General features: G+C 39.6%; 1 protein-coding gene and 1 pseudogene across 1 annotated transcript; one reads left to right on the forward strand and one right to left on the reverse strand.

Annotated features, from left to right (window-relative positions):
- Positions 1-50122: 50122 nt before the first annotated feature.
- Positions 50123-51557, reverse strand: Rap2b (RAP2B, member of RAS oncogene family). Its single transcript, XM_032898314.1, has one exon. The coding sequence runs from the start codon at positions 51543-51545 to the stop codon at positions 50994-50996; it is 552 nt and encodes a 183-aa protein (XP_032754205.1). The 5' UTR covers positions 51546-51557; the 3' UTR covers positions 50123-50993.
- On the forward strand, positions 51544-103412 carry LOC116895860 (annotated as a pseudogene).
- The last annotated feature ends 40767 nt before the right edge of the window (positions 103413-144179 follow it).

Below are 144179 nucleotides of genomic sequence, written 5' to 3' on the forward strand. Positions count from 1 at the left end.
AAAATCTGTACAAAATAAGTTAGAAATTATGAGATGACCATACTGTATGAAGTAGTCCCAGTCTGTCTATGCCTGTGGTCAATATCCAGCTGAATTTGCTTAATTATTTTTGTAAAGTTTTTCCACAGAGCCCATGCAAAACTTTCATACTACAGAAAAACAATGAGAGTTTTCAATTCATTTGGGCTTTATTCAGAATAAATCAAGGACTTCTTTATAAAGTACCAAAAAGATTCTCTTTACTAGACTCTGAAAAAGAAGCAAGTGAGTGTAAAATATAGTTCAGTTCCCAACATCCATATGGTGGCTCCTAACCATCTGTAATTCCAGTTCCAGGGGGTCTTCTTCTGGACTCTGTGGGCACCAAGCATGCATGTATGCACATATAAACATGGAGGGAAATACACATACACATATTTTTCAAGAATGAACTGCAGACATTTTAATAGTAATACAAAACCAAGAGCATTAAAGATTGATTTAAAATTTGGAAGCGACACGTGTAAAACAGGAGCATGTGCACAGTAAGTTTCTGCCACCCTGAAGTGCCATCCTTAGGATCGCACTGGGGAACATTTAAAATGTGACACAAAATGTGCAGCAGAAAATAGAGTTGATTATACCAGGGTGTAGCTCACTTTAGAGTGTTTACCTAGTATGCACAAGGCTCAATGGTGTAAATTTAAAAAAAAATTGTAAAAGTTTATTGCTAGGAAAGAGGCAAGAGTGGACATAGGCCAGGAGGACTATGGTGCCATCTACACTCTTTACAGGGTTTTAATTCATTTCCTCAATCTCTGGAAAAAGCAGCCTTCTCTGGCCCTTAATCTTGTGCAGGTGATTGGGAGGCAAATTTGCAGTCTGTTTCTGGAGACCAGTGGTATGCCTTTGTGTCATCAGGAAACTTACTGGTAACCACTAATCTCATACGGTTTAGAGTTCCTAGAACCAGGTAGTTGTCTATTAATAACTTTCAGACAGTCTAAGATGTCATGTCTTGTCCCAGTGCTGCAGACAGGACTTGGATTCCCCTCTTTGGAGTGGTAATTAGGGTTTTACTAACCCTACTAATTATCTCTAACTAGATACCGGCCAATCCTATTAAAGCAAGCACAGAGTCTGTCCCTCTGCTTCCTTCATTCACATGACACTCTCAGGGTTCCCACAAGGAAGAGAACACACAGGAAAAACACTGACTAGCGTTGCTAAATTAGTCATGGACTTGAAGCTGTAACTTTCCTTATTCACACAAGAGTTCACGGGGTGGGAGGGGTTTAGAGAAATTGTATGAAATAGACAGAGGTCTGTTTATTAGGAATCTATCTCTTCAAAACTGCTTTGTTCTATGTTGCTGAAGCATGTGACAGTCACAAGAGACTTTATGTTGTAACATTTTTCAGACATCCCCTTTCTGAAACAGAAATAAGGTCTAGTTGAGAGAGAAATTTGCAGTCCTCACCTCCTTTGCATTGATTGGCCTTTTCTGGCCTGTGATCTTAGTTCTTCTCATAGCCCTTATGTTTAGTGATCTGTGCTAGCTAGGCAGTTTGTTGTTGTTGTTGATGATGGTGCTGATGGTGGTGGTGGTGGTGGTGGTGGTTTCCTTAATAAAGGAAACCTAATAAGCACCAAGGAAATAGAAAACCTTTATTCGAGTCAGTGGAGCTCAGCAATTAATTTGTTTTTGTGTTTTATTTTATCCTTCATTGTTGTTATTTATTCATTTATGTCAACTGACACAGAAATTTGAATATGCTAATTGTATCCAGAAACAGAACAAAAAAGCTGCCTTTACTGAAGTAAATGAATTCGCCACTTGCACCTCATCCTTCCAGCTATCACCCTGCCATCCTTTTTCACTTTCAAAATTAATGTATTTAACAGAAGTGGAGAAGTCTGCATCTTGCAGAGGACTTCTAAAGATAGGAAAAACTTGAACTCTCCTCCTATGAAACTGGTGGAGTTACTAACAAAATCTTAATTCTGCCAGTCCAGGAAGAGGGTGGGATTCTCCATCCCCTAAACCAATGAGGACCTTTCGGATTCTTAAATAAAACTCTCTGGAGATAATGCTGGTCTCAGTTTTGCTTCCCCCAAACAAAGAACTAATTACGCTGACAGTAAAATTAGCATATTTCTTGCCTTTGTTTCCTGGCTTTCTATAGGTTGTTATATGGCCACAGAGACAGCAAGGGAGAAATTAAAACTTTCCCTGAGAGTCAAACTGTACAGAAATCCATATCCTTTCTTTATTTTCTGTTTGATAATTGGATTAAATTTAGTTGAAACACAGGGGAACTATGCAGTGAATTCAATGAATCCAAGTTTCCAGTAACAAACAGTACTGTGAGATGTTTCAGTACATGAAATCTTAAAATTTGAGTAAACATGACTATTTCCCCAAACACTTACCATGTCTTTATGGTAAAAGAATTCAAATACCATTTCTTTTTGGAAATATACAGTGCATTGGACCAAGATTCCAAGATGCTGCTGAGGCCAGGCTACAAGGTAGGGCTGGTCTCCCTGCACACATGCATGACCATGGGTCATTCAGTACAGAAAGCTGTAAATGTATAACAGATCCCACTGAAGACAGAGCACTTCAGACAACAGAGCTGTGAGGTTCCTTGGAGCCCAGCTGATGCCCTGGTTCCAGCATGGAACTTCAGGGATTGGTGGATTCCATTTTGTTTTAACCTGATATTTTTTTTTTTTTTGCTATGCCCCTAGTTCTCTGTTTTGGATGAGAATGTATATTCCATGTCATTGCGTATTAGAAATGTGTATACTGCTTTTGGATTTCTATGGGGTCTAATAGTTAGAGTTTATCTTGACTCTCAGTAGAGACTTTGGAATTTTGAACAGCATTGTTTTTTTTCTGACACTGAGGTTGAACTAAATGCACTCTGCTTTATAACATTGCCATGAGTCCAAGGAAACCAAGGGTGGAATATTAGACTTGAACATGATTGTTTGTATGCCCAGTTGACAAGAGATGGATTCATGGTGATTATTCTCAGTGATCAACTTGATTAGAATAAGAAACATTGAGGATACTAGTGGACCATACTTGTGGGTGTGGCTGTGACCATGTTTCCAGTGAGGCTTGCCTGAGGACTGCAGACCTATGTGACCTGTAGAGAGCATCATCCTATAGGCTGAGTCACAGGACTACTGAGTAAAGAGGCAAGGGAGACTAGCTGAGCACTTGAATTCTTTTCTCTCCCCTCCCAGGTAGCACTGCAAACCATGTCTTCCCTGCAGTGATAGACTATATTCCTCGGGACTGTAAGACAACAAAATTCTTTTCCCTTAAGTTGCTCTCTATTGAGCATTTGGTCATATGACAGTATTGAGTGGCAGAGGATATTGAAAATACAATATCTTAACCTTCCTTACTCCTGTGCTGTTTATAACACACCGGTGGGTTTCTAAAGAGTTCTCAGATTGACAACATCAGTCATAAATAAGAGCGCATTAGAAATTCTGCTTTTCAGATTGCCTAGTCCTGTCTAAACCATTGACTGGGGTCTGCAAGGTAGAACCCAGAAACTGAGTTTAGACAAGACTTCAAGCATGTCTAATGTACAGTACAGCCTGAGGACCACTGAACCAAGGTGATGTACTGTCACAAGGTAAAAGAGGCCCATCTAGATCATGATCATATTTGGACAATGAGAAATTCAAGTTCTGGGTCATAACACATAAACACAGCCTTGAAGAATCACACTGCGTGGGAGAAGGAAACAGTGTTAAAGTAGTTAGAGGTACAAGTTCAGCAGCTAGATGGAAACAACCCTGAGTCATTGATTCTAAACCTGTGGGAGGGAAAATGATCCTTCCAAAGGGTCCCATATCAGCTATCCTGCATATCAGACATTTATATTATGATTCAAACAGTAGCAAGATTATAGTTATGAAGTAACAATGGAAGAATTTTATGGGTGGTGGTTACCACACTATGAGGAACTGTTTTAAAGTTTGCAGCATTAGAAAGGTTGAAAACCACTGCTCTAAACACTGCTGGATCAGCTGAGGGGTCTTGTAGTGCCTTCCTAGTTCAGAAAGCTTAACTCTCTCCAGTTACATTCTCAACTCCACACATGTGGGCACAAAAGGAAACAATGTTATGTAGTAAATGAGTAGAAAGAAAAAGTCTTACTTTTCTAAATGTCTTTTTTGCTTTTTAGCTCAAATATGATTATTATGAAAATGACAAGCATCTCTACATGTAGTTTATGTGGCGTGCATAAGATTAAAGGGAAGGAAGCAACAGATCCTTAGAATGAGGAAAGATGTGTCTGCCAGTATTACGTCACTGTACAGTTCCGTTGTTCTGAAAAACAAACATAATTTTCCATATGGCTCAGCAGCAAACATCTCTTCTTCAGATGTGGGTCCTGGGCTGCATAGCTTTAGATATCAAATAACCATGGCTTATACTTTAATCCGAGAATGTCTATCTCAAAGAGCAAAACAAGGAGAGCACTCTTTTTCATGATCAAAAGATTCCATTGAGTCTAGCAGCATTATTAAATTAAAATACTTTTGAGTAACATCCCCAGGACATCCATGGATCATACAAGCTACAACAAACACTGTTAGCATTAATTGAACGTGGTTCCTGAAAAAACTTATAAACTGTTCCTAAAATAAGCACTATTCTAAGTTTCATCCATTTCCTTTTATTCCTTTCTGTGATGTCTGGATAATACCTTTTAAGATCATTATTAAAGACTTATGCAATAAATACCAACTGCCACAGAGAAAGAACTATCTGGGCTCTCAAAACTGTACCATTCAGGTAATGATTGGAGTCAGTTTATTTTCTGTACATCCTCCTGTCCTCCAATAAGGAGGGACACTGTCACGGTGTTAGAAGGTCCAGTCACAATCAAGATTTTTGGGGTAGGGGGTTTATTAATCAAAGAAAATGAAAATGTTTACTCATTGTAAACATTTTGTTATTATTGAATGTTTATTCTAATCTTACAAAATAGATTTTACGTTTGTTCCTGAATGGAGAATAACTACTCCTGGTTCACTAAGTGTCTGGCATTACACAACGGTGGTGCTCAGATGCAAACAAAGATCAGCTGGCAGGAAACTGTAAAGCTTCAGACATGGACCAGAGTCAGGAGTGTGTGTCTGCTGAGACAGCTCTGCAGACGTGTGCTAATAATTTCACATCCCTAAATGGCCCACCATGTATTGAAGTGCCTATGCTGGGATGAGAAAGTGTTTTCTATTACTTTCTACCCTACAGTATAAACATAATAAACAAATGAGAAGAGGCACTGTTAGCTTAATAAAATAATTACCATTTGGACAAACTATACCAGCCTCAAGGATAAAAGGAGAGCTTAACTGTGTGAACAAAATTTAGCAATATTAAAATAATATATCTTTGTTTTCAATGTACTTCTAATGCACTTCCAAAGTCTCTCTCTCTCTCTCTCTCTCTCTCTCTCTCTCTCTCTCTCTCTCTCTCTTCTCTTCTCTCTCTCTAATAAACATAGATTCTGACAGGCCTAGCTTTGACAAACAGTCACTTAATAACAAGCAATTTAAATTCATATTACAATTGTGGCTCAATCCATTGTAACTTCCTTACAATGGCCATGCAATCTCTTTTATATCATTATAATCAATGTTGAAGAAAAGCAAGTACATTTTAATAACTTTTCTTCCATTGCAATTTTAAAATAAGATTTTCTTGTCCCTAATTAAAAAAAGAAGAAAAAAAAACCCCAATCACTTTCAAGTACATTCTGAAAGTCAGATATAATTGCAGGATATATGGCATACCCCCGAGTTCAGGAAGATGAAGCAGGAGAATCATAGGTTCAAGGACAGCCCGTGTGATATATAGCGAGAACTTATAAGAAATATTAAAGGCAAACAGACAGAAAAGGCAATCACTGTTAGGTAAAACAGCAGATTCTCTTAACCGACAGAAGTTTTGCTTCCTTGTAGAGCTATGCTATTTCTCATGATCTGCCTGCCTTGTCCATCCCTTGAAAAATTCCTGAAGACACTTTGAACAGCCCAGGGTTCCTTTCAACTATTTTTAGAAAAAGAAAAGAAAATAGAGAGAAAGAATATTCGTAACTAATTTTCTATGTTTCAAACACAGAGTTGGCAAGTTTTCATACATACCCTTCCCAATGCTAAGACTACAAGTACTTGGTTTTGTACCCATTTTACATGTGACTAAATCAAAAACCAGAGATACAATTTGGCCATAGACCTAATGGGAAAAGAAACCTATTTGAACATAGTTCTGTGTAAATCCAAAGTATATATTCTCCTTATATGCTTCATAAGACATTAACCCTGTCATATTTATTGATAAATTCACTATAATTCTTACCTTTGATAATTAAGGATTCAAAGCATCTTTTATGCATCACTCCATTTGAAGGCAGAGAACAGAGCAGTGGGCTTGTCTGTGAAAACTACCAATGCTGTATATAAAGTATACTATCTACTGTAAGGCATGGGCTCAATAACTATTGTTATTATTATTGATCCTCTGAACAGGTTTAGAAGTTACATAATACAGCTGCCATCATTCCCTTTTGACAGAATTTCTCTAAGATTAATCCCTTTCACACATTATACTCCAGAAGGGAAAATTGCTTTTCAATTTTATTTGCAAGACAATTACAGGCATTTCAAACATACCCACCTTCTATTCCACTCCAGCTTGCTTCATGCAGGGTAGACAGAGAGTATTACAAACATGGGAGTGGGGAAAGGATTAAGGTCTTTCCAGCTTAGTCAATGTGGACTTGGCCCTCTGTCTGCCACAGTGCCTTTCCACTACACTTCAGGAAAGCGACGTGGAGGGTTGTTCTTTCTCCTGTGTTCTGCTACCAGAACCTTAGACTAGGAAGGCAAAGCCAAGCTTTGGATCTGTCACTAGTAGGGACAGGGCCACATGTTAATGAGCTTGGATCCCCCTTGTTTGCAGCTGGGGGAGCAGTTATCGCCATGTACATGTTTAGCATTCACAGCTGCATTCCTGCTCTCCTGATAGCAGGCTACAGAAGAAAAGAAACCAGTTCTGTATCAGTGACTCACAGCAACAGGAAATCTCAAGCAGTCCCGCCCTTCCTTCCTCTCACAAAGAGCTGAGTTGTACAACCACAGGCCACAACCAGCCTTGAGTCTTGGTGAAAGGAGCTGGAACCAGAGACTTTTGCATGAGTCCTGAGATGTTCTCTTTACCGAGGGAATATAATCTCTGTTGAGATCTCTTTCACCACACAGTGGCATATTCTGGACTTGGTTCTAATTTTAAACATGAAAACAATGAATTGAGGCATGGGATTGAGTGCAGATGTAGATTAGATGTTAGGCAGTAGAACAAGACCAGGAAGGAAGGAAGGAAGGAAGGAAGGAAGGAAGGAAGGAAGGAAGGAAGGAAGGAAGGAAGGAAGGAAAGGGAAGGAAATTCCACATTAAGAAAAGGGAAAAGGCATTTGCCTTTATGAAGGATTTTTAATGTGCTATGAAACTCCCTCATTAACATCATATTATTTTTCTCTTTCCTTGAATGGTAGATGATGATGGCAGTGGACATGGTGGTGATATTAATGACAATGACATTGACATGAGGGTAAGACTAACAGCTGCTTGTTACTGCAGCAAGTGCTGTCTTCACTTGACACATTTCAGTCATTTGAGTCTTAGTAAAGCTCACTGACATGCCCATCACTGTTTCCATTTTAGAGTCAAGGAGCCTGTCAAAGTAAGCACCTCTTCAGTGTCCCTCCAAAGCTGTTTTGAAAATGTAGAAATATAAATAAAACCTAAATAATACATATGATATACCCAACCATGCACTGTAAGTGTGCCTACTGCTTGTAGTGATTGGTTGTGTCAAAGGACTAATGGCAGAACTGACTGTCTATGTGTTTTTAACATCCGTCCAGATCCTGTGAAATATCTTGAGTTCATTCACAAAATGTTCCAAGATTGCTAATATCAAAGTCGAAACTTCAGTTATGCCAGAACAAATTCATAAGTGTCTTCTGTCAAGTTTATTTCACCCTTTTCCTCAAGGCACCATTGTGTGTGTGTGCGTGTGTGTGTGTGTGTGTGTGTGTGTGTGTGTGTGTGTGTGCACGCACGCGTGTGCGCGCATGCACAGGTATGTATGCTATGATGAAAGAAATATCATTTCTTACCTTTTCTGTCTCGACTCTTCTTCAATCTTCATTTGTACTGTGAGTTTCAGCTACAACAATATCCTTTGAATATCCTTGTTTTCTTATGTCTTTGGCTACAAACTGTTTTCCATGTTTAAAATTCCTTTTTCTTCTCTAGTCTCCCCAATGTGTGCCTAGCGATCCTCCAGAATTTTTCTATTTGTCTTTTCATGTATAATATACTGATAGCATGTTTTAGGACAGCCCTAGGGGTGAGAAAAAAAATAAAATCAATATTTCAGTGGAGTTTGAAGGGAGGGAGAGATGAGGAGAGAAAGGAAGGAGAAAAAAGAAAGGAAGGAAGGAGTAATGGTAGCTAGAGGAAAGATACACACACACACCGCCATCATCATCATTACCACCACCGCATCATCATCACCACCACCGCCATCATCATCATCACCACCGCATCATCATCATCACCACCACCGCCATCATCATCATTACCACCACCGCATCATCATCATCACCACCACCGCCATCATCATCATCACCACCACCGCCATCATCATCATCACCACCACCATCATCACCACCACCGCCATCATCATCATTACCACCACCGCATCATCATCATCATCACCACCGCCATCATCACCACTGCCATCATCATCATCACCACCGCCATCATCATCATCACCACCGCCATCATCATCATTTGTATTATGCTTGCTTTCGTGATTTTCAGCGACTAGGTGGTTATTTCACCAAGTGTGAGGGATTCAGCCATCTAAGCTGAGCTCTGAATGACAGGAGTACCTAGTGACATAAAATGGGAGAATAACACTAGTAATTATTTGTACAAAGGGGCTAATAAACCAAGAGAGAAAGTCAGGTTACCCCCAAATAGAAGCTAGAATGACTGAGGTACAATCAAAATCCAAATGCCCTTGTGTGTAAAACCAGTAAAGCCAACGTTTGATATAGTGTAATATATTTTGGTTTGGGTTTTGTTTTAAAAGATAGGGTTTCTATGTGTAGCCCTGGCTGTACTGGAACTCTCTCTGTAAACCAGGCTGACCTTAAACTCAGAAATCTTCCTCTTTCTGCAAGTAATGGAATTAAAGGTATGACCCACGTGCCTGGTTTTGTCTAATGCATTTTAATAAATTCCTCTATCTGTGAAGTGAGTGTTGTATTTTTGGACATCAAGTAAAGAAGCTAGAAGAGACATTAGTATATAAGTGCAAAGTTAAGCCAAAGCTTTCTTCTCTTTGATCGCACGACCTTTAGTAAATACCCAATATTAATATTAACATAGTCTTTAAAAACAAGTTGGTTTTGTTCTATCTACATAATTAATAAGACCCTTGAGACTAGGAATGGTTCCCTAGTTCCCTCCCTTCCCTCTGACTCCCTTCTTCCCATGGTTCCCAGAGCTCTGAGGGGAAGGATCCAATGGAGACCTACTTTAGACTCTCTCTCTACATAATGTCTGCTTGTGGGTCTCTGCCCCTACTCCCATGTGCTGCTATCCAGGGGAACATGGTTCAGTGAATCAACTATGCAGGCCTCATGTGGGCTCACAAATACTGAAGTGGCAAGCATGGGGCCTACACCGGTCTGTGCTAGGGCCTCTGACTATGTGCTATGGCTATTAGCCCGGTGTTGCTGCGGGACTCCTACCGGTTGAAGTAGGTGTGTTTCTGACTCTTTTGTCTGCTCTTGGGACTCCTTTCCTCCTACTGGGTTGCCTTTTACAGTCTATATATGAGGGCCTTTGCATTGTCTTCTGTCTTCTAGAGACCTTCTCTCTTCTGAAAAGAAACAGAAGGGAGTAGATCTGGAGGAAAGGGGAGGTGAGGAGGTGGAGGAGGTGGAAGAAGTGGAGGAAGTGGAGGGAAAAGAAACTGTGGTTAGGATGTATTGATGAGAGGAGAATCACCCAGAGAGAGAGGAGAGAGAGAGAGAGAGAGAGAGAGAGAGAGAGAGAGAGAGAGAGAGAGAGAGAGAGAGGTGAATGACTCACCAACATACGGAACACTGCCTATGTAAATACACTTATGAGGCAATGAATGAATAGAGCAAAGATCCTACTCTCAGAAAGCTTAAAGAATCTAAAGCCAACAAGAGTCTAAAGAATCTAAAGTCTCCAACCAAATACAAACTGCAAAATGCACTATGGATCCATTACCTTAAGAGAACTAGAAACCATTGTACTGAAGGCAAGAGAGAAGCACATCGGCCTCTCCTTTTTTGTTTGATGCCAAATTGGAACCTTCAGTCTGATGTTCTCTAATGGTGTGAAAACACTGGGAGCTTGGCAAGACCAACACAGGATATACTCTACGGTTGATGTTTCAGGCCATGACTATGTGTAGAATCAGTTTTGGATCATGATGAAAGTCAAATGAATCTACTGAGAAAGTCCCTGTTTTTCTAAACCAGTTACTAAAAGCTTCAGAACTACTTTGGGTTGTTTAAATTACAGTTGAACTCTGCCACCAGATAAAGCCCTCACATCCTGTCTAGCTAGTATGTTGTCAACTTGACAGAAGCTAGTTATGTGGGCAAACTTGCACGGAGAAAGTGCAAATCTGTGGAGGCATTTTCTTATTAGTGATTGATGTGGAAAGACCCAGTAATTGTAGGAAATGCCATCCTAGCCAGGCAGTCCTGGGAGGTATAATTAAGGGAGCAGAAGGAGAGTTCAGAAAGCAAGCCAATAAGTAGTATTCCTCTGTAGACCCTGTCTTGGTTCCTGTCTTGAGTTTCTGTCTTCACTTCCTTTCATAACTGAAAGCTGAAAACTTCAAAGAGACATGGTTACAAGGATATAAGTAATTTGCAACCATATTTATAATGTTAACGAAACACGTGAGATCAGTTTGTATTTCAAGTAATCATGACTCCTAACATAATGATTTGCTTTTATGTGGCCAAAGAACACAACTTTTCCTTCTTCACAACGTATCTGGCCTTGGTGTCTTTTTCCCAGCAACCAGAAGCAAACTAAAGTGACTTTATTTAGTCATTTAGCCACATCTTCATTCCTTTTTAAAAAATGTTTTTTTCTTCAGCTGACATTAAGAGGGTTTATTGTGATGAGTTACACTTAGTCACAAGAGAGAACAAAACTAGTCCAGAATATACTCACGTGGGGCAGGTTCTGAAAGGTCGTTCCTTCAGTCTCTGCTCCAAACTTTGCCTCCATATCTCTTCCTATAAATATTTTTGTTCCCCATTTTAAGAAGGAGGAAAGCATCCACTCTTTGGTCACCCTTCTTCTTGAGCTTCATGTGGTCTATGGATTGTATCTTGGGTAATTCAAGCTTTGGGGCCAATATCCACTTATCAGTGAGTGCATACCATGTGTGTTTTTCTCTGATTGGGTTACCTCACTCAGGATATTTTCTAGTTCATTCCATTTGCCTATGAATTTCATGAAGTCATAGTTTTTGATAGCTGAATAGTACTCCATTGCAAAAATATACCACATTTCCTGTATGCATACCTCTGTTGAAGGGAATCTAGGTTCTGACCAGCTTCTGGCTATTATAAATAAGGCTGATATGAACATAGTGGATCAAATGTTGTATGTTGGAGAATTTTTTGGGTATATGTCCAGGAGAGGTATAGCTGGGTCCTCAGGTAGTTCAATGTCCAATTTTCTGGGAACTGCCAGACTGATTTCCAGACAGCTTGCAATCCTACCAACAATGGAGGAGTGCCCCTCTTTCTCCACATCCTTACCAACATCTGCTGTCAGATGAATTTTTGATCTTAGCCATTCTGACTGGTATAAGGTAGAATCTAAGGGTTCTTTTAATTTGCATTTCCCTGATGACTAAGGATATTGAACATTTCTTTAGGTGCTTCTCAGTCATTTGATATTCCTCAGCTGAGAATTCTTTGTTTAACTCTGTACCCTATTTTTAATAGGGTTATTTGGCTCTCTAGAGTCTAACTTCTTGAGTTCTTTGTATATTTTGGATATAAGCCCTCTATCTGTTGTAAGATTGGTAAAGATCTTTTCCCAATCTGTTGGTTGCCATTTTGTCCTAACCACAGTGTCCTTTGCCTTACAGAAGCTTTGCAGTTTTATGAGATCCCATTTGTCAATTCTTGATCTTAGAGTATAAGTCATTGGTGTTTTGTTCAGGAAATTTTCTCCAGTGCCCATGTGTTAGAGATGCTTCCCCACTTTTTCTTCTCTTAGTTTGAGTGTATCTGCTTTTATGTGGAGGTCCTTAATCCACTTGGACTTATGCTTTGTTCAGGGCAATAAGAATGGATCAATTTGCATTCTTCTGTATGCTGACCTCCGGTTGAACTAGCATCATTTGTTTAAAATACTATCTTTTTTACATTGAATGCTTTTAGCTCCTGTGTGGAAGATCAAGTGACCATAGGTGTCTGAGTTAATTTCTAGGTCTTCAATTCTATTCCACTGATCTACCTGCCTATCTCTGTACCAATACCGTACAGTTTTTATCACTATTGCTCTGTAATACTGCCTCTTTTAGTATTGAGGATAGTTTTTACTATTCTGGGTGTTTTGTTATTCCAAATAAATTTGTAAATAACTCTTTCTAACTCTATGAAGAATTGAGTTGGAATTTTTATGGGTATTTTCTCAATTAGTGACCAATGGGGTAACCCACTGTGGTAGCCCTGGCTTCTATAAGAAAGAAGACTGAGTGAGTCAGGAAGCAACCACCTTCTCAATGCTCTCTGCATTATCTCCTGCCTCGAGGTTCCTGTCCTGACTTCCACCAATGCTGGACTACAATCTGGAAGTCTAAGCCAAATAAACCCTTTCCTCCTCAACTTGCTATTTGGTCATAGTGTTTTGTAGTAGCAATTAAAATCCTAACTAAGACACATACTGTTAGCAATCAGGCACCTTCCTAGGCAGAGCCTGAGGGTCTCAACATGACAACAGAGAGCAGGACCTATTGCCAAGGACAAGCCTCAGCTAGGTCCGGGTTCCTGAGAGAACGGGCATCAGAGAGCAGTGAAACAAATGACTCGAAGTCAAGTTGTGGGTTCAAATTGACACCCTATGTTTTACTTGAGATGGCTCCCTAGAAAACTCTCTATAGATAGCTCTTGGCTCTGTGGTCTGCTCAGGACAGCTTTTCAGATTAGACTCTGTGTTCTGCTCTGCTGGAGACAGCTTCTTCTTGCTACTTTAAAAACTCTCTTGTTGAGATAGCAAGCTTTCTGCTAAAGATAATTCTCTCTGATTGAGACAGCTCTCTGCTAGTAAAAATTCTAAAAGCTCTATGTACAGTTCATAGGTTTTCTGACCAAAGTCAGAAATATTGTTATAAAAAAATTCTTGGATTTTCCAAACAAGTCAGAAATCCTTTTAGAAAAATTCTAAAAGGAATTTTTCAGCTTTCTGATCAAAATCAGAAAGCCAGAAAACATTGTAAAAGGCTCTGTTAGCTCTCTAAGTAATTCTTGGGATTGGTTAGAAAACCTGTTAGAAAAAAAATTTTTAAGAGCTGTGTTCACTCTCCAGAGATTGCCAGACAGCTATACTCTCACTAGGAAAAAAAAATCCAAAAAAGAACTGCTATGGTTCAATGCTAGCTCTTCTCAAGCCGATCAAAAGCTTAGTTTTTAATTCCTATATCAATTCAGTCATTTATTCCTGGTGCTCTTTTGACTATCCTATGAATGAGAATCCCATTACCCCAGCCCCTTGATTCTTAGAGACTGCAAGCACAAGCACAGACAATAATATAGCTGGGTGGGACCCTGCCTTGAAATTACCATTCTGATCATGCATGGACCTAAATTAGCTCTGTCCCAGGCTGACCTTGAACTCAGGAATTCACCTATCTTTGTAAGCATAAACAAACAAACAAAATAGCTGGGTGGGATCTTACCTTTAGATCACCACGCCCTAAATCTCTTTATCTCCTTCCTTACTACCTTTCGGACAAGCTGGCTCAGAGTGCAGCTGCCTTAGATCTGTGACACTCCTTATACTATTCATATTGCATCCTTATATTTTGCATAGTTGAGAAATTATATAGTTTCGAACTCATGATTTTAGAATTCCTCCCACAACCTTAAGGAGTACCCTGAAGATCAAAACATTCTACCATTTTGCTAAAACATAGACACACCTTTGCCTCCCAGATTTGTGCTGTCTTTGATTATCATGGAATCATTAACCTTGGCAGAGAGGATATTTCTCAAAGGAGGAGTATGAAAACCTGTGAGCTATTATACAAACAAGTCTTTTTCCCATAGCAACCATCAACATTCATGGAGGCCCAGATCCTGCTGGCTCTGTCCATGGCATACTGTCCTTTACAAGGCCAAGACAGACTAGGCAATATGTCATCCCTAGCTACCTAGAGGCGACACATTTCCATTGTCGCCCCTGTCTGTGTCCTCCTGTGCATGTGTCATGGACCCTCATGTCAGCATCCCTATTCTCTGAACTGTTAGCTCTCTAAACTTGTTAGACAGCTCTCACCCAATAACTATTTTTCACAGATTTCTAGGTCAAGTTCATTTTCTTTTGGCTGTCATGATCTTCTTTGTCTTGGATTACTGTTTCATTTTTACCTTCAGACAGCCCAAATAGTCTTTTTATTTATTTATTTTTCCTCAGAAAGTATGCAGAGAAAGTAAAAGGCTCTAACCACTGGCACGTCTGAAAATGCATTTGGAACTCGAAAAGTAATTTAGATTGGTGTGCAATTCCAGCTTTAAAAGGATTTGTCTCAGAACTTTAAAGCATTTCCCATTATCTTCAATCAATCAATTTTCCTGAGAGGAGAGCAGCACACTCCAGTTCTCATTTCGGTACAGATAATTTGTCTCTTCTTTTAAAAAGTTCTTAGGCTCTTACCTCTGATACAGTGAAGTTTCACAAAAGATGCTTAAGTATGGAATCCTTCTCGCTGTCATTTGATGATAGAGATGTCCCAGTTACCCACAGACTCCTTAACCCGTTATGGGAAAACATTTCAATTACAATAAAGAATACTTTTTCACTTTGATTGGAACAAAAGATACACATCCTTTTTGCATGAGGACATGTTTGCAGACAGTGAGGTAAATGTAGGTTTAGAGTGCTTCCTCTGCAGCCCGTCAGTCAGTATCTTGGGTGGCGCTTTATTTTGCCCTGGAATTTTTGCTAATTTTAAACTCTGAACTTATTTGGTTTATGTAATCTTTGGTCTGTGGATTAAAATACTTAGAAAAAAAGTTGATATCTCTATTGAAAATGTAGATGTTTTTGTTGACGTCATGCCACCAAGAGATGTGGTATGATAACCCTTTCTAAAGAGTCTACCTATGAATAATCTGGAATGGTTTAAAGCATGATAGGGATGTGCATTGGCTATGAGCAACCTGAATTCATGTTGAGCTTCTGCAGATTTTCATGTGTGAGGAATCTTGGATGTTAAGAGATGACTATCCTTTCTTGCTTGCAGATTTCCTTCTTTCTCTCTTTCTTTTTTTCCTTTTCTTTTCTACCTCATGGGGGTTTTGTTTTGTTTGTTGTTTTGTTTTATGATTTTTTTTTTTGCTTCCATTCACAAAAAAACAAAATCCAACTTTTATGGAGCAGTCTTCCTGTAGGGGTTCCAAGATCTTCCTGTGCTCTAACCTGGCTAATCTCCATAAAAATCATTTAAGAGAAATACTGTAATTGTCTGCATTGTATAATGAGACAGCAGAGATGCTCTCACAGCTCATGATTGGCTCTGCTGTCATGTGAATCCTGGAACTCCCCAGTTTCACCCTCCACTTATCTCCAAGAAGTATTTTAGAAAGCTTCAATTCTCTGATCCAGGGATTTATTAGGAGCTTGCTCTCCTTCATATTTTGAGAGACATTTATTTCTGTGGAATGTGAGGTGCAGAGGCCAAGAGGGTGAGGCTGTGTTCTTTCTGCAGTGTTTCAGTGAATCCAGGCGATGATTTCTGAATTTGAAAATCACAGTGTCAGCTGGCTGGGTCCAGACATAAGCAGTTGTTTACACTGGGGTTTATGTGGCTGCACCACTGACAGACAAGAAGTAGCCAGAGATTTACTTTTAAAAGCAGAAGAAGATAAGATGATGTATTAATTTTATCCACTATGAAAATTAAGTTAATTAGAATTTTCAAAGACACATGAAGGGATATTTAAACACACACACACACACACACACACACACACACACACACAGAGAGAGAGAGAGAGAGAGAGAGAGAGAGAGAGAGAGAGAGAGAGAGAGAGAGAGCTATTGATTGATATTGATAAGAGTGATATTTAATATATTTAATAAAAGGATTGATTTGACATCTTCTTTTGAAATATTCTTCTGCAAGTAGTCCAGGTCTATTAACACAGGATTGTTACTCTTTTTTATAGGTTAATCATGATGTATATTTCCTTAATAATGTTCACATATTGTAATAATATAACAGGATTATTTCTATTTAAAAATAATGTAATCAACCTGTTAGCAAAGTATTGGCTAATCAGTCATTGAGAATATCTCCCAAGTGGTTAAAAAATAAGTAAATGATGATAAAGTCACCATATGGAAAACCCAAATAGAGAAATGGAAGAAAGCCAAGGGGTAGAATGTTTCTCCTTTTAAGTAATTGTGGATCCATATTTCTGAAGTTGGTATAGGTCAAGACAGCAATATTATTAGTGAGATGCAAGGCTTGCATCTCAGTGCTTTGGTTTAATGTCTTGAGAAAACAGGTTTGAAAATACATGTCTGTGCACCTATGAAATATAAGAGGAGGCATAGGACAGAGTAGTCAGAATATATTATATACATATAATTGTCAAATTTTACAAATGTGAAATTGTCAAATCATAAAATTAATCAATAAAAACGCATATTATTCACTTTAATCAAATGTGCATGCCCTCTCTAACTTATTCATATACGGTAAATTTCCAACCTAAGTAACATTTATTTCAAAAGTGGACTCCTTTTTTGAAAAGCGGTCTGGGGAAGCAAGGAGTACAGATAAAAGAGTAGTTTATTGCAGAGGCAGGCTGGGGTTCAAGGCTTCTTTGTCCAAGAGCAGCAAGCCAGCCTAAACCATCAAAGCCTATGACAGCCTTTCATTGTAAAATCAGCTTGTAGCAATACCTCTTCTGCAGCCAGGAGCCGATTCAATATCCAAGGCTGGACAATCCTTCAATTAATTTACACGTGTTAAACCCTGCATCAGAGTTTGCTGTAACATTTGCAGTTGTAGATAATGTGAGATCCCATGATGAGATGGGAAAACAAGACTCACACTTTACTTTCCCGTTGTATGCCTTCATTTGACTCATTAGTTCATTTCCGATTTCCCAGGCTTCTTAGCTGCCACGTTTGTAATAGAAAGAAATGGAGATGAAAAGAGACGGCAAGGCAAGATGGGGGAATAGGCATGTGACTGGACTAGAGCATCTGAGTGCCACTGCTTTCTTTCAATGGAATGTGTGAACATAATAGAGGAGGCCAGGTTAAAAGACAGAAAGGAAGCTAAGCCAAAAGAGCTTGAAGAGACCAGCAAAGAAGGAACATAGGCAGCTGTGCCAGAACTACTTAGCCTTGTCTTTTAGAAAGAGGTGGCATGCTTGCTGAAATTATAGTACAGTAGGAGAAGACCCCTCTAATTCTAAAAAAGACTGTAGTCTATGATGGTGAAACCATTGTAAAGGATGGAAATATCATTCCAACAATGAATAGGTGAGAGGCAGATCTCCCCACCCAGGAGGCAGGGGTAGAATTACCTGATTTACCTACTTGGAAAAGCAGTGGCACTGGGCACAGAATGGGTGAATAGCTATCACAGGTAGAAGAAGATGGAAAAATTAGCCCAGAGAAGAGCAGAAACTGCACAGTTGCCTCCTCCCTCCATACTTGGCTGCTTGCAGGAAAATTGCAACTCTGGTGAAGTGGAAATGTCTGGTTTCTTTAGTGATTCAGTTGTGTCATGTGATATTTCTCTGGAAGCTCTTTTATGAGAGGATGCTTAAGCAGGCACGTGAGAGGATGTTTTGTTGAGGCAGACACTTGAGAGAAGGCATGATGTTTACAAAGAGTATAAGAAGTACCCAACAGACAATAAACAATACTCTTGCATTGGTTCACCTTGCAGCCCTTTACTGGTCTTTGCTGGTCTTTGTTTGTTGTGACTTCATAGAAATAGAAATGGGCTGGAGAACTTCTCATGGTATTCCAGCTGCTTCTTGCTGCTTCTGCAGACTTGTGCCTTGGAGTTTCTTATGGATCAAGCTGCTGCTACTGATTTGAGTTTTGCGTTTACCGATTGGACTGGACTGCCATTATTGACTTGTGTTTGATTTTTTGCCCTATATTGTTGATATCCTGACAACAAAGTTTGGAATTGTCCCAAAGAACTACTTCTAAACAAGTCTGTGACCTCCGTTTCCTATTAACTTTTTATTTCCCCTACCTGTGGTAGACTAGAAGGAAGATTGAAGAGTTTAAGAAGTTATTAAATTAGATTTTGAAAAAAATTAAGCCTCTATCCTGGCACATGGTCTGCTGTGTTTCTAGGAGGTGAGGCCTGGGGGGAAGCAAGGAGTGACTCAGGATAGCAAGGATTCCTGCAATGTGTTTATCATTCCATACTTGGGTAAGCACACAGCTCTGAGAAACACAGAGGATTCCTCACAGAATTGAATGAAGTAATAACTCTTGAGTCATGACACGAATGACAAAGTTTACACCTCTAATGTTCCTTGCCTTAAGTTCCTGGAGAAAGGGAGCAACAGGACAGTCCTCATCACCGAGGCTCAAGTCTTCCTCGTTGTCCTTGCATCTGACTCTATGTCAAGCTGGATAGCATAATATTATGAAATAAAGAACTACATCCTACTACCCACTTTGTCTCTCTTCATTATTTCCCAGTCCTTACTTTCTCACCTCCATTTCTCCTTTATGAAAGATGAAAACATTACACATTTTCATAAAGTCAAAAAGAAGATTCCTTCATCGAAAAGCTTCAGATGATGACAGGATGAAGGCTGTTATAGTCAATCCCCCACGTTTCTTATAGCTACTAATCATTATCATTGATGTTCAAAATGCATGTCTACTATGCTTCAAATATTATATCCTAAAGACTAAATTATGTTCATTATGGATGCATTGCTATTCATGCTATCATACTCAAATTTTGACAATCCATGTGTAACATATTCAAAAGAAGCAGGAATAAAGCAGAAACATTCATTCATCAAGAAAGATCCTTGAATTGATTATTGATAGAGACAACACAGAGTAAAACCCAACACAGGTTTCACTGGAAAGTCTGTTTTCACACAGAGGTGGACTCAACTCAATTCCCCACGTGAATAGGAGGAAAAGAAAGGCCAGAATCCTCATTCTGTATTTGAATTTGTGTATAAACAGAAACTAACTATAAATCATTGTTAAAGTAGGTTTTCAAAGATCAGTACCCTTTGTAGTGATCAACATTAACTTGTGGCATGCTTCATTTTCAGCATAGCTTCGTGTGCTAGGGGATGACAAGAGAATCTGGGCCTTTAAAGTGATCAATTAAACCTTGGGCTCAGGAAACACTATTTTTAAGGGCAGAGAAGGAAAGGGGGAAAGTAACTCATTCATTGCCTGCTTCATATGAGTGAAAAGTGCACTAAATTATGAAGATAATTGGTATCGACATCAAGAAAAAATGAAAATTTATGCTATGCCTTGTGCATAAAACTGCATGCCTGTTGTTTCCTTACATAGGCTAGGCTGTCAATCATTCTAAAATTCATATAGAATCCCCATGCCAATTTATACTCACAAATTTAGGGCAGTAATGACCAATTCAGCATCCTAGCATCTACCTTTTCTTTGGATACACACACACACACACACACACACACACACACACACACACACAAATTTAGCCAAAATATATTACCATGTGAAAAGCAAATTTAGAATTTTACAGGCAAATATTTCAACATTTTCTAAAAACAGCAAATCAAGTCATTTTTGTCTCATAACACTGTAATGTTGAAACAATATTCTATTTAAAAGAATGGCTACAAATGTGGATTTATGACTAGACTCAAGGCTCATGCTTTCTTTGCCTTGGGAAGTTTCACATAATATACTTTCAAAGTTTAACCTTTTAGTGGTCAGAGTTTAGCGAGCAGTTTTCACACATCACTGGGATAGTTGGCACAGTCTTAGTCACCTTTGAAGTGAGGTGTCTGAAGTCAGTAAGTTCAGACTAAATGATCATGGCCCCATCAATCTTCACATTTGCAAGCAAGTGCATGGAAAGTTGACACCATTGTGTAGAAAGTAATTGGTGTTGAAAGCTTGCAGCCAAGCAAGTGAAGGCTTGTCCTCCACTTCCTCTTCATGAAGAAGATCCAGACTACAGGACAAGTTTAGGAGAACTTGAAAATGAAAGCCAAAGTTCAAGACAAATTGGCTCAACTCAATGATTCATAAAAATAAAAATGTGCCAACTCCTGTTGGTATTTCTTGATTAAATTGTAAATAAGGTACTAATAAACACATAAATAAAACTCAAAAATTTTACAACTATTTAAAAAGGAACTCTTAGGAATTTTTTGTGCTTTAATACTACCCCAAATTTCTTTCTGAACTCTTTTATTAAACTTTGTTTTGGAATATGAATACTAAAACTTGATTTTGAATGAAGAAATTAATAAAGCTAGCTTTCAAATATTTGTCCTAAAGGTAGTCAGTTAGATTGATGCTAAATGTCACATCAGGGTCCACTTTTGTTTAAAAGGGTATACAGAGAATTTAAAGATTAGCTTCTAAAATTAAGACCTTAAATGAAACTGAACCGTGAATTAAATCTAGGGTAAAGCAGAGTAATATAACTCATACAGATCTGCTATTATTTGGACAATTATCCCCCTAGGAGGCCTAAGAGTCAAAGGTTTGGTCCCTAGGCCACCTGTTGGGTGGTGATGGAACTTTTAATAACTGGCACCTATTAAGAGGTCTGCAGTCAGGGGAGGTGTGCAGGCAGAAGGACCTAGTTCTTCTTTTTCTTGCTTCCTGCACACAAGAAGAGTAGAGTAGCTTCACTGTTGAGAGTCGTGGCTTCGCTCCATCAAGCACTCCCTTTGGGACCTGCTGCTTCCTGACAAGCTTGAAAAATAATAAGGTCATCAAGATATAACTTCCCAGAGGATAAACCCAAATATTTCTTTTCTTGTTGCCTTATCTCAAACATGTGTTATAGTAACACAAAGCCGATTAACACAATAACTATAATTATTAGATTCATCAAATCTGTGTAAAGGAAGAATTAATCTATAGTATAACTATTTCCTCCAGGTTTGACATGACCAGCAAAATTCCTTAATCTAAGCAGACCCTAACCCAACATCACCAAAAAGTAAGATCAGTCTATGGCAATGATAATGAGACCATTTGAATCCTTTCCTGGAAGTTGGGCTGAGGGCATCACAACCCAGCCCTTGAGATTCAAGTTAGCACACCACCCTGTTCCACCTACAGGTAGTCTGGAATGTGCTAGACTTTATAATAGCTGGAAGGTTAAGTTGCTGTGGGACTTTTGGGTCTGTGACTTCCCATAGTGTATTCAGAGGACTCTAGTGATGCAGGGTGTCCTGAGCTACTCATGTTCCTCTAGAAGTGGAGAGATAGCTGCCTGTGAGTCACCCATGCTCCCACCTATAACCAATAAATTCATTGGTCCACCAAGCTGAATTATGTTAGACCCTTCTTTATCTGCTGTGCCGTCTCTACCTGGGGTGAACAGAGGATTTCCTTCATCTCTCCAGGAAAGGTTACACAACATAAAGGGAGTCATTTAAATTTATGATCAAGTCTAATAGGCATTAAGCATTATAATTTACTAGCAGAATGTAAATTAATCTTCAAATAACTGCATTATGTAATTATGTATGCCTCTTTTATTTTCCAGTGCGGAGGGAGAATAGGAATATAAAGAAAAACATGAAAACTAACATTTGAAAAAAACTAATTAGAAAATGGGACAAAGCAAAAAGAAAGGAACAGGAAACCTTTCTCTGACTGGACTGTGTGCATCCCAACCAGGATGATGATGAGAAGCCCAGGATGCTTAAGTGTGGGGGAAGCAAGTCTTTCAAAATTACTTATAAGGGTAAGGGTCATGCGCCTCATGGCCAACTGCTTTTGAATTCATGCCTTTTTTCTGCTCACTGATCCAGTTCCTTCTCACCCTTAAGGAACTGTCTCTGCTTCTATTTATAACCATGTGTTCCTAGTACAATCCTTTGTCCTGATTCAGAAGAACCTGGGATGTTCTGGAATTCAGACTTATACTTTCAACACCAAAGAGCAATAGAAATTCACCCAAGTCACCCAGGTAATAGAGGCAGACTGGAGCTTTTAATACATTTGTTCTGATTTCCGAGATAAATCCATCTGTAGGTTTGCTGCAGCTGAGAAAGCAGATATGGAAGGGATGTGACAGGAGGTAGCATGTGAGTGGACTGTGACTTACCAGGTCAGAGTTTCTCTGAAACTCTTTCCTCCGATCTCCTATTTCACCAAAACAAAGATGAATCGATGAGCAGTTGTCTGTCCATTTGTAGATGATGCCTTGGGAGTCTGGAAGCCACTGAAACATTGTAAAAGAAAGGATGCAAGGACCAAAGCTTCCAAGTAGCTCACAAATGAAGAAGTAAACCATGAGAAATTGAATGCTCTGTAGAACAAAATGGCATCAAAACACCCTGAAGACTTCATGCTTTGATTATATTTACTATTGTAAGGTACTGAAATTCTATAAGCTGATTTTTTTGACAACTTAAAACAAAACACTGAGTTATACTGATAAAGGTTTGCCAAATCTAGGAAGTATTTTGTGATACAAATTTTAAAATGTAAATAAATTCCAGATCCTTAATCCAGCCATGGCCATCTAACTCCTTGTTTCCCTTCAATAGAATTGGTTTCATTTGACTGCTCTGTGATTTTGGCAAATAACTATTCCCTCTTTGGAATGTAAATTCCTATTGGAAAATAATGTGGACAGTTTCACTCAGCATTCTGAAAACAGTGGTTCTGCCTTTCCTCGCCTCCTCTGTAAGTTAAAATATGAATGTTATGTGTCTTCGAACTTTTCTTCATTCTGTATTCTTTCAAAGGAAATACAGGTGGGACGTCTCAAGATATATATACATATGCACATATATGTGATGTTATATGTGTACATTTGTATGCATATGCATAGTTCCATGATATAAATATAAAGTTTAAAACTAAAACTCTTCTATAAGCATCCTAACCAAAGTTGGGAAGTAAGAAAACTTTGAACCTTGGTCCTGTGACACATAATCTCAATCTTTCTTCCTTTCACACTTAGCAGTTAGCCTTATAAGGCCAGAGAGCTCAGTGCTCTTTACGGGTACCCACAGGGCGTTCAGCAGTGTTGTGTTTTATAAAAAGATAAAGAGGAAGGGATATGTTTGGTGGAGGCCTGGTATGGTGTGGGGGAAGGGGATGTTTCAAGCAGAATGTCCTCAGCAGTCCTTCACCTTGGAATCAATCAGCCTTTATATTCCTTTGATACATTGTGTTTCTAGAGGAACACATCAGTCACCTGACTTCAGAAAGACAGATTAAATAAGTGTTTCTCAAAGGAGTTATTATTTTTACTAAAATAAGAGTTACTGTCAGGAAAACATTGAATATCCATGATTCTGAGTGCCAGTGACTCCTATGCCACAACCACAGTTAAATAAACAAAATGTTTCCCTTTGTATTATCAAGAGTTTCCTCAATATCAATCACTAGTTTAACTGCCTTCTTTAGCATGGAGCCTTAGCAAGATCCTAGGTTTGATTCCCAGGAAAATGGAAGCAAACTAAAACAGGTTACTGGGAAACTGAGTCATGGAATGATGAAAAAGTAGTCCCACATCCTACGGTCATGCTATCCCCTCTTCATGTCACAGTGTCAAAGCACACTTGTTTACTTAAAGTAACTTTTCCACTTTTTTTTTTTTTTTGTCATCTGTGGAAGTTGAATCCAAGGCCTTCCTCATGCTAGAAAAATGCGAAAACTCTACAGCTCCATATGCTGTCTTTTTTCTCTTCCTGTTCCTATTCTTTCTCCTCCTCCTCTTCCTTCTTACTCTCCCTCCTCCTCCTCCTCCTCCTCCTCCTCCTCCTCCTCCCCCCCAATTCTTCTTGCTCTTACTAAGTTGTCCAAGCTTATCTTAAACGCAAAATTCATTTAATTCATTTGTGACCACTTACTGAGCAGCCGGGCTATCAGGCATGGCACCACCCAGCTCTAAGTAGAAATAATGATCTCCTGTGCAGAGAGTGAAAGACAGAGATGAGAGCAGTATTGTGATGTGTATTTAACCCAAATCCTGTTGAGTGTCCAACATGGGTATTTTATACGCAATAAACCTCCTGATCAGTGGTTCTTATGGTTTTTCAAAACAGTGGAAGCAAAGATGGGCAAAGTGTCACATCAGCGGAATAACTAGCTGTCTAAGCAACAGTGACAAGGCTCAGCTTTCAAGGCAAGCATTAGAATTTGGAAAACCTGTAACAACTTCTACCGTAAGCTTGTCAGATTCTTAAAGGCTTTTCTGAAGAAATTGGTATGCATAGTAACAAATTCAATATATATATATATATATATATATATATGCATGGCATGTTAATCATGCAAATTTTCCACTTGACCAATCTGAAATGTCAGAGGATCATGTAAGAGTAATGATTACTTTAAATTGCCAGACAATCAGTAAATTTAGTACAGCAGAAATGGACAGTCACTGATCTGACTTCAGACCCACATTTCAACCAACATAAGAAATGACCACTTTGTTAGCGCAGAATTAAAAGCATCCAAGGAAAGCTATGGTCAATGGAATGGAACCTGTATCAGTGAAAACACACCACTATCCTTTCCTTAGGATGAGTTAATCCAGTTGGGTCCACCAAACTTCTGGCCAAGGGACCATCCCACAGAAAGGCAGTTCTCCACTTTAGGCCATGATAAAGGAATGAAAGAAGTCATTATCTCTTTATTGAAATAATGTACTTTTCCTTCCCAGATTTCTCACCGCCTCGATCCTTCAGAACCAAGAGATTCTGCTAAGTCTGCCTGAGTCAGGCTGCAGAAAGAAAGATACAGTTCCCTTGCTTTTCTTTTTGGTCTCTTTCTTTTGAGTGGTGACCAGAGTCCATGTCTGCTTTTTCTGACTCAAGGTTTCCACCATTTCTCTGCGAGTCCACCTACTTGCAGATAACTTCCTGCTCCCCATGTGGCCGAACTTCAACTAGTTTATTTCAGACAGCATGGCTTTTTCCAAATTCTCCTTCATCTTCCTCCTTCAGGAACCATGCCCATTATGGACTGTTTCTTTTAAACTCAAATAACATTGTTTTAGGGCTTCCTTCTGAATCCATTCTTAAATTATTTCATTAATGGAACTAAGAACCCCAAGAGAGGTCCTCCATTTCCTCAGGACCTTGTGGTGACTATGGTGGAACTCGTCAAAACTTCCCATAATGACTTGACAAATTTAAGTGTAATATCAAACAAGAGGAGCCTTAATTATCTTTTAGAAAAGTTAATTCCATATCTGGTCAAGGCTAGACTTTCTCTTTATAATTTAATCAAGACATCACAACTGACTGAATACAAAAACAGGAAAATCTAAATATACTAATTTCTTAATATCATATATATTATCACACACACACACACACACACACACACACACACACACACACACACATATATATATATATATATATATATATATATATATATAATGAGAATAAACAACTATTCTGTATACATGGGTCAAACTGTCAAGGAGCAAATTTAATCAACCAAAGAAACTTCTCATTCTAACTGATCATATAATTGGTTTTATTTTATTTTATTTTTGTTTTGTTTCATTCTGTTCTGTTTTCACAGTTCCGTGTAGAGAAGTTTAATGAAAGAACAAGACAAGGGAGAGGAATGAGAGAGAGAGAAGAAAAAGAGTAGAAGAGGAAAGGAGTAGAGGCCAGCCATGAGCATGTGGAGAGAAAGGGAGAGGGGAACAGGAAGAGAAGGAACAAAGGGGAAGAGGGTAAGAGCAAGTGAGCGAGAGTAAGAGCGATCATACAGCTTTAAGAACTATATTAGTTCCTCATTTCTTACTGATTGAAGCCCAAGTCTGGAATATATTAGGCAAGTGTTCTACCATTTAAGCTGTGTTCCCACCCAATCCTACCTTTGATTTATTATATGGTTTTTACTTTGAGGCATGTTCCCACTAACTTGCTTAGGCTTGTCTTGCACTTACTGTGTGTCCTTGGTGGCTGTGAATTTGTGGTCCTCCTGCCTCAGCTTCTAAAACTGGGATTACAGTCCTATGATATCAAGCTAACAGATTTTTGTTGTGGATTGTTTTTTGTTCTTTTGTTTGTTTGCTTGCTTGCTTGCTTCTTTTTGGTTTTTATTTTGTTTTAGTGTTGAGACAGGCTCTCCCTAATAACCCTGGCTTACCTGGAATTCGCTATGTAGACCTGGCTGCCTCTGCCTCCTGAGTGCTAACATTGAAACATTTAAGGGCTATGATTCCATACTCTGCTAAATTTACTTGTTTGTTTGTTTTGTTGGTGTGTATTTTAAAACATTTATTAGGTTTACTTTTAAAAGAATTAAATATTCAAAAAAGTTTCCTGCTTTCTAGATTGGTAAATACTAATAGATTAAAAAATCCTTCAAGAGCTTGAAGGGGCTCGAGACCCCATATGTACAACAATGCCAAGCAACCAGAGCTTCCAGGACTAAGCCACTACCTAAAGACTATACATGGACTGACCCTGGACTCTGACCTCATAGGTAGCAATGAATATCCTAGTAAGAGCACCAGTGGAAGGGGAAGCCCTGGGTCCTGCTAAGACTGAACCCCCAGTGAACTAGACTGTTGGGGGAGGGCGGCAATGGGGGAGGGTGGGGAGGGGAACACCCATAAGGAAGGGAGGGGGAGGGGATGTTTGCCCAGAAACCGGAAAGGAATAACACTAAAATGTATATAAGAAATACTCAAGTTAATAAAAAAAAAAATCCCTTCAATTCCTAAACTTAAAAAATAAAGTATTCTGAGAATAAATTGTATGAGACTTGTCATTAGATGGACAGTTTCATGGTTTTTAGGCATTTCCATTCTTTCCTAATTGTGTGTTTCAGAACACTAGCATGCGGATTGCCTGAACCTTCTTCTCTTAATTCTTAGAAGTCAGCTCTCCTACAGTGACTGAAGTACAGGGGACCCTTGACCTCACAGCCTTCAGAACTCTGTCAAAGTGATGTAGAGTGCTTCAGCCTTCAATGCGTTAACACCGAGTGATTTCTCAGCACAGCTAAGATGGTGCCGGGGTCAGAGATTCAACAGAAACAGCATCCAGTTCAGTGTCTGCTTCATAAAAGGAATACCTGAGGAAATTTTGAACTTCCCGTCTTAGGGGAAATAAAGAGAACTTAAAATCGTGGTTTTGAGCACAGTAATTGATCTCTAGGAAGAAAACTCAAAAGTCTAAATTTAGCCTTCTATTTTCTGCAGCCTCTTTTTAGGCAAACAAGGAGGCATTTGGAGAAAGGCTTTATGCTCAGGTGAGAAGGGCTCCATAGTCCACTGTCAAAACACCAGCTGGGTGTTCACAGGCAAGACATTCAAGTCCACTTGACTCAGTTTCCTGATTTGTAAATCGGTACCACTTTTCAAATAAAGTCTTTAGAAGAACAACTGGTATACCAAATCATTCATAAATTTAGCGCTTACTTTAGGAATAGACTGGCTAGCTGGTTGTGTATAACTGTATTACCACTTCTTCACAAAGCTAAGGCAGGAGATTTATTTTGAGGCCTGAAGTTCAAGGCTGGGCAACAACATACTGAAAGACTATCTCAAAAATGAATTAATGATTTAATTAATCGAGGAAAATTCACTCTACAACACTGTGTCCAGAGGAGAACTATAAAGTTCTGGTGATCATCCATAAATATGATATCCAATATTGAAACATTGTCTATGTTAGTACTTAATGATTTGGGAGAAATGAAATCAGAAATGCAAATGTAGTAAGGCGTTTGTCTGTGTTCAAACTGTAGTTAAAAATATAATTTTAAAAAGTTTGGGTTTAAAGCTGGGGTGCAGCTGAACGAGAGAGAGTGTCCTCAGCACCCAGGAAGCTCCTCTCCCACAGTTCACCCCACACTGAACAATACAGAGCTACTAAGATTGCAGGAGACCATTGCTTTTCAGTGATGGCGAATTAAAACCAGAGCCCTGGGTGTGTTAGATGCTCTACCACTGAAACTTATCTCCAGCCCCGATGTGGCTTTGTGGAAGATTAGCACCAGCCTCATTTCTGTGTGGTTTCAGCTGTGGAGTACTATCACACCTAATGAATAATACGCAAACTCCAGGGGTTAAAGGATGAACTACTATGATTCTCATTTTTTAAAAGAATATAGGTACATACAAGTTTATTTTCTTATATATTTATTCATAGAAAACACAGTCCCAGTCATTTTCATGCTATATTAAAATTATACCAACTCATGATCTCAAAAGTATTGTACATTGTCCTAGGTATGAACCTTCTTCACCCACTGTGTTGTCATGTCTCTCTTGCCAAAGGACCTCAGTTTGTCAGCACACCCAAAACCAACCAACCAACCAAACAAACAAACAACCATGGAGTTTCTGGCCAGGGAAGGAGATTAGTGCCTTGGTCAGAGCAGCCAGCATCAGGGAAGCTTCTTCCTGCAGAAGATGGTAGCAGCTACAAATACTCAGCCAGACATTAGCAGAGAGTGAGAAACCTAAGGAAGCAAAGCCCCCTAAATCAACAGGATGGATGCAGTGTGAACTCATAGAAACAGGGCCCATAGGAATATGCACCTGATAGGGTCCTAGACCTGAAAGGAAAAGTAGATACATAGCCCTATCTCTAAACTAGAAGTCATATCGAATTGATAACCACTTGCAAATGGAAATCTTTTTTTTTTCTGCAGGGGACTCTCACTGCTAAAAAAAAAAAAAAAGAAAGAAAGAAAAGAAAAGAAAAGAAAAGAAAAGAAAAGAAAAGCTACGCACTCATCAGGGTGGGCAGAAAGCATGATCATCAGCCCATCAGTAGACAGCAAACTGAAAACAAACTGTGGTATCTTTGGAGTTTGCTTCTCAGGGATATTCCTTTCTTTGACTTTTCATTTTCATTTTATTCTGTTTTTATAGTCTCTCTCTTTTTACCCAAAGGCCCTTTGTATATGTATTATGGTTTATAGTTTAGTAGTTTCATGGGGTTTTTAAGTGTGGGAATGAGTGGGTCTCTGAGTCTATTAGTATTTCTCTTGGGCTCTTTCTCTTGTTTGTTTTGTCCTATTCCAAAGTGTTAGTTTTTGTTTTATCTTTTATATTATATTATATTATATTATATTATATTATATTACATTATATTCCCCTAGAAGCCTGTTTGCTTTCTAGTGAGAGACTTAGACAGGTGGATAGGAAGCAAGGTGGAGAGGAACTGGGAGTAGTAGCAGGAGGGAAAACCATAACTGCGATATATTATATGAGATAAAAATCTCTTCAATTAAAGGAATACTAAAGAGTAGCAAGTGCTTTTTAACTCCTGGACCAACTCTCCAACTCCATTTAAACACTCTATTGTATTGTTCACATGTATGTTCATCTTTGCATGATTTAATATATTTTTGTATTCAAAATATGTACCTGTTTGATGCATATGTTTAATGTGTTTGCTCATATACATATGACCCTGATATTACCACTACAATCAACTATTAAACATAACCATCACCTGCCTCCCCCCCACCCAAAAAAGAAAGAAAACATGAGGAAAAAACCCTCTTCCTAAGAGCTCTTCTTGCAAATGTCGTCTAAGAAAATTAACCTATGTCTCATAAGAATGCAACATGTTGTGATTAGACAGCACATTCATTTTAATAGATGAACTCAAAATGAAAGAGGGCAATACAAAACTTAGCACCAATATTTTCTCATGCAGTCCAAGGTTTTAGTGCTCATATAGAGAAGGTTGGAGGCAGCCTACTCTCCTACACCTTCAACAGCTCGTTACCTAACTCACAAACTGTGTCTCCAGCTCTACAGAGTAGGCTTGGATGTGTGCTTTTACGTCTGACTTCCTCTTTTAAGGCTCTCTTTGGCTTCTCTTGTCTCACTGATCAAATGGATAGTATATTCCTAGACCTCATAGAGCTATTGTGAGGATGAGGAATGTATGAAATGTAAATTATTGGGAACACATCTGCTCCTGGAACGTGATGGTGAGGGATCTTTTTAACATTCCATCTACCTCAGCTTCCAAGGTGCCCCTGTGCTTTGGTTGAGTTATGTAATGAATTTCCAGCAAGTTCATATTTCTGTTCTCGGCCTCTTACATAAATCTGACTCTGAAAACCTTTTCATTTTTTGAATTGTCAGTCACATAAAATCATTTTATAGTAAAAGCAACAAAGAAGGGATTTTTGGAATTTGCTTCCTAATTATGAATTACTTCCCCTTTGGTCCTAATCAGCCCTGTATCAGTCTATGTGGGCTACCATAACAACCATCAAGGCTGGGTTGTTAAAGACTAAAAATACATTTGTATGCTAGCTTTGCAACATAGATATCTAAACTCAAGGTAATAGTGAGGTTAGTCTCTCTGGGATCTCTCTCAACCTGCAGATTGTCAGGTCTTTGTAACTTTATGAGATTTTTGCTCTGAGTGTCTGTGTCCCAAGTTTGGCTTTGTAGAAGGATACCAAATTAGACTAGCGCCCATCTTAATAACTTCACTCTAATTTATTTTATAAAGATTCTACCTCTAAACAGAGCTGTGTGCTGAGTGTCAGAGTTCCAACATTAATACAGGAATTTGAAATTGAGTACACTGAGTGTTTAAAAGAAGCCACATTACCATTTATTTCTAAACAATTTTGTTTAAAGCTGTGGAAATTTTTGATAAATAAATGTTCTAGAACATACAATTTTTGATGTAGATATGAATACACATTAACAATCTCCCTTAAATTAAATATAACAAAACCAGAAAGTGGCTTAGCTTTAATGATAGAAAGTGGTGTCACGTGCTGATGTGTGGGTAGAGAACGCCAGTTCTCTGGGAGGAGAAAGAGACTTGGGTCAGCTTGGGCAGCTTAACAAGAGACCTGTTAAAACATCATAGATACATGGATTTTCTATAATTCTTTTTATAGAAGACAGTATTTTTCTTTCTCTTTAAAAATGGTGTTAGTTGGCATTCTGTTAGTGAAGAGCCGACTAACTAACAAAAACATCTTTGATAAATAACTGAAATAAGATTTAAAGCTAACTTTGGAATGGAATGATCTGAAGCTAATAAAACTTGAAAATTCGATGGATGACCATGGCAGTGGAAAGGGCAATAATTCACTTTTAAAACCTAGGCTTGTTTCAGACTTTTTTCAGTACGTTTCTAACATTAACATTATCGCTTTGCAAGGAATCATGCTTCTGTTGCTATAACCAGCTGCAAGCTTGCACACAATGAATCCTTGACTCTGTCTCTATTAGTCCAGACCTGAAGAGAACCATCACAAGCTGTCAATAGACACTAAGGGCTACAGAGCTGAGTCCTTGCTTCTGCCCAGACATATGCATTTAATAATAAAAATTAGAAGACAACAGGAACATGTATAGAGAAAATGGGTTTATTCAGGATTAAATAAATTTGTTTAGGAATGATGCTCAAGCAAGTGTCTGAATGTAAAATTGTTGAAGATGCACCACATCTCGCTCTTAGCTATTTTGTTTTCCCTTCAGCAAAGACTTGTACATAGTCTTGAGTTTGGAGATTTTTTTTATTAATATAAGATTCACATGATAAACTTTATTCACTGAAAATTTTAGAGCACAAGCAACTTTGTATAAAGCAAAGCTTCATGACTTCACACAAAAAATTAATACTATAGAAGTTAGGGATGTATTGTTTAATTGGTTGGCAGCAAAATCTAGAGACAAATCCCAAAGTGCCAGACCTGAGTTATTCACTATAAAATGTCTTGTTTAATGCGTCTTTAATGAAATCAAATCCCTAAGATAATGAAAATAAAGAGAAAGGTCAAATCATGGAGGATAAGCCATTTAACCTTATATCTTACTGCATAACACAAGCAAAGGGTAAAAAGCCAATCTTCATAAATTGAATTTATTTCATAGTCTTAATGCTTATGAATAAATCATCTTCGGTAATTAAATAATGTATGCTGCTTTTCTAAAAAGCTGCCTATCAATTGTTGGCGTTGGTATGTGCTTTCCAGATTTGATACCTCTCCACTGTCATTGTCCCTGTCCTCGATGCTTACTGAACCTATCTGAGCACTTAAGAAAGAGTAGGAAGAAGAGAAGCCAACACATAGTAAAACAGCTCAACTTAACCCTGTCAATTCTATATGTTAGTGAGGCATTTTGTTGTATTTCTTTTAAAAGGAGGGTAATGATAACACCATGCGACCACAAGCTCCTTCTGAATCTTCTAAAGTCTAAATGAGATACTGTACTTTGCAAGAGTACTTGTATGTGAACATATACTCTGATAATCACAATTAAGAGGCTCATGTCATTGTCATTTCACTGGATCATGTTTTCTTTTTTTTTTTCCCGGAGCTGGAGACCGAACCCAGGGCCTTGCGCTTGCTAGGCAAGCGCTCTACCACTGAGCTAAATCCCCAACCCCTGGATCATGTTTTCTATACCTGCAATTTAATTCTTTCCAGATTTTAAAATAAATATGCAGGGTGAGAATTCAAAATTAAGAATTAAGATTGCCTCTATTTTTTATCAATTGCTCACAGCACTTCTATAAAACATCATGAAGCCGGAACTGTAGTTTATACTTATCTTCCCTAGACTCAGGAGGCTGAGGCAGGAGGTCAGCAAGCTCAAGACCAGTCTGGATATATAGCAGCACTCTGCCTCAACTAAATAACGAAGTCTATTAATAGATAATAAAAAGTCACCTCTAACCTTCTAGAATTTTGCTGGCTTCTCCTTTCAGAAACATGTGTGCAAATTCTAGGATTGCTCAGTAGTAAAGCATGTGCTCCCAATGTGTAAATGTGCCTAAGTTTAAATCCATGGAACCCACATAAAACGGCATTGTAGTAGTACATATCTGTAATCACAGTAAACCTGTGACAAGATGGAAGGCAAGCGGCAGAATCATGGGGTGGTTGAAGGCTAGCTAGCTTCAAGTGCTCAGAGGTAAACAACAGAGAGATCCTACTGTAAACAAGATGGAAGTCAGGAAGTGACTTGTCTTTTACCCTCCACATGTACACTGTGGCAGGCACAAGCATGCACCAGCACTGGCACACATGAATTTATAAGCACACATCACATATAGGCATATGTATCATGCACACAAAGATTAGTATCTACACACATTGTAGCTTTTACCATTCTAATGTTAATTGATTTGGGGGGACTGGGTATCATGTATGCCTGGCCTCAAGCTTTCTACATTAGCAAGAGAGGCTGGCCTTGGGAATCTATTCTTCTGTTTCCAACTCCCAACTACTGGCATTAATCACATGGGCCACTGTACTCTGCTAGTTTTTATTTTCATTTAAGTTTCCTTCTTTATTCATCTAAAGCCAGTCAGGGATGATGGTTCAAGTCTGCTTTTGGTGTAAGTAATGAAAAGATCGAGACGTACTTATTTTCTCTTGTAACACATAGCCCATTTCCTGTTGGCATTCCAAGTTAATCAGCACTTCGCAGACTGGTGCTAAGTGCTGCAGGGGCAGCAGTGAGCTTTTCCCTGCAGACACTCAGGCCATAATGCTCGTGCTGAACACATGGTCCTATGCACGCATTACAGGCATGCATACAGTCCTGAAGACATTCAAGAAGTCTACCAGAATGTAAATTCATGGGAGTCAGAATAGCATAATTAAATGGCTAGCTTTGTGCATGCAGCTCTGTAAGGAATGAAGTAACCATCTCTCGTGCATTCATATTGTAAATACTATTGATAAATGGTGCTTGGGACATACTGATCCTGTGTGTTTGATTGCTTTCAGGGTAGAATCCCATGCCAGATGCTTTTAGGGAAAAAATTGCAATATATATTCAGCCTCAAGAATGGGATCATTGGGGTTTTTTTGTTTTTTTTTTTTTTAAACACGTGCACGCACGCACACACACACACACACACACACACACACACACAATCATAAGATATTTTAGAGTTACTGAAAACTCTTTTTCTGGAAAAGAGTCAAGAAAATTCATTAAGCAATTGTTATTGTCATTTCGGACAATATAATCGCACAACAGTCTTCCCGCAATCTCATTTCAGGCAATGCTTCCCATTTTCAAGGCACTCTTTAACAATGACATGACCCTGACACCAATTATTTAAAAAACTAAAATGCTTTGGCTGGATTGTGTTTTGAAAATTAATATTTGATAGGCTGCTCTGCTACTTTTGAGCCTCAACTATAACTGACTGATGTCATGCTCTAATTAGAAAGAATTACACTTTTGACTTAACAGACGAGCAGATGAAAATAAAATAAAATAAAATAAAATAATATAATATAAAAGACTCAGTCCTCTTCATAATCTTACTTAGAAATAAGACTTTGGTGTTTTGCATCTACTTACTAATGAATGCTCGGTGTCTAAAATGTTACTCTTAAAAAAGGTTTGCTTGCAACATTTATACATTGACAACGCCATTGTGCTCAAACAATAGCTAATAGCTAACAGTGGCTCCACTTCATTAATTGTAGAGGGGAAAGGTTGTGAAAAGAAAAATCCCTGCTAAAAAATCCATCCATCCGTGAAGCCACTTTGAGCCAGGAAGGTAAGAGCATATTGCACAGGTGAACGCGAGGCTGATATTATTTTCTTTCAGAGAGGATTGTGATGCTAGCCAAGGAAGTGGCAGAGTAATGAGTGAAGCCATACCAAACTAGAAGGTATGTGAGGAAAACAAACGCAATTTGATGTACAGCAGAAAATGAATAAATAAGTAAAAAGCTACAGTTCCACTTTGCTTCCTTTGCAGAACCAGGAAGAGAGGCAATTGTTTTGCAGCTACAAAAGCAGATATCATTTCTGATGCAATGCCATCTTTAACTGTGCCTCTATGAAGGAGGATCATGTAAGAATATGGGAAAACTTACCTGCAGAAATCCTGGAGAAATTACTGCCTGAGTGAGCAAGTTACCTGTTTTGAAAACCAAGGTAGGATTACAACAGAGTTTGTTTGTAATTTATGAGTAGGTCAATGAATCCATTATTTTTCTAGCTGTTGGGAAAAATAATGGCAGGGTTTTATATAGAAGTTTTATTTACTGACAGAGTTTGAGTCAAGATAGAAATGGCTTTTAATTGGAATGAAGGGAATGGTTATGCCAAGAGAAAAGGAATGCAGTATCTTTCCCAGTCATGGTCTGTATTACATTTTATCCCCTGTAACCCTCTCCTGTTTTGTATAGAAATAAACACACCAAAGTGTTGTCTGCCTAGGAAGAACTGAAGAGGAACTATTAGAATAAACAACCATGAAAAGGTTAATACAATTTTATTTGAGAAGTTATACCTCAAATATTAAATTAATGCTTGAATTATTAGTGCACTCAATGTTTATTCTCATAATAAAAAGTAGGTAATAAAGTCATGAAGAAATGCCAGTAGCCATATCCAGGGTAGAGACGCAGAGACAACTGTTTTGCATGCCTTTAATGGGCTACAAACTTGGATTAGCATCTTAAAACAATTATTCTGATGGTCATTTAACAGTTTTCAAAAGGGAGTTTAGTTGCCTTTAATTACCAGAATAAGCAACAGAATGAGCATAATAAAAACACAACAGTCATAACATTCCAAATGGCCAGCATTAGAATGGACCATAACTGATTCACTTTTGCAACTATAACAACATTAATCACTGTCATATCTGCTGCAGACAAATATTTAAATTAATTGGCTTTTTAGAAGCAGCAAGCAGCAATATGAGAGGTCTGTGAGAATGAAAAAACCACAATCAGTGAAGAAAGCAGACATTAAAAGCTAGCTCAGTGGTTATTCTCTTTTGGCTTCATAAATTACTTAGATTCTCTGGCTTAAAAAAGAATGACTATTAAGTCCATATAGTATTATGCTGGAGTGTGTGTGTGTGTGTGTGTGTGTGTGTGTGTGTGTGTGTGTGTGTGTGCATGTGTGTACATGGGTATGATAGCTAACACGTAGTAACTATTAAAATTGATCCTCATGGCTTACAGATAAAGGATCTGATAATCAATCAAAAAAAAAAAAAAAAACAAAAAACAAAACCTGACAAAGGGCTTCCCAGAATACTCAGAATTTCAATGACTTACAAAACAACTTTGCCACCATTGAAAACCATCTTGAGGGTTATAGGTGACAGAACACCAAATCAAAATTACATATTTAAAACATTTAGGTAAGAAATTTCATTCAATCATAAATGTTCAAGTAAAGGAACTATAAATAAAGAAACACTCAAAATCTACATTAACACCTTCATATTAACTCTAAAACTTGCACTACGTCAATTAAATTTAGTTTTGTAGCAGTAAATCAAAGCAAACATTTCTCAATGAAGGTAATAAGCATTGTATTGTTCAGCCCATGAAAGATTATAATGAGATTAGTTACTGTTAATAGAATCTCCTTGATTAGAATTCCAAACAGTTTTGATTATTGCCCATTGTAAGTAAATATCAAGAAATTGCATTGCAATCCCCAAACAGGTGTGATTATTATGTCAACTGAAATTATAAAATGAAATGTAAAACTGAAAAGTAAAGATAAATAATAATGTTCTTGATCTTTGTTATGAAATACTAAAAATTTATTCTTTAAACTTCAAGTTTTAGTTAATAGTGAAAACTACCTCAGCTCTGGCTTAAATTGTTCATTGACACTGTCATTATAATATAGGCATGGTAGAGGTTAATGCTATCAGTGAGGATTTTGTTACACAATTTAATTATAATGTACATATGGAATATGCCGTCTTTTCAGTGATTCTCCTAATTTTAAGGGCTCATTTAACCACACTCATTTTCATTAACAGAAAAATCATATTGAACAATTCAACTAGTGCTGAACCATGGTATATCTAGCTGTTATCTAGATTCTTGAAAAATAACATTCTAAAATTAAATTTGGCCTGAAAAGTCACTTATTGGTATTCATAAAATTGGTACTTGATTTTGAGTGACACCAAAATTTGAAGCCTGACATTCATTTTTAAATGAAAACTAAGCAATTCAGGGTAGTCAAAATGAAACATTAGGAATTAGACACATTTTCAAACTTTTGACTCTAAAGGTGATGCCAAGTGTGTAACTTTAGTACTTTCTGAAAAGAAAGAGGGGGGAGGAGGGGGGAGGGGGAGAGGAGATGGAGGAGGAGGGGAGAGGAGGGAGGAGGAGAGGAGAGGCAGGCAAGAATTGGAGAGGAGAGAGGAGAAGAACATTTCAGGTTATGGAAATTGTTCAGCAGGTAAAGGCATTTGTCACCAAGCCTTAGTTCAACCAAAATCTATAGCATGCACACACAGGTACAGGATAAATAGATTCATTTTTTTTAAAAAAAAATCAAAGCCCCATCCTCTACCATAAAAGCAATTTGAGTTTTACCCTATATTTAACTTTCCCTCAATAATCAGAGCCTTGAATTCTATAGCAACCATTTAATTTGAAAACGTTGTCTGAGTGTGAGTCAGAGCAAATAGCAGAGGAACAGGGTGTTTCCGTGTAAACTCACTCACAGGCTGTCCTACGTACAACTGCAGCATTTGCTGCAAGGCTCATCACCGGCAAGGTCCCTTAGTATCGCCATGGAGCTTTGTTAAGAGTCACAGATTCTAAATTCTGCTCAATTAGAATCTGTGACATGCATGCTTGATTTGCACACATACTCAATGGTAACTATAACTTGATAAGGCTAATATAAGATGTGCCAGATTCTTAATAAGTTTAATAATGAAATTAAGCCGATTGCAAGGCAAAGTTACTTTAATAGTCTCTGGCTAAGCAATCTGAGCCAAGAGCCCCTTTAAACCCCCCGCCCCCGTCTTCTCCTTAAGCCCACACGCACAAGTCAATAGGAGGTAAAAGTTCTATTAGAGATCCATTTTAATCCTTAAATGATCTTTTTCCTTTTGCCTCCACCATCACTTTTTTTCTTTGGAGCCAATCTCAGGAAACGGAGCTAAATGTGTTAGAAAGTAGCTTTCTACTAAAGTGGGATTATTGAAGACAGAAAAACTCTTTCAGAACAGACCTGCAGTCATCTGGCGTCTTTTCTCAGTAAGCAGAGTTTTCCCTACTTCTAGCAACACAATATAGGTACACAAAGTCACCTTTTTCATGCAATTCTAAATTGCCGTATTTGGCAACGAAATGAACCAGTTGTTCTCAGCCTGCAAGCAGTAAATGGTCATCCGAGTCACTCACAAAAGCCATTCTTAGGTTTTGTCTATTTTTTTTTTTTTAAAGAATGGATGATTGCTTGAAGATCTAGAGGATCAGAAATAGTTCAAACAGCTCCGCAGGAAGTGAGAAATGGGGCTCATAAATCCTACCCAAGGGAACTGAACAGCTGTTCTTTAATTTGGAAGACTAGATGTTGGTGTGACAAGTTAAAGTGCCCAAGATTTAATGCGTTGGAGTCTGGGTACCTCCTATACCCTAGCTGACAAAAAATAAGAGAATGGAGAAGTTACCTACAAGAGAGAAGAGACATTGCCCCGTGTTCTATTTGATAACAGTGGTTCTATGGTAATACGTGTATGGTACAGACATGTATAAAAAGATGCCGCCATCCCACGCTAGCCCCTTAGCCCGTAGGTACTCATTGAGGCTAAAAGCTGGCGACAGCCACTGCTCTTCCACATTCTGTTCCTTGCTCAGTGCTAACCTTCAGCAATTCAAAAGAATTTCCTGACAAGACGTAATTCACAATGAAAGCAATTAAAAATGCATTTTGAAATTACAAAGGGACTCATGATACACTTCAGAATATATTATTCTTACCCATGTCCAATTTTTCCACATTATCATTTAAAATGCAATTACATGATTTGTGCTGAAGGGTCTGAGTTTTCATGCACTCATTCAAGAATGCAAATGGATTAATTAAATTTGGCAGGAATCTATCTTTATCACCATTCAAAAAGGGATTAATATATTTTCTCTAATTTATAGAATTAGAGAAATTAATCACAGATTTAGGGATAAAGCACATATTTCTGAAACAGAAATGAAATTATCAGCAAATAGTTCATAGAGCATAATCTCTATTAATTGCCTTCATCCATATATTTTAATTCCTTGCTTAATAAATGATGATACATCATTTATTAGTGTTACAACCACCTAACACTACAAAGGGGAGCTATATAGTTGAGGATGTATAATTAAGATATATATATCCCTAAGATAACATTAGGAAGATTTAAAATTGCCCTTCAACAATAATGCTGTGTTGAATATGTTAGTTTTATATACAAATCAATCTTCATACACAACATAGGATGCTTGGAGAATCACAGTTGGATTGTAGATTGCAGACTCCAATAAAAGGGTTATTAATTTTAGAATAACAAATTAAAATCCAGCATCAGTGAGGTGGAGCAGTATGTGAAGGTGCCTACTGTGAATTTGGGGGACCTACTTGGTGGAAGGAAATAACTGGCTGCTAAACGTGTCTCTGAATTCTGCATGTGCAGGTCTCCCATACATGCAACATCAATAAATAGAAAAGAATAATTTTTAACAAACAAAAACACAATCTAAACAGCAGCCAAATGAAATGCCCTTAAGTTATCAGTTCCTTTCCTGTGTGGATATTAGAATCACTGTATCATCCAGCAGACATCCTCTTCTCCAGGAGTCACAAGGGCACCCTGTAGAGGTTCTGTCCACAGGTTCTGTCTGGGAATCTAGTTTTATTTCCAGCTCAGCATCACTTGACTTTATCAGGCATATCAAATTTTTGGCCTTAAGCCTTAGCATCTTTGACTTGAAGGTGTTGTACCTGAGGCTTTGGACAAGTGGCAGTATCACCTGAGAAATCTGTTGGGAACAAGGCTTCCCGGAGTCTGCAAACGAAGCTCCTTGGTAGGATATATGTGTGCACGTTATGTGTGTAGGAGCACGTGGGCCACAGCAGAAGAGAAGACTGCAACTCTGGAGTCACTTCTCTCCTTTCACCTCCAGGTAAGTTCTGAGGATTGCACGGACGTGACCGTGCTTGTACAGCAGGCATGCTGATTCATCCTGCTCGCCCAACAGTATGTATTTTAATAAGCTGGCAGAGCGGTTCAGATACCTCCCGAATATTGTAGACCAGTGAACTCTGCGATCTCCTACGAAAAGTAAGGAAACCTATGTGCTTGTGCGCTTCAGTTTGAAGCCTGTATCTTATGTGTTCAAGGCCCAGAATGTCTCACTGTACAGAAGGGAGATTGGAGACATCTTCACAGGGATCTCTTTGTGCCCGTTGCACTCTGTACATAACTATTTCGTGATGCACACCACTTTTTCATTACTTTAATCCTTTCACTTAATCCTTTTGCACTTGCCTTTGCTTTTCTTATAGAGACATCAGCATTGATAAATTTCCCCTCTTCCATCCCATCGAGCAATGGCTCTCAAGCTTGACCAGGACTGAGACCAGAGGACATAGATTACTGAGCACCAACTTCAATGTTCTTGACTAAGGATAACTGAGGCAGTGTGTGAGAGTCTACACAGTGTCCCTAGTTCAGGGACCTCACTTTGAAAACCGTTGTCACCATACATACTGCATTAGTTGCATAGAAAATTCCGATAGATCACATCACTGCTTTCAAGTGTTAGCTGGTAGATATTACAAAACAGTGTATTACAAAACTGTGTTCAAATGACTCAAAGGTGGGTCTATTAGATAGCACATTTTAAATATGACTTAATTTTACATACTTCTTTTTTGGAATGACACTATCTAGAGTAATACACACCTACATTGTAGATCAGGGAATGTGTCTATTAAACATTCTATTCACCCTTCCCAACATTCTTTAACTATTTTAATCATTTTTTTGACAGCTCTAAAGAAAATGTAAATTCTATTGACTCTATAGTGACACTGACATTCTAAGCCCCATGTTTTTACAACTCCAGATTAAGGAAAGCTGCTTATGGCTTTCATTTATAGCAATTTTTGAATGAAGTTGATCTAAGCATTGGAATGGTCTTATTTTTCTGGTAACACTGGCGTTTTCAATTAACATTGTAGTCATTCATTCCTTCAACTAATGTTGAGTATTAACTTGTATAAAGCATCATTGTATATACAAAGGTCCATAGAAGAGGGAGTTCTAATCCTTACTATGAGCAAGCCTTTTAGTGGAAATGAGGCTCAGTAAAAGCCACTGGGCATCTGTAGTGCTTTAGGTGTTAAGAAACATCTAAGCCTACTGGCAATAACCCAAGTGCTCACAGCGGACAAGGCAGGAGGAGTGTGTGTCCAAAGCCTGCCTGGGCAACTTAGTGAGATTCTGCCAAGAAAGATTTTAATAGGGAGGGGAGGGAAGGAGGAAAGGAGGAAGGAGAGAAGGAAAGAAGTATATGCTAAAGGATCAATTTAGATAAAGTTATGTATTTCCTCTTTGCTTTAAGATATACATAAAGAGAAACCAAGAAAATATGTTCCACAAATGTATGGAACTGAAATGTCAGTGATATTGATGTCAATAGTAAACATAAAGATCATTTTCACACACAAACACATACACATACATACACACACACTCACACACACATACACACACATATATACACACACATATATACACACACATACATACACCACACACACACAAACACACGCACATACACATACACACACACACACATACACAAACACACGCACATACACACAAATTGTGTTTCAAACAGCCAAAGTGGGCCAGTGTTGAGAAATAAAAAGGTAACTCAGAGACTCCACAATTGTTCCTAATATAGTTCTCATCATATACCACTCAGAACAAAAACGATCACTCTGCTCCCATAATTTTAAAAACATAATGGTAATGACTAAGCAGAAATACTTTCTAGGAGGGTCATTTATTTCTGTCACATAATCTGCTTTATTCATTATTCAAAACTGCTAACACCAAAATGTCACTTTAGTTCCACTCCGTGTGCGCTTTGCCTAGTAAACACCAATTGCATTGCCTGTAATTAAAAGAGTACGTACGCATCTTGGCAGTTCTCCACTGCTGTGATAGATCTGAATAACAGATCTGTTAACATACATGCTTTCTTTCTCATCCATAAAGTGCTCCTATTTAGTGAACTTAGTTTAAATAGTAGCATAGTAATCATTCTGCAATATGTACATAACAGAATTATGATTGTTCTTTAAAAGCAATAAAATTATTTCGGGGCACCTTTAAGCTAGCACTTGGGAGGAGACAGATGGATCTCTGTAAGTCTGAGGTTAGCCTAGTCAACACAGAGAATTCTAAGACAGCTGGAGGTACACAGGGAGATGCATCTCAAAGAACAACAGAAATAAATAAATAAGTATGATAATTTTTAAGATCAATAATCAAATGGTCACTTCTCAAAACCACTGAAAACTATTTTCATACTCCAAACCTTAAGTGTCAATGACATTGCAAAATCCTGTCTCATTAGCTTGTTTAAATTTATGAATATATATATTTTCTTGGCATCTATAGTATTTTCCCACATTTTGGATTTTTAAATTGCAGACAAAACCTAAAACCTAACCTTTTCAGAAGCCAATAAAGACTAGAGATTAGGGCCGAAAAACCTTTAAAACACCACACAAGACTAAACAGAACCAATGTAAAAAAAAAAAGAAAAAAAAAAAGAATAAATTTAGAGGTACACAAAATAAGCTTGCTTTCTTAATGTTGCAATCACTTTATCACTAAATCTGGTGTTTCTACACGCAACTTAACACAAAGAAAACACTAGAGAACAAAATATTTATCACCGCATTTGGGAGTCAGATTCAGCTACACAAATTACTCACTCTTCTCCACCAAATAGTGCTTTGTACTAATTGTAAAGTATTATCTTGTTAACTGCATACATGGCTTTTAGAGACTTTTCTAGCTGTGAAATCCCTTTGGTGATCTTAAGGGATTAGTCCTGCTCATTTGCAAACACATTCGCATTCCTTGTATATTGAGTGGTACCAACTTCCTAATGTGAACTTTTTGAAATATAGAGTCACGATTTTCCCAACAGGTAGAGTGCCCAGGAGTCTGGTTGCTTAAAGTTGTATGGGTTTATGGCTTGAAATTCATTAAACTGTAAGATCAGAACAATTGTGTCAGGTTCAGAGTAAATGAAAGATCCATGGTTATTGAGTTAATTCCACATTAATGAACTTGCTGACAGGATTCTCCATGTTGAGTTCCAGGGCTTGGCAGGCACAGCTGCACAGAGGCTGCCAGGTTGCTGAGGACTTCATTTCAGTGTAGTCACCACCTCCACCTATCTGCTTCTTTATACTTCCTGAGTTAAGTACTTTGGGTACAGGTGGGGGTGCACAACTTAATAATAGGAATCTGCATTGCATGCACACATGCACCTAATAGGGAAGGAAGGAAGGAAGGAAGGAAGGAAGGAGGGAGGAGGAGGAGGAAGAAAGAGAGAGAGAGAGAGAGAGAGAGAGAGAGAGAGAGAGAGAGAAAGAAAGAGAGAGAGAAAGAGAGAGAGGGAAGAGTTGGAGAGAGGATAAGAAAAAAGAAAGAAAACAAGGAGAAAAAGAAAGAAAAGGCACATATGATGAAGAAATGAATTGTAAAAAACGAAAGTTACATAGATGTGAATGCAACATGAGCAAGCTTTCTGCGACAATAACGAGGTGCTGAGTAGGGCTGCAGATTCTGCTGAAGACTGAGATGAATTGCAGGAAGACAACAGAAACTTCCCAGTGGTCTCCCAGTAGAGACTTGAGAAGGCTAAAATCAAAATTGTTGACCTTGATCTTCCTTTGGGAATTCATAAGTCTGGCTATTTGGCCCTCAGGCTGAGTGGCACCTCTGCCCACCCAGTTTTGTCACCTTCAACTCCTGCCTGCTATCCTTGGTAAAGAAATCCCTAATAAACATACTTTGACTACTCTTAGGTATAGATTTAATGGATTGAAAAAAAATATATATATATTTCACAACTAGGAACTCCTTTGCACTTCAGAACAATGTGTGCTAATACTTTTATTGTCACAAATTTGGCAGAGATGAAAATAACAGCATTCAGTCATGAAAGTGGTGAACAGACTGACCCCAGCATCCTAAAGAGGCTGTCCCAGTACACATATGTATGCATACATGCACACTCACCCCTACAGCATTATTCTCCTCTGTAAGTTCAGAAAGCTGAAACTGAGAAATCTTAGTCCCATTTATCATCTGTATGCCTACCACATGGACATACTGCATTTTAACAGGTAGTGCATACAGATGTGCTTTTCTGTAAACCTTTCTTGTTTGATAGATGCTATTTTGCAGCTGATGGTAAATGGAAGCAAAAATTGTTTTTGTTTAAAAACTGATCCAATAAGTATTGGTCCTGACATCGCGGTGACTATTAGCGACTCAGTAAATGTTTGTTTACTCAGTTTAGCCATCCTTACCAACTCCACTGCAACTCTGTCCTTAGCAATCAAATAATAATCTTCAACCTTCTGTAAGCTGGGTACTTGCAATTCTAAAGCATCAATAATGTTTCTTTCTTATATTAAAAACAAATCTGCCTCTGACATTTTTGTTATCTCAAACAAAAGAACACGTTTTCAAACCTCTGAAAATTTTAACCTCATATAATCCTCCAAGATAATTCATCTTAAAAAGATTAATTTTAGTCAACCAAATGAGGAAAAACTACACAGAGCTCTTCCCTCTAATCTACAGAACAGATCAATACTATTCCAAATATAGTAAGGTCATTGGGCTTTCCTCTCTCACTCTCCCTCCCTCCCTCACTCCCGCCCTCCCTCCTTCACTTTGCAAGGCAAAATATTTTACTAAGTAAGGCTTTAGCATTTACCACTCTACTATGCCTTCATTTCTTCAAAGTAACAAAGTTCTCTTCTAATGAATATTAACCTGTTAGAATGATCTACAAGTTGGATTTTCTTAGACAAGGCAAATATCTTTGTGATACAGTATACTTTAAAAATATACCATTCTAAAATAAATATAACCTTCAATTTTTAACAGTTCAACAAAGTCAAGTATTAGTAACCCAAATTAAGAGCAAAAGCAAAGAAAATAAGCTGAAGGCCAATATTAAGGTCACCTCATTTCCCCATCACATGTGCTATGATCAGCAGTGGGCTTTTGATTATGAAGCCCTCTACAAGCATGGTACACACCTACAGATACACAGAGACCTTTGGAACTACTTGAATTGACATTTACTCATAACAAGATACAGGAATATTCTTTTATCTGATGATGGGCGAATTAAACTTCAAAATAACTGTTCATTTAATGTATAATTGGAATTGAAGATACAATTCTAGAGTCTCCCAAGGGATCTATAATGGGCAGAGGGGTCAGAAGTCTACTACTTTCCCCTCATTTATCAACGTCTATTCAGACAGCTTCTAACTTGCCAGGACGAGTAACGTGCATGAAAATTACAAGAGCAGCAACGAGAGGTGTGGGACAAAACTTATTATCATCAAAATATTACTATATTATTATTAATTATGGCAAAAGCAAGCAAAATAACCAACTCCAGAAAACATTAAAAGTGAAAAACACAGGGGTTGGGGATTTAGCTCAGTGGTAGAGCGCTTGCCTAGGAAGCGCAAGGCCCTGGGTTTGGTCCCAGCTCCGGAAAAAAAAAAAAAAAAAAAAAAAAAAAAAGTGAAAAACACAGATTTGCTAGCGTTCCTACCTAGGGAACCCTAGCCACCTTCATTCCCCTGATATTGGTCCATAACTCTCTCCATCTTGTGAAAGACAAGACAAAAGAGCAACTCCTCTGGCTATCACTGGCCTTCCACTCGCTGCTTTTTTTGAGCCAGTGAAGACAGGAATTTTTCAAGCATGGTATTGGGAACATTCTTGGGCATTAAGATGCCTAACAAATACATGACAAAAACTACCACAGTTTTGTAGTATGTGTATTTTCCCAGAAAGGAGAAAAGTGTCACTTCAGACTGAATTAACTAGTGCCTGGGAAGCTAAGAACACACGTGTCTGTGTGTACTGTGACCTTAATACTGAAGTCCTCCCAGTTAGTTTTCAGAGTCCTTGCTTGGAAACATGAAAAACTAAAGCCCTTGCCTTTTAACTTTTAAGTAATGAGCACATAAATATTATAAAGTGCTCTTTTAGTCAAAGGTATTATTGTTTGTCTTTTAATGGGGTAGGGATGTTGACTGATAAAATACTTCTCTCAAAGTCTGCTTCTGATTTATCCCTGAGACTACAGCCAACTTTGTTCAGATAATTAATTGTGTGAGGTTAAACAAAGCTCTGACCATACTCAGGAGCCTAACATCCATTTTCAATGGTATGCACCCTGTTCAGTAAATTTCTATGGAGACCACTTTATCACCACAGCAGAAATTAAATGTATATGAGGCTCCTAAGTCTGAGTCTCTTGAGTAGATCCTAGTGTGAGTGCATTTAGAGCTGGGACTTGATCTTTGATTCTCAAAGAATAGTCCCTGGACCAGCAACATCACTGTCACCTGAAATACCAGATCCACTGAAGAAGAATAAAATAGGAAGCAGCCATGTGTATTGTTTTAACCTGTAGGTCATACTGATACACAGATATACAGTTTACTTTGAAAAAGTCAAGAATAGATGACCCCTATTGCCTCAAATTACCAAATATTCCCCTTACTAGTGCCATGTTAAGTAACGTCATCCAATTATTCTTGTAGTCTGAAAAAACATCACAATCAAGAATAACATATTTATGATTTTTAGACCTGTAAATGTCTAAAAATGTCCTAGAGAAAATGTAGACTAGCAGACTTTCCCCCATTAAGCAGGCACTGACATACGTCATTTTAATAAACAGTGGACACTTCCAAATTCAATCTTGGTTGTCTTCCCATTTATAGAGCAGGATGTTTTATGATAGATACAACACAGGCATTTTACATCTATTTCTGCAAACTGCTGCTCCCTAGAAATTTCTCTCACTTCCAGAAGGTACTCAAACCATTCAGGTGAAGGAGGGATTCTCACCCAGGGGAAATATGCAGTATTCAGGGTACATGAAGCCTTTGGCATTTCAAGACCAACTTCAAACAGATCTGGTTTCTCAATGTGGCTCAATGAAGTCTATCTCAACAGATAGGATGGAAACGGTTTGACCTGAAGATCAAAGTATGGGACTTGGGCAGACACCTTTAGCTCTCCTGAGGCCTTTATAAATGAGCAAAAAATAATGCTTTGAAAGGACAGAAAACTGGGCTGACTGACAGGGACCAAAAGGAAAAGCGTGTGTGTGTGTGGGGGTATTGAGAGGAGAGAGAGAGAGAGAGAGAGAGAGAGAGAGAGAGAGAGAGAGAGAGAGAGAGAGAGAGAGAGAGAGAGATCCCAGTAGGGGTCAAGTGCAGTGGTCAGTTGTTACCCTCTTGGGAAGCTCCTCTCCCTCCCAATTTGTTTTGACAGGTGACACTGCTTTACAACAAACTCCTCCCACCCTGACTCACTTCCTTAAGCAGTTAAACCAGCCCTACTTTTACACTGAGACAAATGCTTTTATTGCCTCACAGCACAGCACTAGATGAGGTTCTTCCTAGCCCAATAAGCTGTCACCCTTAACATTATCTTCTTACAGAAAGGAAGCAAAAACAAAGAGGCTGAGTGTCTATTTTGCCAGGAAAATAACAGGCGAAAGCCAAACAACTCAGAGCTCCATTTTCCTGCAGCAGCTTTAATTGTACAATCCAAAGATTTATTTTACAGTACTCAGTAGAAACATGTTTTCAAAAACCTGTCCTGCCTTCCGTGACCTCCCAGAACCTTCTGGGGAGGTAATTAAGGACAGCAATCTAGTTCACTGTCCACCTTCAAGTATTTCCTAGCTAGATGCTTGGCGACACTTGTTCAAAGCCTTCCAAATAATAAGAGGGCCACCAAAAGCATTAAAAAGAGCAACCCCTCCAACAGTGCTTGACACATTTTCAAAATGTGTCAACGCTTTAAATGTGCAACACTTTCATCTCCTTCAGCAAATACATTTGTTCAAACGTAAGAATGAACTCTCGTAAAAACATTATTTCTCAATTTGTAGACTTGGAAGTACAATCGTTTCTGACACTAATGGAGATATGAGATCAGAGTTGGAAAACAAACAAAGGCCAGTACAGTCAAAATGTTCTTCCTCTCCACTGAATGGTGAGATGCAACTTGGATGGAGAAAAAAAAAAAATTAAGGCAATATATATTGATACCGCTTTAAAGAAACCTGTGATCTCTTTTGGCTTTGTCCAAGGAGTAAATTCCTTAGTTAAGATTCTTCAGACGTTAGCTTTGCCTCATGAACTTATGATATAATACCTTATAGATAACTTGTTATTCTGTAAAGACTGTTGTACGGGAGAGCCCAGGAAAAATACAAATAAAACACCAGCACACATTGCCTCCGACTTTTTTAAACTTTTGTGATCAAATATAAGGAGAGCAAGGATCTCCTCTTCCCATTGTTCATTCCAAGTAAAAGCTGTGGAAGGGTTGGAATAATGGCTAGGATAATGCACTCCATGCACTGCAGAGCACAGCGTGTGTGAGATCAAAGTTAAGAACCCTTCTGACTTGGTGTGGGACAGAAACAGACAACATGGAACCAAGACACATAGAAAGTACCCACGTTACTCTGCCAGTTCATGTTACTTTCCCAGATCTAAGAGGGCCTGGTTAGCTGGGGGACGGTGTGAGGGGGGTAGGGGTAGGGATGGGGGTGGGGCTTGCCCCTTTGCTACTAACAGTGAAGTTCACTGCTCCTCTTCCACATAGCAGTACCATACACTTCCTCATCTGGGGAGTCAAGAGGCCATGGTCATACCCTGTGATCCTTAGGGCCTTCATACTTTGCTCCACTTTTAAAGCCTTGGAAACATTGTTATCCAATTTTTCATGGGAATAATTCTACTTTCAAAATTTGACAAATAACTCTGGAAGGCATCATGGAACTGGCCCTGTCCACCTCCTCCACCTGGCACCATTATCTTGGAGACCGTTAACCACTGAATATGAAACACAAAAACACAGATAGTTTGGGGTTTCTTTAGAAATGACATTTGTATTAAAAATCTTAAAATGAAGAGACAGTGACTAAATGAGTGGAATTAAAAGTTACAACTTGTTAGAATTCTTTTGGTACATCACAATCAAATTTTGCTCTTTGCTTCTGGAGGAAACACCCTGTAACAAATAACAAGACACTTTGAAAACAACAGAAAAGGGGAGATAAAACCTCAAATTTGAACACAACGAAGGGGAAAAAAACATTCAAGACTTATGGGCTTAACATTAAAAAAAAAAAAAAGCTAAAATTAATGAAACAAATGGAATAACAGGTCCTATTTGTCCTGGCTCTTTCAGGAAGATGCTTAAAGTGATTTTGGGGAAAGCAGAACAGCAGATTCTGGGATACGGTGGGAATTCACAGGTTGGCACCGGCTGGAACAGCTGAGTTTGAAGGCACTCTGCAGACACAGGGTGCTGGGGGCCCTGAATCACATTTACAAAGTCTTTGTATTGTATTTTTAAAAGCTAGTCAGCAAAATCTGTCACTGCCAACCACAGGAAAAAAAAAAAAAACCAAAAAAACCAAAAAAACAAAAAAAAAGCTATACTTACACTCACACACACACACACACACACACAATAGCACACACAAAAAATGTGCAGATCTGTAACATTTTTCACAGCTGATTAAAAAAAAATACTACCATTCTCCCCCCAGACTCCCCTTTGATACAGTAGGTAATCAAAATAGATTTTTTTTTCCCACAAATATCAGCAGACACTTCCTGGCACCCCACACTGTATTGGCATCAGTGCTTAACAGTCCCAGTTCACATGTGCAATACTTCAGATTGGATACACTGTAACAAGAACCCAACTTTGCATAGACATCCTCAGAATCCTAATCAGTCCCTGGGTTGCCCTTCCAAGCTGGCAGAAAAGGAACCCCTGGTCTTAATTTCCAAATAATCCTGGAAAACAAGGAAAAAAAAAAGTTTTGTCCCCTCTTCTGGCTCCTTCGCATGATTTTCTTGGACCTCTTTCCTTGTGTTAAAACTTGGAACTGTGAACAGTTGCTTGGGGGAACCCTCCCCCACTGCCTCCTTCCCCTCCACTTCCTCTGCTTCCCCACCCCCATTTTTTTTTTCCAGGCTTGAAACTTTCGCTTGCCGGTGTCAAGCAGCCAATGCAGAGCCTTAATGGCTACTTAAACGGGGAAAAATGCATGAACCAAAATCAACGAGGAACGTACACGCTGTATAGAGCCATTTTTCCATCAGGGTCTCAGATGCTCAGCAACGGACACCCCCTCGGACCACGGCTGAAGGCTAGGGATGCTGGCCACACAAGTCAGCCAGGTTCCTCGGACATCCCAGCCAATACAACAAAGTCGTCTCCAATCTCAAAGCAAGAAGACAATCACATTAAGAGAATCGGGTGCGTTTGGCTTTGTGCACAGAGCGTGGCCAGCGCCCGGCGGCAGACAGCGCCTCACAGGATCACACAGGCCGAGCAGCAGCCCTCGTCGCCGTTGGGCTGTGCCGCGTAGTTCATCTGCCTCACGATCTCTGCGAATAGCTCATCCACTGAGGCTTTGTTTTTGGCCGATGTTTCCATGAAGGGGCAGCTCCACTCCTCGGCCAGGGCCTTGCCCTCGCCATAGGAGACCTCACGTTCGCCCTCCAGGTCCACCTTGTTGCCTACCAGGATCATGGGTACGCGCTCGTACCGTTTCACGCGGATGATCTGGTCCCGCATGGGCTTGATGTCCTGGAAGCTCTGCTGGTTGACCAGGCTGTAGACGAGGATGAAGCCCTGGCCATTCTTGATGTACAGGTCCCGCATGGAAGCGAACTGCTCCGTGCCCGCGGTGTCCAGGATCTCCAGAACCGACGGCGACGAATCCACCTCGATCTCCTTGCGGTAAAAGTCTTCGATGGTTGGGTCGTACTTCTCGATGAAGGAACCTGTTACGAATTGCACGGTGAGCGCGGACTTGCCCACGCCACCCGAGCCCAGTACCACCACTTTGTACTCTCTCATGGCTCCGTCGGCGCTCTCGTCGCGCCTGCCGCGGCCCCGTCGGGGCTGCGCGCCGGGGAAGGCTGGGTTGGGCGGGCGGGTGTACTTGTCCCCTTCCTCAACTCCGCAGGAACAACCCTGGCGAGACTAGCCCGGTAGCACGGGCTCGCCGACAGGCTAGCAGAGCCCCGCGCCGGGCCGACCGGCAACGGGGGCGCGTCCCTAGGGCGCGGGTCCCGGGCCCCGCAGCAGTCCTGGCGGAGGACCCTGAGGACAATGCGCGCAGTCGGAGCAAGACAACGGCTGGAGCTCTTTACCACCGCAGCCTGGGAGGGCCGGGAGGCGGTGGCGGCTGGTTGCAGAGGCGGCTGCTAATTGTGCGTCCGGCTGAGACACGCGTGGCATGAGTCCCCACGGAACGTGCGTCCAGCTCCGCGGCCCATCACTCTCTCCTCTCTCTCCCGCAGCCTTCTCTGGGCGAGGGCTTCCTACTCGCCGCGCGCAGCCCGGCCCTCCCCGCCCAGCGGAGCATGCCCAGTGCGCCGCCCGCCGTGCCCCGCCCGAGCTCCGCTCCAGCTTTTCCGCCGCATCGGTAGTGGGCGTGGTAGAGGGTGGGGCAATCAGGGACTGGGCGGGGCGGGGGCGGGGCGGCGCGAATCTTGGAACTGGGGAACCCGGCTTGTGTGTGCTTGTAGGTGGAAAGCTCTCCAAACCCAAGCCACTGTCTGGGCTCTGCGGGCCTCCTGAGGGCGCAGCAGGCAGCAGCTGGCTGTGACCTCCTCATCGGCTTCCCCTGTTAAAGGATAAGACACCTATTCCTAAACCCAGGCCGCTGCGCACCTCCAAGAATCATACACTTGCAGGGCATTTTTCAGGCCGGGGAAGGTACAGAGAGGCTCGTGCCCCAACTTGGCACTATGTTCCCGTGTCATTTCCCCTCGAAGAACTCGGCTTGAGTCCCTGTCCGGACCAGGAGCTAGTGGGTGGGAATTTGTGGGTCGCCACAGCCTTCGGGGCAGGAGTTGCCGGGTCATCCTACCTCCCCTTTGGCTAGAGCCAAAACCAGGCTAGTGGATCGAGCCCCGCGGAAGGCCCGCGGCTCCCGCACCCAGTCAGGGCATGCTCAGTCGGCAGAGCAGGTTCGGGGCTTGCAAGTAGGAAGGTTTCGCACCGCACACCCACACGCCAGCTCAAATTACCTCTCCCAGACTCCCAACTCATTGGCCCCAGGATGTGAGTCTCACACCCCCAAATGTTTTCCCATTGGCTGTTCCGGAGGTTTTGTCACTTTAGACAGCTTCATTGGCTGGAAAGTCGCCTCCGCTTAGGATTGGTTATTTATAGAGATTGAGTGGAGAGGCGGAGGCCCAGCTGTTCCTTCTCCCCTGCTCCCCGCCCCCTTCCACCCACTGCCCAGGCCTGTTCATCTGAAGCTGAGAGGGGAAAAGAAGGAATTTAGGTGGAGTGCTGCAAACTAAATATAGTCCTTTGTTGGTGTTCTGGAGGGAGTCTGACTTCTTTAAGCCCAGTCACGACCGTCCCTTAAAGGGAGCAGCTAGGATTCATTACTGCTCCCGGTCTGCAAGAAAACCTAAAGTTCCTAACTTGATCTTTGCAGGAAGAAGGCTGCGATGAGCAATGAGCCACCGGGAGCTCGTGGCATCAGGGGAGGTGGGGCTGCCCGGGCTTGCCTCTTCCCAAAGCTCTGCTTGGTTGGAAGGGCAGTCTCAAGTCTTGGCTCCGCTCACTTGCACGGGGATACGAGATGATGCCTGGACTTGTCCCGAGTCTCTCTAGTTCCTTGCTAGGAGAGATGGCAAGACCTGTCAGTGTACTGCACTGGCAGCGGGAGCCCAGGGGCACAGATGGGTGGGGATCGGTTTTGTGTCAAGAGAACCGGCGCTAAGTGGCCAGGCTTGCTATCGGATGCCACTAGCCTCTGCTTTAAACGCCTTCATTGAAGGGAGAACTGAGCAGTGTTGCTTTTGGTTCCAAGTCACAGCGGTACTTAAGGCTCCATTTGGGAGTGAACCTGCTCCAGATTCTTGGCTGCGGGCCCCGAGTGGGTGTCCGCAGCGGCAAGTTCCAGCCAGTAGAGCCAGGCAGGACCTCAGTATAATCCTGTGCCTTTTTGAAATGGTGCTTTCTCTCTGCCTTGGTTCTGGTTCTGCCATTTAGTGGAGGAAGAGTTTTTGTGGTCGACTACTGACTGCTTCGGTATAATTATGCTTATATAATTCTTCAGAGACTTATCTCTGAATCAAACTTTAATATAGCTGGCTAGAACCCTGCCAACTTTCTGCCAGTGTTTAATGTCTGCCAAGTGTTTTGCATGCACTATCTCAATTACCCCTCATAATAATAATTACTCTTATGCCCATTTTAAAGATGAAGAAACTGAGGCTCCCAGGTGTTCAGTAGCTTGCCTAAGAGTGGCAAAGCCAGGATTACAACCTAGGTGTTTGATTGTAGAGCAGTCAAACGGCTAGTGGTACTTTCCCACAAGATAATCCCCAGCTTTCCTTCTCAAGTAGAATTTAATAACAACATAATCAGAGGAACTTTTGAGCCAGAGGAGGACGCTCTGCTATGACCATGCTTTGCTCTCCTCTTGTGAAGATGACATCTTTTTGGATGGCGCTTCCTCATCTACGTTATGGCTCCAAAGGGTTGGGACTCTGAAATACCTTTCTGGGTGGTGCCAAGACCAGGATCTTTGGGGGGACTCCCAACTCACCCATATCCAGTTAATAATTCTTTATTGAGCTGTGCACAAAGATGTGTTTTTTAGTAACCTGAAAGAAAATGCTTCCAGCTTATATGTGTAGTTTGTCATTTCAAGCTTGGGACCTCACTTCGCAACTATCTAGGTCCTAGGACAAGTCCGTGGAGCTTCCTAACCTTAGTTTGCCACTCTGTAAAATAGTGGTGATCAAGTTGGCCCCACCTCCAGGGCTGGACAAGATACCTGGAAGACAATCTGAACAGCAAAGCCCTCTCTTTACAGCAGAGAGGTGAGCAGAGTTAGAGCCTTGAAGTCCTGGCTGCCCTCTCCAGCAGTTTGATGCATTCCAAGGAGAGGATAATGAACAGACAGTGGATAGATAGTAACACCCATTAATGCCATTGTGCACCAGATATTTATCAATTACTACCCAGCCCGAGCAGCCAAACAGCCCGGTCTAGAAGAGATAGCCACATAGACAGGTAGATGGTACTACTGAAGCTTGATGGCGTTTTCAATAACAGAAAAAAAAAATTGTTTCTAAAGTTTGAAAGCTTTCTATTTGGTATTTTTCAGTAGGAGTTTTTAATACATCCCAATTATTTCCCACAGATAAGATATCCATGGGGTATTATGATTCAAAATGAAGCCAAGGGTCCAAAATTTTTTAGAAGGATTGCTACATAACTTGAACACAACTTTTTTACTATGATAATTAAGTGGCATGCCACTGAACTATGTACCCAGCAATGTATGTATATGTATGTGTTGTGAGTAGTGAGGCTAACAGGCCTGGATTACTCAGCTTGATTTAAAGCAAACATATTTTAAAGTCGATCACGTCCTAGTATCAGAGTTTTGCTTGGTTAGTTTTGATTTTCTTTCTTTCTTTCTTTTTTTTTTTTTGAATCATTGCCGCATGCTATGAGGATTTACAGAACTAAGTCGAAATGTTAGAGGGCAGTACCACATCTGGTTTATGTTTAGAGCCAACCTTTCATGGTTCATGATATTTATTATGGTAAGAGATCTTCAATAAATATTCACATTCGCATTCACAGAACAGTTCTAAGTTCCTTATGAGCTGCAGCTCTGGGCCTTCAAGGAAAGCAGGAGTGCTACAAGGTGAGTTTTAAAGCTCTCAAGCAGAAAGTGTTTCAGCTGCACAGCCCATTCGTACAAAGGAGCTGATTTAATGATGTCCGTAGATCTCCCACAGCTAACTGCAGGTACACAAATCACTCTAAACTCCCTAATTTTGAAAATGCCCAGAGTAAGTTGGTAGTGACTGTATCATAATTTTAAAGCAGAAGACTACTGACTTTGCGGAGTTCTCAAATGATATATCTCAAGTAATTGAATTTCTGATACTAGAACCACCTATCTGGTTTAGGGTTTTATCAAAGATACTTTAAAAATAACCAACAAGGAGCTTCTCTGAAAATATTTTCTAATTCAGGCAGTCATTGCTTTAGAGGGTTGGTGTTACACTTTGGATGGCCAACACATTTCACATTACTTCATATACTACCCTATCACCCAGCGAGCAGCCATCTTGGGAGCACAAGTACTTGACCAGTCTTGATGAGATCTTGAATCTTTGTTATCTTAGAACCAATCAAGAGCATCTTAGAATTACAACTAAGGTAAAGCAGAAAATTGCTCTGTCTTATTCCTGCAGTGACTGTGCCTGTCTGGGTTACTTGTGCACTGATATCTTTTTTTCTTATTTCAATTGTCCTTAAAAATAATGTTCGTGGAATAATTTTAAATTAAATAACCTCTGAAAATCATTCAACCTCTACAAAATCTACACACACACAAACACACATATCGGGAGAATGGAATCAACTATTATCTCATTTGTCTCTTTTATCAGTCTGGTATTGCACAGCACACTTGGCAAATAAATTAATATACTCGTAATATGGAGAATAAAATCTATTCATCTCAATAAAGAAGTTGTCATGGGCTGAGATGTCCTGAGAGACCAGGCTGATTGAGCACAATAATTCAGTAGATTTGCACCCATGCCATTATATGCCCATTTTGAATGGCTTGCACATATTAATTCTTTCAGTCAGTTTTAGAAAACAAGGTCAAAGTCCCTTCTCTTAAAGGTAAATGATCTGACCTTTTCTCTTGGATCTCAGATCTGCCAGAGACCATCATCTACTGGGAAGACCGTGTTCCTCTTGGTATTGGGTCTCAGATCTGCCAGAGACTTCATCTATGGGAAACCCCGTGTTCCTTCTGCAGCATGACTTTATTTGATGAAAGTACAAAGGAAGCTTGAGGAAGGAAGCATTTAGAGAGATTTAGTTGATCTAGGTTTTCTTGGTTGAAAGAGCCATCTCAAACCCCCGTCTTTTTAAGATTCCTCTCCTCAGAACGTTCTGTTCCAGAGAACCAAATATAGAAATAGGAGAAATTGCTTAGCTCCATTACAAAGAATTTGTCTCTCTTTCTTTTTCCTCACAAACCACTGGATGAAAGGAGCCCCCCTTCCCCTGCAGGGATGACAACACACCACTTCCGCTGACACAGTTGAAGCCTATCAGCCCTCTGCAGCGGTGACTCCTCCAACTCTTTCAGCCTGTGGTTCTGAGGGAGACAATGAGGGACTGTGCAAAGGAACGGAAGTTTCACTTGTAAATTATCACCAGCAGTGTGGTCTGCTTTATAGAATTCGTCTAATGGGAACTCTGTTTTACTGGGAATTACATAATCGTGCTATCGGAAGGTAGTATAAAAGATCTGTGAGCTGTAGCTTAGGAAGACCATATTTCAAAGCAGAAAACAGTTTTGTGGTTATTGTTTTCAGGGCTGTGAGTCATGCTTGTAAGAAAATATATTAAAAGCCTCCTATGTACCAAAAGATTACTGTTAGTTATTCGATATTTGTAATAAGGTCACAGGACTGCAAAATATACTTTTAAAGTTCCTTTCTGTTAAGAGATCTCTATCCTTAAATTTTTATTGTTTTGTAGAAAACTGAGTAACCCTTAAAAAGCGATAAATATTTGTGGGTTTTGTGTAAGTTGAATATTATAGGTGAGTGCTTCAAACATTTTCTGTAAAGGGCTACATCATAAATATGTCAAGTTTTTTTAAGGCCACACCACCTCTTTACTACTTCTAAGTTTCATCTAGCATACAAGCCTCCTTAGACAATATGCAAATGCATGGTCATGGCAGAATGCCAATAATACTTCCTTTGTGGAAACAGGTGGTGGACTGCATTTGGCTTGCAAGCCCATGGTTTGTTGATTTCTAAACCATGAATTGAAGGGAATGGGAAGAAAACCCTTATTTGCTGTCAGAATGTGTTTAAATAAAAATGAACTACTATCCTGTCCATAGATGTAGTTACACTTTTGTCTATAATCAGTGGGAAATTTCTCACCAAATAGCAAGTATATATTAACAGATGAAACTCACTTTATATAATTTATAAGTGTTCATATTGCTATTCTTACAGAAATGTCAAAGGCATTAGCTGTGCTTTATTATTCTTATGTCTTTTCTATTTATTTTCGATTAATTGATTTTAATTCCCTTTTTATTTTTAATAATATGGATTATATTTGTTATTTAATATATCGTATAAATGTACTATGCATATAAAATACATATGTATTACACAAATAAAATACATATGTATTACACAAATAAAATATATATGTATTACACATATTACATAACTGTCATAGATAGATAGATAGATAGATAGATAGATAGATAGATAGATAGATAGATATACATTATACCTTGGAAATAGTTTCATTAATTTGTGATTAGCTTTTGATTTTAAATGGCCTTTAAATTAAAAATTTAAAAATAATCCTTTTCTGAATTTGCTCTTTTCCTATTGACTTGCCTTTGTAGATTTTGTGCCACAGGTAGGAAGCACCCTTAATTTTCTTTTTCATAAGCTGATATTTTCTTCTAGCATGTCTATGGTTATGTGTTGACTTACTACTCAAATGAAGAAGAAAGACAGTGAAATAGAAACCTGAGTAATGGGATTGCAAAGAATAATAGCTTCAGAAGAGAAGGAGAGAGGAATCTAAGAATATGGATCACAGGAGGAAGCATCCTTCCTCTGGTAAGAGAAAGAAAAGCCTAGTGACCCAGAGATGAGCTGATAGTGCCAAAATAGAGGTACTGCAAACGACTTCAGCATCACTAAAAACTGGCAATGTGCCTGCTGGAAAGGGGAGCAGCAAGGTGTGGGTGTAGATTCCCAGAAACAATGAAGCTGCTTGAAACTCTGTGCTGTGCATGGCGCATCGATGCTAGGTTATCAACTTTGGGTACGTGAATTTATGACGATCCCAACTCACTTTCTCAACAATTTAGATGGCGATAATTCCTTTCAAGTATGTCAGATCATAAGCAATTGAAAGTTTGCAGGTTTTTTTGCAGCGCATATAATACATGGTTACAAAATGAACTATACATCTCTCAAGTGTCTATACTCTTAGTAGAAGTACATTTGTGACCATGTAATTAAAAATACAACACAAAGAGAAAATTTAATGAGCTCAAGAAAATTGCCACCAATCTGATCCTTTGGTTTCTCCTATCAAATGAATGGTAATCTGCAATGAAGCCTGACTACACTTCCAGACAATTAATCATTTTGAGAAGCTTTTCTTGATTGTTGTCCACAAAATGTTTATATTAGAGATATTGTTACAGTAAGAAAATACTTATATCAATTTATATTATGTAAGTGGTATATCCTTGTCATAGAAACTTCGGGATATTTGGAAAAGTGCGAAATTAAAAAGAAATCATTTAAAGCATACCTTAATGTTTAGGTTGATCATCTTTTGTCTTAATAAAATTATTTTCTGGACATGGTTAGGTCTCTCATGACTGCCTTAACTTACAGCTCAATTTAGACTCTATGTATTCTATACATATTCTGCAAACAGGAATTAATTTAAAAGTCCTAAATATCAGCTTAGCGGATAATTTTCTTCTTATTTAATTATCTCTTTATGGGAATCACATATCTATTTTTCTAATGTTATTGCAATCAAAAGTTGCCCAGAAGTTGCCTTATTGACATGGTCCCTAACCCAGCCTATTTGGAACTATTTTTCCTGTTTTTCCTGAATGTGGGGATAAAGCACATCCAGGTTCATGACCTCTGGAGTAGCTGGACATGGCTGCCTGTTTATATCATCAGCTAGTTAGTCAACAGCTTTAGGCACATTCTTCCTAGCGGTTCTGTCCTTCTCCAAAGATGACCTTCCCCTTTGTGGTTAGCAGTGCCCACTGATACATCAGCCCCATTCGAAGCACTGGTAGTGACTTCTGTATTATCCACACATTTCTGCCCTCTTTGTCAGAATGCACCCAGGCTTCGGTATGTTTGCTCTAAGTATTACAGAGGCTTAAAAGAAATCTGCCCCTTACTTTTCCCAAATTCTATCCCAGTATGTCTGGAAAATGGCTTATTCTCAACTATGAGAGTTATAGGAAATCGGGGTATTTTTGTTGACATGATTTCATACTAAAAATTTCCTTACAGTGTTGTTAGAGTTTCTATTCCACAACTTCCAAACCTAGTTCTGAGCACATAGCACAGTTCACCTTCTGCACAGCTTCTGGGTAAGCAATGTGGACAAACATAAGCAGAAACACCTTGGCTCAGATGCAAGATTACTGTATAGGTTTCAGTGTTTTTACTGAATATGCAAGCCTACGGTTTGTCGATTTCTAAACCATGGATTGAGGAGAGCAGGAGAAAAGCCCTTATTTGCTGCTCTACTGTCTTTAAATAAATATGGGCTACTAGTCTTTTGATAGATGTAGTTACATTTTGGCTATAATCAATGGGAAAGTGCCAGTCAAATGACAGGTATATATCAACAGCTGAAACTCAATTTATATAATTTATAAGTGCTCTTATTGCTATTTTTATATAAATGTCAAAGGCATTAGCCGGGCTTTATTATTTTTATGTCTTTCCTATTATTTTAATTTAGTTTTATTTTTAATTTAATTTTAATTATGGATTATGTTTATTATGTAATATATTTTACATATATAGGATGTTCCTATAGAAACAGTATAGTTTTAAGTATGGGAAACAACTTTTAATATTTCCCTACCATGAGTTTTTGTATATGGGTACCATTTTGTAGTTTTGGGTTATATATAGACTGCTTAATTTTATAAACTGCTATCTGAGTTGCTGAATTGAGTGTCATCAAATATTGCTAAATGAATTTTGACTTGGGACAAATTAGGACAGAAGTTCCAACATCTTAAATAAAATTATTTCTGCCATTTTGTAAAGTATATTTTTTAAAACCAATGTTCTCAATATTGATGATCATAAAATAAATATCAATCAACTCAAAAAAAAAAACCCACTAAAGATGGTGGTCTATGTCCTGCAATATCAAACATTCTACCAAGATTTAATTCTTTATGTAAAAATAAACCCAGTATATTCACCTCATTAGTATGGAAATTTGCTCTCATGTTTAACAAATAGTAAATTACGTGTACAACAAGAACTATTTTAAGATGAATTTACAGTTTGATATCAGTAAATGTTTGATTTGCATATCCATTTTACATTCTTATATATTCCAAATCACATAGAAATTTCTCATGCAAAAAGAGTTTGGAAATGTAGGGAAGTTTAAGAAGCCCAGTGCTATTTTATAATAGTCCAAGTTACTTTTGAGAAAACATGATTCAAACTCAGAAGTGTGATCTAAGGACAGCAGAAATCCTCAGAGATATGAGGTTTTTTTTTATTGGATTTTTTTATTTACATTTCAAATGTTATTCACTTTCCCAGTTTCCCAGACATAAGTCCCCTATCACATCCCCCTCCCCTTCTTCAATAAATGTGTTCCCCTCCCCATCCACCCCCCTTCCCACCCACCCTCACATTCTCCTATACTGGAGGTCCAACCTTGGCAGGACCAAGGGCTTCTCCTTCCATTGATGCCCAACAAGGCCTTTCTCTGCTACATATGCAAAATACAGAGTTTATATCAGATAAAAGATCTTGATATGACCACAGTTTCCTGAGGAAGAGGAGATTCCATTCAAGGAATGAGCTCCCAAGATACCAGGGATGCTAGGGGCATGGATTCCCAAAGTCTTGGTACCAGGATTTTAGGACAGGGAGCAAGAGAAACTAGACCTGACACAACAGCCAGCAACAACTTATGAAAGTGAGAGTCATGGATGTTGACATCCATAGAAAAACCTTAATACAATGAGCTAATGCAGGAATACAGGGAGCCCACCAAGCAGCCAAGAAGGCTGTCCAGAAAAGGAGCTTATGGGCCCTAAGTGCAATTTATGAAGAGAAGAAAAGGGGGTCTGGACTTACAACTGTGGTTAAAAACTAACGTAAAACAACAACAGTACCAATAGCAATGACAACAGCAATAATAGTATTAAAAACGATGTATGATTATGGGCTGCCTTATTCCTGTAACAGCTTAATGGAGAAAATTATGACACACAAAAAATTGTTTAGCAATGATTACTCAATAAGCCACAAATATTTCTCAGCATCCTTCCCCTTCCCTGTAGTGTTATTCTGGCTTTATTTTTAATATCTTTTAAAGTGAACTCACAAGGAGGATTAGAAGTGCTTATAACTTGAAGGAACAGGAAACCCAACCAAGAGGACAGGGGGAGTGCTAAACAAGCTTTATCCAGCACGTGACAAGAAGTCTAGAGCTGGAGGGCTTTTGACTTAGTTTGAGAGCTCAGTGAAATCAGAAATTAGGTCGGCTTTGTGACAAAACGGTGGGCTTGGATATCAAGATAAAGTTTATATAAGGAGGGTCTTCTATCTTTTCATAAGTTACAAATCGCATAGAATTTCAGCCATAGTTCTATGACTAGACCTGCATGACTGTACTTCAAGCTGCAAGGGAATCCTAGAATCTTACCTTTCTCATTTTCCTCTTTCACAGTGGTAGGAGACAGACTAAAGGAAAACACACAATGAGACTAATAATGAATGAGCCAGTATGTCCTGTCAACATCAAACCCCAAACCTGTCTCAGAGATATATTTTCTTTCAACTGAAGTTGTGAAGAAGTTCACCCTGATTCTTCAATAGGTTTCATGTAAGGGATGGGTACAATCTCTTATTCTTTTATTAAGAAGTACACTTAATAAAAACCTTGATTTATTTTTAGGCTGGTTATATATCATATAAAGACTTATTTGCCTATGATAGCAAAGCTCTAACTTAGCACTTCGTTCTTAGCAAATTCTCCACTAATGAGCTGCATTCCGAATCCTGACTTAATTTATAGATTTCTACAAAACTCTGAAAAAGAAAAGCATATGTTTGATTCCAGATGTTTAAAACCTAATAAAATAGAGATAACCCAGGATTTTTAGCCCGACTGACTTTCTTTTAAAATCTGAATGTCTAGTTTCAAAAACGTAAGATAACTTACTCAATGTCTGTGACAACTAGTATTCAGAATAACTCCTGTGAACCCTACCTTTCTACACCCACATTTGGATTTCTTCACCCACAATCCATCATGGCTGGCAAGAATGATGGACAGAGCGTAAGAAGTAATGGCGACTCACTCTCTAGGTTAGATCGCTATAGACTGAGGCTTCTGTTGCTTCTGAACTTCTCATCTTGGGCAAAGCCAGCCTCTATGTCTTCCAGATATCCAACCAACTACTTTTAAATAGGCCCCCCTTTAGTCTGCTCAATTTGGTAGTCAACCGAAGCAGAGAAGCTACAAGTTAACCCTCAGCCTATCCCTTGATGGTAACTCCACAAGAAACCTTGAATATAACCACCCAGCTTATCCATACTCAGGTTCCTGGCTTAGGAGACCAAGTGAGATAAATGTTTCTTTAGGTTGGTAAAGTTTTGTGTAACAGGTTAAACAGAAGTATTCAACTTATAAAGCTTCTGTAAATATCAACATCCTAACTATAAGTGGATATGTATACAAATCACGAAGCTGATAACATATGTGAAACTGTCCAGAGTGGGTCCTAAACATAGTTACATAGAAAAGGAGGACTTGCCAAAAACTGCTTGTTCATGAATCTTTTTTTTTACATCTTTAACTTTTCAGGTCTCCTGCTTAGGAATAGCATAATAAGGTAAAGCCTGTGTATGCCTTTTGCTTTCTCCTAGTACCATAGCAGAATGCACGTCATCCAGCAGGACTGACCATGACATTGCCTTGGACTCTATGACTTCCAAATGACTTTGTTACTTACAGTCATTGTGCTTAATAACAAATACCTTAATCGGGATGTCACATGGTAGTGTCTGATACATATTTAGTTGACTACCAAACAAACATAGTGTTGCTAGTAGCCAATGAAGATCAGACCTGCTGTCTACTGGAAGGCCTCTGTGACCTTGTTAAGGTTTACTCTGGTTGTGCATCTCCTTTCCTACCTCTCTGAAATAGAGAGTGTCTGGTGAGGATGACTGCATGCCATGCACTCAGAGTGTTCACTCTGATTTCCTTTACTTTTATCCTTTGACCTTTTCCACTGCCCCACACACCACCAATCACGGGTACCATCACTAGCGCTATTGTCAACTTTGCTGTAGCCTCATGATATTGATGCCCCTTTTCTTTTTACACATTACAGACCCACTTCTTGTCCTACACTACTTCTACATCTTAATTCTTTCTTAGCTGCCAAACAGATTGTATAAATATGTAAGCATATATCTACACACATGCAGTTATGTTTGTGCATTATGTCCAATTAAAGCACTCCTTTCTTGGCTAGAGTAGCATGCAGAAATAGCATTTGGTTCATTGAATTCTATTCCTTTCCTTCATGAGTGTGTTGTGTGTACATGTGTATATATGTGTATATGCATGTATGTATACATGCCTATATATGTGTGTGCATATATGTGTATACATGTATATATGTGTGTATGTATGTAGAGGCAAAAAATGAACATTGATGACTGTTGTGTAACAGTTTTCTTGGAGACTGAAACATTCAATCCTATAAAGAAGTTCCTTAAACACAAAGGTCAGGAACTCAAAATGGCTTTAGGAAGTCCCTGAAACTGAATAGACTTACTAGGTCCCTCACTTCCAGAATAGGCAATAAAAGCTAAGAATTCTTCTCATACTAACTAAACTGTAGAGGTGACTCTTAGGGCAGGCCAGATGCCTGGAAGAAACAGAAACCAGGCAAGATGTATGGAAGAGGCTCAGACCAATCAAGGCACCTGTAAAGGACACTCTCAATCACATTGAGCAGCCTGCAGGCTGTACAGTGTGGACTTTAGTGATGCACCTGTCTTTGACTCACTTTTTTCTCCTGTAAAAAACCCTGATCCATATTTTGCTGGCATCCTCAGTAAAACTTACTGGTTCACCAAGTTGAACTTCAGTGTAATCCTCACTCTGTTATGTCCTGGGTTCCCTATCTGGGGTGAGTAGTATAATACATCTTGAAGAGATTCTAGCCAGCCATAGCACCATGGCCATAGCTCTGGCAGGCCTTGCCCTTCTCCCCCATTTCTTCTGCTTTGCTAAAAACCTACACCTAGCCACCAAGGTCTATTTCCTTATTTGGCCACTTCCTCCTCCTGAGGATGACTGCCAAGGTCCAGCTACCAAAGTATTGAAGTCCAGTGATTAAAAGCCCCCTTTGGCTGGCCTAATTAACATGCCCAAGCAAGTTTAAACAGTTTGTCCTAACGCAGGGTTTTCCCTTTTCCCTTTAGGAACTACCATTTTATTATGTGTCAGATCTAGAGGCAGTCTCTATTCAGAGGCCGTTCTCCTATGACATACATCCCCCGCTTTCCGTTTTCCCTTCCCCTTCTCCCTCATCCTCTATTTCCTGGCTTTGTCTCTGGGACAAATAAATCCCCTTTGCACAGAAAACTTAGTCTTGGCATATCCTAAGCTGAAACACATTGCTTTCTTGTCTCCACAGGAAAAGTTATGTCATAGAACAATGCCTTCCTTGACTTCTCTCCACTTATTTGTTGAGGTAGGGTCTCCCACTGAAACTGGATCTTGTTAATTCCACCTATTTTAGCTACCCAGGTTGCCCTAGGGATCCCCTGTCTCTGCAGGGCAGGTAAATAACTGCCCTGTATTTATAGGAGTCCTGTCTTCAGTCTCCACACTTGCAGAGCAAGCACTTTAGCCACTGAGTCATCTCCACAACCTTATAGATTATGGGGTCAAGCTAAATGAAAATGAAGGACTCTTTGCTAAAAAAAAAAATGATTATAGGGGTTGGAGAGATGACCCAGCAATTAAGAGCACTGGCTACTCTTCCAGACTATTGCGATTGGAGTCCCAGCACCCATATGGTGGTTCACAGCTGTCTGCCACTCCAGAATCAAGGAATCCAATGCTCTTTAGTGGCCTTTTGTGCACTACAGACAGGCACACGGTGTACAGACATGCATGAAGGCAAACTACTCGTGTGCATAAAATAAAACTAAGTAACTCTTTCGGAATTATTATGAATGCAGAGATAGAGCATGAACTGAGAGGAGGACTCCTGTCAGCACCAGGCTCAGTGTAGCTATAATGCTGATTCTGACAGGTGATTTTGGGGGTGTTTCCCATGCCTTGTCTGGTTACTCAGGAGGACAGGAGTCACACAAATACCTGCTTCAGAAAAAGTTTGAAGTCAAGTATTTATGATAAATATAATTTTGCAAGTTTTCTGTTTTATAATTATAAACAGGAACTAGAGAAGTGAATCCAAACGATCACTCCAATTCTAAACATTGCTTTCTTTTATATTAAACTACAACCTACTACGTCATCAGCTATTGCAGGCTCAACTCCCATAATGGCTCACCCTGAGGCAACATAGATTTCTTTCACAGAAATGAACCATTCTCTTCTCTCTAACAGTTCTCCCTTAGCACTGTCTCACCGCATTTCAGGTTTTTAACTTCTCTGATTACAATAGAGTCCTTTGAAGTTATTATTTTTAATAAAAGTAAATTTTGGGGCAAACACAAGTCTTTTGTTTCATTTGCATATCTTACATAGAAGTCTATTAACTGAGGCAATATAAATATGAGAACACCTCACCATGAAACCTAGGATGCTCAAAATTTAAATATGCATTATTATAAGGCCCCAGTGGTGAGTTCCTATGCAACTTAAGAGATTGTCTAATGAGAAATGTGAAGCAGATACCAAATGCTTTATGATGGTCAGCAATCTCCTTTCTATGCAAGAGCAACCACAACCATCTTCCTGAGCATTGTTTTAACATATTGATATAATATACTGTGCTATGCCTTTTAGATGGCAAACACTATTTGTCATAATTTTCATTTATTTCTTTCCTTGGCATACTTTAGTTCTCACTAACGCTTCAGATTCTTCTGATAAACAAGGGACCTGTACATGTCCTTGCAGCAAACAGATGGGTGTGTTCTCTGGGTCTCTTTTTAACATGAAGGGAATGTTCCTCTTCACAGCATCTGGGTAAAACATGGAATTCTGTCGTAGCTCTGCAACACAGGCAGAAGCAATAGTCTCTGCTCCATGAGGTGACTCTGCAGGTAATCCTCTTCTATTTCTTTTTCCATCTCAAGCTTTGAAATCACAGATGAAGCACGAGTTCACAAGAGCCGCTATACAAAGCAGTATTTGGCTATTTCTTCTCATCAATCATTTTTATGGATGCTCTCCAATCACACTGCCCAGATGGCCACTTCACAAGTCTATGGCAGCAAAAGCAACCCCGTTGCAAATGTAAGAAAAGATCTAGAAGAATAGACTCTAAATGTATATAGAAATACATAATGTTTTATTCATCTTCACTCATGATTTCACTGCACAAATCCCACCCAAATGAATTATGACATTTGGTTGGCAAACATGTGGCAACATTCCCATTGACACAGACATATGGTTAAGTCATTCAATGAAAAATGCTATCATTTCTACAGAATAATTCATTTTAATCAACACAAAGACTTTACATGATTCTTTTCTTATTCTGCCAAGTCACTATAAAGAAGGGGAAAGAACCAACTTATTCTAAAGAGACAATGACTGGGGGAGAGTTTGACAATCTGCTAAAAGATTATTTATGCCTTATTTGTGCCATTCCTTCCTACCACATTTTTCTCCTTATGGCCAGAGATCAATGCCCACACAAACAATAGCTCAAGCATTTTGCAGTTTTCCAAAGTCACTATTTTATTTCTTGGCAAGCCTTTATATACAATCATATGCACCATGGAGTCCTGAGGTATCTGATGACTTCATGGCTTCAGTCACTTCTGTCTGTCTGCCTGTCTGTCTGTCTGTCTGTGTGTGTCTCTGTCTCTCTCTGTCTCTGTCTCTGTCTCTCTCTCTCTCTCTCTCTCTCTCTCTCTCTCTCTCTCTCCCTCCTCCTCCTTCCCTCCTCCCCCTTTTTCTCAGTATGCTACATAATTGACTTCCCCTCATCCATGAAGCTGTCATCTTTTTTGTATTTTTGGGGTGCGTGATATCGAACCCAAAAACTTGGCAGCATAAATCATGTGCACTACCACTGAGCTATATCCCTAATCAAAATGTTCTGGGCAGAGATGCAGTACCAACCTCTCTTCAGAGTAACAGCAAAACCTCTTCCCTGAGCCATGTAGCCAGGAGTTGATAAAGGGCATATTATAGACCAGAACCAACTTGCAGCTGCCTTTGAATTGTCCACAAATTAAGAATGGTTTTAAACTTTTCTGTAAGTTAAAGTAAATGAAGAATATTTAATGATAGTGTAAAGATTTTAAATATAGTTAACTATAAATAAGTATTAGTTGAACATATGTATTAATATGTATTAATATATCTGTATTAATAAAGAATGGCTTAAATTGTTTCTTGATAAGATTCCATTTGTAAGGCAGGTGGGGCTAGTACTCAAGATCCTCCTGCCTCACCTGCCCAGAGCTAGGCTGACAGCTATGCATGACCAGATGTGTTTTTTCTTAGGATACAAGAGTTAGATCTATTGACCTGTTTCAAAGAGGTGGGGACCCGCCCACATATGGCTAAAGATGGTTCTTCATAGTAAAATGTCATCTCTTGTGCTTGTCAGCTTCACACACACAATCTAGAATCATCTGAGAAGAGAGGCTAATAGGATTGTGTAGATCCGGTTGGCCTGTGGGCCTATCTGGTGGGCTTGGGGCATGGGTTTCTTTGTGTAGGCTTGGCTGTTCTGTCTTCTGAGTGGTGGGATTAAAGGCGAGTGCCAGCACCACCTGGGATTTCAGTTGCTTTAATAGGTGAGCAACCTTCCCACCATGAATGCGATTGTCTCCTGGGTTTGGGTTCCAGATACATGAGTGGAGAGAGGAGGCGCATTGGAAGGAAGCATGCATGTGACTGTGGATATGATGTGACTGTGTCAAGTCACTGCTGTCGCGACTTCCCTATGACGCTGCACCCTAATCTAGAATTGTAGGTTAAAGTATGCCCTTTCTCCATCAAGTTGTTCTTTGCTCTGGTCTTTTATCACAGCAACATATGTGAGACTATCTATGACAGCATTGATCATGGACATTCCAGGCCATATTAACAGAACTCATGAAGCTATGCTTCTTATTTATTCAATTTGCCAGCTTACATTTATGTCAGATCTCCAAAGACTTGGATGTACTAAGAAAAGATTAACAAATATTTGTTGAGTAAATATAGAATAAATAAATTGACCATAACCTGTTTTTTTTTCCATCTTCATTAAAGTGGGTATTTTTTATTTACATTTCAAATGTTATTCCCTTTCCCGGTTTATAGGCCAACATCCCCCTAACCCCTCCCCCTCCCATTCTATATGGGTGTTCCCTCCGAATTCTCCCCCCCATTACCGCCCTCCCCACAAGAATCCCGTACACTGGGGGCACAACCTTGGCAGGACCAAGGGCTTCCCCTTCCACTGGTGCTCTTACTAGGCTATTCATTGCTACCTATGAGGTTGGACCCCAGGGTCAGTCCATGTATAGTCTTTGGGTAGTGGCTTAGTCCCTGGAAGCTCTGGTTTGTTGGCATTGTTATTCATATGGGGTCTCAAGCCCCTTCAGCCCTTTCAGTCCTTTCTCTGATTCCTTCAACGGGGGTCCCATTCTCAGTTCCATGGTTTACTGCTGGCATTCGCCTATGTATTTACCATATTCTGCCCTGTCTCTCGGGAGAGATCTACATCTGGTTCCTGTCAGCCTGCACTTCTTTGCTTCATCCATCTAAATGTAGGGCAGGCTCTGAATGGGCATTCCTTCAGCCTCTGTTCTAAACTTTGCCTCCCTATCCCTTCCAAAGGGTATTCTTGTTCCGCTTTTAAAGAAGGAGTGAAGCATCCCCATTTTGGTATATATTAGAGCATCTTTTGGGTACATGCCCAAGAGAGGTATAGCTTGGTCCTCAGGTAGTACAATGTCCAATTTTCTGAGGAACCTCCAGACTGATTTCCAGAATGGTTGTACTAGTCTTCAATCCCACCAACAATGGAGAAGTGTTCCTCTTTCTCCACATCCTCGCCAGCATCTGCTGTTGCAGGAGTTTTTGATCTTAGCCATTCTCACTGGTGTAAGGTGAAATCTCAGGGTTGTTTTTATTTGCATTTCCCTGATGACTAAAGATATTGAACATTTCTTTAGGTACTTCTCAGCCATTCGACATTCCTCAGCTGTGAATTCTTTGTTGAGCTCTAAACCCCATTTTTAATAGGGTTATTTGTCTCCTTTCAGTCTAACTTCGTGAGTTCTTCGTATGTTTTGGATATAAGCCCTCTATCAGTTGTAGGATTGGTAAAGATCCTTTCCCAATCTGTTGGTTGCCGTTTTGTCCTAACCACAGTGTCCTTTGCCTTACAGAAGCTTTGCAGTTTTATGAGATCCCATTTGTCGATTCTTGATCTTAGAGCATAAGCCATTGGTGTTTTGTTCAGGAAATTTTTTCCAGTGCCCATGTGTTCCAGATGCTTCCTTAGTTTTTCTTCTATTAGTTTGAGTGTATCTGGTTTGATGTGGAGGTCCTTGATCCACTTGGACTTAAGCTTTGTATAGGGTGATAAGAATGGATCGATCTGCATTCTTCTACATGCTGACCTCCAGTTGAACCAGCACCATTTGCTGAAAATGCTATCTTTTTTCCTTTGGATGGTTTTGGCTCTTTTGTCAAAAAGCAAGTGGCCATAGGTGTGTGGGTTCATTTCTGGGTCTCCAATTCTATTCCACTGATCTCTCTGCCTGTCTCTGTAGCAATACCATGCAGTTTTTTTTTATCACTATTGCTTTGTAATACTACTTGAGTTTAGAGATAGTGATTCCCCCAGATGTCCTTTTGATGTTGAGGATAGTTTTAGGTATCCTTGGTTTTTTTGTTATTACAGATGAATTTGCAAATTGTTCTAACTCTCTGAAGAATTGGATTCGAATTTTGATGGGGATTGCATTGAATCTATAGATCGCTTTTGGTGAAATGGCCATTTTTACTATATTAATCCTGCCAATCCATGAGCATGGGAGATCTTTCCATCTTCTGAGATCCTCTCAATTTCTTTTTTCAGAGGCTTGAAGTTCTTATCATAGAGATCTTTCACTTGCTTGGGTAAAGTTACCTCGAGGTATTTTATATTATTTTGGACTATTATGAAGGGTGTAATTTCCCTAATTTCTTTCTCAGCTTGTTTCTCTTTTGTGTAGAGGAAGGCTACTGATTTATTTGAGTTAATTTTATACCCAGCCACTTTGCTGAAGGTGTTTATCAGGTTTAGTAGTTCTCTGCTGGAACTTTTGGGATCACTTAAGTATACTATCATATCATTTGATATTAGTGATATTTTGACCTCTTCCTTTCCAATCTGTATCAGTTTGACCTCCTTTTGTTGTCTGATTTCTCTGGCTAGGACTTCGAGAACTATATTAAATAAAAAGGGAGAGGGTGGGCAGCCTTGTCTAGTCCCTGATTTTAATGGGATTGCTTCAAGTGTCTCTCCATTTAGTTTAATGTTAGCTACTGGTTTGCTGTATATTACTTTTACTATCTTTAGTTATGGGCCTTGAATTTCTGTTCTTTCCACGACTTTTATCATGAAGGGGTGTTGAATTTTGTCAAACGCTTTCTCAGCATCTAATGAAATTATCATGTGTTTTTTAATCTTTCAGTTTGTTTATATAGTGGATTACAGATGGTTTTCCATATATTAAACCGTCCCTACACACCTGAGATGAACTCTACTTGATCATGATGGATGATTGTTTTGAAGTGTTCTTCGATTTGGTTTGCAAAAATTTTATTGAGTATTTTTATGTTGATATTCATAAGGGAAATTGGTCTGAAGTTCTCTTTCATTGTTGGGTCTTTGTGTGGTTTTGGTATAAGAGTAATTGTGACTTCATAGAAGGAATTTGGTAATGCTCTATGTGTTTCAATTTCAAGGAATAGTTTGGATAGTATTAGTGTGAGGTCTTCTATGAAGGTCTGATAGAATTCTTCACTAAACCCGTCTGGACCTGGGCTCTTTTTGTTGGGAGACCTTTAATGACTGCTTCTATTTCGTTAGGAGTTATGGGGTTGTTTAAATGGTTTATCTGTTCCTGATTTAACTTCGGTACCTGGTATCTGTCTAGGAAATTGTACATTTCCTCCAGATTTTCAAGTTTTGTTGAATATAGGCTTTTGTAGTAGGATCTGATGATTTTTTTTGAGTTTCCTCAGATTATGTTGTTATATCTCCTTTTTCATTTCTGATTTTGTTAATTTGGACACACTTACTGTGTCCTCTGGTTATTCTGGCTAAGGGTTTATTTATCTTGTTGATTTTCCCAAAGAATGAGCTCCTGGTTTTGTTGATTCTTTTTATAGTCCTTTTTGGTTTTACTTGGTTGATTTTGGCTCTGAGTTTGATTTTTTTCCTGCCTTCTACTCATCCTGTGTGCAATTTTTCCTTTTGTTTTAGAGCTTTTAGGTGTGCTGTCAAGCTGCTGATGTATGCTCTCTCCTGTTTCTTTCTGGAGGCACTCAGAGCTATGAGTTTTCCTCTTAACACAGCTTTCATTGTGTCCCATAATTTGGGGTATATTGTACCTTCATTTTCATTAAATTCTAAAAAGTCTTTAATTTATTTCCTTATTTCTTCCTTGTCCAAGTTATCATTGAGTAGAGCATTTTTCAACTTCCATGTTTATGTGGGCTTTCTGTCATTTTTGTTGTTATTGAAGACCAGCCTTAGTCCGTGGTGATCTGATAGGATGCATGGGATTATGTCTATCTTCTTGTATCTGTTGAGGCCTGTTTTGTGGTCAGTTTTGGAGAAGGTACCATGAGGTGCTTAAGAGAAATTATATCCTTTTATTTTCAAATGAAATGTTCAATAAATATCTCTTAAGTCCATTTATTCATAACTTCTGCTAGTTTCTCTGTGTCTCTTTTAATTTCTGTTTCCATGATCTGTCCCTTGATAAGAGTGGGGTGTTGTAATCTCCTACTATTATTGTGTGAGTTTCAATGTGTGATTTGAGCTTTAGTAAGGTTACTTTTATGAATGTGCCTTTGCATTTGGAGCATAGATATTTACATTTGAGAGTTCATCTTGGTTGATTTTTCCTTTGATGAATATGAAGTGTCCTTCCTTATCTCTTTTGATGATGTTTGATTCAAAGTCAATTTTATTCGATATTAGAATGGATACTCCAGCTTGTTTCTTTGGACCATTTGCTTGGAAAGTTGCTTTCCAGCCTTTTCCTCTGAGGTAGTGTCTGTCTTTGTCTCTTCAGTGTGTTTCCTGTAGGCAGCAAAGTGTTGGGTCCTCTTTATGTATCCAGTCTGTTAGTCTATGTGTTTTGATTGGGGAATTGAGTCCATTGATGTTAAGAGATATTAAGGAATAGTGATTGTTGCTTCCTGTTAATTTTTTTAGAGGTGAAATTATGTTTGTGTGTCTCTCTTCGTTTGGTTTCGTTGCAAGACAATTACTTTCTTGCTTTTTCTAGGCTGTAGTTTCCCTCCTCGTGTTGCAGTTTCTATCTATTATCCTTTGTAAGGCTGTATTTGTAGAAAGATATTGTGTAAATTTGTTTTTGTCATGGAATATCTTGGTTTCTCCATCTATGTTAATTGAGAATTTTGCTGTATATAGTAGCCTGGGTTGGCACTTGTGTTCTCTTGGGATCTGTATGACATCTGCCCAGGATCTTCTGGCTTCATCGTCTTTGGTGAGATGTCTGGTGTAATTCTAATAGGTCTGCATTTATATGTTACTTGTCCTTTTTCCTTACTGTTTTTTAATATTCTTTCTTTGTTTTGTGCATTTGGTGTTTTGACTATTATGTGACAGGAGGAGTTTCTTTTCTTGTCCAATCTATTTGGGGTTCTGTAGGCTTCTTGTATGTTTATGGGCATCTCTTTCTTTAGGTTAGGAAAGTTTTCTTCTATAATTTTGTTGAAGAAATTTCCTGGTTCATTAAGTTGGTAGTCTTCACTCTAGTCTATTCTTATCATCCTTATGTTTTATGTTCTCATTATGTACTGGATTTCCTTGATGTTTTGGGTTAGGAGCTTTTTGCATTTTACATTATCTTTGATGGTTGTTTCGATGTTTTCTATGGTGTCTTCTGCCCCTAGATTCTCTCTTCTATCTCTTGTATTCTGTTGGTGATGCTTGCATCTAGGACTCCTGACCTCTTTCCTAGGTTTTCTATTTCCAGAGTTGTCTTTCTTTATTGTTTCTATTTCCATTTTTAAATCCTGGACAGTATTCTTCAATCCCTTCACCTGTTTGGTTGTGTTATCCTGTAATTCTTTAAGGGATTTTTGCATTTTCTCTTTAAGGGCTTCTACTTGTTTACTTGTGTTGTCCTGTATTTTTTTAAGGGAGTTTTTATGTCCTTCTTAAAGTCCTCCATCATTATCATAAAATGTGATTTTTAAATCTAAATCTTGCTTTTCTGGTGTGTTTGGATATCCAGTATTTGCTTTGGTGGGAGAACTGGGCTCCAATGATGCCTAGTAGTCTCCATTTCTGTTGCTTAGATTCCTGCACTTGCCTCTTGCCCTCAGGATGTCTCTGGTGTTAGCTTGTCTTGCTGTCTCTGACAATGGCTTGACCTTCCTGTAGGCCTGTTTATCAGCATTCCTGTAGACCTCTTTTCTTTCAACCCAATCTGGTAACAGAGAGCTCTGCTCACAAGTGTGTAGGTGCCTGGAGACTGGTTTTCAACTCCAGGCACAGTCAGAAACCCAAAGATCCCACCCCTATCTGCTCCTAGGTCCCTGTGCCCAGGTGGCACAGATGGCACTAGGCGATTTCCTCTTTGGTGAGGAATGTTGGCAGATAGTAGTTGTCTCCTCAGAGAAGTGTCTGCACTTCTGAGGGTCTAGCTCTCTCCCCCTTAGGATTTGGGACCAGACATCTGTGGGACTGGTTCAGTTCAGTTCCAGGTGCAGGCAGAAACCAGCAGGTTCCTGCCCAGACTATTCCTATATTCCTGTATCCAGAGGCACTATCCTGTTTCCTCTTGGGCCAGGAATGTGGACAGTAGTGGGCAAAAGTGGCTGTCTGTCCTGAGGTTTCAAGATAGTTTGCACTTCTGGGAGTTTAGCTCTCTCCCTCACGGGATTTGGGTGCAGGGAGCTGTGGGATCAGTTCAGTTCAGTCAGTAGTCCATTTTTCATTACAATTGGGTGCATTGTAACAGTAACAAGATTATAAATCACAGACACACAGTGAACTCACGCAAAACTCAAGCAAAATGGAATGGCTCCATTTGACCTTTTGAGTCCAATGATACCAGGCTCATTCAGGAGGTGGCTGATTCCAGTGTGCATTCACTTGGGAGTCAGATGTAGGCACCCAGAGAGGAAGAAACATGCCATCTTAGGTTTCCTTTCCAATGCTATGGCTTCCCCTTTAGTGAAGCCATTTACCTATTCCATCTTCTCTCCTGTTCAGTTATTTCCTCAATTTATTTGAAGGTAATCTACTTTGCACTCATAGCAAAGCACTTATTTTATTTTTATTCATTAGCTTTGCCTACTTATATCTATACTAGATCACTAAGGACTGCTCCTGGGCCTTTCATAACAAAAATCAGAAACTTTTAGTTAATGCATTAACAATCCATTCCTCATTAACAGCTGCCATTTACAGTCTATGGGCATGTCTAACCCCCTTAAGATACTAGAGACATACTAAATAGGCACATGTCTCCAGAGATTCCAGTTTTACATGAGGATGTATTGTCACACATGCCCATGAGGTGTGCTGCAGTGTTCTCCCATCCTCGAATGTTAGCTACACCCTGACTTGGCCCTCACTGAGCTCCAGAGAGAACAGTGATATTAATATAAAGGAAAATCACTGTTCTCAAGATCTACATTTGAGTCTCCCAACTGACAGACAGAGAGACTGATGATCGCATTCAAACATTGAGGTGGATATGAAGCTTGCTTCATGGACAGTGAGATCTGACTGATGAGTGGATCTGGAGTAATGCTGGAGAGGAGGACATGCCAAAGGAAGAGCTGGAGCTTCACCAGCCTGAGTGACTTAGTTAAATTCATCAGAACATCTGGAGCATCAGCTGCTCTACCTGGGGCTCTTTCATGACTCACTGCTGCTCTTTAATAAATGAACCTTTGCTGCTTCTACTGAGCTTTGCTGCATGTTGTAAAGGGATGTCTGTTTTCTCTGCAGAGCAGCATTTTAACACAAAGATTCTCTGTTTCCAGTGCTCAGTGCAGTGAACCGTGTGGAGGGCAGTCACTGTTACCCTCTCTAAGGACCTGGAATTCGAGTTTCAGATATGCATATAATGAAAACCAGATCATCATAAATAGAGTCCCTAGGTTCAAGCCATGAAATATGGCCATTTAGGAATGATGAGCAACTGAAAGTTCATCTTATGTATTCTGCAAACTTTACAGTATACAATCTAAAAGTCATTTTAAAAAAAGACACAGTGGGAGGAGGCAGGTAGCACGGTTTCTATAACCCAAGATCAGAGGTTCACACTTCAATTGCATGCACACTCTGTGCAAAGTCTGATCTGAGAACTTTGAGTTTGTTTTTAGCTTGTGGAGCCCTAGGATACTGTGCCCTGCGACTTCTGATTAAGATGCTATCTGTAAGCTTCTCCTTGAAAAAATACACAGCCAATTTTTCCCTTTGTCCTCCAGGGTTTAAATGCAGACATCTGCTTTGGTTGTGAAGTTTCAAATTGTCAAGGCATGAGGAGTGACTTACTTTGCTTCTAATTTCCTGAACACTCAGCCTCCACTTCTTCTCGGTGGGCCTCAATATTCTCAATAATTAAATGAGAATACCAGGAAACACTGATGCTTTGTAAATTGCTTTAGAGAAAAGTTCCAGGAGACTCTGGAGGAGAAACATGAGGTTAAAGGTTGAGGCTACAGCCTGAGGTGAACTGCATGATCGTTTCCTCCCATTTAAAGTCATGACAAATCCATTTGGGCTAGTTTGCATCCTAAAAACCTGAGATATTTGTAAATTTGGAAACTCAGTGCCCCATAAAGTCTGTGGCATCTTCTAGATTTATAAAATTTAAAGCACTAAATTTAGTAATCAAACCACTAAAATCTAATTTCAACTTCTTACATCTTTCTGAACTGTAACCTCAGCAAGTAAATGATTCCTCTTCAGGCCTTCATTGCTTTCTCCCAATCTGTAGACGTGAGGAATTGATAGCAATAATTTTCAGGTTTCTGCTGCTTTGGAAAGCTTTGTCTGCTCCTTTTTCACTGAACTTTCCCAAGTATCTGCTGGCTTAGAAAGATATCTCACAGATCTTGTAGGTAACTGGGAAGAAGGTGGAGGTGGCACTGAAGCAGAAAACTCTTCAGGAATAAAAATGCTCTAGTACAAATGCCTCCTGATCCAGTCACAGTTACAGAAACTGGAGCCAACAGTGCCTAGTGGTGTGTATAGACCTCCTGGGGTAAGGCTAACCATGAAAAGTAAAACGCTACAAGGACCACCAGAAATATACAGTGACACACAGTTCCCATCCCTGCAGCCCACTGCCAAATGTAGAGAGCGGGAACAGGTGCATAAAATGAATGCTACCTGAAGTTAAATGACCACATATGGCACATCTACATCTTATTAGGGACATGATTTTCAAAAGTAAATAAAATGGGAAGAAATGTAAATGGCATCAGATGGAAGACTTTTTTGTCTCATTGAGAGCACAGCTGGCTTGAATTTAGACCTCTACCTTGACTTGCTTCTCCATTCTGTCCTCACACGTGGGGGACTCTGGGAGAGCAGTGGCTTGCCACACACATCTTTCTGTACCTGATATAACCAGACCACTCCCCCAAAGCAAAAGGGAAGAGTAGTAGTTGAATGACGAGAACATTACTTCAATGAGGAAATTGTTGCTCTTATGCATAAAGATGTATTATCTACTAATTGGGAAAACTTAGAAGTGAGTCTTAGTTGGAATGTCATTATACAGCTTGTCCCTGGTTGCTTCAAGTTGGTTCCAAAATGTTCTATTCAGAAGATGAGACCTCAGAGCTTCAATACAGTATTACATGTTTTCTGTTCAATTGGAGCCTTAAAATGGTTTGATAAGGATTTTTCTATTCCCTTCCTGTCTCTCCAGGATTATCCTTAGGGTATTTTTTGTTTGTTTGCTTGTTTTTGTGTGTTTTGTTTTGTTTTGTTTTGTTTTAATTTAAGGAATAATACCTTTCAAGTTCCCTAGTGAAGAAGAACTATTTACTGATTACATTTCTTTTCCCTTAGGGATAAAGAAATGTAGAAGAGCTTTGAAGTAGTAAGACACAAACATAGAGGTAGGGAAGAGGTTTCAAAAAACCAGGTCCTTAAACTCCAGCTAGGCAACCAGTATTCTTTGCTTGAGAATCAGAAGTAGAGCCATGCACAGTATAGTTAAGGGATGGTCTTTGCTAAGCCTTCCAACATAACTACACAACAGCCAACCACCAAGAACAGCCATTTAGTGTTTTGATTTCTGGATCTACAGGGACTGACTGAAGACCTCTGGTGCAGTGGCTGTCCCTGTCACACTATGGAAGTTCAAGAGCCAAGACTGATCTTAATGTGTGTTGGGTTTAGGGATATTTTCATTGTCTTAAATATTTATGAATTAGATTCAACAGTGTTTCCATAGTTGCTCTGAGTATGAAACCAAACCTGCAGTCAGTGGTCATTTCAAACATCTTATGTCCAGATACTGAGCTTTTGCAAGGTTGACTACCTCAGATTTGCTGCACTTCATTTGTGCATTTCATGTGGATCACAACTTCTACATAAGGTTACAACTATTAGCGTCCGCATAAACCTTGAAAGCAACTCTACTAGATTCCTGTCAGGAAGCCTTCAAAAGTCAACCATCTGGGTTCTGATCTGTTGTAAAAGATGAAGTATTAAATGACCTTAATAACCTGATCTGTGCCCCACCCTAAGGAATACTCCATAGACTGTGGCTATGTTAGACTTCCTAGAACAAGCCACAGTCAGAAATGATGTGCTTGGATCATCTGTGTGGGACTTATGATTTATAATTTAAGTTTTTAGTTGTATAAGGGTAACTATGGATTTAATTCAACCAAACTTGGGTCCACCAAATGGGGAGCAGGTGGAGGATAGTCTTATTTCTTTGAATACTTTTTCATTCAGATAGTGCTTGATCGGCTCCACATTAAGGCCTTGCTTTGACTTGGCATAAGTTCTTTGAGGCATATTGTGTGGTGAAATAGTCTGAAAGGAGCACTGGACTTGTGAAATGCCCTATGAATTTGCCAGTTCTTAGGTGGAACCAGATAGCTGTTGATACATATGAAGGACAGTGGATCAGCTCCATTCCACTCCAGGTGCTGCTCGACTTTTTAATCAGGTCTAAATTGGGCAGAGTGTGGCATCTGCTCAGAAGGAGAGGGTTTCACTGAACTGGCTTTTAACAGTTCAGAGCAACAGGAGCGAAACACCAAGTTGCCAATCTTGCATGGTATCTGATAAAACCTTGTGTATGCCCCAAATTTGAAGGTTATGGGCTATTCTGGAGATCCATTCACTGTTTAGCCAACTCTTGTCATTCACCTTGGGAGTATGTTTGTGGTATTCACTTGGAGAGGCCGGGGAATAGCCAATAATGCAGCATTTCTGTTGTTAGTAATAACAATTTAACTATCTAGTAGTAGTGGGCTCTTAGAAAAGGTTATTGCTAAATTTCTTTCTACCTAATGAAATACTCTGCCGGTTACCTACCTTCATGTCACTACAAATGGGTCAGTACGCATACTCTATATTGGCATATGACTGTGTGATATGATGGCAGTGCCTAGGTTTCTCTCTGTAAATGAATCCCTTTGGCAAACAGGAGTAGAACAGGTAATGGGGGAAGTTTTCCCAGCTCGAGAGCATGTCTTGCAGTTTGGTGGATTTTTACAGCACTGTGGGTAGCAGGAGGTGTAGGCCAGTGTCTCCTGACCAGACTACATGCCACTTCTGGGCATGATCTAAGCCAGCCAGGAGGAGGTTGGGTGATTAGAAGCTTGAATTCTGTTTGTGAACATGATGAGGTTGGATTAATGGCAAACTGTACTGGAATGCTGACGATCTCAGATCTCAACAGATTTAAATTCCAAGTCTTATAATTTTTTAAAATTGCAAAATTATCAAAATGAATATGAATCAAGCTCTAATACACTGGGTGGATGAGGCTGTCCATTCCACCATTTCTTTCTCTGGGTTCTCAGGCATGGTTTTGACAGTGTAATAACTCCGTAACATTTAACGTTGAATAAACAGTAAACCTATTTAAAAAGAAAGAAAGGAAGAAAGCCCGTCTTACAAGAGGGGATGCTTAGGATTTAAAGAGGAATAGACCTTATCAGTTGTTTCTTTGTTTTACATCCTGGCAGTTTGTATTGTTACTGGAAGTATTTCAAGAAAGGACAGGAAAGGAAAGGAAAAGAAAGGAAAGGAAAGGAAAGGAAGGAAGAAAGAAAGAAAAAGAAAGAGAGAGAGAGAGAGAGAGAGAGAGAGAGAAGGAAAGAAAGAAAGGAAGAAAGAAAGAGAAAGATAAGGAAAGCATTTCCTAAGTAGAAACACAACGTTTAAGTAAGGGCTCGCCACAGAACTCTTGTATTTGCTCAAGAGGATATTCAAGAAATTGTCTGGCCTGGGTGTGAACAAGACTGAGTCGGGGGAGGGGGAGGGTTACCTCAACACAGTCTTCCTGGTTTCTAACTGAGAGAACTGCTGACCTAGCAAAACAAGCTAGGGGATTTCCTTTCTGCCAGCTTCCTTCCAACTGAGTCATGCCAAGTCATCTTTCCCTAACCTTTGGTTTCTCTAGCTCACTGAGCTCTGTGCCAGAGGAATGGGCAGGGCAGTTTCACCCAGCTTCTCTACAGCACATTCCTTTAATGAGTTTCATCCACTGTGTCCAGGGGCAACATTCTTATGACTGTAAATAAACTGTATACCAATCTGCATGCATATTTCACTCATTTTCAACCAACAGTATTCTGCTCCTCTAACCACAAAGAAGAGGGGATTGTTCTGACCCCCTCCCCCACATGGAGTCATTTACAGAGAGGAAACTCTTCACTCAATAGCTTTCAGGGGAATACTAGAGGTGCTCAAGAAGTGTATGCTGGCTCTGCAAAGGGGTCAGGCTTGGTGAGAGCAAACTTTAACAATGGCTCCCAATTCATCAAGTCTCCTCACATCCCACCATGACCAGCATTTGCAGTTAGGCATTAGGGCCACAGAGTCTTTCAAAGATGTCTTTTCTATTTCTTTTTGCTTTAGAATCTGATCCTTGAAAAGTATACCTTTGTGTATGGTGCTTATAGATTGTGTTTTTGTAAACTTCTATATGATGTCTTTTGCATATGACTTTTACTTCTTGCCATAAAGAGAACAATTGAAGGATTTTCTTCCTTCCTTCCTTCCTTCCTACCTTCCTTCCTTCCTTCCTTCCTTCCTTCCTTCCTTCCTCCCTCCTTCCCTCCCTTCCTTTCTTGTCACATCCATTGTGACTACACCCATGAGATACTACTTCCAACTATCTAAACTGCTGTTAGTTAGGTACTTGGAAGCAGTAATAATTACAAAATTGCTCTGGAGAGAGAAATAGCTCAATGAAGCTTGGTAATATTAATTACAAACAAAATATATTGAGTACTCTCTTCCCCTCATGTTTCTCAGAATAGTCCTATGAACCTTTTCTGACACTTTTCCTTTCAAGATTGTTCTTGGGCACTGGCATTTTAAGTGGAAATTACCATGTTGATTTACATACAAACATTTAAAATTGCTTTATTGGACTAGGGATGTAGCTCTGTTGCCTAGAGTGCTTGTCTAACGTGAACTGAAGCCCTGGGTTTGATATCCCACAGAGGATAAACCAGATATGGCACATACCTGTAATCTCCCCTTCAGGGGTTTGGGGTAGGAATATCCAAAATTCAAGGTCATTCTTGACCACATAGCAAGTTGGAGGGGAGTTTCAATTACACAAGACCCTGTCTCAAAAAATAAAATTGTATAGTTTTAAAAATATCTCAGCAGTTAAGAACACTTGCTTTCCTTGTAGAGGATCTGGGTTTCATATACAAACTCAGATGACAGCTCAGAACCATCTATAACTCCAGTTCTAGAAGCTCTAATACCTTCTGGCCTCTCTGGGCACCAGAAATACACACGGTACACATGTAGCATGCAGGCAAGGCACTCATACACATAAAATAAACATTTTAATTGCCTTGGTTCATGCATATGGTACATATACATACACTCAGGCATACATACATACACATAAAATAAATACACATAAAACATAAAAAGATAAATAAAATTGCCTCAGGATATCTATGACTTACTTAAAAGTCTACTTTTAGATATTATAGCTACTTTATAATATCAGTTTTGCCTGTAGTATTTCTAGAATGTTCCAAGAATAAGCTATGAAGTTTGGGAATCCTGTGTTAAATAGTGAGAAAGAATCCTTTTGACTAATTTTGTTTTAATTTAAGGATTAAATTCTCTACTGAAAAATATACCTTACTAGAAATATTGTGCAAGAAACAAAAACAAAAACAAAAACAAAAACAAAAACAACCCCACAGGAAAAACAAGGAACAAAAATATACTTTGGATATTTATTTATTTTGGGAACTTATTACCTATTCTCCTTACTGATTGTATGAGGATATTAATAGCCTCATAAAATATTCTAATTTATAAGTAACCAATATGGGAATAATTGAATGTGTTCAACTGAATGTTGTACATTATGTTGCTTGTTTATTAGGTAGATAAAAGCATTTCTTGTTAGGAGGCATTGGTCCACCAGGGTTCTGAATAGCCTATGTCCCAGCATGGTGTCTACAGTACTTGCAGACAGCATGCTCCTAACTACTAGGCCAGGCTCCTATAGACCATCTGTGCATACAGACAGTTTGATAAAGATAACTTGCTTGGGGTTCTTTACACCAGCGCACACCATAGCTTCTGCTTCAGATGCTGGTCCATGGTTCTTGGAAAAGGTGATGACTAGTGAGTTTCACAGTCTCCTACTTCCCATTTTCCCATGATGCTTCTCATTCTCACTGATGGTCTTTTAGTGGGCCTTCAACTTTTCTCCTTCCCTAATTAACTTGTAACAAGATGCAGATTTCCTGTGCACACTTCTCCCAAGCTCTATTTAAAACCTTCCTTGATTTTCATGCCTTCCCAGATTTGCTGTCTCTGTCGAAAACCTCAGTTCTTTTCCCTTGAAGATTTATTAAAATATCATTGGTGGGAGACCAGAGGTTTAAGGCAAAAAGAAGGCACATGAATGTCACTGAGATTAGAAGAAACAAGACAAAACCTAAGGGCAATTGTAGGGAGTAGAGGAAGACCTGAGTTAGTAAGGTAAGAGTGAATTTGTGTTGTTGACAGGGTCATGGTTGTGTTGAAGAACCCAGTGCCTCAGCCCCATGGGAATGACATAGTCAGGATGACAAAAGTTGGTGTTCGTGGGTGGCCAGTGTCTCCAAAAACTTGCAACTGCTGTATCCTTTCCCAATGTTTCCTGCCTAAGACTACTCACTCACCTACATACATTCAGAGGCTTCCTACTGAGACGAGCTAACCCTTCCCCCATGCTGTACATAATAAAAACACTTGAAGGTCCTCACTGTGGCAGCAGTAGGTACCACTCTGACAGACCCAGCTTTTCTGTATGTGTGTTTGTAGTTTTTTGTTTGCTTTTTGTTTTTGTTTTTTAGTTTGGGGCCCCAGGAACCAAGTTGTAAAGGGGCACAGCAATTTTAATGTATTTGGTTTGGTTGTTTATGGCCCAGAGTGGCCTAGTCTTGGACTTTTTTGCTATTTTTTTTCTTGAGACAAGAAGCCTCTGGAGTCTTGGTACTCACTCTGTGGATTTGCCTGCCTCTGCTTATGAATGCTGGTATCAATGGCTTGGCCATTCACCTTTATTTCCCAGGTGCAGGATGACAGGCTGATGCATTATGCTCAAGTAATATCAGCTTTCTGCTGTAGGTTAAACTCAGAAGTTGGTTAAAGAAAATCTTTTATAGATCTTTTATAGAGACATTTCCTTGATTGATGTGTTATACAATTATTATTATTATTACTACTACTACTACTACTACTACTACTACAGAAGTATGTTTAATCAAAAATGAGATTAAAAGCCTTTTCTACTGAGATCAAAATGAGCTGATTAAAATATAATCAAAGCATCCCGGAAGGCAGGGTTCAGAAGAGGTTCTTTTTGGGATGCCACATGGATTGCAGAGAACAAGGTACCGGAAACTCTTGGGCGCCGGACATGTGCATCACAGTCCAGGTGATGCGTACACAGGTGTACACACAGGTGAAATACACCAAGCTTTACACATAAGATCCAGCCATCAACCACAAGAGGCTTCATCACAATAAGCAGCAAATAAGAATGTAATCATGTACAAAGCTGTTGATCAAAAATTGCTATTACGCCAGTCCCCTGAACAAGCAGCGGTCAGTGTGCAGTAATGATGCCAAGAGAGAAGAGAAGTAGGCACTCGTGGATGAGGAAGAGCAAAGTGGGAGACCAGAAACAGAGCTGGAGTCCAACAGCTCAGCAGCAGCACTTTCGAGCAATTCTTGAAATTGTAGCCGTGGTCTGTGATTGCCAGCAACAGAAAAGGAGAGAGACAGTGACTCCTTTGTCCAGGGATGTTACTTAGCTGCACATGGAACATCCTGCTTCCTCCTTCTAAAGTCATAAATTACATTTCTGGTAAATCTGTCTCTATTTGAGCCAGAATGGATTCATCAACTAGTTTCTTTCTGAGTCAGTTTCTCACTTTATCAGGCAGTCATCAAAGATGTGGGTAATTGGGCTAATTATAAAATAATATCCCCATGTACCTAAATGTCCTGTTAGTTTTTTTTATGGTAAAGTGAAAGTAGAAATTCTCAGGGGGAATTTGTGAGTTAGGGTGGACTTAGATGTATAGCCCACCCTTCCATCACTCTGAGGTAGGCCTTTAAATTGCTATTATAACTCTCTAAATCCCCAACTTTTGCCTTTGTACAGCAATATGGCTACAGAAACTATACATGTTTCAGAAACACTTTTTCATTTCATGCAACTGTTGCCCAGTAAAAGGGATACATAGGAAGGATCTGAAAATAGCTGTAGATGTCCTTCATTTCAATATGTTTGAAATGCAATGATTATAAGGTTATATTTTTAAAGGACTCTGACAAACATCAGCTTTTAAAGGACTATGACTTGATTTGGTATTTGTTTCAGAATTGCCTCTGATTGACTTTTTCTAACTACTCCATCGAGAAAGGATATTTAAAATAAGTGTCAAAATGACATAAAACCTTGTAAAATAGAAACAACCACAAAGGAAAACAAAATAAGAAACTACCAGTGGAAGGTCTCACAAAATAACGTTGATACTGAGAAGTAAGAAAAGTGAATAGATGTTCCCATGATGCTTTTGTTTAAACCACTGTGGAAGAGACCAGAGAATATGGGTAGAAAAATGGACATTTGTATTCTTTCTCTTACTGATGTTTATTATTATTATTATTACTATTATTATTATTATTATTATTATTATTATTTATTGCTGTACTGGATCTGTGTACTTCTTACTTACCATAGCAGTATTTAAAGTCTTTTGTGCTAAAGCCTCATAAAACCGCCCCAATGTGTTTCATTATTTTGGCCAGCACAGACCTCAGAGTTTGCAGACAATACCAACAAGATGTCCTATTCCTTTACTTTGTAGGTTATAGTATATATGCTGATTGGCTGGAGGTAAATACATTTCTGAAAGATACTGTGGTATGCGCCTGAAATGATAAACACTGAGTTTATATACATATAAACACTGAGTTTATTTACATATAAAAAGGCAACACACATTTGTACGGATAATTGTCTTAAATTTCATAGACTCTGGAGAGGCTGCAGTTACTTTTGAAACAGATACTAGTCATTTAAATAACCATTAAAAATTCTTTTAGGGAATGACACTCTGGTAAGACTGTAAGAGGCTAATGTTATATCTTGTTGCTCAAATGTAAAAATACAAACAAAATTACAATAACTTTATCTACTCTGGTCCAGTAGCTCTGCTAAGCTCTTATGATACGGACATTTCTGCTATGGTGCAGCAGTCAAAATTACATGTAAGATGTCATACAGAGTGGAGAGAGAGACGTCAGTGCTGCTTTCAATCTTTGGCCACCTCCAGCCTGAACAAAACTGGAATCAGTCTGACCCTTCATATGGGTTACAGGTTGGTGATTCTAGAATTTAACCACTGATGCCACAGAGGAGGGATGCTTGCCCAGAACATGCACATGCTTGTCTTCCAGATAGTCAGAGTCTGGACAGACAGCTAGTACTTGCTCCTCACATTCTCTCTCTGTCTCTCTCTCTGTCTCTGTCTCTCTCTCTGTCTCTCTCTCTCTGTCTCTGTCTCTCTCTCTGTCTCTCTCTCTGTCTCTCTCTGTCTCTCTCTCTCTCTCTCTGTCTCTCTCTGTCTCTCTCTGTCTCTCTCTGTCTGTCTGTCTCTGTCTCTGTCTCTCTGTCTCTGTCTCCCTCCCTCTCTCTGTCTCTTTCTGTCTTTTCTCATCCTAGTGAGGTAATTTAAGCTTATAAACACCTACCACTACAATGTTGTTGTCTTCAAGACCATGTAATAGGAATTATGTATAAAGAGTAAAGAACAATGTGAACTACCCTCTTGTTCAGTTCATATATGATGCAGAAAGCCCATCTTTTAAATGACATTTAAGAGTTACTTTCTTGCAAATGTCTGATAATAAAGATTGACACAAACATCCTTGCCTTTTGAGAGGTCCTCCTTCTGTGGTATCTTGTTTTAGTTGGTTTTTACCAGTGTGGCAGAATAGTGCCCAGGCTTTCACCACAGGGCACCTTCATGGACATTGGTGTGGATACCTGTATAAATAAATGGTTAAAGTCAACAGCAGTCAAGGTGAAAAAACTTGCCACTCACATTTTTGTTTGGTTTTCCTACAATAAATTTATATAGATTACTAAGTAATACAAACATTTCCTCAGGGAGAAAAAAATTCTAACCTCAATATGAATTTACTATATCTGTTGTGCCTAGGGAAATACTGATTCGGGATTTTTAAAGATAGACAGTGTTTAGGGGTTTATAAAAGTCAAGTATTGTAAGAAATACATTTTTTAAAATTTATTTTTCTCTCATACAATACACCCTGACTGGAGCTTCTCTGTCTTCCATTTCTCCCAGCCCCTGCCTCCTCTTTACTCCAGATCCACTCCTGCTCCATTTCCCTTCAACAAAGAGCAGGCCTCCCAGGGATGGCAACCAAACATGCTATATCAAGTTTCAGTAAGACTGGGCACAAACCCTCATATCAAGGCTGGAAGAGGCAGTCCAGTAGGAGGCAAAAGGTCTCAAGAGAGAAGCAAAAGAGTCAGAGACACCCCTACCCCAGAGACACTCCGCCCCCACTCTTTGGAGTTCCACAAGAAGGCCCAGTCCCACTATTCGGAGTCCTAAAAAATCCCAAGCTAAACAACCACAATGTTTATGCAGTGGACCTAGTGCAGACCCATGCAAGTTCTGCGATTGCTGCTTCAATCTCTGTGAGCCCCTATGAACCATGCTTAATTGATTCTGTGGGCCATGTTCTCCTGGTATCCTCAACCTCTCTGGCTCCTATAATCCTTCCCCTTCTCTACCTCTGCCTAACATTTGACTATGGTGTCTGCATCTGCTCTGGGCCATCCAGCTTCTAGTTCCTAGCCATCCCTGCCTGAGCTCAAGTTAATCCAGTCATTTGTTGGCCACACCCACAATCTCTGGTCCATCATTGTCCCAGCACATCTTGCAGGCAGAACAGCCTGTGGGTTGAAGGTTTTGTGGTTGGGTTGGTGTCACAGTCCTGCCACTGAAAGCCTTGCCTGGTTACAGAAGATGGCTGGTTCAGGCTCCATATCCCCCATCGTTAGGAGTCTTTGCTAGGTTCTCCCTTATAGGCTTCAGAAAGTTTCCTCTGCAGCAGGTTTCCACATCATCCCACAAGCCCCCTTCCCAACCCCAATTTCAGTCATCTCTTCCCATACTCTCTCCGAGATCCATCCCTTCCTCCCCAACCTGATTCCTCCTTTTTCCATCCCCACCTGCCCCCAGTCCACTCACAAATTCTATTCTCTTTCCCCTTCCCAGGGAGATCCATATGTCCTCCCTAGAGGCCTCCTTAGTACTGTTTCTCTAGGTCTGTGAATCATAGCAGCTTTATTCATGATAGCCAGAAACTGAAAACAACCTAGATGTTCCTCAACTGAAGAAAGAAAATGCCATACATTTAGACAATGGAGCATTCAGATGCTGCTCCTTTCGAAGGGAAATGGAGGAGGAGTGGATCTGGAGGAGAGGGGAAGTGGAGGGATGGACTGGAAGGAGAGGAGGGAGAGGAAACTGTGGTCAAGATGTAATGTATGACAGAAGAACAATTAATATAAAATACAAACAGCAAAAGTCACAACACAAAATTTATAGGCAAATCGATGGAACTAGAAAAAAAATCATACTGAGCAAGGAGGTGACCCAGACTCAGGAAGTCAAACATCATATATACTCATTTGTAAGTGCATAATACCTGTACAGTGAAGGAAAATCACCCTACATACTGAAATACATTTTTAGTCAAGACATTTCAATAGAAGTTTTTAAAATGCCCTATCTCTCAACATGTCACACCCTCACATAGGATCCTCAAAAGGGACACTATGTTATAGTCAACAGTTATTATTCCAATATATATATATCATCTGTAATTTACAAGGAGCATGCCTGCAATGTTCTATAAATAAAATTTCCTTAGACTATGGTAAAACACGTGGGCAGGTGCCTTGGTACAGGCACAGTTGGGTGCTTACACTGTCGTTTAGGTCTGGAGCACCTTCTCCCAGACAGCAGGGTCTTCCAGATGACGTGTTCTTTACTGTATTTTAAAAATCAGAAAGAAAGCTGTTTCATCACCCACAATAATCCAAATAGGCACAGATCATGCCCGGCAAACACTGAAAGCAGGGATAGCCATCGTCTATGGGAACCAAAATAGAAGTAAGTACCTTGACTAAACAAAGAGTCACGGAGCGGGTGCCATTTCTTTAAAAAGCCTGTGTCATGCTGAACTGGGATGTGGACAGGTAACTGCCTCCAATGAAGTTGATACGTGACTAACGTTTCGGCCCTGTGCCCTTAGCAAAGCAAAGGCGTCATTCACTGGGGAATGCTGTACATAGGCCTGCAGGCATCTCCTGAGTCTCTCTGTGCTGGCTCTTGAACCTCGGCTACAAACTTGATCTCAGCAGATCCACGCCCAGAATTTTCTCTGGACAGGTTTTCTAGTCACTGGTTTCTATACAGGACTACCAAGTGAGAGGAAGAAGCTTAACTACTCTCTTGAAATGTTGGCCAAAACTGGAAACAACACCAAGGGAGAAACTAATGATGTAAACAGTTACTCACATCCTGCTGTTGAAACGTAAGGCACAGCTCCCAGACATAGCAGAAAGTTATCAATAGATATGACAGCAGAGTGTGTCATGGAGAGGTCAAGGTGAATGTTCCTTTCCAGATGGGTGTGGACAAGTGAGATAAACTCTACTTCCTGTCTACCTTTGGTCTTACTCAAAACTTTTTTTAACATGTTTAACCTTTCTTGGGAACTTTTAAACACTATTATATTTTCTGAGCTGAAAAAAATAGTATATTGGATATTAAGCAAGGTCACATTACCTGGAGAAAGGAGCTGGTGTGTGTGGGAGTGGTGGGGGTGAGGGTGGGTGGTGGGTGGATGTGTTCCCCTTAGGGTCACATTCCTTTAGTTTTAACTTCTCGATCAACTCCTTTGGGTAAGTTACAACTGACTGTTCCTCGTCTCATTTCCCTATTAGTCAAATGAAGATGATATTGTTTCTCTTGCACTCTGGCTTCCCAGAATGAAAAGAAGGACCTAAAGACGTAATAGCTGAACTGTGAACAGATTTTGAAGTCAAAAATTCTAGGCAAATGCAATGATTGCTATGAAAGGAAAACTACTCAGGTAACTGGGCCGGAAAACTGGGTTTAAAAGAGCTGTATAGAACCTGAGAAATCAAAAGCAACCTCTAATTTTACAGATGGGAAAACTTTCTGTAAAGAGTAGTGAAATGATCAGATAATTCCCATAATTTTAGATAACGATAATAATTGTAGAATGTACTCTGGGCTGAGTGTACAGATGTTTCACATCCATTACCACATTTAATCCTTTCAGTGTCTCCATCAGAGGAAGAGGAGGCTGTGGAAATGACCTTCCAGGGCCACACTATTAGTAACCAGTAAATGCTTGACTCCTACTGAAAGATTTCTAGTGCCAAAACTAAGCTTTGGACCTCCTTGGATGACTAATATGAACCTAAAATTTAAAAAAAAGAATAGTCATTGTGTCTTTGATCTGGAAGAAGGTGTTGCACCAATAGGTAGCAGGCAGAACTATGTACCTCTATAAAATGAATGACACATGAAGACCTCTGCTTCATAAAAACCAACCCTGTGCCTTGTGTAAGCTTTCTGTGAGTATCTTTAATAGATGCTGTGGGGCATAAACAGTGTTATTTTACCTATTTCCAATATATGCCCAACACAAAACAAACCATTGAGAATGGAAACTTTGTAACAGTCAGAGATTCTCATTCTTTGCCATGTGCAGGCACAGCCCCTAACACTACACACTGAAAAGATGTAGCCTCTGTGCCAACAATACATTGTAGACTGAATGGAGTGTGGCTTCATTTGAAAATCAGTGTATGTGGGAATTTATAGTCTCAACGTTTGGATGGAAAAGTCTTCAGAAATCCTATAGCTATGCCCCACTTTGCCTCTAAGCTTCCCTGCTTTTGAAGGACAATGTCCATAGTAGTTAGCCTGTGTGTTATGCACTACCGTTAGGTGATGAGTAAGCTTATGGAGCCTTTGGATGGGGAGGCTAACGCTCGAAGAGCTATACACTGGAAAGACACTGGTAGAGCCTCATTGGCACATGGACCTGACTTGGATGATAAGACTGTGGGCTAATTGTTCAGAAATCAGGAGGAAGATGAATAACCAGAGAGCCAGGAATGTGGTGAGACTCAGTGAGCTTCCACACTGAACATCACTGAGCTCTACAATCAATAGGATACTGTGCAAATGGCAGACGGACATTCAAAGGTTTCCATTTTGTTTCCTGTGTCATTATTTCCCTTAAGGGAAAGCAGCTGTTGTACCGTTGTGTGTCATGAGGACACTCAGGAAACTCCAGGGGTCTGTACTGAAAGAAGCCCCAGCAGCAACAGCATTAGGTAGAATTAATTTGCCACGATGTAGACAAATTCTAGATAAACATTATCACAGCCTCGTCACATAACAAACCTATGAGAAACTCAGCTAGACTGTTCAGCTAAGCCATCCTGAATTCTGGACCCTACTGAACATAATTCATTTTTATTGTTTTAAACTTCTCAGTTTTAGAAGTAATTTGTTACACAGAAATAGCTTCAGCAGAACATTGAAAAATGCTTATCTTAACCTTTGTACTCAATTTAGAGATTATGTTTCAACCATATTTTAGGATGAAAGCAGCTAAAATGGCAAGTTCGAGTGTTGATTCAAAATGCAGCACATGCCTGTATGTATCCGCCAACTATTACAGACCAGTACATTATTGATTAAATTATAATTAAGTCATTGCTGTGGAAGTTGTTCAACTCACCTTCATTTTTTTTTTCTTCTCACCAGTCTCTTCCTGAGGAGCATGGGAGGAGAATCACTTACTTAATAGCTAAGAAGTCTCCAGAGAAGAATATGTAAGGAAACGGATGTATTAGCTGTTACTACTGGGCCAAAATTCCTCCAGGGGTTTCTCAACAAGATGACTTTTTTTTCCCTTCATTTATCACCAGGCAAGTGGTGATTAACAAAACCTTGTCCTTTCAGAATGAAGCCTGGCAGCAGAAAAGGACGGCCAACTTAATAGGCTGCCCGCTAATGTCCAGCCAACCATCTGAAGCTTTGTGCTAAGACACAGTTAGTCACAAGCTACATGTGGAGTTACATGCAAACACCAGCCCTGTGGCGAAATTTGGGCAGTCACTACCAACTGTGTAGTGAGCTACAGCCAGTCCTCAGAGCTGTGTGGTGAGGTGAGGAGATGGTCACCCATCCGCTGGGCTTTGTCCAGAGCTGCTTAGCCAGGCCTGCTCTACCTGCAAGATCTGGGCCCGTGTTTGATTCCTGAGATTATGAGTTTTTAAGATACACGGACTTTTGTTTTCCTTTAAGGAGTACATTCTTGAGTAGATAGCATGAGCTACAGAGTAACCTCTGTCCTAAAGAGGTGAAGAAAGGCTTCATTTGTAATCTTCAGATAAGAAGCCCTGGCTTGCATTTGCTTGCTTGCTTGTTTTCCCATTTTGAGACAAGTTCTCCTTGCATAAGGTTGGCAATTTTCCTGCTTCAGCCTCTAAAGGATTGGCCTTACAGGCATGAGCTATTTTTCTCAGATTGCAAAAAATCATTTTTATTTAGGTTAAATTCTTTAAATACTTGAAAAAAAATGCTCAAAGCCTTTTATAGACAACAAGACTCGTGTGTGTGTGTGTGTGTGTGTGTGTGTGTGTGTGTGTGTGTGTGTGTGTGTGTGTGTGTGAGGGAGGTGGGGATTGTCTCTGCAAACAGAATCTTAGCCAGGAGAGGTAATGGTCTGCCAGAGGCAAGAAGGAAGTTCGGCTCAACAGGACTCAGTAGCCAGTGTTCAAATTCTTAGAGTCTGACACAGAAAAGTTTGTTTTAGGCATCTTTGAATACTGAAAAATTTGCAACAAAAAAAGTTTCCTCATGTAACAGAATCCCATGTGCTCAATCAAGATTAAGGCATAGTTATATCAAAACTCTTTTCAAAGTACATGTACTTCTTCTATGAAGATGTGTTCTGTAAGTAGACTATGCAATAATTATCTTAAGGGCTTGGGGGAGGATCTGGTGCAGTTTCAGTCATACAGATAGCACAAAGGTCACTAGGCTATACACCTCTGGTCCTATTAGTAAGGGAGCAGGAAGCAGGTGTGGCCTGGCTCTGGAGATTGTACAGAGGTCACCTAGGCCAATCGTCACCTCCATTCCCAGTGTGCTGGGTGGAAAACTGGTTGTACATTCCTTTCTTAAGAGAGGCAACTGAGTGCGCTTAACGTCCCTTTACGCTTAACGTGCGTTTCTGTGGTGCTTACCTGTGACCACAAGAACCGCTGTGCCCTTAGCACAAACACGTAAGGAAAAAGAATGGGATCATAGGCAATGCAGGAGGCCCTGGGGCTTTTAAAGTTAGAAATAATTAAAGAGGGTTTAAGATGATGTCTTTTCTCACACAGTTTTAAAGTTTCCTCAGAGGTTTGTTTGTTTTTTCTCACCGTGACACCTATTCTGTCTTCTGCACTGAAAACGAAACTTTCCAATTTAAAACGTTGAATTTACCAATGCGTAAGTAGACATGGAACTTAACTGTCCAGATGCTCTTAGCTCTGTAAGGAAATACTTTGAGTTACAGTAGGTTGTTCTAGGTTCAACTCCAGATCTGCTGTTTTTTTTTTTAGGAGTAGGCACATGGCTTCTCCCAACTTGGAGAACAGAGTGATTTTCTTTTTACCAGAGAGTGACTGTGGAAAGGAGAGGTTGACACGGGTGGGTCATGTGGGAGGTAATGCTACCCAGATCACATTTCAAACTCTTGTTCGGATGAAATCTGAACAAAGAAGAGAATACAATTCATTTGACTAGAAATTGCTTTATGGTTGGTTCATAAATGTCTGTATCATCATAACATTGACTTTTTAGCCAAATGTTATTTGCTGATATTAAATTAGAATTGACTTTTGTTTTTCAGGACTGTGAATCAAACCTCAGGCCTCAAATACACTAGGCAAGTGTTCTATCCCTTAAGAGAAGAATATAGAACTAGAAGAGTAATATTCCTGTAATTCTACTTGCTGAATTGTCATTAAAAATGGCTTCTGTTTTGGCTAATGTTTAAAGCGTAAAACATTTTTATGGCTATACATTATTTGCACACATATATGTACAATGTGATGTTACTTTACAACAAGAGCATTTCTCACACTTAGACATTAAATCTTATCAAGAGCAACAAGACAAAACGTTATTCATCTTAAAACAACAAAAAGAAATAACAACAACAAAAACAAAAATCCCATCTACATACGACTAAAACATGGTTGGCTTCTCGGAAATGCTTCCACTTATGGCAGCTTCTCACAGTACGGTCGACTGGCTGCTTGCCTTTTGTTTACAAGCACACCTCACTGATACTCACTGGATTAAAGCAGTACCATTGCTGGTGTGCCAACTTATTTTGGATATTGAGGAAGGAAAACACGGCAGACTTTTTAAATCTAGTTTTTGTTATTGCTGGGGAAATGTTAGAACGGAAGCGCTCAGTAAAGGATTAGTGTTTCACCTAAGACTTTGCAAATAGCCCCCCAAGCCAGAGCCAGTGAGTTAAGAATTCTTAGCTGAATTGGATATTAAAAATAGATGCAGTAGTGAGAAATGTATTTAAGGCCCTGCCTACACAGCAGAGAATTAGAAGTGATTCGTGCTAGCCTGCTGCTAGCATCGTTTATCTAGCCAGAAAAGATATAGGACAATTTTCTTGGTAATCATTTGGAAAGTTTACAAACTTCCTTACTACTGTAGACGCTGTTGTGGTTAGCATGCATTTACCACTTTGTTTTGAAAGAATTAAGTTGAAAAGAATGTGAAGTAGTAACATTTTAAGTATTATATGATATCTTAATAGTGTCTTGATTGAATATGTTTGAGTTTAATTGTCATTCTCTATTTTACATATGGAGTACTTCAGTGAAATTGTTGTGAAATCATGAATAGGTGCTTGCTCATGTTATGACAGCATTATCCAGAATGATGTAGCACATACATTCTGCATATCCACACATGCACCATCTTGTGATATGTTCAATAGTAAAAGAAATACGTAGAGAACATGTAAGTAGGAATCATATGTCTCCCCATTTCTCATTTCATAACGGTTGAAACCATTCAAGGAATAGAGCATGAGCATATTTTTCCAGTTCATCTCAAATCATCATCCTTTATTAAAATGCTTGTCCTTAGAATCTCAGCACATTCTGAAATGGGAAAGTTACTGACTACATCGGAATACTGAAAGCTATGTCAGTGATTTTGATCCTTAAACAGTCCTACGCCCTTTTACTACTCTCTAGTCCCCAGAAAATAAAGGCACTAGGTTGGGATGAGTTAATTCAGGTATGCATTACTTGTATTCTCACCTGCCATTTGTGTGTTCAGTGGTCTAACTCTCCAACTGTCTGCTCCAAGACTGAGAAGCACTCTCTCCACATAATTATTAACACTTCCTTTTCTTTCTTAAACACCTTTTCCTTCTCACTAAGGTGTAAGATCATAGTTAGGGCTACTATTGCTGTGATAAAATACCATGACCAAAAGCAAATTAGGGAGGAAAGGGTTTATTTGACTTACACTGCCATGTCATTCTTCATCACTGAAGGAAGTCAGGACAGGAGCTCAAACTACCACAGGAAATGATGCCACAAAGGAAGGCTGATTCATGGTTATTCCCTCTGGTTTGCTCAGCCTGCTTTCTTACAGGACTCAGGAAAACCAGCCTGGGCCCTCCCGCATCAGTCACTAATTATGAAAAATGTCCTACAGGCTTGTCTGTAGACCAGTCTTATGGAGGTATTTTCTCAGTTGAGGCTTCTTCCTCTCAGATGACCTTAGCTTATGTCAAGATGTCATAAAACTAGCCAGCACAGTCAGGCACAAGTTGTAGCCTTTCATTCTTGTTTGGTGTGTGGCATACATGTGTATATGATCATGTGTAGGAGGGTGTGTGTGTGTGTGTGTGTGTGTGTGTGTGTGTGTGTGTGTTGCACACTTCTGTGAATATGGAGGCTAGTTCGTGTGAGAGATTCAACTGAACTAGACAGGGACTGAAATCAGATCCTCATGTTACAAAGCAATCATTTTACTCATTGAACAGTCTCTCCAGTCCAATCTTCCATTTTTCAAACAAACAAACAAACAAATAAACAAATACCCATCTTTTTAGCTCAGTTAATTAGTTTCATTTTAGCTGATATTTGCTATACATTCATTTTTCCATTTAATTCCATTTTTTTCTCATTTTACCCTGAGGCTTTCTTTCACATCTCAAGAGAAATGTAACCTCTTCTTTTTTTGTTTCATGTTTCTGTTCTTTTGTAATCTGCAAGGGAAATCACATTAACCCTGAATAATGAGCTTTAGAACAAGGTTAAATACATAATATGAGATGATTTTGTTTTATTTATGAACTCTTAAAAATTTCTCATTAGCCATGTTTAAAATCTCTGCCTAACTCTAGCTATTCCTTTAACTAAAACCAGCTTTCCTTCAAATATCAGCACAAAGACAGCTGATAGACAGACAAAAGAGGTCACGTATGGCTGTAGTCCCAGCTGTTCTAAAGGATAAGGCAAGGGGATCACTAGAGTCACATTATGAAACATAGCAAGATATATTCCAAAGCAACACAAAGGCTGAAGATGAATGAAAACTTAAACTGTTATTGTCTTTCCATTTTATTTGATGACTTTTATAGTGACACCATTTTACAGAAAGCATTTCAGTCATATTATAGTTCGTGTGAGCATTGGGTGCGTGTCCACTTCGAACCTGCCTGAATGGGCAGCCTACTTACTGTTCCCTCCACTCCAGCTCTTCTCCCTACTTCTTGCCTTTCTGCCATTAGATTGGTTATGTTAAAATGCAACCAGAGCTTGACACGTCAATGGCCTCAACACTCCATAGACACCATAGTTAGAATAAAACCTAAAAAAGTAGATGGCTTAAATTATGTGGCTCCATTACCTTCCAACCATGTCTTCCCACTCTTTCCTAGCTTCCCTGTAGACAAACTGAACTGTCTGCTGTTCTTCCAAAGCAACCAACTGTGCAATACCGCACTCCCAACTGCTACCATCACTCCACCACTCCCCTGAAACCACCCTGACCCTTTATAGTCCCCCCATACCTCATTTCCCTGCAGATCTGTTCAAATTTAGACCCATATGTCAGTTCAATCTGGTTTAGCTTAGGTAGGGAAAGAGGTGGGGGAAGAGATCATTTATGTGTAGAACTCTGAACCAAAGAAAGAAAAACCTAGAAATCATTAGCATAGAATCAGTATCTGAAAACTCATGAGAGGAGTATGGGAATGGGGACAAAAATAGATGTCCTAGAGCAGAAGGCAGCAAAGGGAAGGAGGGAGCAGAGAGCACTCTGAAGTGTCATCACTGAGTGCACCCAGCATGGGAACAGGTAGGTTTGACCACAGGAGTATGAAGACTGTGTTTTGCTTCCTTACTGCTTTGTTGCAATGCAGAAATGTCTTTTGTGCTTCCAGAGACTCTCATAATTTATGAATTCCCCACAAGAACTTTTGGAAATAATTGTGTAGTCTTGGAGCCATCTTATTGTGTGCCCACAGAAACTCACGGTGATGGTTCTTATGGTTGTAGACACACCATAAGAGAGCCTATGCATAATGGTTTTGTCTAGTAAATGCTTTTACAAGTATAAAGTTTCTGCATATATAAGATAGATGCAATGATAGAAAGGAATTTAGGGGTCAGTGACAAATCATAAGTAAATGCCTTTTTATTATTATTCATCAGTTGATGGCCACCTAGGTTGTTCCCCTTTCCTTGCTATTGTGAATAAAGCAACAGTGGCATGAGAATTATCCCTATGATAAGAAGTAGAGTCCTTTAGGTATAAGACAAGGAGTAGTATAACTGGTTCTACTTTTAGCTTTGGACGTGGGGGTGGGACGAGGAGGAATTCCACATCTATTTCCAAAGTAGTGGCACCAGTTTGAACTTCCATCAATAGTGGATAAATGTTTCTCTTTCTAGAGATAAGATCTGTATATTATCTCAAACTGACTCTAATTTGCATTTCCCTGATGGCTATAGATGTGGAACGTTGTTTGTCAAGACAGGGTTTCTCTTTGCAGCAGCTCTAGTTGTCTTGTAACTCTTTGTAGATCAAGCTGGCCTCAAACTCATGGAGATCCCTCTCCCTCTGCTTCCTGAGTGCTGGAATGTGGAACATTAAAAAAATACTTTAAAAATATTAGTCACCAAGATATTCCATGACAAAACCAAATTTACACAATATCTTTCTACAAATCCAGCACTACAAAGGATAATAAATGGTAAAGCTCAACATAAGGAGGCAAGCTACACCCTAGAAAAAGCAAGAAACTAATCGTCTTGGCATCAACACAAAGAGAAGAAAAGCACATAAACTTAACCTCACATCCAAATATGAATATAACAGGAAGCAATAATCACCATTCCTTAATATCTCTCAACATCAATGGTTTCAACTCCCCAATAAAAAGACATAGATTAACAAACTGGATATGCAGTGAGGACCCTGCATTCTGCTGCCAACAGGAAACACACCTCAGAGACAAAGACAGACACTACCTCAGAGTGAAAGGCTGGAAAACATCTTTCCAAGCAAATGATTGGAAGAAGCAAGCTGCAGTAGCCATTCTAATATCTAATGAAATCGATTTTCAACTAAAACTCATCAAAAAAGGTAAGGAAAGACACTTCATATTCATCAAAGGAAAAATCCACCAAGATGAGCTCTCAATCCTAAATATCTATGCTCCAAATACAAGGGCACCTACATACATAAAAGAAACCTTACTAAACCTCAAAACACACATTGCACCTCATACAATAAAAGGAGGAGATTTCAACAGCCCACTCTCATAAATGGACAGATCATGGAAACAGAAATTAAACAGAGACATAGACAGATTAAGAGAAGTCATGAACCAAATGGACTTAACAGATATTTATAGAAAATTATATCCTAAAGCAAAAGGATATACATTCTTCTCATCACCTCATGGTACTTTCTCCAAAATTGACCATATAATTGGTCATAAAACAGGCCTCAACAGATACAGAAAGATAGAAATAATCCCATGTGTCCTATCAGACCACCACGGGCTAAAGCTGGTCTTCAATAACAATAAGGGAAGAACGCCCACATACACATGGAAGTTGAGCAATGCTCTACTCAATGATAACCTGGTCAAGGAAGAAATAAAGAAAGAAATTAAAGACTTCTTAGAATTTAATGAAAATGAAGGTACAACATGCCCAAACTTATGGGACACAATGAAAGCTGTGCTAAGAGGAAAACTCATAGCTCTGAGTGCCTGCAGAAAGAAACAGGAGAGAGCATATATCAGCAGCTTGACAGCACACCTAAAAGCTCTAGAACAAAAAAGAAGCAAATACACCCAGGAGGAGTAGAAGGCAGGAAATAATCAAACTCAGAGCTGAAATCAACCAAGTAGAAACAAAAGGACAAAAGAAAGAATCAACAGAACCAAAAGTTGGTTCTTTGAGAAAATCAACAAGATAGATAAACCCTTATCCAGACTAACAAGAAGACACAGAGAGTGTGTACAATTTAACAAAATCAGAAATGAAAAGGGAGACATAACTACAGATTCAGAGGAAATTCAAAAAATCATCAGATCCTACTACAAAAGCCTATATTCAACAAAACTTAAAAATCTGCAGGAAATGGACAATTTCTAGACAGATACCAGGTACCAAAGTTAAATCAGGAACAGATAAACCATTTAAACAACCCCATACATCCTAAAGAAATAGAAGCAGTCATTAAAGGTCTCCCAATCAAAAAGAGCCCAAGTCCAGATGGGTTTAGTGCAGAATTCTATCAGACCTTCATAGAAGACCTCATACCAATACTATCCAAGCTATTCCACAAAATCGAAACAGATGGAGCACTACCGAATTCCTTTTATGAAGCCACAATTACTCTTATACCTAAACCACACAAAGACCCAACAAAGAAAGAGAACTTCAGACCAATTTCCCTTATGAATATCGACATAAAAATACTCAATAAAATTCTTGCAAACCAAATCCAAGAACACATCAAAACAATCATCCATCATGATCAATTAGAGTTCATCTCAGGTGTGAAGGGATGGTTTAATATATGGAAAACCATCTGTAACCCACTGTATAAGCAAACTGAAAGATAAAAAACACATGATCATTTCATTAGATACTGAGAAAGCATTTGACAAATTCAACACCCCTTCATGATAAAAGTCCTGGAAACAATAGGAATTCAAGGCCCATACCTAAATATAGTAAAAGCCATATATAGGAAACCAGTCGCTAACATTAAACTAAATGGACAGAAACTTGAAGCGGTCCCACTAAAATCAGGGACTAGACAAGGCTGCCCACTCTCTCCCTACTTATTCAATATAGTTCTTGAAGTTCTAGCCAGAGCAATCAGACAACAAAAGGAGGTCAAGGGGATACAGATTGGAAAAGAAGAAATAAAAATATCACTATTTGCAGATGATATGATAGTATATTTAAGTGATTCCAAAGTTCCACCAGAGAACTACTAAAGTTGATAAACAACTTCAGCAAAGTAGCTGGGTATAAAATTAACTCAAATAAATCAATAGCCTTCCTCTACACAAAAGAGAAATAAACCGAGAAAGAAATTAGGGAAACGACACCCTTCATAATAGTCCCAAATAATATAAAATACCTCGGTGTGACTTTAACCAAGCAAATAAAAGATCTGTACAATAAGAACTTCAAGACTCTGAAGAAAGAAATTTAAGAAGACCTCAGAAGATGGAAAGATCTCCCATGTTCATGGATTGGCAGGTTTAACATAGTGAAAATGGCCATTTTACCAAAAGTGATCTACAGATTCAATGCAATCCCCATCAAAATACCAATCCAATTCTTCAAAGACTTAGACAGAACAATTTGCAAATTCATCTGGAATAACAAAAAAGCCAGGATAGCTAAAACTATCCTCAACAATAAAAGGACTTCTGGGGGAATCACTATCTCTGAACTCAAGCAGTAGATCAACATGTAGAAGAATGCAGATTGATCCATGCTTATAACCCTGTACAAAGCTTAAGTCCAAGTGGATCAATGACCTCCACATCAAACCAGATACACTCAAACTAATAGAAGAAAAAGTAGGGAAGTATCTCGAATACATGGGCACTGGAGAAAATTTCCTGAACATAACACCAATGGCTTATGCTATAAGATTAAGAATCGATAAATGGGATCTCATAAAACTGCAAAGCTTCTGTAAGGCAAAGGACACTGTTGTTAGGACAAAAGGGCAACCAATAGATTGGGAAAAGATCTTTACCAATCCTACAACAGGTAGGGAGCTTATATCCAAAATATAAAAAGAACTCAAGAAGTTAGACCGTAGGGAGACAAATAACCCTATTAAAAAATGGAGTTCAGAGCTTAACAAAGAATTCACAGCTGAGGAATGGTGAATGGCTGAGAAACACCTAAAGAAATGTTCAACATCTTTAGTCATAAGGAAAATGCAAATCAAAACAACCCTGAGATTTCACCTCCCACCAGTAAGAATGGCTAACATCAAAAACTCATGTGACAGCAAATGCTGGCGAGGATGTGGAGAAAGAGGAACACTCCTCCATTGCTGGTGGGATTGCAGACTGGTACAACCATTCTGAAATCAGTCTGGAGGTTCCTCAGAAAATTGGACATTGAACTGCCTGAGGATCCAGCTATACCTCTCTTGGGCATATACCCAAAAGATGCCCCAACATATAACAAAGACACGTGCTCCACTATGTTCATAGCAGCCTTATTTATAATAGCCAGAAGCTGGAAAGAACACAGATGCCCTTCAACAGAGGAATGGATACAGAAAATGTGGTACATCTACACAATAGAATATTACTCAGGTATCAAAACAATGACTTTATGAAATTCATAGGCAAATGGATAGAACCATCCTGAGTGAGGTAAGCCAATCCTAGAAAAACACATGGTATGCACTCATTGATAAGTGATAATTAGCCCAAATGCTTGAATTACCCTAGATGCACAGAACACATGAAACTCAAGACGGATGACCAAAAATGGAATGCTTCACTCCTTCTTTAAAAGGGGAACAAGAATACCCTTGGCAGGGAATAGGGAGGCAAAGTTTAAAACAGAGGCAGAAGGAACCCCCATTCAGAGCCTGCCCCACATGTGGCCCATACATATAAAGTCACCCAATTAGATAAGATGGATGAAGCAAAGAAGTGCAGGCCGACAGGAACTGGATGTAGATCTCTCCTGAGAGACACAGCCAGAATACAGCAAATACATAGGCGAATACCAGCAGCAAACCACTGAACTGAGAACGGGACCCCTGTTGAAGGAATCAGAGAAAGGACTGGAAGAGCTTGAAGGGGCTCGAGACACCATATGAACAAAAATGCCAACCAATCAGAGCTTCCAGGGACTAGGCCACTACCCAAAGACTATACATGGACTGACCCTGGGCTCCAACCTCATAGGTAGCAATGAATAGCCTAGTAAGAGCACCAGTGGAAGGGGAAGCCCTGGTCCTGCGAAGACTGAATCCCCAGTGAACATGATTGTTGGGGGAAGGGCGGTAATGGAGGGAGGATGGGGAGGGGAACACCAATACAGAAGGGGAGGAGGAGGAGTTAGGGGGATATTGGCCTGGAAACCGGGAAAGTGAATAACAATCGAAATGTAAATAAGAAATACTCAAGTTAATAAAGATAAAAAAAAAGAAAAAAATATTATTCATTTGTATTTATTCTTTTAAGAACTAGCTATTTAAGAGTGAATGTGAGCCAATGTAGGATTCTTGGAAAATTTGCCAAACCCGATAGTGCCCTAGCCCAGATTTCTGCCACTGTCATGTCTGACTACCTATCACCCCACCCTCTACCCCCAACATCTCTCTGTTCTTTAAGAAATGGAAGCCTATATCAGGTCCGTAGATTAATGTTGGAAAGTTGGTCTCTATGGTCCAATAATAGATACTTATGTTCCACTTGATTTTTACACTCAACATCCAAGAACATTCTTATGTTCTGTTTGAGGATGCTTGTAATGCTGAAGATGCTTTACATAATTTGGACAGAACATGCATTTGGGGACATCACATTGAAATTTAGTTCCCACAAAGGGATCAGAAGATACTACATCAAGTGAAAGCCAAGGAAGGAAGGAATATAGCTTGTTACAATATGGTAATTATGACTAGTATATAATTTCTCAGAGTTGAGTTATGAAAAGAGAAGATTAAGGAGTTGCTGTTTGGATTTCAATGATAGGAAATCAGATCCTACTGTCCTACAAATAGACCAACAGGAAGACCACAGCATAGCCAACGCCACTCTGCCAATGACAGATTCAAACCCTGAAGTTGATCTTTTCAAGATCTAAATCCAATTCAAGATCATTGTCCAAGTCCCAGCCCAAGAAAGAGGGCAAAGCTAGGGGCCCTTATAAAACAGATTTCAAAACATTATAAGTGATGTTCAAAATAAAAGGAATCAAGGAAAAAGAACTACCTAGATCCAAATCTCACTCAAGAACAGAGTCTAGATCAAGAAATCACTGAATGATTGTACTTTGGGACATTTCTCCTTTCAAATAAAATGTATGAACATGTGTACTTTCTGAAGTTTAACTTACTGTTAAAATTTCTCTTCACTAGTTTTTTCAGAGTTGTCTTAGAAGGAAGTTGTAATGCCGTAATTGTTCATTTCTCAGTAGATTCTACATAATGTCCAAAGCTACCAGTAAATCAGGGTCTTAGTCTTCTTTTTCTCAGTCAACTGATCATAAGGAACACTTCCTGAGTCTATAGGTGCATTTTTAACACCAGAAAACATTGGAACATAGAAACTACTTCTGAGCAACTTCTTCATGTAACTTGCTTGAGCCCTCAAGACCATTTCCACTTGATAATCGATTTTGCTGTGCACATCCTACTTTACAACTTGGTGGGTCAGATAACACTCACCTCATGATACATAGCTCAGGTTACATAGTAACTTGGTTGCCCATTGTCAAATGTTAAGTGTCTACTAAGGCTCAATTGCAGGCTAAGAGCTGTCTCTCAAAGTCCTCTATAGATAATGGAAGAGCCTTGTTCCAAAATCCTAAAAGGAAGGTCTCTTCTGTGATTCATCTATAGGGTCTGTCAAAGGCTCCGCACAGTGTCTCTATCTGCCACTGCCACTTCACATAACATTGGATCTGGTGGACATTACCATCCAAGGAGTCGAGCAGCCTGAACCTATTGAAGAGCCTTCTTCTATTCCAGGCCCCACACAAAGCTAGCAGATTTCCAAGTCACTTGGTGTATGAGAGGCAGTAGCATATCTATGTGAGGAATGTGCTGTTTTCTGAATCCATACAGTGCCGCTAAACTTCATGGTTCTTTCTTGGTGGTGGGAGAGTACAGGTACAATACCAGCCTTCACTTTAGAAGGAATACCTCTGTAAGCCCCACACTACTGAACTCTTAAGAATTTCACTGTGTTAGGAGGTCCTTAAATTTTCGTTGGATTTTTTTTTCTCATCTTTGGTGTGCATGTGGGTTACCAATAACTTCAAAGTGGTTGCTGCCTCCTGCTTACTTGGTGCATTTTTTGATCAGTATATTACACCAATGTGATAGTTTGTGGAAGAGACGATTAAGAATCTATTCTAATGAAGTTATGACACAGGACTGGAGAGTTAATATCCTTGAGGCGAAATGGTAAATGGATACTGCTGTCCTTCCCAACTGAAAGCAAATTGCTCTGGTGGTCCTTATCGACAGGTATTGAAAAAGATCCTTATGGACATTTGGTAAATCAATAGCTACATACCATGTACCAGAAGATATGTTAATTTGTTTAAGTAAGGACACTGCATCTCTTTTTTTTTTTTAAGGATTTTTTTTTAATTAACTTGAATGTTTCTTATTTACATTTCGAGTGTTATTCCCTTTCCCGGTTTCCCCCAAACCCCCTTCCCCTTCTTTATGGGTGTTCCCCTCCCCATCCTCCCCCCATTGCCGCCCTTCCCCCAACAATCTAGTTCACTGGGGGTTCAGTCTTAGCAGGACCCAGGGTTTCCCCTTATACTGGTGATCTTACTAGGATATTCAATGCTACCTATGAGGTCAGAGTCCAGGGTCAGTCCATGTATAGTCTTTGGGTAGTGGCTTAGTCCCTGGAAGCTCTGGTTGCTTGGCATTGTTGTTCATATGGGGTCTCGAGCCCTTCAAGCTCTTCAGTTCTTTCTCTGATTCCTTCAACGGGGTCCTATTCTCAGTTCAGTGGTTTGCTGCTGGCATTCGCCTCTGTATTTGCTGTATTCTGGCTGTGTCTCTCAGGAGCGATCTACATCCGGCTCCTGTCGGTCTGCACTTCTTTGCTTCATCCATCTTGTCTAATTGGGTGGCTGTATATGTATGGGCCACATGTGGGGCAGGCTCTGAATGGGTGTTCCTTCAGTCTCTGTTTTAATCTTTGCCTCTCTCTTCCCTGCCAAGGGTATTCTTGTTCCCCTTTTAAAGAAGGAGTGAAGCCTTCACATTTTGATCATCCGTCTTGAGTTTCATTTGTTCTAGGCATCTAGGGTAATTCAAGCATTTGGGCTAATAGCCACTTATCAATGGACACTGCATCTCATACAATAACCAGAAGATATGTTAATTTGTTTAAATAAGGACACTGCATCTCTTACAATAACTGCAACTGGAGTCACTACCTGATTGAGTTTCAATAGTCAACTGTCATTCTCCATGACCCATCTGTCTTTTCACTGATAGGAGAATTAAAACAGATGTGGCGGAAGCCCCCAACCTAGCCATGAATCTTTCAAGTCCTTGACGGAGACACTAATTTCTACAGTTCCTCTTGGAATTTGATACTGTTTCTGATTACTATTTTCCTTGGCAGAGTCATCTTTAATGGTTTCGATTCAGCTTTTCCAACCATAATAGCCTTCGCCCCACATGTTACACAACCAATGTGGGATTTCAGCCAACTTCCTAGTGTATCTATCCCAATTATACATTCTGTGATTGGGAAAATAACAAAAAAATGAGTTCAGGGACCCACAGGATATACTGTAAGTTAAACTTCAGTGAAATATCCATTAATCACCTGACCTCCATAAGCTGTAATTTAACATGAGGGCCACAATGTTTCTTGGGCTCTCCCAGAGTATCCAGTAGGCCCCTGGAATGTCTCACTGTTTCCTTTTCCTCACTGTTCAGTTATCCTTGTAAAAGGACATAGGCCCCTTTGGGGAAGGAATGGAGAAAGGAGGTAATACTTTTATGTTTACTGTCAAGGTCCTTTCTACCTAAAAGGTCCGGGACTAGAAGTGGATTCACCTATGTCAAACCAAACAAAAGCAAACTATTACAGGTATCCTCTCCATTTCTGGATTGTAGTTCATTCCAGATGTAGTTAAGTTGACATCCAAGAGTAGGTATCACAGCCATGAAAAGCAGTCATGGTAAAAAAATCAAAGGACAAGATCCTGGAGGTAGGAGCTGATTCAGAAGACAAGGAGGAATGCTGCTTACTGATTTGTTTCGCATTGCTTATTCAGTCTTATAGATCAAAGAACCTCTGGGTCTGGGGTGGGACTACCCACAATGGTCTGGGCCATCCCTCATCAATCACTAATTAGGAGAATACCCTACAGGCTTACCTACAGACTTATCTAATGGAGACAGCTTCTCAGTTTAGATTCTGCAGCGACTCTAGCTTGTGAAAAATTGACATACAACTAGGCAGCACACATATAATTTTGAAGCAATAAGAAAATGAAATTTAAAAAAGCAAATAGGAGTAATTATTGTAAGTTAAAAATTTATATACTTTGGTTGGCAAATTTGTAGAGGTAGGTTAATGTCATCAGAAACATTAGCACAAAACCTTTCTTCGAATGTCATTGGCAAAATTAGCCACATATCAGCAGTGTGACTACTATGACAGTCCTATCCTGAAGCAGTTATAATTATATGTAATTAACTTTCCACTTTCAACTAATTAAAGGAGCTTTGGACCCATCATCTTTGCATAGCAGAACATAAGTCTCGAAAAATTAAATATTTAATCAAAAATTAACCTCTCTTCTGGATTTCTTCTAGTTACAAAGATAATGTACTGTCTTTAGGAGGAAAAAGCTAAGATGTGAAACTGTGAGCTATCGAATTTTATACATTTGTTGCCATGTTTTCACCATATGCGTTAAAATTTGAGCTCAAGATAGCAACAGTAGTATAATCTGTAAATTAAGAGTAATATAATTAGTAGAAAATGATTCAATGAATCAAAATAAAACTAATTCTGTGAACAATTCCAAGCAAAGAGACACTATACTCTTATCATTGAATAACAAAACTCATATATATGCATATAAATACATATATTAAATGCATATATATATATATATATGAATTGCTTTAAATATAACATAATAGAATCCCTGTAATAGTTTCCTTGAGTATAGACTTCGGTTGGGAAATGAAAACTGTAATTGGTATTAGAATTATAACTAATATAGAAGGGAATAATTACTGTACAAAGTACCTATTGGCATGCAAAGTTGTAGATAAACAATATGTTTGGCCTCAGGATATAGCTAATTGGTAAAGTGCTTGCCTAACATGCCTGAGGGCCTGGGTTTCATTCCCCGGTGTCGAAGATAAACATTTTCTTTTACTTCTATATCTATGTAAAAATTAGAACATATTTAATCTATTAGAAAATTAAAAACCTACTCATCTTTTATATAGGATGATTTTTTATGGAATTCATTTCATGTGAATTAGAGTTATGTGAGGAAGTATGTGTTGAAAACACATCATTATTAAAATAAAGTCAGTTGTAACTTTTACCTGGTTGCTTTTGAGATTTAATTAATTACTGGTCCTTCTGCTGAGTGGTTTACAGAATGTACAGGGTTACCCTTATTTGAAGCTTTGGCACTTTATTCAATAGGAACAGACTCAGAGAGGACGACTAATGCGGCAAGTGGGACCGGCAGTTTGTCTGCAGTCTGAACAGGCACTTTCCAATAATTATGCACAGTCTTTTCCCAGGCTTCTTTCTGTTGCTTTCAAAGAGTCTATGTGCCAGGCACTGTACTAATGCCACTTTCCCACCAACAATGCTGAATAAGATCCAGTCTGCCTTTCATAAGCAAGCAGCCTAGCTGGGGTTTAGCCTTGAGAGGACTCTCACTGTTCATATGGTTGACTGTGAGTATCAAGCACATGAAGGGTGATTCCATTCATTATCTTCAAACTCTGCAGGCTGTACGGGATTCTGTCCATATCAGCCCTGGCTTTTATAGTCTGTGAGTGATTCAGGAAAGTAATCAAGGTTTCTGGAGAGTTTGTATTTCACAAAACAAATGAGAACTTTTAGTTGCTGCATTATCCATTCTTTTGAATTATTTCCTCTGTTTCCAGTCCCGAGGGCTGACACACTCACAGTTGACAGGGGATCCATAAGGGAGTGCTTTCCTTGAGGTTGTTGCCTGGAAGGGCACAGAAGAGCTACGATGCTTGGAAAAACACCTACCAATGGCTCAGGAATACACTGCCAAGTACACTTCTGCTTTCCCACTCAGCCCACACTGTTGTTGCTTTGGCACTGGCCTCTGGATTTTGAGAACTAGGAGGAAGTCGCTTTGTTTTGAGGGCATGAATTGCAGCCCAGCTCCTGAGGTGCCATGGGCGCCAAGGAGACCACTCTGAGAGGAAGCTCTACTCAGCAACCCCAACAGAAAGTCAGTAAGAACCACGATGTTTCCATGGCCACGTCAAGATTCCACTCCCCTCCTCTCCTCTCAGACAACTTGGTCGAGGGAATTGCTCTTTTATACCAGAGTATGTATTGCTTCAGGAGGTAATAGTCTACAAATCCATGAGGTCCTATACATCAAAAAGAACGACCACAAAGCATCTTATTATTGTGGTAAGTAACCAAGGCCATGCAACTACCTTAATCTCAGCCAAGGCCAATAGTCCGATGGCCTCTCATAGGTTCCAACTTTCCACCTTTTAAAGGTTTCATCACCTAAAAATATGATCAAATTTAGGACCTAAACTATAGCATACATTCTAGCATAAATTACATCTTCCATTGCTCTGTATAAGCCATATGAGAGCCCCATGCTGTATCACAAGCTCCCTGAACACCTAGTCACAGCACCTAGGAAAGCTGGCAGTCTCCTGACCTGTGAGCATCAGTGTTAGAGCAGGGGCTCTTACCCAAAGGGTTGGCTGGGATTAGTTCAACCCTCTCTTTTCTGAGTTCACCACAGAAGCCATGACATGTGTTCTACTCCAACTGTTCAGATGAGAAGTCCATCAGAGCACAATGAAGGTTGAGATTGCAAGACTCAGCATCTTGGTCATTCAGTCTGGGAAGGACTTCACCTTATCCACCGGAGGAAAGTCTCTCAGTTTCATCCCCACATTTTGCAGTTTCTGTCCACTGTGCTTTGGACACTCTTTCTTCATTCGCAGTTCTTTGTTTATAAAGAAATGGAAGTCTTGTCTTTTAAAAATGGTTTAAATATGATTGTCCCAAAAGACTTGGCCTCTCATTGACAAAACCAATGAGAGATAATTGGATGATAATGTTGTCACTTTATCAATACGTCAATTCATCAATGATGTCAGATTGTGTGGGCGATGGTGAGACCAATAGGAGACAATCTCAGAAGGTCCCTGAGATTGTGCCTTTATATACATGAATATAGACGATATATAAGAATGTGAATATATAAGAATATATCTTGTCCTTAGTCTTTCTGTTGGCCTCTTTGCTTCCTGGATACCATGAGGCGAGCAACCTGTTGCTATGTTTTCTACCAAGTCCCCTTGGGTCCATAGCAATGGATTCAGTCCACCATGAACTGAACAGAAACCTCTGAACTCACACGCCAAATTCCTCCCCTCCCCCTTTACTTATTTTTCCTCAAGCATTTTGGCTCAACAAAAGCAAACTAATACATCTTTCATATCCTTCACTTCTGGAAACAGTTTTAAAATTCTGCATACCTCCTCTTCAACTAGCAAGACTGATGAATTCTTGATCGTGCAGATTTTGCACTGTATTCCTGCCCTCAATCTGTGCACACAATCTGTTAGATGTGCCCCCCTGCTGATGTGAGTGGGACTCACTCCCATCTGCTGTGGACAAATGCAACTGCTCTGAGAGAGGCCTCTATGGACCCACTGCAACAGTTTGAACAGTTTTGTGAGATGAAAAGGCTGAAGTTAATTACTGTGTTATTGCTGCAGTGGTCCAGACTTCGGCATTCAAGGTTTGTACAATTAGCCTTATTCTTGAAGGTTCTCGGATGTCATTCTCCTCTTCAACCCACTTTTCTGCTCTAATATATGAAGACCAGGGTATTCTGCTGGTGAAGCCAGCCTTGTATTACTGATCTACAGCTTCAGCCCTAATCTAGCACTCTTGAAGTTCCTGTTGATTTCTTTTCAGATAGTATAGTACAGACAAAGGCTATGAGTTTTGAGAACCATGCCTCTGTCACCATAAGACATAAACTATGAAGACCTATCTTTTTTTGTGTGTGCTATCAAAGGCAATCACAGGTATTTAGACAGAGTACCACACAAAAGTGTTCGACAACACATACAGAATGATGGCCACTGAGTAACAATTAAAGCTCTTACTTCATATGTAATGTAAGTATAAATTAATTTAAATTTTTTTAATTTTATTTTTTAATTTTCAGTCGTTCAGGGATCAGCTCTCATAGCATCCATGCAAGTCACCTTCCCAGGAGCCTGGTTTGAGATGCTGCTGGCTCAGCTGGTCTCTGGCAATCGCAGAGCAGCTTCTGGTGAATGAAGTATAGGGCACCAGCAGCCATACCTACACTGTAGAAATAATCAAGATTTAACAAGAAGGTAGACTAGTATAGGAAGGCTAGTCGAGAGAGACGGATCAGTAGTTAAGAGCACTAGCTGGTTTTCTAGAGAACTTTGGTTCAATTCCCAGCACCCACATGACAGTTCTCAACCACTTATAACTTCATTTCCAGGGGATCTGACATCTTCTGGAACAGGAACACATGTGGCACACAGATATACATGTAGGTAACACACACACACACACACATATAATAAGTAAATTAAATATTTAAAAAGGATAATAGGAAGATCATAGTTTGATAGAACACAGAAAGAGAAATCTCTCTAATACCCAGGATATTGGACTGCTGGGTCCATCTTCAATGTCTGATGCTCAAGTATTTACACAATGTTTATTTTTGATGTTCTCTTCTTGCTCTAGTTCTTCTGACCATCTTTCAGCCTAAGGTAATGAGCTTTATGATTATACAGATTAGTCAAGTCGTAAACATTAGTTCACTTGGTCATAACTGACCAATCCACTATAAAGGAGAAATGTTCATTTTTTTTCAGAACAGAATAAATCCTCCAGGGCTTAGTTAATAAGATGAGAATTTTCTTTAAGCTGCCCTGTGTGATATATGCCATCCTTATTGATAAATTTTACTCTTCTAAAAATATGAGATACACAGACTCCGATAGTCCATAGTCTAATAACATCTTTTACATTACCAAACAAGGTTATCTCTATGGTATTTGACATAAACTGAAGCATACACAATGTAGTGACATTTTGAACACAAATGATCTCATTTTGAAAATATCAATAAAATATATCCAAAGAGCGGTATGTGATGATTTTGTTTTGAGCTGAATGTCAATTCACATTCTTTGTTTTCATGGGACTAAAAGAGCCCAAAGTTTTGATCTGCATTATGTACCTTGGCCATGCTCTCCATCCACACAAGCTTCAAGATCATATTTTTTTAAGATTAAACACGTTTTCATTGGCAAAATCACAAACTGAGTGTGGACAACAATGGGACCACTCAGAGTTAACATGAATGTGTCACTGACTTCTAAGCATTAAACAATAAGACATTGTTAAAAGGAGTTAAATACAGCATGGTTGAACAAACTGAACATTTCTCCTACATTGTCTTATATAGATAATCAGATGAATTATCAACTTCAAGATTTTTAAATGACCCTAGTAATTTTGAATTTAATATTTCTTTGAAACATAGGAAATAATTTCCTCCCTAATAACAGATTTACTGCCTTTTCTAGCATTTGTCTTCCTCTGGTTCCTGTCCAACCCAGATGATAAAGCTTTATCTTCCTGGCTAGAGAATGAACTCTACATTGAGCAGATACCAAGGATGAAAGTTTCTTGCATAAGGTCAGATCGGTCCCCAGAAGTCTAAAGATAATTCTCATGAATGAGATGCTGTTCCATGTATTTTGAAATACAATGTGATCTTTGTTGTCACCTGTTCCTGTGCAGTGGTTAATTTGTATATCAATTTAGCTTGTCACTAGATAAGTGGACAAATATTATTCTTGATACTTTTGCAACAACAATTTTGATGAGATGAATGTTTTGATCAGTAAGCTTAAAGGGTAAGAGTGAGAAAAATGGTCTTTTCTTGTGTGACTGGGTTACATTCAGTCAGTTGAAAGTCTGAAAAGAACTGAAATCCTCAAAAGGAAGGAATTCTACCAAGACACAGCCTTCAGGCTTTAGCTACAAGCTGGGTGTTCCCTTGTCTTCATTTAGCCTGCTGACCCACTGACCCACCTGCAGGTCAGCTGCTATCATCATGTGACCCAGATCTTTCAAAGAAATCTATCTTTTTACCTATTTCTCTTCGGTTAACTGGTCAGATGTCTAGTGCACTAGTTAACTACATCATATAAACTAATTTTTTGAGGTTAAAGGCTGGATAGAGCCATTGCTTTGGGTCTCCGGTAGGCACAACAAATGGTAATGGCAGAGAAACACAAAAGTACAGCAGAACAAAGTTACTACCTCATGACCTGGGACAGTCAGACTGACATGATCGTGGCCTGGGATATGCCACCAGTGACCTATGGCATTTATCCAGTAACTGGATGGTAGAGGGTCTACAGTTGAAACAGAAGTAAGGCCTGTGCCCACTGCTTTCTTTTACTCTTCATCACACACCATATAAAATAATCCAGTCAAATATTAAAATCCATATCTGTCGACCATTACTCAGCCAGGAATTTTTCCTGAAGTTTATTGAGTTTATATTATATAATGTTATATATTTTTAACATAACATCAAATCTCGTAATTAAGCAGGAGAAATGATGCTGGGTGAGGTCTATAGAACTCAGAGTAGGGAAGTGGAAGGAAAGAAGTGATTGAGTCAAAGTGAGACTGATGGCCGAAGGTCCTCAGCCAGAACACCAAAGCAGGATTCAGAAGAAGAGCTCCCAAGAAAGCAACTGTCCACAGCTCCCAGCCAGTTTTTTGCAAACATATTGAGCGATAGCACATGTGAAATGTCATTTACTCCAGGGAAAGAATTTGGCAAAAACACATCCCTATCAAGCCATGAACTCTAGCTGTGAACTCAGCCTTGTTTCTGCTCCTCTATCAACTTATCACAGTGCCTGTACAAAGTACTTTGCTGAAAAATACAAGTTGTTTCAAGTAGAATTTAGCCAAGAGAAAATGATCAACTTACGTCAATGTCAAAGACTTTGTTAGTCCAGCAGTGGGGACAGAGGATCACTGGAGAGATGCAGAAATAACTGAGGATCCTTGGGTACTGGGACACACCTCCAAGAGCATGGAAGATCCTGGCTTGAACACATCTTTGGCTAGGAACTCCATGTATGTGGTCATCATATTGACCAGGTTGGTCAGCCAAGCCCACAGGCAGGACCTTCAGAACTTGCTTACTCTCTTACAACATTACGAATTTCCCTAGAGATTCCATTTAACTAAGTCACAGCTTTTCAACCAAACACCCCAAGAGTAGAGTGCTTGCCAAGCATGCAGGAAGACATGGGCTTGATCCCCAGAGCTGCTAAAATAAATTATTACAGAACATTTTAGGGCTAGTGTGGCATGATTCACAGGAAGATGAACTAATGTGCTACTCCCCTTTTTTCCTCCTAAAGCTAGCTGGAAACAGCTTTAGTAGGGGAAGAGGGGGTTTTATGCTTAGTGTGAAACTCACAGGGAAGGGAAGATGACAGGTTGTTATAGTAAATTTAGGGAGTAGGGGTCTGTGGAGACTGAAATCGTATGACTGGTTAATCTCCCCTGCAAATTGCTGTCTAAGGACCAGCGCCTGGTATTTCCTGGGAGCTTACTAAATGCAGCTGGAGGCTCCATCCTAAGCCTAATGAAGCAGAACTGCACTTCAACAAAACCCTCAAATGACTGCTCTACTCACTGAAACTTGAGGAATCTTGCTTTCAAAAACATATTTTTTCAATTCCAAATAGCCCTAAGCGCAGTGTCTATAGATAGGGTTAAGAAGCTGCAGCTTTCTCTGTCTGTGTCAAATGATTCTTGCTTCTGGGACGTGGGTTTCAGACCTATTTAGACCTCTGGACTATTACTAAAACATTTTAATTTTCTTATGGGCTAAGGAGACTTGGGAAGTGGCCTAAGAGCCAGACAAATGCATTTAGCAGCACCCACATGGAAATCTGGTCTGACTTAAACACCTCTGAGAATACAGTTCCTATAAATCTGAAATTGCCTGTAGTCATGCACAGAAAAGAGCTATTTTTAGTCCAGAAAACAAAAATGAATTTTGGTGCACTAATATATAAATAGCAGTGGTAATAATAATAGAATTTCCAGATTTAAATGACTGTGTGGTGGGGAAGAAAAAAAGTCACGCTTCTAAGGGGGAAAAAAAATAAGTCTCACAAATATAAGCACAGCAAATCATGCTAATTTTTAATGGAATAGAGGAATCAAAAACTAAACAATGGATACAAGAAAATATTTTATTTAATTTTTTGTGACATAGAGACAGTCATACCTCACCGATCAATCTCCACTATCCAGAAAAGTAAAAATTGTAATAAAGAAGAGTCTAAGGAGGTTATGAGTGAATTAAGGTATGAATGAATCAAGGATGACACAAAGTCATGTGCACAGTGGATGCTAAGGAAATTTTTGACAAACCCCTCAAAAAGGAAAGATTATCAAATCAAGAGTTTCAGGTAATAAAGAGAGTGATTAAGAGTGACCTACCCAGACATGTTAAGTTTAGACTACATGTATTACATTGCTGGTTTTGGAATTTTTCTGTGACCCTTGATCACTGCAGGGTTTAGATATAGTGATGGAGTCCATAAGCAGAAGAAGGGAACCCTGTGAAAAATTACAAAAGTTTTCTTTGTAAGCATGTATGCCTAGAAATGGGATCTTTATGGGGTATTATCATTTATGCGTATTACCATTTTCAACCACTAAGACTGTAAGGGACAACTAACTGATTAATATGTATTTTGAATATTTGTTTTAAATACCCTCACTCATTACAGTGACTTTATGACAAAGTTGAACTCAAAGTTTGTGTCATTTAAAGAGTGCCTTCCATGACAAATCAACTAAATTAAATTCCTGAAATGGGAATAGTTTATAAAATGTTTAGCAATAACCTAGTTAAAGTCAACTTAGGAAACTAAGTGGCTGGAAGATCTTATGAATGAAGCGAGGCTTCGTGCCCTGTGACTGTCATCTGTGCACAGGAACCAAGGCCTTCCTTCTTAAGGCTCAGTGTGGGTCTCCGGATCTAAGCATTTCAGTTGTATTGAAGAGTCTAGGACCCAAATGGCTCGAATGTTTACTTTGAGTGGTAGAAGCTTGTTCATTACAAAGAATCTAAGCCCTTTGAACTTGAGTGTGCATTTGTTTTCTGAGTAAAAACAGTTGGTTCTTTTGGATGTGATGTTATTTTTAATCTTCTCAAAGCTACCACTTATAAAAACCACTTCTCTTAAACCGAATACACTGAAACTATGTGACCAATGAGTCCAGAGTGCATATCTCATGTGTAAAGCCCTGGATTTGATCCTGTGGTCCACCAAAACAAAATGAAACAGAATTAGCTAATGTGTGTGTGTGTGTGTGTGTGTGTGTGTGTGTGTGTGTGTGTGTGGGGGGGGGTCCAACTTGTTTCCATCGCAGTATGTGGATTACAGTGACAATGCTAACTATAGCCTTACCTGCCTACATCTAACAAAGGTCCCATTAAAACAGCTTTGCCAGCTCACTCTGAGGAACGCACCTTGGATGCTAGGATGCAACAATGGAAAAGGTAGGAAAATCATGGACTTCCAGAGAGCTTTCTTTCTGTGAGTGTTTGGGAATGGACAGAGAAGAAACACACCGAAATACCAGCTCGTGAGAAATACCAGAGCGAAAGCAAAATGTCTAGCAGGTAACTGGTCTGTGAACTCGGCCTCAGGAGAGGTCTCTTTAAGATTATGTTGAAGCCCAAATGGAATTGCAAAAGATACAGGTATATACATACCTAGGATAGCAGCATTGCTGACAGACTGTGTCTGATGAAAAGGAATCTGAAGTGGGCAGACACATTCCTTGCTCATGTAGAAAGCAACTGTGAAGGATGGGATTGGAGAGTCGGGCACACAGAGGGCCCTACAGGCAATGGGGAAAGAAACAGATATTCTTTTCTATTCAACAGAACAACTCTATAAAGTGTTTTAAATGTAACAATCTGTTTTATAAATCAAGGTTATCACTCTACTCTTCTGTTAAAAGGAATGGATTACAGAGGAGACAGACCGAAGGCCAAAGCTGTCTGCAACGGAGATGGCAGGCCTCAGACAATGTGGTCAGAGTCAGTCCTAGCAAAACAAATGCACTTTCAAGGGCAATTTGGAGCCTGAGGCAGTGGGAGCGCTGGCGACACGCAAAGATTCTTTAACTTTAGCTAGGGTTTGCTGGTCGTTTCCGCTGCCAACTTAACTGATATCAGAATTCTCTATAAGGGAAAAAATGGTTCACCAGACCAGTGACTTTCGAGAACAGCTTTTGAAGACTCTCCAGCTTACATTGCCTCAGCCCACTGGGAAATGACAAGACTCATAAGTCATTCCCTCTCTGGGCAGTTAGGAGTGTGTTTAGAAAATGCATGATATATGCTTTGTCTTTGAGCCTTTAAGGGTAGGGACAGCACTAAACTTCTCTTCCTATTACCTGGGCTGAGCACAGAAGGCACAATAGAGTAATAGACAGAAATAGATTCATCCACTGCCAACTCTCATTCATTGCTGTCCTATACACACATCATGCATGTTACTTAAAAGGCATCCCATTTGTTACTTTGTCCCTTGGAAGGGCTTGTGTTTTGGAATCATTTTCATCACCTTATATATTAGTTTGATAATTGAATAGTTTAAGGACAGGTCATTAATGTCAATACCAGTATATGGATGACTATACCCCCATTTTGCTTAGTTTTGCCAACACTGCCATAACAATGCCATACAAAGTTGACTAAACTCCAAAACTCCCTCTTTTCCTCATAGTTCTGGAGACTGCAATGCTAGATCCAAGTACCGCAAGTCTGGTTTCCCCAAAGCCTTTCTCCTGCCTTCCAGTATTGGTGTTTGCATGAGAAATTTAGGCTCATATGTTTGCATGCTTAGTCCTCAGTTGGTGGACAGTTTTGAAAAAAATTAAGAGTGGTGGCCTTGTTGGAGAAGGTGCGTCCCAGGGGTGGACCTCCAACTTGTTGATAAAATGTAAACTCTCAGTGCCATGCATGTCTGTCTGCCACCATTCTTTCTGCCAGGATGGTTACGGACAAACCCTCTGAAAGTATAAACCAGCCCCAAATTAAATGGTTTCTTATAGCTGTTGTCTTGGTCATGATGTCTCTTCAAATCAATGGAAAAATGACTAAGATGCCTGGTGCTTTTGTTGTGTGTCTAGTAGGTCTTTCATCTATGTGTGCACATTGCCGAGGGCTCTCTAGAACTAAATTTCCTCTATAAGAATACGGTGATACATGATCAGAGAGCACTCTTATAGCCTCATTTAAACATTCTCTTCAATTGTTCCATGTCCAAATACAATTATGTTCTGAAGTTGAGAGGCTATGTTAGGCCTTCAACAAGTTTGGGGAGCATAAATATAGCTTATAACAAATTTACATCTTAAAAATGCTGATTTATGAACAATAAGAAAATAGGCACTACATTTTCATAGTGACTACACACCAGGGTCATGTAATAAATATACATTTGTTCTCTGACATCAGTTCCTGGAACAGAAGAGTTAAACTACCCCCAAGTGCTATGTCAGGAGGTGCATAACGTCTAATTCATAATTTATCCCTTTCAGCTATATCTGAGTTTAGGCCGATGAGTCTTGAAGGATGGGGACTGCTTATAGAGGAAGCAAGCATGAGATTAAAGGGTTGAAACTCATTATCTTCCCCTCAGTCTGGTGGTAGCTGAGAAGTGAGGTGAGGGAAGGATAGAGGCAATCAGCAAAGGCTAATGATTTAGTGCACAGCACTTCTTTACAAACCTTAAATGAGAGCAGTTAGAGAACTTCCCAGTTGGTTAATACATGGGATGCTGACCAGGAGAGCAGCATATTTAGGAAAGGAAGGGGTGCTCCATGTTCTTTCCCCATACAAGAGACATGTTCTTACTTTATACCTATGCCTGTCTTCCATTTGCCATGTTCAACTTGTATCAACATAGTAAACTGATAATATAGTAAGCAAAGATTTTCTTCTAATCTTGTGAGCAGATACAGCAAGTTGCTAAGCCTAAGAAATGGGTCTTAGGAGCCCTGGTTTACTGCCAAGTCTGCAGCATTGTAAGAAACCTGGAGACTCATAACTTGCAATTGTTGAAATAAGAGGTGAATTTGTGGGTTCTGAGGTCAAACTATATACAATACTCAGTTTTCACAGAGAACTAACAGATGAGGCTTTGTTGTGGGAAAACTGCACATTTTTGATATCAGAAGTTTTATAAATGTTGACTTGGGTGTATATAGTTTATTGTAGAAAACCGACCAACTTTGTCAGAAGCTTTGGATAATATTCCTAATATGTCCAAAAGAAATGATGTGAAACTGTGAGAAGAAAACTATATTTTTTTGGCCATCAGTTCACATACACACAGAGAGAGGGAGACACACACATGCACACAGACACACAGACACACATAGATACACACATACACACACAGAAAGAAACACACACAGACAGAGACACACATGCACACAGACACACACACACACACACACACAATTTGACAATAACTTCGGAGCATCATCAGGCTAAACTTTTCTAACGGAATCATTTTGAATATACTTAGTATAATAGCGAATATAAGTTATTTGGCACAGGGCCTGACACATAATGACTCAACAAATGTTAGCTGCCTTCCCTGCAAACTGCAAGCTTCAAAGACCGTCATGTTTCTGTAGCTCCTGGCTGGCTCTCCTGGGCTTTTCTGGAACGCCAGCAGGGAATATACTTATTTAAAAGATTGCCCATAATGGTTATTTCTCTTGACTCAGTGTCAAAGCCTGTTCGCTCTTTCAGGATCTGCCTCTGTGTACTTACGAATTCATAAGAGCAAGATAATGAAAATGCTTTTAAATTTAAAAATAGTTTTCACAATTCTAATGCTTAGCAACTAAGCATTAAAGGGGGAAAGAAAAGCACAGTGGCATTCTTTTTTCTTTAAAGCTCCTGTGTTCAAGTAACTGTTTCTACCTCGGGTGTTTCAAATCAACAACCACCAAAGGAACGTGTATTAACTAAGATGTCTACCATGGGCAGTGTTTACCTATTTAAACTGATGAGGTCACATGAAATAGACAGGGGAAAATGAACATTGACTCTCGGAAGGGCACACACAGTAGCTCCAAAATGAACCAGGGGGACATTGCTTTGTTACTGTGCCATGGGTTATTGCTGCAAATGCTGTCTCAAAATGCTTAATAGAAATAATAAGTGAGTTTAGTTTATGAAGCTGGAATATGTTGCAGCAGAACAGTATCCTATCAGAGACACAGGTGTGAGCTACAGTTTTGAGCCAATGGCCAGGCAACAACCCTTTATGGAAATGAATGAGGTGGACCTCAAGCAATCAGAAAAACACCGCGTTCTGGAAGGTAACTAGTGAATGTTTCAGCTATCTGCATCTCACACCTGAGACTTGGCTAATTAGCATTCTAAATGTCAGAAGTGGTTTTTATAATCTGGGGAAATTCATGGTTTATTTATAGGCATGATGAATGCTCAAAATGGGCCATCATTGGTGACTGTAAATGTATTCATGACTTGCTAAGGCATTTTAGAAACTTTCTATCTTTATAAATCAAGGGAAGCATGGATGTGTGCCTGTGTAGCACAGGAGGGCTCCAATCTTAATCTTGCCTCTTTAACAACCCTGTGTTTCTTTGCTGGTTATGGGTTTAATAGTGGTTCGTAGGCCAGGGGAAGCAGAGGACTCTGTCTGTGGGTTATTGTTTCGCCTAACTTCAGTAAACTTCCATGCAGAACACCTAAAATTGATACAGCAAGTTGCAAGAGCTATTTGTGAATGTGGTTTCTAATGCTTATTTACTAAATAAGTATATATTCACACAAGATTTGATGTCATTGTAAAGCAGGAGTAAGCTTACTAGAACAAAACCAACCCCTTTCCACCCAGGGGCTTTCAAGGTCTCTTAGAGTTTTATCTAATCTAAGGGGCTTAGGTCAGTCACAACAAAGCTGTAGGGGATTCTTTCCTTGGATTTTTGTCTTCATTTTCTATGGGAATATTATGATGAGTCATAGACCAAAAATATGTGAATATTATGAATCAAAAAGAGCCAAACAATCCTTAACAATATTTATTTGATTATAATCAATCATTTTTAAATCAGGTCATTTTCCTGAAAACATTATAGCCCAAGTTTTTTTCATGTATTACCTTATTTTTTTTATTAGATATATTTCTTTACTTACTTTTCAAATGTTATTCCCCTTCCCCGTTTCCTGTCCATAAACCCCCATCTCTTTGACTCCCCCTCCCCCATACGGGTATTTCCCCCATCCATCCCTCTTACTGCCCCCGCATATTCCCTTACACTGGGGGTCCAACCTTGGCAGGACCAAGGGCTTCCCCCTTGACTGGTGCCCCAACAAGGCTGTTCTCTGCTATATATGCAGTTGGAGCCCTAGGTCAGTCCAGGTATAGTCTTACGGTAATGGTTAGTCCCTGGAAGGTCTGGTTGGTTGGCATTGTTGTTCTTATGGGGTTGCAAGCTCATTCAACTCTTTCAGTCCTACCTCTAATTCCTCCAAGGGGGTCCTGTTCTCAGTTCAGTAGTTTGCTGCTAGCGTTGGCCTCTGTATTGGACATTCCCTGGATGTGTCTCTCAGGAGAGATCTATATCCAGTCCCTTTCAGCATGCACTTTTTAGCTTCCTCAATCTTATCAAGTTTGGGTGGCTGTATATATATATATATATATATATATATATATATATATATATATATATGGTCCACATGTGCAGCAGGCTCTGAATGGCCATTCCTTTAGTTGCTGCTCTAAACTTTGCTTCCATATCCTCTGCTATACATATTTCCCCCTTTTAAGAAGGAGTGGGAGCATCCGCATTTTGGTCATCCTTCTTCTTGAGCTTCCTGTGGTCTGTAGATTGCATCTTGGGTAATTCGAGCTTTTAGGCTAATATCCACTTATCAGTGAGTGTATACCAATATAGCACAAGTTTTTATAGCACATACCAGAAAACTCCAAAAAGCATGCTTGAAAAATCTTATGTTATTTTCTCATAGAGAGGATGTTAGGAACCAGAGATTTAACTTTAGTTAAAATTCAAAATCCATTTTGCCTGGAACACTGGGTTTGGCAGAACACAACATACTGTTGCCAAATCCCCCTTTCCCAATTATTGAAAGACACATGTTCTATGAAGAGAATTTAATGCATGTGTTTCCTATATTTAAAATTAATATATTTTATTAGTAGAATTTTCTGGGCTGAAGGAGCTAAAACTGAACATCTTAGTAATACAGCCACACGACTGTTGAAATTAATCAGTCCTTTTCCCAAGTATGATAGAATAGAATGTACTCAGAGGAAATGGATTTTAATTGGAACAGGAGGAAGAGAGGTTGGGTATATTTATTACCAGTGAGATTTATTAGATTTGGGGATACAGGGAGGGCTAAAGAATGAAGCAAATATTCACTAGACAAACACAAATTCAGAGTCGGAAGAGCATTTTGGCAAGTTGATCCCTCCTTTAGTTTCTGCTTCTGTAAGGTTTAAGGAAGTCTGTTTGCTGTCCTATCCAAGCCATCCCTATTGAGTGGCACTTTTCTATTTGCCCAGTTATCATGGTCTTTTGTTTCAAACGTTTTTTTTCTAATTAAACATCATGCCATGGCTCAGGTTTCTATCAATGTAACATAGCAGTCGCTGCCTTTTGTGAGGGTAAAATACCCAGGATTACCACAATGCTTGGCTAAAGCAGCAGGAATTTCATGAGTCAACCTAGGCAAGTTGACTGGTTTAGTTTATTATTTCCATGAGGCACTTTAAAACCTAGCCAGTACCTGTTGGTTGCATGAGGATAATCAGTTCCCAAAAAGTACCTTTAAAAGGGATTCCATGGAAAATAAGGATTACAGCCTTGAATGAGGACATTTAAATTTACATTTATTTTTGCTTTATTTATACTTCAAGCTAAGTAAACATATACAGAAAGACACCCCTCGATGACAGAAGTGACATATTACTTCAGCTACTCTTGGAAAATATTTTTTCATGTAAATTTTTACCTCACATTCAATGTTTGTGTAAATTCAGAGGAAGGACACTATGAAGGTGAGGCAGATCTGAAGTCTTTCTCAACCCTGTGACATTCAAGCCTATTCCCCATGTGACCTCAGGATCCTGGCCCATGATTCTTCAAACCTGCTAGTTTCTGCTGTGTCTATGTGCCTTTGAGAGCTCCAGCATACGTGATGTCAGAGAGAATGAAGACACAGATGACAAAGACGAGACTGGGTCTCTTGCTTATAAGAAGTGCTTGCTGACAGGAGTCTGATACGGATGTCTTCTGAGAGGCTCTGCTTACATGTGACTAAACCAGATGCCAGTATTCACAGCCAACCATCACACTGAGCATGGGCACCCAAGTGGAGGAGTTAGAGAAAGGATTGAAGGAGTTGAAGGTGTTTGCAACCCCACAGGAAGAACAACAATATCAACCAACCACCTCACCCTAGCTCCCCTATCCGCCGAGCTCCTAGGGACTAAACCACCAACCAAAGAGTACACATGGAGGGACCCATGGCTCCAACTGCATATGTAGAAGAGGATGGCCTTGTTGGGCATCAATGGAAGGAGAGGTCTTCGGTTCTATGATGGCTCAGTGGCCCAATGTAGGGGAATGCCAGGGTGGTAAGATGGGAGTGGATGGGTAGGAGGGGGCACATCCTCATAGAAGCAGTGGGAGGCTGATGGGAGAGGCGGGAACTGGGAGATGAAATGACATTTGAAATGTAAATATATAAAATATTCAAGAAAAAAAGAAAATGATAACTGGTTTCTACAGAATCTATTCATGAGTGACATTTTGTTGCTGTTTGTTTTGTTCTGTTTTGCTTTTCTTTTATACTACAATAACTCCCTTACACAATCTTGTCACTGATGCTTTTAGTAAGGGGGTCACAGTAAAAGATGGATCTTACATTGAGTTATGGGACATTTCCAGAAGTGAAATAAATTCGCTTCTTGTCTGTTTTGAACTGCAAAGAATAAATCTCAGAGATTGATTGGGAATCATCAGTCCCTTCTGTATTTTGTATCTTTCATTTTGTTACTCACTCTTATTTCTTTTCCCTTTTTTCATTCTGATCTAAAAGTAGAGTATCTGTCAAATGGTTTTGAGTCTGGGGTTCAAAGGGGGCATTGAGAATGGTTGTCCTTTTAGGTAAGAGATTTATTAAAATTCACTGATGCCATGGATGTGTAGACAGCCTGGAGGGTCAGTGATGAGAGTTCCCTCTCATTTGCAAAGTTGATATTATCTGATTTTCTGAAACACCATAGCCAATTACTACTAGTAAGTAGTTCCAGCATCTTTTGGTGGTTGACCTGGGGAGTGGTGCTGGAGCACTTACACCCTTAATGCTTGTTCTATTCCTGAGACACTTTCCCAGTATGGCCATGTTTTGGTATAGGAAGTCTTCTAAAACAATAAATTTTTGTAGTTATAGTTGTTTATTTTTTTCTATTAACACAGTTTGTGCCTTGTCTTTAATGCCTGAGGTATTGTAGTTTGACTAAAGTAAAAAAAAATATTAAAAAGCTGTTTCTTTCCTGGAGAAACTTGTGTGCTTTTAGAAGTATTTAAAATACATATACTGGATATCTCATTAAATCTTAGAAGACAGTTTTTGATAGGAACCAAAATTAAGCTGAAACTTACAAAACAACAAACAACCAAGGTAATGAATCTGTTAGAATTTCCAATGGACTTGGCAGACTAGGGGCACAGTCCCTCAGAAGGCTGTGAGTAAGGAGCAATAAAGAGAGGACCTGTAGGTCGAGACCTGGGATGTTCTTCAGGATCCCGCACTGCAGCCAGTTAAGAGGGACAGTTATACGGCTACATAGATTTTAGTGAGCTTTGAGGCCACTGGAGAAGTTCCTTCCTCACAGACTGAACCCCACCTCCCTTTTCTCAGATACCAAGAAAGGATTCTCTCCCTAGGATTTAAATTAGCACAGGAAATTGGGCCTTGATATGCCCAGCAAAATAAAGTTGCTTTTTGTCCTGATTTTTTTTATTTCTAAGTTCTGTCTGAAGCCTTAAGTAGAAACATGCCCCGATGATTAGCATATTCTATCGTCTCCTCATTCTAAGAATTAATCCAACTGGGCCTGTCGATCTCTTGGTCAAGAGTCTCTCCCCCAGAAAAACTGTTTCCCCTACAGAGACAATAGGGTGGGTGAGAAATACTTATTACTTAAAGTGATAATGCATTTCTTCTACAGATGCCCGCTCCTTGGCTACAGACTTCTGGAACTCTCCTAGGGCTGCACTTTGGAGCCTTAGCCTTTTTACACGTTTGATTCTCACTTTCCCTTCTCCTGCTATGTGCTCTTCCAGTACTGGTCAAAGGCAAGTCATGCTTTCCCAGACAGTCAGAGCTTTCTGACCAGTTTTCTAAAGCTTCTCCAACTCCTAACAGGATGCTGCTTGTTGACATCTACTGCAAATGCATGGCTTTCTTTTTCCCTCTTCTTTACCTCCTTTTTTTCTGGGCTGTTTTGTCAAGATTTAAAATATGGCCTTACTGTAGCTTTTTCTTCAAACTCTAACAAGATTGTTTTCAAGTTTTCTTTGAATCCATTTTTAACTTCTTTTATTAATGAGACTAAGAACCATAAAAGTAACGAGATTTCCATGAAACACATAGCAACCAATGTGGGGTTCCTGAAAATTCCTTGGTAAAAAACTGGACCATTAAAAATTATGATGGGGGTATCTAGAGGCATTTTTGAGTTCAATGTAGGCCTTTCCACTTACCTCAGGAGTTCTTAGCTCAGATGACTGTGGCACCACAAGGAAGGAAGGGAGAGAGGAGGAAGGAGGGAGGAGGAGGGAGGGAGGAGGGAGGGAGGAAGGAAAAGAAAGAAAGAAAGAAAAAGAAAAGCCTTAATGGCTGTTAAATCTGCTTCTAGCCATTGGCTTTAGGGTCTTGCATTGTGACTTTAAGTAATAAAATTCACTGTCCACAGTGGTTGAGTTTTAGGAGAAAAAAAAGAATTTTATTATACAGAGTTTGGGGCAAATGCAATAATTGAATGAGTGACCAGGAAGGGGGATGCCCTGGTTAATTCAGTTGGCCCATCTGAGAGGTGTCCAGGTGTCTCCTCTTCGTTTCAGTCAAATCCAGCAGGGGTGAAAAACAACAAGGAACCAACAGCCAGAACTCTCTTGCAGGGTTCTTGATCACCAGCACGATGGGTTGTGAACTGTGCAACCTGACCAGCTTCTATCTTCTGCTCTCAACCCATAGACAGTTGGTTAGTATTACTGACCTTCAAACATTTTAAAGTACACTCTTAATTTTGTGTTCTAATTAGAGACACAGGAAACACTGATAGTTCAAAACAGACAGGCAGACTAGATGTAGCTTGACATTACCAGAATCTGGTAAAATGTACTTTAAATTTGCCTTATGAAAAAAGTACACCTCTAATATCATTGTATGCATAGATCAATGTAATATCATTGAATGAACACTGGGTATTGAAAGGTTCAGTGAGAACTGAGAACGGGACCCCCGTTGAAGGAATCAGAGAAAGGACTGGAAGAGCTTGAATGGGCTCGAGACACCATATGAACAACAATGCCAACCAACCGGAGCTTCCAGGGACTAAGCCATTACCCAACGACTATACATGGACTGACCCTGGGCTCCAACTGCATAGGTAGCAATGAAGAGCCTAGTAAGGGCACCAGTGGAAGGGGAAGCCCTTGGTCCTGCCAAGACTGCACCCCCAGTGAACGTGATTGTTGGGGGAAGGGCAGTAATGGGGGGAGGATGGGGAGGGGAACAACCACATAGAAGGGGAGGGGGAGGGGTTAGGGGGATGTTGGCCCAGAAACCGGGAAAGGGAATAACAATCGAAATGTAAAAAGAAATACTCAAGTTAATAAAGAAAAATAAATAAATAAATAAATAAATAAATAAATAAATAAAAATTAAAAAGAAAGAAAGGTTCAGTGAGGTCGGTGAAGATCATCATCGATCAGTGATGAAGACATGGAATATCACAATCGTCTTTCATGGTTGTCACAAAATGAAGCCTTTTCTACAAGGGTCTGTAATACACAGAGGTTCAAAAGGCTGTGAAGACAGTGCCCACATCAGCAGCCATTCAGGAAAAAGAAACAAGAGGTTTTCAGGACTCAGGGACTGGGCCTCTGACCATCAGATCATCAGCATCTGTGTAGAGGATAGAAGTGAGCATGCTCAGACTTCAATCCTGATCTAGTCATCATAAACTCTGGGACCAAGCCTACCATCGACACCACAACTTTTTCAAGCTAAAGCCTGTGAACACTGCAGTAGAAAGTCTATGAATAGGTCAGAAAACAAAACAGGCCAGAAAAGCTCCCTGGGAGATTAGAAACCTGATTCATGTATTCACATCCAACTCTCCAGGAGGTTGAAAGCAAAATTTATCAGAAAGATTTTATAATTGTTTATGATTTCTGGACAAAGACCTGACTTGTCATGCAAATCACATGTATATTTGAGATCACCTAGCCCTACCTTTACAAAACATTAATTTTTGAGAATGCAAACGTTGTTTGTTGAAGGCTTCTGTGTCTTTTACTGTTCTGCTCTGTGAATGGATGTGAAAATATGTTTCGTTTTCTTGTCTTTATTCTCCAGCAAGTTCTGAAGACATCTCCATGACTTGGGTGTGCCTGCTTTTGAGGCTGACCAAATGTAAAAACTGATAAATGTTTCTTAAATCAATTAGTTATTGAGACAAATTGGAATTAATATTTTAATTCCAATTATAATATCTTAAAAGTTATTTTATGAAGCTACAAAAGAATTGTTAATTTATCAGACACAATCTTTTGAAGTGATAAACATGTAATTGAAGAAGCGTTAGCATATTTTTGTTTCTACAGTGACAGTTGCAATCAAGTGCTTTCTAAATATACATTATAATTATGAGTAGAATTTTATTTTACTTTCCATGATATGGCATAACACTGAAAATATGTTTCACCTTCAGTCTCCTGGCAAAATAAGAGTATTTCCCCTAATTTAAAAGGGTATTTTATTATTTTCACTACTATTTGTAAACTGTTATTTTAAAGGCTTGTAGAAGGAAAGTTTTAGGGAAAAGAAATAGTTAAGATTCTCTTAAGACTCACATGTCGTACTAGTGGAAGCCAAACCTGCAGATTGGCATTCCCAGGCATGGGTTCTCATAAGTGCACAGCTGATGGCCAGATGGTGACAGTTCAGAGGGAGGCAGAGCTGTCAGCACCAGGAACATTCAGGTTACTTCCAGATGTTCGGTGTGGGCTGTGACAGAGGAAGGTCTGTCTGTACTAAGACAGGAGCGACAACATGTGCCAAGATAGAGGAGTCCCTGCTTCGATTAAGAGAAAACCTGAGTTCAAAAACAGTGCGGAAATAATTCTCCTGCACAATGACGAGATTCTCAAACAGCTATTTCATAAAAGTTAACATTAGCTAAGTGCTATAAGATATAGGCAGTGCAGCAAGAGGACACATCCTGCTCACAGACACTGTCATTATCAAACAACCACTAGAAGCCTTACACCAGGAACTCAGGGAAGCAAGGAACATAGCACAGAGCTACTCTATTTCACTTGTGTTCATGATCCCTAAGACATACTGCTGTGTTCTACCAACTCAAACCAAGTGTCCTGACCACATTCACTACTTTCCAGAAGAATCTGCCAAGGTCTCAGATATGCTTTCTCATATTTTATAGGTGGGCTCTATGAAATTAGACAACCTAAAGAATCTATATCTGTTCTACACAACTCTCTAATCCACATGCATCTCCGGGTTAACTTTGTTGATATGCCCGAACTTAAAGACCAACCCAAATCTCTTTTCAGTAGCAAAGATAGCGTCAAGATTTGCACCCTGCCAGGAATGTGTCTACTTATTCTCTGATGTTCACATCACCAGATTTCTCCAAATTCCTTGTTTTAAAGTTAATTTTATTAGTTCTTCCCATAGAAGCTGTTGATCAAATTTCTGTAGCTATATGTCTCAGGACACATGTGTCCTCTCTTCGCTTCTTTCCTTCCAACCTTAATAAATCGCTCAAGCTGTCTTCTACACCTTGTTTCAGTACTTTGTACCAGAACGAGCCAGATTTTAAGTTACAGTTGGAATCTTTGTCATCATTCACGTGTATAAATTAGTCCACAGGGCAAAGCTGCAAAATGTATGGCGATGAATAGATGGATGAGCCTTTTAACTCTAAATTTACAACCTTGGGTCACAATCTAGACTCTGGGTTGAATATATAACTCATTGAAATAATTCTTGTGCAACATGCACAGGGGTCTAGGTATTGCCTCCAACAATAGCTTTGCCCTCCAGAATGGATCTAACAGCTTGGAGTGGCAGATATTTGATACAAACACGACTGTAGCATAGACTGTAGAAGAGGCAAGGCGTTCCTATCATAACTCAGTTGGGTATTTCCATTGGAAATCATTATGTAGGAGTTTTCTGAAATTGATCTTGATGGTGAAAAGTCAGAATTCAGAATTGGGAGACATGAGTTGGTTTTGGTGTTGGCTCGCACGTGGTCTATGGCTGCAAGTCACTTCTAAAGAAAGTGCTTATGTAGAAATGCAATACTCTGGTGATGAGGTTCATCCAAAGTAACATACTTCCCGAAATTCTATAATGAAAGTTGCATTTACATGTCAAAAGCCTGTATTTCTTTTCACGACAGCTCCAGAAATATTGGTTTAATATGTAAACACTACTCTACTATTAGATGTATAACTGTAGTGCATATATATTTGAGTTTGGATCATAGATGGGCTATGAGTAATTTAATCACGGCTAAAGGGAAAAAGCCTAGTTGGGGAATATTGGAACAAGTTGCCCACTTTCAATTTCTTAAATAATTAGTTTTCAATTTAATTGAAATTTAAGAACCCTTTAATTTCTTAAATAGGAGAAATCACTGGATTCTTGTAGCTTTTCAAAGATATTCTAGTTACTGATAAATATTCTCAGAAAAGAATGTTAGAAAAGTGAATAGGACCAAAAATCCACTTGAGATCATTAGTTTATTCCCAAAATATACCCTTCTCAACCTTTTAAATTTATTTTTTCTTTAATTAAAATTTTTGGATAATGTTGTTCATGTACTTTTCCAGTTGAATTTTTTTTTTCCGGAGCTGGGGACCGAACCCAGGGCCTTGCGCTTCCTAGGCAAGCGCTCTACCACTGAGCTAAATTCCCAACCCCGAGAACACCTTTTTAAAGAACTAATACTTTACCAAATTATATATTAAGTTGAGGACATGTGATGAAGTGACTCCTTTTAATAATGGCCAGTACCTTTTTGCAGAAAGCTACACTATTTTCTACTTACGTCATTATTCATTAGATTACAGATTTTATTCTTCTATGTATGTTGTCATCTGTGAATTTCACGTATTTTATTTAATGTTTTAATAAGTTAAAATATTTAACCACATATATTTTTAAAATTTTAGTTTCTAATTAACATAGAAGATATCAGCTAGCATTATAGCAATTTGGAACAAAGTGTGCTTTAGTAGGTCCTCTTTTCTCACCTCCTCCAACCTCCTACTACAATTCCCTTTCTTCCCCAAGTCTCTTTACTTTTTCCTATTCCATATGTTCTTTTGCAACCCTCTTCTTCACAGTGTTTACTTATTTTTCTCTCCCTTGGTCTTCTTTATAGCTTTATTTTTTTTTTCAGAGAAAATCTCCTCTCTCTCTCTCTCTCTCTCTTTCTGTGTGTGTGTGTGTGTGTGTGTGTGTGTGTGTACAATACAGTCTAGAGTCTGCACATGAGAGAACATACAATATTTTAGCTCTCCAGGAGGTAAAAAACAATTCAACATATACAACTCAAAAAAAAATAAAAAGTATTACATCAAATAAGTGTAAAGACAGAGGTCATAATCATCCTGATAGATGAACATCTGACAAAGGTCAACGTGCCTTCATAATAAACACTCTAGAGACATTGGTACTAGATGGAACATACCTCAAAAATAGCAAAGGCTGCACTCTCCCTCTTCAAGGCCAGGTAATTCTAGAACAATGAGAGTCTCTGCCCTGTCCACAGTTCTTTGACAATTAAGTCACCTAAGTTCCCAAGCAGCTGGAACAGTGTACATGATTTTGTAAATAGACGTCTTTTCTTCTTATGTTTTACAATTTTGACAAAATGCTATTCTATTTTTCAATTCTCCAATATGACTGGAAGAAAGCAATGACAGGTTGCAATTTTAAATCCATTTAGCTTCCTTTCCCCCTGAATAATTCCATTTGGCAGTGTTCCCTATGCCCATTCTTTTCCTTGTCATTTAGAAGAGCTCTGGTTTGGTCAGACCAAAAAGTAGATTAATTGTGCAATTCTAAAATACAACTGCCATGTTCTGGGAGGAAAAATTGTTTAAAAATGGATCCGTATTTAGACAGAATAGATTTAGGAACATCTACGAGGTGGAAGGTAGTAGTTCTCTGTCAGTATAGAATTATGACTTTGTCTGTAATAAAAACTAAAGAGAGATATTGCTAAAATCCTTTAGTCAGTGTGTCAGATGCCTTCCCAGAATTCTATTCTGCCTTATCCTTTTGGAAGCTACCAGTGTAGTAATATTTAACATTTTAAAAAGTTGCATCTTTAATGAAGTATTTCATTTGAAGCTGATTAATATTTTAAAGCCAGCATAATTGTGTAATGTTCATTCTTAAAAAGACATACACATGAGAGAAGACTATTTCTCATAATTTCATTCTAAGTTTAGTTCTGGGGGATTGATCACCAGGTCATCAAACACTAGTCATAAAGAAAATGGATGGGGTGGGTAAGTTCAAGGCTCTGAAACCAAGTGCAAAAATAAGGGCCATGAGCAATTGGTGGGCAATATATAAAGATCATGATGGTGATTGACTCCAAAGGGCCAGCACAGGACCTCAAACATAGATGTAAGGGACAATGTCTGATACTGGCCCATGAAAGCTATGTCAGGTTTAAACAGGTTCCCTTCTATGTGGGTGCATGGGCAAAGTGCAATAATTACCCTTTCTCCGTGGAAAATGTCTTGAAGGCTTATCCCCCCACCCACATGTATTCATGCACCCTATACATCTACACAGACTGCACTCTGGATAAATGGTCTTCTGAGAAGAGCACACCCTTTTCTTGGAAGCACCCTATGTTGGCTAGTTTAATGTCACCTTGGCACAGGCGGAAGTCATCAGAGGGAAACTCATATAGGTAAATACTTCCATAAGATCTGCCTGTAGCTATTTTCTTAATTAGTGATCGATGGGGGTTGGGGAGGGCACAGCTCATTGTGGATGGTACCATTCACAATGACAAAAAAATGCTCTCTTGATGTCATTCACCCTGGGCAGGTGGCTCTGAGTTCTATAAAAAGGCAGGCTGAGAAAGTCCTAGGGACGACCATGACACTAAGCAATATTTTTCATGGTCTCTGCATCAGTTCCTGCATCCAGATTCCTATCCTGTGGGAGTTCCTGCCCTCACTGCTTTTAATGATGAGCTGGTACACTGAACTGTGAGCAGAATAAACCCTCTCCCCACCAACTTGCCTTGGTTGTGATGTTTCATCACAACAAAGGAAACTCTGATCAAGACACACCCATAGGGAGAGAATAACAGTAGAAAAGCAGAAACCCTGTGCCTGCTAAGATTGTGGTCATTGCTCATCCTGGCTTGCTTTTTTCGAAGAGTATATTCTTGGGTCCTGTCGCACTGTAATTAAACTCTTGTCTGATTGATTTCCACTGTGTCCCATATGGATTCTTCTATTTGGAGAGCACAAGGACAGACTGCTGCTTATTGGAGAACAGAAAACATTGGAGGACTCTCTATGACAATTCTATTCTTATTTTTTTAATTTTATATGGAAAAGACAATTTTCAAGGTGAATTATTTGATTAAAATAGGCACATACATTTCAACTTCCCTATAAAATGCTAGCTTAATGTCACTCAACATTACAGGCAGTTGGGAATAGGCATGCTTTATTCCCAGGAAAATCTACTACGACATCTAAAAGACAAGTTGTTTTCCCAGACTCACTAAAGCAGACACTGGCCTGAAGTCAAGCTATCAGTTTCCAGCCATCCAGATGGTACACGGATGGATAAGACCTAGGCATACATCAGATGTTTGCAAACAGAAGATTGGAGAAAATCCTCTCAGAGTGAAAGTTTACACTCTTATCATTGTGTGGTTAAAGGCCCTGTATACTCTGCCTATGTCCAAGAATAAAGTGGAAGCTTCCAGTTGTAAAACATAAGGCTATCCAGGGGGTAATTGCCTGTGATTTACTTCCTGAATGATGTCACTGAAGCAGCTTCTATGGTCCCTGCCCTTGCTGCAAAGCTTTAGGAATCAGATAGTGGGGAAGCTTTTGCTGTCTCCCTTCAATGACAGAATATTAATACTCCCGACTCTCCTTCGTTTTACCTCAGGGTATTTTGAGATGCAGCAAAACTTATCACACATTTACAGAGTCTGTTTTCCTTAAGTAGACAAATGGATTCAGGCTGGGCAGGGTTTCATTCTACAGCACACTATCCTTGCCACAAGGCAGATGTAGGCCCTGTATACTCAGAGAAATAACCACAGTTCCCTGAAGCTTGTGGTTATTGAATTAAAATGAGAATATGCCTGCTCCTAAATATGGGTAGGGAGAAAGGTAATATTGTATTTGTGAGGAAGAAAAAAGCCTGAGGCATTTGGAAGAGTCCAGCGGAAAAGACCGGGCCATGGGAGAAGAGAGGACAGAGGAAGAGAAGAGAGGGAAAATAAAAGAAGACCAAGAGGGAAGAGAGAACCAAGAGAATCAAGTAAGAGAAAAGAACCAAGATCCGAGAGAGCAGAGGACCAAGAAAGCACAGGGGAACCTGTAGGGTTATGGGTCCCTCGTCCCCTCTGCTACCTGCACGATTGATGCAGACTGGATGCTGGAGTTGACCACGCTTACTCCATGCTGTCGCTGGCAGGGTATCAGGCTGTAGGGAAGCCTTGATATACCTCTTGGGGTACAGAATAACTGTGTGAGGCTCAGGACAGCCAGAACTGGCTCAGGGGTCTGTGGCAAGGCCAGGCCGTCTGGTTCTCAGTTTCTTTGGCATCCAGGCACTGCTGGAAGCTGCGGAAGAGCTGAGAATGGAGATGGGGCCCTCTTGGGCTGGATGTAGCCTTGGACAGAGTGGGAAAAGGAGGAAGCTCCACCTGGTCCCATAGAAAGCGTCCTTGGCTTGACGGCTTGAGGCTTAGCCTTGGCTTGGTGGCAGCCATGGGTGGGAGTGCAGAGAACCCTTCTATGGGAAACTAGATGGCGGCTCTACAGACGAAAGCCTTCTCCAAGACTCCCCACAGTGGATCCGGATGAAAAGTGTCAGTCTGGTTTTTGTTTGTTTGTTAAGAATTTTATTATCAAAATTATTACATCTGTTGTGAAAGTTCAAATGCTATAGCAAGGTGTAAACACTCCACTTGAGGAAGAAGTGGTGCTCCTTCCCTTCCAAGAGCCCCCCCACCTCCACCCTATCCCCCACAGGTCTGGTCTTGACAGCATCCTGCCCACACAGACTGGCTGGCGTCTCTGCACCTGCCAGGGCAGTCCACGGTTTTAAGGCATTTATTGTCACGGTGGGAAGTGGATGAGTAAAGTCATACCCCACTTCTCAGGATGGGCCTGAGATTAAATACCCTTTGAAAGGAGGTCTGGAAAGAAGAGTTTATTGGCTAAGTCTTCTAGGCCTTTAGGTACCTTATTAAAATGGAGATCTACCTTGAGCCTCATGTCCTCTACCTGTAGAGAGGTTTTGGGCATTGCCTTTACATGGCTGATGGCCACAAATGTAGGGGGTTGGGTGGGGGCTGCACCTAGTGACTGGGGTCTGGTTTCCTGGGACTCAGACAAAAAGCCTACCTTCCCTTCAGGATCACTGGGGTTTCTAGCCTTAGCTAACCAGGGACAAGGTTACCTTTCACAGTCCCACAGGAAACAAGAAAGCCCCAGCCAAACTGGCTGAGTTATATAGGGACCTGAAGCTGGGGAAAAAGAAACCCAGCCCATGGGCTGGAGAGATTAAGGTAGGGGGTGAGGGAGGCGTGTTGGGAGGAGCCACAGGTTTGAGTGAGACTTGTTCCAGCTTTTCTCGGGACTTGACAGCTATCAATCCTTTAAGGACAATGGAAATTTGAGAAGAGAAAAAGAATTGAGGAAGACAGCAAGGGACAACATGAAGAAGAAAGAGAACTCTGTGGGTTATCCCATTTTCCATGTAGGAAATTGTGCATCTTAATAGAAATGTACTTACAAGAATCCACTTGGCCCTACCATGGCTTCCTAAGATTGCAAACATAATTAACGTGATGTGCAATATCTCTGTTAGTCTTATGGAAAATAGAATTCTGGGTGTTCAACTTTTATTCATGGCTATGCTGTTGCCCACATTTTAAGACACTGTCTATAAGAAAAGAGACCTGGAGGATTTTCAGGCTTTTGTGGAAATGCTGAAGTTCATCCATCTCTTTTGAAACATTTTCCCAATCGGTCCTGCAATAGCCCTAATTCATTCAAACTCATGTTCTCTTCACAGCTCTTTGCAGTTTACCCCTTACACCTGTTCTCGGTCTTCCTGGATACTCTTCCTTAACCCAGTCTCCTTTGCCTGTAGATATCAACCAATCTGCCTTCCCAGATTCAGAACAAGTTTCCCTTCTTGTATAAAGGAGTTGATTGCACCCACTTCTGGCTTCCCAAATGGATCAGTTAACTTCTATATCCCCACATACTACTGTTGATATGCCTGTGTGTTTACATGTCTGTTTATCTGCTGAATTGAAATCTCCTTGGGGTAGGATACCTGGTTTATCTTTACTTTTTCTGAAATGAACACAGTGGACAGGACTTATGTTGTTATTAAGTAAATATCAATCAGTTTTCTGCTCAGCTGTTCTCTTACAGAGTAGTTCATCTTTACAGGTTTTGTAAGCAGTGAAAATTTTGAGAGAAAAGAATTCCAGAAACTCTGTTCAATTCCATTTGATAGACACAAAGGCTTTTGTCAGTCTGCAACCATTACATCAACTCTTGGTTGTGCTGAATATAAACTCTTTGCAAACAATTTTCCCCCATTTCTTGTGATTTTAGTATGAAAGGGGAGAATAGGACAACAGGCTTATGTGAATTTCTTCAGGAAGAAAATTTCATGTCCTCAGACATTGAAGAATACCAAGCTTAGAGTTTGAACTATGACCTAATGCCAAATATTCAAACTCTAAACATAAATGTCTTCTTAGGCTCTCCAGATTAACACTTATCTCCAAATGCAAGCATGCCTCAGGCACTAAAGCAGTTGATTGCTCCATCCTTACCAGTTGCTCAAAACAAAACCATTGGGGTCCTTTATAAGTGAAGAGATGGAAGACCAAATTGGTGGTAAAGTAAGAAGCAGATGAAGTGGGTTGAGAAGTAGGAGATAAGGAATACAAAATCTTTGTTTACAAAAGAGAAAGAACATTGGAACCTGTTATCATGGAATTAACAATAACGGCTTGTTTATAGTTCATTCTACCAATTTGAAGACAGTTGGCTTTGCTTAAAGGTGAGGAGGAAACCCAGGAAATATGTTGAATACTTTGCCTCCTTGGAATTTGTCACTGGATCACATGTTTAAACCCCTGTAGAAGGTATGATCCAGGAAGTTTCGTAGTCCTAGAACCAAGCATACTTGAGTTTATATTTGGGTGTAGAACGTGTAAAGGGAAGGGCAGAACGTGATACCCAGAATTGCATGCTGGTGGCTTGCTGGTAGTTCCCTACATGGAGAAGTGAGAGGGAGATGTTGGGAATCAGAGCTAGGGTAGAGCATGGAGCTTCACACCGGGCACATCCTTTGTGCAACTTCTTCTTCAGCATCACAAATCTTTGCTTAAGCATTTAATCCTTGCTGCAGGCTACATGGTCACACAGCTCATGGGTAAAGTCTCTGAGGACATTACAAAGATTTAAGGAGAATGCAAAATGAAGTACAATGAAAAGGTAAGGGAAGTACCATAAGAGCTTCAAAGTCCACAGATAGGTGTTAGAACAAGGGCAATTTCCCCGTCTTGCCCACCCCCACCCCCTGTCTCCTTTCTTCCATATTTGCAAGGCTGCTTTCGGTAAAATCTAGGCAGACTTTGAGGACAAAGTTAGCCCTGAGCTAAGAACATTCCTTCAGGTGGCAGGTTTAAGGAGACTATTCCAGGTATGCACTAATCAGTTTTCATCTCTGATGGATATATCAAACAAAGAGCTAAGAGGAAGAAGGGTTTATTTGGGCTCATGGTTTTCCAGAATCAAAGGTGTTCATCTCATTCCAGGTATTAAGCAGAGAAGAGACAGAGAGGAAAGAGCAGGAGCTAAGACTTAACCTTGAAAGGTATGCTCCTTGGTCACCTATTTCCCTGTTGGGCCCACTTCTTTTTTTTTTTTTTAATTTTTTTTCCACCTTTATTAAATTACGTATTTCTTATTTACATTTCAAATGTTATTCCCTTTATCAGTTCCCAGGCCAACATCCCCTAACCCCTCCTCCCCTTCTCTGTGGGTGTTCCCCTCCCCATCCTCCCCCCATTACCGCCCTCCCCTCAACAATCATGTTCACTGGGGGTTCAGCCTTGGCAGGACCAAGGGCTTCCCTTGCCACTGGTGCCATTACTAGGCTATTCATTGCTACCTCTGAGGTTGGAGCCCAGGGACTGTCCATGGGTCTTTGGGTAGTGGCTTAGTCCCTGGAAGCTCTGGTTGGTGGGCATTGTTGTTCATATGGGGTCTCAAGCCCCTTCAGCTCTTTCAATCCTTTCTCTGATTCCTTCAAAATGGGTCACATTCTTAGTTCTATGGTTTGCTGTGGCATTCACCTATGTATTTGCCATATTCTGGCTGTGTCTCTCAGGAGAGATCTACATCTGGTTCCTGTCAGCCTGTACTTCTTTACTTCATAAATCTTATCTAGTTTGGCTATATATGTATGGGCCACATGTGGGACAGGCTCAGAATGGGCATTCCTTCAGCCTCTGTTCTAAACTTTGCTTCCCTATCCCTTCCTAAGGGTATTCTTGTTTCCCTTTTAAAGAAGGAGTGAAGCATCCGCATTTTGGCAATCCTTCTTGATTTTCATGTGTTCTGTGCATCTAGGGTAATTCGAGCATTTGGCCTAATATCCACTTATCAATGAGTGCATACCATGTATGTTTTTCTGTGATTGGGTTACCTCACTCAGGATGATATTTTCCAATTCCATCCATTTGCCTATGAATTCATAAAGTCATTGTTTTTGACAGCTGAGTAGTATTCCATTGTGTAGATGTACCACATTTTCTGTATCCATTCCTCTGTTGAAGGGCATCTGGGTTCTTTCCAGCTTCTGGCTATTATAAATAAGGCTGCTATGAACATAGTGGAGCATGTGTCTTTTTTATATGTTGGGGCATCTTTTAGGTATATGCCCAGGAGAGGTATAGCTGGGTCCTCAGGTAGTTCAATGTCCAATTTTCTGAGGAACCTCCAGACAGATTTCCAGAATGGTTGTACCAGTCTTCAATCCCACCAACAATGGAGGAGTGTTCCTCTTTCTCTACATCCTCACCAGCACCTGCTGTCACCGGAGTTTTTGATCCTAGCCATCTGACTGATGCGAGGTGAAATCTCAGGGTTGTTTTTATTTGTATTTCCCTTATGACTAAAGATGTTGAACATTTCTTTAGGTGTTTCTCAGCCATTCGGCATTCCTCAGCTGTGAATTCTTTGTTTAGCTCTGAACCCCATTTTTAATAGGGTTATTTGTCTCCCTGCAGTCTAACTTTGTGAGTTCTTTGTATATTTTGGATATAAGCTCTCTATCAGTTGAAGGAAGGGTCCACTTCTTAATCTCCCCAACACCTCTCAATAATGCCATCAAAGTATATTAATATATTCATCAATGCATAAGCCCTCTGATAAAGTCCTCGCTCCCATGATGCAGTCATTTCTTGAAGATCCAACTCTTAACAATACTGCATTCAGAAGTAAGCCTTTAATGACGTGTGTTTGGGAGCAGACACTTCATAAGCAAACAAAAGCAAGGTGGAAAACCTGTTTGCAACAATGACACAGAACAGACGGGTCATGTATGTTTATGAGATTAGCAATGTGGGCTGAGCATTGCATGGGTTGAGTGTGTCCTGATCATTAGAAATAAATCTAAATAGACAGTCTAGACTTCAGTGTCAGGCAGGCCTGAGTTACTACTAGGTCTATCACCGGCTTGTTATACCAACTCGTGGAAATTATTTAACCCCTGTCACCATCAAGTTTTCTCTGTTTCAAAATGAACCCAATCAAACGATCATATGTCCTCTAGATCGTTTTGGGATAGCTTGTGTCTCCTGATTGTTTCTGAGCATTTTACAGAAATCTTGAAGTTCAGGTTAAAGTTGACACATTTTTTTTGTCTGTCCCTTTATGGAAATTGCCACACAAGGTTAGCAGATTGGAATAGAATGCTGGGAATATAAGGAGTGGTGGGAAGGAGTTGTCATTCAAGGCAAGCCAGGAGCTTTTTGCAGTAGATCTCAGGCTTGTCCACATGCTGACACTACTTTAGGGTCCATCACTGATGGCAGCCTTTGAGCACACGGAAGGTAGAAGCCTTCTGGCCCCCTCAGCTTCCAGTCTGCTTTTCTGCCATTAGCTTTTTCTGTCAGTGAGAAAGCAGCACAGCATTGAGACTTCTACCAAATGGCATTGCTATTAAAAGGAATGCACTTAATTAATCTCGCGTGCTGAGTATCTGAAGTAAGCACCTTGAAAGACTGTGCAGGGCAGAGAAAACAAACCTTTTGAATTTACTGTTCTGAGTTGTTTCTCTCTCTCTCTCTCTCTCTCTCTCTCTCTCTCTCAAGATTTATTTATTTATTATAATAAGTATACTGTAGCTTTCTTCAGACTCAGCAGAAGAGGGCATCAGATCTCATTACAGATGGTTGTGGGCCACCATGTGGGTGCTGGGATTTGAACTCAGCACCTCTGGAAGAGGAGTCAGCGCTCTTAACCACTGAGCCATCTCTCCAACCTTTCTGTATTGCTTCTATTTAAATAATTTCTAGCTTTCATTTGTTTCAATGAGTCAGCTGAATCGCTGTGGCATTCTGAGAGTTGCATATACAAAATTGTGTGTTAGCTATTTTAAATGCCTTGAAAAGGTGGACCTCGGTCAGGGGACTTGCTATTGAATAGCTTACACTGGGCCTTCAGCCTTGTGCTGCATCTTTAATTTGGGAGATACTCTAATGGCTGCCTTGTTCTGGGTGGTTGTGAGGATTAAATGACGTGATTGTTTCCTATATGCCACACAGGCAGGAGACGGTCATATGGAAAAGTGTACATCCATATAAATTGCACAGAAGCTTTATGTGTTTTCAATGCTGATAGGTATGGTGTAATGCTTGTAATCTCAACAGTGGGAGGTAGAGACAGGAAGATTCCCAAGGGTTGATGGAGGACTGTTTAACCTAATGGGTGGGCTCTAGGCCAATGAGAAACTTACAGGAGGTGTCTGACACTCCTGAGAATGATCCCAGAGGTTGTCTTCTGGCTTCCCCATTCCAGTACACACACACGTGGATGCACACTGAGACATGCACATGAATACATGTAGGCATGTCTTGGCCATGTGGCAGCTATCACACATGCGTCTTGTGTACACACACACACACACACACACACACACACACACACACACACACGAGTGCATCCAAATCTTCCCACTCTCTGTTTTCTCCTCATCCTCTGAAGGTCTCCTCAGTTACTCCTTTTGGTTTTGTAGTTGGCAAGCATATGTTTTGCTTCATATGTTGACCAAAGTGAGCCTTTCTCCTGTTGAGATTTCCAAAATGTAATTTCCAACTGAGTAGCGATTTTGACATTTTGAGTTTCTAATGCTTAGTGTTCTCTACATTTTGGAATATGAGTGGGAGGAATTGATCTCAGAGTTAAATTATTTCACCAAGGACAAGTTAATAGCACAATGGTTTTGTACAGCCAGCTCTCTCATTAGGAACTGAGCTACAGGGCAAGATGATTGATGACTGAGTCAGTATCTTAGTCTTGTGAAACACTACAAGATTCATTGGTTCTTCTAGCAGGGGGAGGAAATTGAAAGTAAAATCTTATTGCTTCTTTTTCTGGGCCAATGTTCCGGGATTTTTTTTGCCAACAAAATGAAGTACTTTTAAAATGTAGACACACAGATAAGAAAATGCGTGTAATTACTTAATAAGGGGGGACGTGCATAATTACTCAAATTCAATGCATAAGGAAAGGGAAGCTATTCCAACCCAAGTTTCTGGCATATAATAATGAATTAAAAATAGTGAAAACATTCAGGCTCTGCAGTCGCACTTCTGCCGACACATATGGCACTCAAAGATTTTGTGCTCCCCTGCCTCCTGGCAAACAGATGGTTTTCCCGTTGTATTTAAATCAGGGGTTACATGGATGGGCAGAAAGTAAGGACTTCCACCTTGGGTTTAGCTTGAGACCTAGTGATTTGTGTATTAACTTTGTTAAGAGAAAAGAATAAACATTTCATATGCATATTAATGTTCTATAAGGCCCCTGACAATGATTAGACTTGTTAAATAAATCATTGCTGGTCATCAGTGTGAGGTGTTGTAGGGGTAGCATTTTACTTTTTCTTAGATTGTTATTAATTCTTTAATAATATTGTACATTGTTTTTGTCTGTTTTCATCTCGTCCTCCGAATTCCCAGATCTCCCTGCACCCTGTTTCCTATCTTCCCAACTTTATATACATAAAACAAAACAAAACAAAACAAAACAGGTTAAGAACAAATTTTTGCCACCAAAATATTCTTGGGTGTGTGGCCTGCTCTTGGAACATGGCAAATCTTACCACGGGCTACAGTCTTTGAGAAAACTGACTGTTGCTCCTCCAGCTGGTAGCAATATTTTTTAAAAGTAAATATGTATTCATTTTTTATTTTATGTGTATGTTTAAGTGTCTATCTGTATATTTGATCATTATGTGTCTTTGTGGGATTTAAGGGTGGCCAGAAGAAGGTAGTGGATCCCTGGAACTAGGATTTCAGGCAGTGAACTGCCATGTGGGTGCTGGGAACTTAACTGGGGTCTTCAAGAACAGTAAATACTCAGGATTACTGAGCCACCTCTCCAGCCTCAATTATTATTATTTTTTCCTAGATGAAGTGGAGATGGGTTTAACAAAAATCTTAGAACTGTTACTTTTCTTACTGTGGGAAGGAGTGTTAAATACAGAATGATGTCTCTCTTTGTGTTTCTTGTTGAAGCATTCAAAGTGCAGCTAATAATCCATTTTGTATTAAAGACTCATTTACTTGGTCATATTCATGTAAATACTCCGCTGTGGAACTTTAGCAAAGACACCTTCTCTGTATATTTCATATTTCATTAGCATAGTTATTAAGCCGATATGAGATCCTAGCATTTAAAATCTATATGCTATAGACAGTGATTATGTGTACTTTTGACTAGGTAACAACTCACAAAGAGTACCTACATTAAAAAGGAGGAATTACTTATTTTTATTTTGTGTGCACAAGTGTTTCCTTGCATGCGTGTTTGTAAGTTAAGCACATGTGTGCAGTGTTTAGTGAGACCAGAAGAGGGTATCTGACTCCCTGGAACTAGAGTTACAAAGGCTGTGAGCTATCATGAGAGTGCTGGAAACTTAAGTAGAATTCTCTGAATAAGCCAGAAATTCTCTTAACTACTGAGCCCGTTCTTTAGCTCCAAGTTCATGTATTTAAAAAGAAAACTATTTATTGTGCACATGGCTGTTTGCTTACATGTGTGTTTGTGTATTATATACATGCAGTGCCCATGGAGAACAGACAAAGGTGCTGGATCCCCTGGAATAGAGTTACAGACAGTTGTAAGCTGCTATGTGGGTGCTTAAAATTAAACCTTAGTTCTATAGAACAGCCAGTCCTAGCTTCAATGAATGGAAACAAAACTTTTGATTGCTAAGCATGCAGTTCGTGCACCTGCATGAAATTTCAGTAATAAAAACAATTCCAAAAAAATCCCCAAAACCATAGCCCTGTAACTGCTTCCCAGAAGTTGCTTATGTAGAAATAACAGAAGAAAACTGTAGAGCTCTGCCTTCTAGTTTCTTGGAAGGATATTGTAATTTATGAAGTAGGAAGGAGGATTTGATTACATTTTGGCTGAGTAAAATGTGCTAGGAGCAGAACGTGGGAAAAGGGTAGGCTGGACTCCAGAGGATAGCATCAATGAAACTGTCCTCTTCAGGCTCCTGGATTCCTTACTAGCTGTCAGGAATCACCTGCCATGCACAATATATGCTGTGAGATTATCTCTTAAGAAGAAATGGCTCTCGGCTTTATAGTATGGCGTTTGCAACATCACTGTGGAGAGAATATGAAGGTATTTATATAAACACACTGATTAATATTGTTTAGACTATGAGATACTTTCACAAAAAACATCTAAAAGATGTGTTAGGAGAGAAAATGAAACAGATTATCAAACACTATGAGAAGCATAATTAACATGAATGTGTATGTGTGTGAAAGACTATATCACTTCTGAACATGACATGACAAAACAAAGACTCTAAAAGAATTATTATGGGTAAAGAAAAATAGGAGACTTTATTTTCCTGTGCACTTGAAGTTTGAAACAATCAAATACTATTTTTAGAACAAAAACAGGTTATTTTTTGAAATCAAATAGTGTGGGCATGGCCATACCTACATGTATGCATTTAGAAGCTGAGGGCAGGAGGATAAGGAGTTGCGAGGGCAATCTTGGATGGCTAGTGAGTTCTAGGTCAGCCTGGGTTCCATGAGAACTTGTCGAAACCAACCAAAACTAAAGCTGTGTAGGAGAAAATGTTTTTAAGATTTAAAATGTTTTATTTGGTGTATGTGAATGCATTGTCTGCATGCATACATGTGCACAGTTTACATGCCTGGAGCCGAAGGACATGAGAAGAGCATTGGATTCCCTGGAATGGAGTTATGGATGCTTCTGAGTACCATGTGAGTGTCTGGGAACTGAACCTGGGTCCGCTGCAAGAACAATAAGGGCTCTTAACACATTCAGCTGTCTCTCCAGCTCCCAGAGCACTATTTTCAAAATCTGTGGTATTAACAGTTGACTGAGTCTCCCAATTTAAGGGAATAGTGATGAAAATATGTAAGAAGAGAATATAGCATTTACATTATCTTTCAAATACATGTAAAAGTGACCACTGACAAGCACAGCACTGACAACTGAAGCATGTTTATGTTTAAGGAGCCTATGTCTCAGTATGTGCTTTCACATACAGAGATCAGTTTGGGGGTTGTGTGTGTGCATGTTTGTTTGTATTTCACTCTCTCTCTCTCTCTCTCTCTCTCTCTCTCTCTCTGTGTGTGTGTGTGTGTGTGTGTTTTTAAAGGAACAGTGCATTAAACAAAATCAAGTTTATACAACTATTGTATTTTAAAACAATAGGCTAAAATGAAAAAATTAAAATCCCTAAACCTGCAGTTAGGTGGGGCAGGGGCAAGCAGGAAGTGAAG

Source organism: Rattus rattus, chromosome 3 (genome assembly GCF_011064425.1).
Source record: "Rattus rattus isolate New Zealand chromosome 3, Rrattus_CSIRO_v1, whole genome shotgun sequence".
NCBI lineage: Eukaryota > Metazoa > Chordata > Mammalia > Rodentia > Muridae > Rattus > Rattus rattus.

What these genes read in the sequence shown, in the direction of transcription:
- Rap2b (XM_032898314.1), bottom strand. Translation starts at nt 51,545, where the DNA reads ATGAGAGAGTACAAAGTGGTGGTACTGGGCTCGGGTGGCGTGGGCAAG.